Source organism: Cupressus sempervirens, chromosome 9, assembly GCF_028749045.1.
Source record: "Cupressus sempervirens isolate cs-2001-9-10 chromosome 9, ASM2874904v1, whole genome shotgun sequence".
Classification (NCBI taxonomy): domain Eukaryota; kingdom Viridiplantae; phylum Streptophyta; class Pinopsida; order Cupressales; family Cupressaceae; genus Cupressus; species Cupressus sempervirens.
The window spans coordinates 363,266,747-363,410,925 of record NC_143126.1 but is presented as its reverse complement, the minus strand read 5'-3'; the positions used below and the strand labels follow the sequence as shown (position 1 = coordinate 363,410,925).

Below are 144,179 nucleotides of genomic sequence, written 5' to 3'. Positions count from 1 at the left end.
ATATTTGTTGTTATGGTAAATGATCTTGATGAGGAAGATCCTGTGAGGAAGACTTTAGATCACCCGATTTTGCAGGAGTACGCAGATGTTTTTCCAAGTGAGATTCCAGGCATACCTCCAAAGAGGGACATTGATTTTAGTATTGATCTGATTCCTGGAGTGGAGCCTATCTCTAAAGCTCCTTATCGTATGACTACTCAGGAATTAGGTGAGCTACGTCTTCAGCTAGAGGGACTTCTGGCCAAAGGGAGCATTCGACCTAACGTATCACCATGGGGAGCTCCAGTGCTCTTTGTGAAGAAGAAAGATGGTTCTTTGTGCCTTTGTATTGACTATAGACAGTTGAATAAGGTGACTATTAAGAACAGGTATCCTTTGCCTAGGATTGATGACTTATTTGATCAAATCAAAGGAGCTACAATATTCTCCAAGATTGACCTTAAGTCAGGATACCACCAGCTTCACATCAAGGAAGCTGATATTCACAAGACCACTTTTCAAACTCGCTATGGGCATTATGAGTTTATAGTGGTACCTTTTGGGTTGACTAATGCTCCATTAGTGTTCATGAGTTTGATGAATGGTGTTTTTCGATCATATCTTGACAGGTTTGTTCTCGTGTTTCTTGATGACATATTGATATATTCTAAGACTCAGAAGGAGCATGAGGAACACCTGCGGTTGGTTTTGCAGTGTTTAAGAGACAATCAGCTTTATGCCAATGCAGCTAAGTGTGAATTCTTCAAATCAGAGATTTAGTATTTAGGGCATGTCATCTCAGGTGATGGTATTTCAGTGGATCCTGCCAAGATTCAGGCGATAATAGATTGGTCGATACCAACTAATGTGTCAAAGATTCATAGTTTCATGGGCCTAGCAGGTTATTATCGCATATTTGTCCAGAACTTCTCTAGGATAGCACATCCTATCACTTCTCTTCAAAGGAAAGGTAAGAAGTTTGTGTGGACAAAGAAATGTGAGGAAGCTTTTCAGAGGCTCAAGGAGCTTTTGACTAGTGCACCGATTTTAGCTATACCTGATCTAGAAGGTGATTTCATGGTGTGTACAGATGCTTCTCTTGAAGGAATTGGGGCAGTGTTGATGTAGAATGGATGGGTGATTGCATATGAATCACACAAGCTCAAGGATCATGAGCTAAATTACCCTACGCATGATTTTGAGTTAGCAGTAGTAGTTCATGCTTTGACCGCATCTTGAGCTTGGAAACTCTGATTTGAGTGTTATTATGGTTGTTGGAATTGTGATTCAATAGCCTTGTTGTTTGAGTACCTTTGGGAACATTTAGTAGCCATCTTGGATAATTTTGGAGGATACTGGTCAACACATTGCATTTTCAATTTGTTGTGGTAAACATGATTTCGGGTTTCACCTTTTTCAAATTAGCAATTTGAAATAGGGGGTATATAGCTATCAGTCAACTTCATAAGTTAGCTACCTTTTTCCTTAGTAAGTCCTATGTTATTTTGATTATCATTAGCATGTGGTTTTAAAGGATATAGTTACTAAAAATTTCTTGTATGAACTATGTGTGTAGACTTAGCCTTATCCTTTTTCATGTATACATGCTTTACCTACTTTATCTTTTATATGCACGTACCGTCATACACCGCTAAAGTGGAGAGCTAAATGTACTATCTTAAATTATAATCACTTCATTTATGACCTTTTAGCTCCTCTTTAGTGTGCTTGTATTGTACACTTATACTTGAAGCACACATTATTTCTTTATTTTTCTCTCTCCTAAGTGAAATTGAGGTAGGACCTAACACATCATCCTTAATTTTCCTTTTTCCTCTCATTCATAAATTGAGGTAGGATGTAATTTCTATGAATCCTCTTCTTTCTAGGTCATATTTTCTTATTTTGATCTTATTTTCTCAGTTCGTGATGTAATTACACCTGAACCTTCTATAGTTTTGGGATCTTGTGGAATCTTCCTTGAATCCAAGCATCTTAGGGTATAGGTTGTATAGGTCAACCCAATAAACCTATGCTAGTATAAGTTGGGTAGGTTGAGGACCTACGTTTGGGGTTTCAATTTTTGGGCCTTTTGTTATATTTCAAACTTTAAAGATTTCTAGCTCACTATAGTTGACTCTTATAAGAAAGCAAAGTACTTGTCTTTTGACATCATTGGACTCATTTGACATGAGTGGAAGCAAGGTACAAGCACACATAGATATCCTAATTTGACATAGAGAAATTACAAGGTGGAAGCTTGATTCATTACTAAAGTAGGTCTTCTTTCATATTCTTCAATTCAAGCATTCAACAAGCAATTCATGAACATCATGGAGTTGCAAAGGGATCATGAGGATGGGGGGATTGGTATGTTTTCTATGTTATATTCAAACTTGATCTTTATCTCTTGATATTTTACATTTACTTACATGTTAGGGTTTCACTCATAGATTAGATTCTTAGCATTTCTTAGCTCTTTACATTCTAGATCTACACTCTAAGATTCATGAGCACTACATACACACACAATAATCTTTCTAATGGCTATCTATGGAGGTGGAAATCACCAAATAGGGGGTTAACTAATGGAAACCCCTACATAGCCACCCATACACATAACTTTTGTTATAGATATGCAAGCTATTACAATTGTAAATTTGGATATGGAAACCTACTATTAGGATCTATCTATAGGAACATGGTCAAGTGTACTTTTATCTTTTAGAAACATGATCATCATCCCAAAAAAAATCTGTATAGGTCAACTAGATTGACATGTACTTGGAGATATGTTCTTTCTAGGATTTTTTTTTGTGTTTTTTGTTATGATCCAAAGTCAAATTTTTTGTAATAATTTTCAATCATCAATTTTTGGGGTAAGAAAGGTGTTTTATGCTATCTATTTTAAAGGCGAGTCAACTTATCTCTTTTCCTCTTATGCCCTATATTTTATTTCTTATTTCATTAGGATTGTATGTGTTTTTCAATCTTTTAACCTTAGGTAAATTGGTCAATCAAATCAATTTAATGGCATTCACAAGTCTTTAGGTTAAGGAACATTGCATGAAATAAGACTTGATTACATACTTCTTGGTATAATTTGGGTTTACTATTGGCATCCCTCTATCCTATTTGGGTTTCACTAATCTAACTTAATTTATATTGAGAATTATGTTTGGAATCCCCCTATCTTGAATTCAATGGCTTAGGGTGAAAGTGTTTAACTAGTGAACTCATCTCATATAGTTTACATTAACATATTCATTAATGGCATTTCCCCCCTAATCAACATGTGTCCCATACATCCTCTAACTAATTGTTGTACCTCACAAGTCACACTTATTGGTTGACCAACTGCATTGTTATCTTTACTTATCAAAGAATTGTAAATTCTAGGCATATTACCTAGAGGGAAAGATACATCCTAGGGGTAAGAAAGGTGTCTTATGCTCTCTCTTTTCAAGGGGAGTAAACTTCTCTATTTTCCTCTTATGCCCTAAATTTTATTTCTTATTTCATTAGGATTGTATATGTGTTTGAATCTTTTAACCTTCAATAAATTAGTCAATCAAATCAATTTAATGACATTCACAAATCTTTAGGTTAATGAATATTGCATGAAATAACACTTGATTACATACTTCATTGGTATTATTTGGGTTTAGTATTGGAATCCCTTTATCCTATTTGGGTTTTGCTAATCAAACTTAAGTTATATTGAGAATTATGTTTGGAAGACACCTATCTTGAATTGAATGGCTTAGGGTGAAAGTGTTTAACTAATGAACTCATCTCATATAGTTTACATTAACAAATTCATTAATGTCGTTTCCCCCCCTTAACAACATTTTTTGTGTTCATCCTCTAACTTTATTATTTCCTAATAATTTTTGCACCTCACAAGTCATACTTATTGGTTGACCAATTGTATCATTATATTTAACTATCATAGAATTATAAATTCTAGGCATATAACCTAGAGGGAAAGATATATCCTAGGGGTAAGAAAGGTGTCTTATGCTATCTCTTCTCAAGGTGATTCAACTTCTCTCTTTTCCTCTTATGCCCTAAATTTTATTTTTTATTTCATTAGGATTGTATATGTGTTTGAATCTTTTAACCTTAGATAAATTGGTCAATCAATTCAATTTAACGGCATTCACAAAACTTCATGTTAATGAACATTGCATGAAATAACAATTGATTACATACTTCCTTAGTATAATTTGGGTTTAGTATTGGCATCCCTCTATCATATTTAGGTTTCACTAATCTAACTTAAGTTATATTGAGAATAATGTTTGGAAGCCCCCTATCTTGAATTGAATGGCTTAGGGTGAAAGTGTTTAACTAATGAACTCATCTCATATAGTTTACATTAACAAATTCATTAATGTCATTTACCCCCTAAACACAATTTGTCTCATACATCCTCTAACTTTATTCTTTCCTAATAATTGTTGTACCCTACAAGTCACACTTATTGGTTGACCAGTTGTATCACTATCTTTAACTATCAAAGAATTGTAAATTCTAGGCATATTACTTGGAGGGAGAGATAGAGAGGACACAATGCAAAACACTTAAAATACTAGGGTTAATATTCCTTATCTTGAAGAAAGTGTGGAAAATAGAAGCTCATTTAAATAAGTACCCAAATGAAGTGTTCTAAGCTAGAAAGAAGAGGACATAAAGAAAACAAATTTGAAATCATTTGTTAGTTTTGACTTTAAAACCCTCCATAACTTACATGCATAGTTAGGATCCATGAGTCTTTGACATGTATTTTTTAATTAGCTTTCTCACCTATGAAATCACCAACCAAGAGGGCACTCGTTAACATTAGAAAGAATGATAATCAAATATGAGAACTCCAAATAGCAACCCAATTAACAACAAGATAATACCTCATCTTGTAATCTTGCACAAGTCATTGAATTTGGTTAGGCATTAGTTCTTCTTATTTAATTTGGATTTCTAAAAGATCCTTCTCTTGTCACCTGTAATTCTTGATTTTGTGTTTGAAAGCTTTCCTGATCAAAATCTAGGCACATGTCTAACTAATTTCCTTGTCATTTGTCACTAGCCCTATTTTTTCTTCATATAAAGAATGAGTAGAAAAAGACAAAAGAACCAAGAAAAACATGCAAGTTAAAAAATATGACAAACTTTATTTTGATGAGTAGTTGTGACAATGCACATATGCAAATGCAAAAACCATGTAGTATTGTGATAAAATTCCTATGAATACAAGATTTTTGCATATAAATGTGGTAATATATTTGTCAAATGCAGCAAAGCACTAGTGAATGTTCTTAAATACTGCTCATATGTGACATTAACAGGAAAAAAAATGGTGATAAAATTGCAATTGCAAAAAAAAGTGATGAAAAATAAAAAAAAATCCCAGTTGTATGGCTGAGACCTAAAACTAAAAAATTGATGTCTGGAAGTGGTTTATGGGGTGTCGATTCATGTTGGGTTCACCAAAATATCATAGGGAAATCTACACAACTAGGAATAAGAAGATTAGTAATAAAGAAATTAGTCTAAACTACCAAACATAACTGAAATCACTACAAAACAACATAAATTAAGGTGGATGATCAAATTGTAGCTAAACTAGTCAAATGTAAAACATTTGATACTTAATAGTTTCTATTGTGTTTTTGCACTTTTTTGAGATGTAACACTAAGAGGGGATTCTAGCAACCCCTTAACTCAAGTATTTGAAAATGTTACAATAACCTCAAATTAACAGGTAGCATAACCTTGATGCAAAATTAAGTGATGAATTATGAGATAAAATGTAAGTTTATATAGAGATTTCAGGTAGGATGAGTGGTCAAGATTGACTTGGGAAAAAAATAGACGGACAAATGAGATAATTTGTAAGAAGAAGCATTTGAATAAGCTTCTAAAATCAAGGATTTATTTCCTTTTCAAACTCAAAAAGCAAAGGTTAAATAAGATTAGGAAAGATATTTTGGATTTCAAAGAGGATGTTTTTAAAATACAAATTGGAAATTGCATTTGATTTTATATTTTGATGAGATATTTGATTTTTAGAACTTTATTTTTTTGGTTTAGGAGGATTTTTTTATTTTTTAAATTTATTTTTCCTCACTTTTTATTATTATTTATTTTAAAAAAATTTAAATTCAAATTAGGGAAATGTGGAATAATACAAAATTAATTGAAATTAAAAGAAATAAAACTAGTTAGAAATTGATATGAAATTAAATTAATTTAATTTGGAGGAATAATTATATCATTTAAATTATTAAATTCAAACTAGTTGACTTAGGAAATTAAACTTAATTAAAAAATAATAATCAATTAAGGTTAATGAGTTAAATGATAATTAATTAAATTAATTCTAGGGGAATGATTAAATGATTAAAATATTAGACTATAGAGGAATAAATGATGATTAATTCATGATTATAGAGGAATAATTAGAAATTGAATACGGGTCGACAAACATGTCCATTTTTGGGTGTCTACACCAAGAGGAATGAAATATAATCTTCTTTTCTTCTTCTAAATATGGCTATAAGTCAAGAAATTAAGATTCATGAAAGGGAATAGCAAATTAATGTTCAAAAAATAAATTAGAATACACTTTTAGATTGTATCTCACTAAATAGATAATGATCCAGAAGACTAAAATACAATCTTCAAACAATGAGTTTTCCAAGTATAATTACAAATGAATAAAAAATGAAGGTTTTCAAAAGGTGATAGTAAATTAATATTCAAAAAACATAACTATAATACAATCCAAAACTATAGCTCACCAAATTGACTGATAAAATAGGAAGAATGAAACACAATCTTAAAAGAACAAGTTTTCCAAATATGGCTATAAATTAATAAAAAAATGAAGAATCATAAAGGATAATACTAATTAAGGCTTAAGCAAAAGCCTTTAACGCAATGGTAACTTGCGAGCCTCTCATGTGGGAGGTCTTGGGTTTGAATCTACCTTCACTTAATGTATAATAATAATTAATTCCAACAAATAATAATAATTAATCTAGGCTTTAACCGTTTACCGATTTTTTAAAAAAAAACTAATTAAGGCCTAAAAAATACAACTATAATACTATATAAAATTGTAGCTCACCAAATCAATTTATGATCTAGGAAGAATGAAACATAATCTTAAAAGAAATAATTTTCTTTATATGACTATAAGTCATGAAACATGAATATTCATGAAAAGCAATAGTAAATTAAGGTACAAAAAGCACAACTATCATATGATATGAAATAAGAAGTTTTTTAAATATGACCATAAATCAAGAAAACAAAATATTCATGAAAGACAATAGTAATTAAGGTTAAAAAACACAACTTTAATACAATCCAAAATTGTAGCTCACCAAATCTACCAATGCTCTGAGAATAATGAAGCACAATCTTAAAATATAGATTTTTCTATATACGACTATAAATAAATAAAGGATGAAGGCCCATAAAATACAATAGTAAACTAGTTTTAAAAGCACAACTATAAAAAATCTAAAGTTGTAGCTCAGAAAACATGACTGAGGAAATTATGAGAATGGAAGGTGTATTGATGTGGTGTTGCTTTCCTTGGGAGTTTAGTCTAGCCACCTTGCAGAGGTCATGGGAACCTTCCAAACTTTTGTTGGAAATGAGAATAGAGTAACTGAGAGGGGGAGGGGGGTGAATCAGTTACTCAAAAACTTTCACAATCCCTAAGATGTCTGAATATCCCCTTGATCTGATTAATATAAAATGCTAAAAATTGATAATGCAGCAAATGTCAAATATTAAGAACTGATTTGTTATCATGCACAAAGCAATTTAGCAATTAAGAACACAAGAGACACTAGATTTAACATGGAAACCCAATATGGGAAAAACCACCAATGTAACTAGATACTATTTTTCACTCTTCTAAAGTGAGCCCTGTTAGGAGCCAACCCTATTAGAGGTTACAAAAACACACTGTTAGGTGTGACCCTGTTAAAGGATTTAATCACCCTGTTAGGAGTGGCCTTGCTAGAGGTCTTTAGAACAATTCAACTGAACTGTCACCTTGTTAGAGGATTTATTGAATGGCTATTAAACCAACTCTGTTAAGAGATTTTGAATTCACTGTTACAATGGTTAGAAAGCAACAATGAAATGACCTAACATAAGGTACAACTCATCTTTGCTAATTACAGATTTTTGTTATGCTTGGCTGGATCCTCACTGATCAAATGCAACTTTACAGCTCCTTCAACACATATGATCCTTCATCAGACTTTGCTTAACATTCACCTTATCATTTCATACTATAATTCGCATTCATAACTTCTTCACAATCACACACACTCTTAATTCATAACTGAAATGACCATATATACCTTTCAGATTATCTAAGTTAGCTCGAATCACTGACTATTCAAACAATTACAATAGTCGGCTAGAAGTAATTAATTTGCACATCCCAATACTAGTCGACCCTACACGGTAAACTTTGTTCAAAAAATAATTCCCATGTTAACCGACTGAGCTTGGTGTATACAGCGAACTTTGTGAAAATCCTTTAGTCACCGGGAGAACTCGGTAAGTACTGATTTTCCTGAGATAACCGAGTGAGCCCGGTGGAAACTATCCTTTGGAGACCGAGTGAAGCTTGGTTAATACTGACTTCTTTATGATTTCTTTGATGACTGAGTGAGCTCAGTGGAAACTACGCTTTGGAGACCAAGTGAAGCTCGATTAATACTGACTTCTTCATGATTTCTTTGATGACCGAGTGAGCTCGGTCGAAACTACGCTTTGGAGACCGAGTGAAGCTCAGTTAATACCGACTTCTTCATGATTTGATGACCAAGTGAGCTCGGTGGAAACTACGCTTTGGAGACCAAGTGAAGCTCGGTTAATACTGACTTCTTCATGATTTCTTTAATAATCGAGTGAGCTCGGTTGGCACTGTAGATTGCATTGCAGACTGTCTAAGCTTGGTGATCTTGAGACTAATGATAGATATGACATTTGTGTGACATCAAGGACAACATTATCCAACAACTTTAAACATTATTAAACACCTAAATTGTAAAAAAGTATGGATCATGGAAGATTCTAACAATATTATAAAATATTTAAAGGGGAAACACAAGGCTTCATGGACTATTGATCATATAAAAAATGAATCAATAGCTATAACAAAGATCTTCAAAAATTGTCATATTGCCCATTCTTATCATGAGAGTAATAGGGTAGTTGATGGCCTAGCCAATCTTGTTGTCCAAATTAAGGAAATAAAGACTTGGGGAGGAGAGTAACCTGAATAACAACATCATATTTTCCCTTAGACATGATAAAATTAATGACAAATTTGGAAAAAATCTTGATTAATGATGTGAATGACACTTGGTAATTTGGGTATCAATGCTAGAGGTGGTATTCACCTAATCATGTAGAGGCTTATTATTGCAACTTTTTTCTCGATAATAAATGTGATTTTATTGAAAGATAACAAAACATTTCATAAAGTAGAGAAGTGTTTCAAAACTAGCTTCAAAAGTTTATAGTGATGAAATTGTAACTATGAGAAATCCATCCAAAAACTTAGCAACTATACTACCTTACATACTCATTCCATGAGTTCTGCCACTATCATTACACTAAGATTTCCAATTCAACATCAATTTCCCTAAAAAAGGGTGCTAAAAAAATCTTTAACGCCCCAAAAAACTAGAGCATCTGAATAAGACAAATTACATCATTGAAAGCTACAACTTTGTCGATGATAATAAATCTTCAAATTTATTATTTACATTAGTTTCATTCCTTACTAGATGTCTTGTAATTAACCAAAAAAAGGGCTCAAATCCTACTCTAATTAGTCCTTTTTAAAAAGCCATAGCTCATTAAAACTTCAAAAAAATTTGGCTATAAAACTTCTACCATGAAGAGTAGTCTTCAAAAAAATCCACACAATTCTTACACTTCAAATGTAGGAAAACTACTCAGCAATTTGATATTTTTTATAAAAACTTCAAAGAAAAACTAAACAAGAGACATCAACCCAACTAGACCAAATGATATAACATTAGAGGGAGAAGGAAGATCACCTATACTTCACTTAAGGGCATAGGGGATGAGCCCTAGATAATGTATCTAAGCATGACATTAATTTGAGCCTTGAACTAGGTTTCCTCACCTTTGTTTATTTCCTCCCTTATGTGCCTAAAATCTTGCAACATATGTTTATCTTCTCCAATCCATCCCACACAAGCCTTCATTTGTACAATATTATCATCAATAATTTGTTGCATAATAAATAATTTTATGGCATACCATACCTTCCTTGCTTCCTTGAAGCTTTTATGCCTCAACCTTTCATCAAACCTCCAAAAAAATGGAGTGTACTTTTTGGTTGGGATTTTTTCAATTCTATCGTGCTTCTCTCCTAAGTCAATTCCAATTCTAGGATTTGAGGCCTCAAGAATATCATCTAAACCCAAAAATGTCTTAGAAGGAACCAATATTTATCATCATAAACCTAACTATTTATTTACCTTCACCCAATTGCACTGCCCATGCCATAATCATTGAATAAATGTTCATGTTGGTGAGATGACATTTTTTAACCTGGTAGAATCTATGTCCTAATAACTAGTTGACCATATCTACAAGCCTATGGTCGACTATTTTGAACATTTTGTCTAGACAAATTTTAATTTTGTGTCCATGTAAGTTGGTTTTTTCATTTTTGGCATTCAAGAGTGAATGAAGTTTCTATTGTTTGTAATCTCAAGCTCTTTTTTCTCTGCTAATTATGTGCAAATTTACAATGCTTTTTAGTTTGATGGCACACACCTTGATTACTTTAAGTGGTTATAAATGGAGAAGCAACTAAGACTTGTCACATCCATCTTAGTACTTTAAGTTGTATTAATGGGAAAGGGAATGATGACCTACTCAATGAGTCGGGGAATAAATGTTAGGTTGATTTCATTGTGCCCATCTAACTTTAGTGGAATTATCAATAGCAATTTTAAGAAATTAAAGGTTAAAATCACAATTGGATATTATTTTAGTCTCCTTGTTCCCTTGTCTTTTATATGCGATAGCTATAAATCCTCAAAGAATGTTAGTTCATCTTTGATTTTGGAGATGTATTTCTAGAGGTGTCATGCCTCCATGTTACCTTTTATAATAAAAGTTATAATTATTTGTGAATCACCTTCAACATGTAGGTTTGTGGCTTCTAATTTTTTTGAGGCTCTAATTGCCAAGAGTGTCACCTCAACTTTTATTTTCCATAAGGCACTTACCTCCACAAGAAATGATATCCTTTTTTGATTCTTTGGTTATGAATCCTACCCTAGAAGGTCCATGGTTCCCTTTGTAAGCTCTATCAAAGTTACACTTCTAATATCCTTATTGAGGTCTTTCCCAATAGATAGCCTCAAATGGGGAGTGGGGGGTGGGATTAACCCAAAACACTCATTCATAGGTAAAGGGTTTGTGGTGACCAAGTGAGAATCAAACTGGAGTTAATACATAGCACCAATATCAATAGCCTAACACTATGCCTCATGAGTAATCTTCACACCAACTTGGCTATTCAAATACCTTTTTATTATTGTGACTTTTATTTCACACACTTTTTGGGTGATCTATTTCTTTATTGGTTTTCACTACATTTTATATAGCATAACCCATAACTTTCACTTGTCCACGTTTGACTATGCCAATTTAGAAACATGGGGCAATCTGAGAAAAGTTGAGCCAACTACCTATGAATAATAGAAAAATAATTCTTCAATTTTGTATTGGCTATGGAAAGGAATAGTGACTCCCTACTTGGAAAATCTCCATGGGTACAATTAGAAGGTCGCATGGATCTTTAAAGATCCAAGAGTGGACTAATTATAAATTTAATCTATTTGGAAATGAGGTCATGGTTGATAAGAACCTTGTAGTTACAGTTACTAGTTTGTCAACAAAGAGCATTAAATTTTTCAAATACAAGAAGGTGTCTAATAGTGTGGCTAAGAAGTCACCAAAACATAAGAGGAAAATAAAATGTTGGTGAAAAGTAATGATTCTTACTTTGATCTTGAGTAGATTTAGCTAATTTGGCAAGTTCTTAAGCCTATAATGGAGTATTTCATTCTTGATGAGAGATTTATAAGAGTTTATGGGTATCATTTTGTGATTTATTTTAAGAATAGGGTTCTAGTTTCTTTTCCTATTATCTTCTCTTTGCACTTAACTCCAACAAAGAGCCCTAAAAGTTTGGTTATTCATCTGGCTTAATTCTGTCAAAATTTGATAATATTTGTGCAAGGGTTTATAATACCTAGACTAGATTTCTAGTTGCTCCTAAATAAGACACGAAGGATAGAATTGATGTGGTGGAGGAAGGTTGGGAGATGGAAGAATATAAGGAGGATCTCCCCCCATATTCTGATTAAAACACACTATATTTCACCCAAGAAGAAGTTGGTACTTCAAAAATGAAAGAATTTATCAAAGGATGAGGGTATGGATATTTAGAAGGATGAGGATGAGGATTAAACCCCCTCTCCTCTAGAAAAGAAGTAAAAACCCCTAGTTTGGACATTGTGGCTTCCAACAAGTGCAAGAGTTTAAAGTAAGATGATTTGGCTACACCCTCTTCTACCAAAAACAAAATGGTCAAGAATTATAAGAAATGTAAGTGGTCTCATGCTTTTGAAGGTATTAAGAGGGGTAAAAATTATGCTAGGAAAGGTAGAGTTTCAATTTTAGTGGATTATGAAAATTTTGTTGATTGTGATGTTACTATTTCCTCCTCTTGATCTAAGGATTCCTCTCACCAAAAGGACGATGAAGCTTGGTATTGACAAAATGAATGTCAACCAAAAAAAAATAATGGATCATAGCCATCAAATTATTACATCTTCTACCAAGAATATAAAATCTCTGGTGGCTAGTATGGAACTCTAATCTTGAAAGACCCATTGTTGAGCTTGATCAAGAAAAAGAGGTGATTGCTAGAGCTATTGCTTGCCCAGGTAAAAGAGCAAGAGTTTGCATGAAGAATAAGCTTGTTTCCCTACCTCAGAACATCATGGAGCTAAAAAGCATTAATTAATGGATGACCCAACTTGAGTTGGAGGGTAATGGGAGCTAGAGAGGGTGGTTCAGGTGTGATGAGCAGGAAAGAAGGATTTCAAATTTCAAATAGGAATGGAAATGGTTTAGGTTTGTCTAGCGAAGGATGTCAAGGAGAGAAGACATTGGATGATGAGAATGGGAATGATCCCAATGGAGGTGGGATAGTTGGGGACCCGGGGGGTCCCAGGCCTACGAATACAACAAATATTCGTGCTTGAAAGTGGTCAAGCTTGTTTGGTATCAAGATGGTAGGTAAGTCTTCTTTTCCTCTAGTTAAGAATATTTCTTCTTTTGATCAAGGTAAAATTACTCTGGAGATCCCGAATCAAATTATAGATATGAATATTTCTAGAATGGATTTGACTCTTATGGGGAGGTTTTTAGGAGCCATACTGAACATAGATATTGTTTGTGCCTTTGTTATAAGGAAATGGGATTTGAAAGGACAGATTGACATTGTTGCCATGTCTAAAGGATGCTTATCCTTTAGCTTCTCATGTGAGGAGGATAAAAGGGAAATCCTATGTAACGATCTATGGATTGTGGGTAAACATACTTTGCTTCTGCAAAAATAGTCCCCAAACCTAAACTCTCAAGATGAATCAATGCTACAACCTCTTATTTGGATAAAACTTTTGTTTATGCCTCTGGAGTTTTGGTTTGAATATGCTTTTCAAGGAATTGCTAATGCTTTTTTTGAACTTCTATCCATGGACCTAGTTACAATTTCTAGAAGAATATTAACTTATGCTAGAATCTATGTGGTGGGTTTTCAAGGTGTTGATATGCCAGAGGTTATTTCACTCAAATCTAAACTAGGAGTCTAGGAGCATAATATTGAGTATGAATTCATCCCCTTTGTCTTCTTTCATCGTAAAAAATTGGGTCATTGGGCGAAGAAATGCCCCACTTTGATTAGTACCCAAATTTTTCTAAAGAAAATATGGGTTCATAAAGGAACTAAGGATACTATGAGAGTTGGTCAAATTTATTCTGTGGAAGCGACTCTTCAATAAAGTAATAGTAATGAGAAGGAAACTTTGGAGTCCATGATCAGTGATTAAGTAGAGACCACCTAACTGATTGTTATTAATGAGACGAAGAACTAGGGATAGGTACCTTTGGATATTAATTGGGTAGAAGAGGTTGTTGATTTGGTGCCAGAGCACAAACTTATGGTTGAGAGCATGTTTACAAATAGGGGTGAAGTAGAGGATGGTGAGATTCATGTTGAAGATATTTTGGAAGATTGTAGTATGTCTACTAATAATAGTAAGGAATCTGGCTTTCATGAGGCATAGGATTGTATTATTCTTGGGAAGGGAACTCAAGTTAAGAATAGGCCTCTTATAGAAGTAATGCCTATGGATGGAAACCCAAAGAGGAGGGATGTTGGAGATATTTCTAAAGTCTTAATGGTAGAGGAAGAAGATATTAGAGTAGATTGCTTTGGTGATTAAGAAAACAAGGAGCAATAAGACAGGGGATATTGCGCATCTCAATACCCCAACTAGAAAGAGAATTTTAAAAGGAGATATTAAGAGAAACAAAACTAGAGATAGTTGTTAACCTTTTAGTCTAGCTAGGAAGGGTATCAAATCTAGGGATGTTGGCCTAACCCCTATCTCTGCAAGAAGACCTTCTAATGTGCAAAAAAGAATTGTGGAGACAAAAAAAAGTATAGTAGATGGTAGTCAAAGGACTATATTAGACTCAAAATCTTTCCATAAGAAATGAAGTTTATCTCATGGAATATCAGAGGATTAAATAATCCTCACAAGCAAGATATGGTGAAGAATATGATTAGGGATAAAAAGCCAGATATTGTTCTTCTATAAGAAACTAAAATGTTAAAAGATAAAGTTGAAGGTCTTTTGGTGTTTAAAAGTGGTAAGGTTCTTGGGGTGATGTTGATGGGGCCTTAGGTGGTATGGCAGCTTTTTGGAATGATAGATATATTTGTGGGGAACTTATCTCTCAGAAAAGAAATATGATGAATATTAGATTTTCTAATTCTAAGGATGGTACCTCTTGGGTTTTAACTAATATTTATGCTCTCAATTCTAAATATGGTAGGAAAGCTCTTTGGGATGATCTCTCTAATCAAAGAAAGAATTTTGGGGATGAGAATTGGATCATTATGGGTGACTTCAATGCACCTATAAAAGAGAATGAGAAGATGGGAGGAAGTTAGACCAATTTAGACAACAGATTGGAGTTGATGGAGTTTATTGATAGTCATCTTTTGCATGACATGGATTTGCATAGGGTTGATGGTACTTGGACTAATAAAAGGATAGGGAAGGACCTTATTCAAGTGAGATTGGATAGAGCCCTTATTAGTAATGATTGATTTTTTAAGTATAAATGCTCCCTTTCTGCTTATGTGAGAGTGGGTTCAAACCACTACCCCATTTTTCTTTTGGCTGACCCTACACCTATCAAGAAGAATGATCCCTTTAGATTTGAGAAGATGTGGACTCTCCATCATGGGTTGGAAAACCTTATTAAGGATTAGTGGGGTATTCATGTGGAGGGAACAACTATGTTTAAAGTTGCTAAAAAGCTAAGAAATGTTAAAAAGAATATCAAAATATGGAACAAGGAAACCTCTGGAACATCTTTGACAACACAAGAAGGATTCTTGAGGAACTAAAAGAGCTTCAAGACAACATCCAGGCTAAGGGCTATGAGAATGTGTCTAGGAAGGAGAAAGATTTGAAACTGATTTAGATGCATGATATAATTATTAAGGAGGAGATGTATTGGAGACAACGGTCTAGAAAAGTTTTATTGAGTGAGGGAGATCAGAATATTAAATATTTTCATATGACTACTTTGAAGCATAGAATGGTTATATAAGATTTCTAGGCTTAATTCATGGGGTTTCTACTAATGATGATGAAGTTCTTACAAGGGAAGCCATGAACTTTTTTAGTAATTTGTTGGAAGGTGATCCCAACCTGGATAAGGATAAGAAAAAGGTATTTCTAGACTATATACCAACATGCATTTCTAATGAATAAAATAAAAGACTTATTTCCATTCCCACCAATGAAGAAATTAATAAGGTAGTATTTTCCTTTGAGGGAGGCAAAGCTCCTAGATTGGATGGGTTCCCCGTCCTCTTTTTTCACAAGTACTGGCATATCATTCAAGAGGATGCTTTTAATGGTGTTAAAGAGTTCTTTAGGTCTCCAAAATTTTTGAAGGAGTTGAATGGTACTTTTCTGGCTTTGATTTCCAAAAAGCCCAATGCTGACTGTATGGATCATTTTAGACCAATCAATCTTTGTAGCTCTTTGTACAAGGTCATCTCCAAAGTTCTTACTCTTAGAGTCTTATCTTTCCTACCTAATCTGATTTTGAGACAATAGAATGGGTTAGTTCCTAGTAGGAAAATTTTGGATTATATCATTACAGTGCTTAAAAATATTCATTCCCTTACTAAATATAAGAAAGAGGGGTTCATTCTAAAGCTTAACTTATCTAAAGCTTATGATAGGGTGGATTGGAAGTTTTTAAAATGTGGGTTGGAAGGCTTTACGTTTAATAAAAGATTTCTAGAGTTGGTCCTTGTGCTGGTTTCCTCTACCACCTTCTCTGTTCTTGTTAATGGTTCTCTGACCCCTTTCCTCTAGGCTTCTCATTGGTTAAGGAAAGGGGACCCATTTTCTCCTATCCTATTTATTCTCATGGCTGAATGCTTAGGTAGATATGTGGATAAAATGGTTACTTTGAGGGAATTTGTTGGACTTAGACCTTCTTCTAGGAATCTTACTTGCTCTCATCATAAATTTGTGGATGACTCTATAGTTATGGGAGAAGCTTCTGTTAGGAATGTAAGAAATATTAAGATAGCTCTTGAGGATTATGGATAGGCTATTAGTTAGATTATCAATTGGAATAAAATTTTGATTTATTTTATCAATGTTAATGAGAATAGACAAAATAAAATCAAAAGACTCATTGGTTGTGAGGTTGGTACCCTTCCAAGTTCTTATCTTGGATTACCCCTTTGTCTTCACCATCCTGAGACCTTCTGGAGTTCTTCGATTAACAAAATTTGCTCAAAGTTAGCAGGCTGGAAAGGATCCTCCTTAGCTAGGTTGGTAAGGTTATTGTTCTTAAATATATAAAATATGTTGTTGTATGCTTTCAGTGTATTTAAGATTCCTAGGAAATTTGCTTTGGCCATTGAGAAAATTCAAAAATAATTTTTATGTACAGGTATGAAAAAGAAGAAAAGAATGGCTTTGATTGCTTGGGATAAATTTTGTGTGCCAATCAATAAAGGAGGACTATGCCTAAGAAGGGTTATAACTATGAATGATTCATTAGTTGCAAATCTTATATGGCGATGGCATCAAGAGGATGGAGAATGGAGATACATATGGAATGATAAATATAACAAGGAGAATCAAGGGTTTAATCTCTTCCTTAGTAATGAGGCTTCTCAAGAGGGTTGAGTGATTTGGAAGCAAGCTCAGAAAAATAAGTAGATTATTAATAAAGGGGTTAGATGGAAGGCTAGAAATGGTAGGACTATTCTTTTTTGGGATGATATTTGGATACTTGATCATTCCCTTAGTTCTGATCAGAGATGAAATGACTTTATGGATCAATGCAAGAACCTTTTTGGAAATTATGTTGTTGATTATTGGGAAGAGGATAATTGGGTAAATCTCAATAGAGTGGATAATAATCTTAATGATCTCAAAAAAATTCTGAATGTTGTCTTTTTAGTTCAAGAGGAGGATGCTTTAATATGGAAGTATAACCCCAATGGGTTGTTCTTTGTTTCTTCTCTGTATGGCAGTGCTTTTGAAGACTATCAGGCACCTTGCTGGGCTAAAGCCTGGTTTAAAGGAATGACTGCCAAGGTTAACATATTTTTTTGGATTATTTTGCAAAATAAAATTCTTGCCACTGACAATTTGATGAAGAGAGGTATGAGTCTTGTCAGCAGGTGTTATCTTTGCAAGGATGCAGAAGAGTTTATTAATCATTCGAATATTCACTGTTCTTATACTAGAAGGTTATGGGAAAGGATCTGAGGTATGCTAGATATGGGATGGGTTTTCCCCCTCATTATTCAAGAGTTATTTATAGAATGGAAGCCTCCCTCTTGTAATACCTTGATTATGAAGTAATGGGATTTCATCCTCCTATTTCTTTGCTATGGTGTGTGGAAGGAACAAAATGATTAGGTGTTTAGGAGTAATGAGATTAATGTTGTCCAATTATTCCATAAGATTAAGCATTTGGTGATAGAGAATATCAAGAGTATTGGGAAATATCACTAACCTCAGAAATAATGGGAAGGAAAATTGATTTAGAATTGGAACTTGGAAGGGTTAATTTTTATTCGGAAGGGTAATAACCTTAGGAATTTGGCTAGGTGGGATTGTTCTCCACAAGGATGGTATGAGATTAATTTTGATGAGGCCTCAAAGGGCAATCAAGGGATAATAGATTGCGGTGTCATCATCAGAAATATGAATGGCGATAGTTTGGGGGTGACGACCATCTCTATTGGGGTACAAATGAATCATGTGGCGAAAGCTAGTATGACTCTCTATGGTTCTAGTTATGCCAAAAGTATAAATTTGGAAAAGATTTGGCTTGAGGGGGACTTCCTTAATATTATCAATTGTCTAAATAAAATTAATAATCCCTCTTGGACAATTCATAATATTATATGCAATGCTATTTGTTTAATTAACTCATTAGAGAATCATGTTATCACTCAAAACTTTAGAGAAACAAACTGGGCTACAAATGTGACATGCAAAGGTCATGACAAGTTGATTTGGAATCATGGTGATAATATCCCTACCGATGGGTTATCCTTGATTGAGTACGATAAGATTAGAAGTCTGCAAAAAAGTTTTATTAATGATGAACATGAAAATAAGGATTAATTATGATTTGGACAGGATTAGGGAGTGGTGGGTTATGAATAGTTTTGAAGAGATAATTCATTCATTGCCACACAAATTGTGGGTTTATTTATTTAATAAAAACCTTCATTGTGAAATTGACACTAGGTTTTTCATTCTACTTGTTTATACTAAGATGTTGAGATTCTGCTACAACTTGAAGAGGATGGGAGGCAGGAGAAAGAGGGTCGAGCCAACTAGCTGCAAGGAATGGAAGAAGAAGATGGATATTTGGGAGATTCTAGAGCAAGGGAATTTCATGAGCTTCATGGAGAAGTTAAAGGGTAGCAACCCTTCCATTACCCACCAATTTATTAAGACTTGGAAAGATGGTAGTATTTTGGTGGGTAATAAGAGAATGGAGGAACTACGGGTCTTGATATAGAGGGAATCAATTACTATAGGGATAGGAAGCTTTCTGATCAGGTTGTAGAAGAATTCATAGATACGACCAAAGAGCGTAAAGGCTAGTTACAATTGGTAATTCTTATTTTAGCCCTTGTTCCATTTCTCATCCTTGTAACTCTGGATGGCCACTTTACTAAGATATCAGGGTATCATTTTATGCTAGTTAACCACTTTAGGCATAGGGTTAGGCTTATTCTCCCCTTCTACCTCAGGTAATCGTTGGGTAACACAATTTTAGCTATTTAGAATGATCCTAAGGGTGACCATGCCTGCAATGAGGGCTTAATGGTTATGGTTATGAACCTTCTAAAATCCAAAAAAGTTGGCAAACCCTGTTATAGTAAAAAAAACTTTAGAGTGTGAGACTGAGGGGAGTGAACATAATGAGGGCTTTGATGAGGACATAGAGGATGAGGTTGCTGAGATAGAGGATTAGAAGAGGAAAATGATTCCTCCTAGGAGCTCGTGTGGGAAGAAAAGGAAGATTAAGGAAGTCGATTTTGAGATGGATATAGAGTCTGAAGAGGAGCTAGAAGAGGGCAATGGGAGAAAAGGCATTTCTAGTATTGTTACAAGAAACAAGAGGAAGAATATAGATACGGTTTCAAGCATACCTTTTGATGATGAACCATTGATTAAGAGGATGGGGTGAAAAGGTAAGAATGTGCTTTCTCAAGTAAAGGTGGCTGACAAAGGGCCTAAGGAGGTGGATAATGAAAGAGATAGTTTGGACAAGGATGAGGATTACCTGATTTATAACAAGGACAATGATGAGAAGGGTTATTTGATGGAGATATTTAGTAATATGAGGCTAATGAAGAAGGACATTAGTAGTTTGAAACGATAGATACAAGACATTTCAAGAGAGTTTGATTAACTCAACAAAACTACTAGAGGGGAGAGAACTTTGGGTTAACATATTGATAGACTTTCTAAGGTGATCAATAATGCTGAAGAAGTTAAGAATCTTATGAAACAAGTTCCACCCCTAGAAGCCAAGAGTAAAGCTTTGGATCAGTTGATCAAATATTTTTAGAAAAAGTTGGATGGTATGGATAATAGAGTGATCAATATGGAGAAGACATTTAAGAAACTTGTTGACTAGAACTGTTCTATTCCAAAGAATGTGTTGGGCAACATTAATACTTTGATGAAAAAATTTTAATAGGGGAAAGGTCAAGGCTTTAAGGACACAAAAGATGACCACGAACCTAGCAAGCATACCAAGGCTAACTCAAAAAAGATTGAAGTCATGGAAGCACAAGAAATGGAAGATTTGAAGGCCTTTGCGAATACTATGAACATCCTTGTAGACGAGACAATGATCTATTGAAGATCTTATAGTTGTCTTTTCCTGTTAGTTGTTTTAAGGCTTCTTGTCTTAGATAGTTTTATTCTCAGGTATTGATGCACAGTTCTTCTGAGCTTCTCTGCTCTTGTTTTGTTCCTATGTAAAAGGTTTCGAGTCCTTTACAACTTGTTTTTACTTAATCAAAAATTGAGGAGGCCATCAAGACCTTAAAGAACTTGGCTAATTCTTTTTTTCTCTCTTATTGTTTGAGTTTGTATTCTATTGATTTTTGGTAGACTCTCTTCTAGGAATGAGTCGATTCTACTTTTTTTTGCTATTTGTTTGTTTCTATTTGGAGGGCTTCAATGCTATTCCTTATGTAATATCTTCGTAAAGGGTTTTGGGTCACTTCATGATTGAGGAAATATAAAACATAATCTTAAAATATGCAATTTTCTAAATAGGGCTATAAATCAATAAAAATAAAGATTTGCGAAAGGAAATAGTAAGTTAAGGTTCAAGAAAAAAAACTATAGTATAATCTAAAATTGTAGATCACTAAATTGATTCTAGGCAGAATGAAGCATAATTTTAAATAAACAATTTTCTAAATATGACTACAAATTAATAAAAAGTGAAGATTGGTGAAAGATAATAGTAAATTAAGGTTAAAAAAACAACCCTATAGTATAATGTAAAATTGAAACTCACCAAATCAATCAACACTCTAAAAGAAGATTTTAACACAATCTTAATAATTAAAAAATTAACAATTTTTATGCCAAAGGCATCTCTTTTCTAAAGTCTCAAAACTCCATTTAAAAATCAATGATCAATATTTATTAATATAGTGTGCAAGACGATTGAATTAATCTACAATGTTTATTTCATACCTACCATAATAGGCATGTACACTTTGCAAATACTTCTGACACCGCATGACAACTATACTATTTTTTGAAATTCCCCATTCATCATGTTTTCCATTTTGTAAAGGTTTAATAACTAATTTCTCCTACTTTTCAACTACTTTACTTGCTATTACCAGTCCATGATAATAATTTCTAATAAGGTTGTGTCATCCTCACTTTGTGATGTGAGCTATTATTGTCCTTCATTTTGATGCAAATGGGACAGGTTTCTTAACTCACCCAAATTTTTGGCTACACCCTTCAAATCCTTCTATCAGTTAGCTTCATTTCTTCATATTACATTTTCTACTTCTAGATTTTCATTACCTTCTCTTCGTTTCAATAGATTTCATTAGGTAATGAATTCAATAATTTTTTCTTCTTCGAAGGGTTCCTCTAATGAAGAATTAAATTAGTTTATTAATTTGAAAAATTTATCTCTTTTCCCTTTTATATTTCTAGTTTTTTTCTCTTTTGTTGAAGTTTCTGACTTATTTTTTGGGTTGCAACAGTTTCGAAAAAAAAAAAAAAAAAAACTTTGTTGTATTTTTTCAATTAATGTCAATATGTTCTTTTTGTTAGGTTTTCCAAATATGAAGGGGAGGATGGTGTCTTTTCGTTCAATTGCCAAGTTCACCTAGGTTGAGGGTACAATAGGAGAAATATATGAAGTGTGGTGACTTTGGGGATTTTTATTGTTTGTGCATATGAAGCATGGTGGCTTTAGGGGTTTTTGTTGTTTGTACGTGGAATTGAAATTATCCATCTTGCTAGCATAGTTTTGGTAAGAGGCTCTTTCCCTAATTTGAGCTTTCGTAGAGGAATTTAAGTGCTATGTTCTGGCACAATGGCTTAGATCGTGGTTTTTCATATGAGGGGGACATTTTCTGTTAGAAATTCTATCAATGTTCCTCAATTTTTCTCCTAACTAATGATGTCTCCAGTTTCTTATTTGATGGTTTTAGCCCTCTCCATTTCTTTGCCAATGTTGAGGCTTGTGTTGGTTGAGTGGTCAACGATTCTAAATCCCTTTGTGAATTACTCTTGGGAGTACTCTAGTGTGCTTTACGACTTATTTTTGCAGAGCTTGCTTTCTTTTTTTGAGTCTTTCAAGATCGCTCTCATTGGCTTCTAGTTGTTGTTTATCAATCCTTTCCATCTCCTTCTGTTATGAGATCTTGTGTGTGTTATATTTTACTCATACTTTGACAGAGGGAAAAAAAAATTCAAACAAAACACTCACGTTCAACATGTAAAGACTGTTGTTCCCTCCTCGTCCACTTCAATGTGCCACTACCTTGCATTTGATACCATTGAATTAGATCATTCTCTTGTAGAAGTGTCTTCTTTCCAGCATTCCCCTTTTTCCTATGGCTTCCCCACTGTATGTATATAACCATGTGATTAGAACAGAAATAAAAAAACTTTCCCTACTTAAATGGTAAGCACACTAATCATAATTGTTATGCATGCCAAGCATATGCGCCTAATAACAAGGTTGGCCCTTTCTTTTGCCTCCCACTTTCCTTAAAAATGAGTTGTGGTTTTCATTGTGATGGCTTACACCTCAACAATCACTAGGTTGTGACAACATTGCTTAAGCCGCTAGGCCACATTTATTATGTCAAAGTTATTGTTATTGTAGTTTTACTCATTTTCTATTTAGAAATTTAGTGTTTGCTAGGTTCAATATATGTAATTTTTTGTGGTTGGCTAATATCTTTTTTCATCTGTCTAGGTTACCCCTCTTGCAATACATATTGGTATTGAAATTTAATTATTCATCTACAAATTTGCATGCATCAATTTCCAACTTCCTTCTTGTCTTAGATATCAACAATATGATAGGTTTTACACACTCTGAGCATTCCACCTCCATTTCAAGATTTCTTGGATAATTTTTTAGTTTCTCAATAAATTTAAGGATTTCATGGTGCCATTGCTTGCCTTCTTTGTGTTTCTGCAGAACAATTTTTTTTAGTTTGAAGAAGATGATCATGGAACTCCTATTGCATGGTTCTAGAAATTTGGGATTTGAATTTTTTAGTGCGTAATGTAAGCCATCTAAGCCAACATAGAAATTTTAACAACAATTAGGCCAAAACTGCTCCAAAAAATTAAGGCATCTATAAATCTTATATTTTCCATTTCTTTGTTTTATTGCAAATCTATACCAACTAGTATCGTACAATGTCATTATATTAAAAAATCATTCCAATTTTTAAATAACAACAAGATCTTTTGGTTTTAAATTTTTATATGAAATGATTCATCTTTGGCCTATTAGAAAACATGGTAATCATTGTTACATTTCCCTTGTGGATTTTAATTCAAATATGTGAACTAGACATTTACCTTTATACATTTATGCTTTCATTAACCTCAACTACAGTCTTAGTAATATCATTATTGCACCATATGATTGTTAATTTTATTGGTTTTAACTTTAATTTATTTAACACTCAAGTTATCTTAAATATTGTGGAAGAGCACCCACAAAAAAATGATAGAAGGCCCAACATACATAGATACATAAAAATCAAATTAAACCGACACAAATAAAGCTTTTAAACTTTAGGGTTTACAATTTATGTCACCATTTTTCATGGCCTTTTGTCTTTTTGTATGATTCTGTTGAGCCGCATATGCTCATACTAGAATTTGCTTGGAATTGATCAAAGATCCACTCCATGTAATGGAGTGGTTTACATCAGAAACACCTTGCTCAGAAAACAATAAAATTCTTTAGATCACTAAAAGTTTCTTTTCTAAAAATATTGTATTTTGTGTGACTTTTAAGTCAATAAATGAGATCCACTTAGACATTAGTTTTTTTATTCACCATACAAAGATAAACTCTAGGCTTATAATTTGTCATTGGTTTGCTAGGTAGTGTTTTTTAGCTTTTACATTATTTGCTGAATTGTAGAATGTCACAGAAACAACCCAAAAAACTCACATGGGACTGCAATGCTAATTAATCTTGAAATCCTCTTCAATGCTTCACATAGAAAGGGCTTATGCACCAACATTTTACTTATTAATTTTTTATATCACTCTATAGTAAAAAAACATTTTTTAGTTCTATTTATCTCTTTTAATATAATTAATTAAAAAAAAGTTTCAAATTGCAAAATAATTAAATGTTAAAAGCTTGAAAATTTTCAAATCACCCTCTCTACAAACACTATAATCACATTGATGAAAAAAATAGTATATTACTAAATACTAATAATTTAAATTAAATATAATATTCTTCGATGTTTTTATGCAGTCTTAGGTGCGATCACTAGTTTTTACTAGCACTCATCTTGAGACTCTTAGAACTTCATGAGAAATAATAGAGAAAGTAGACAAATATCACCTTTTTTCAATTCTCAATTATTAGAAAAAAAAAAAAAAAATTTTATAGAACTATTAATCAACTTTAAAATATTAAGAAAATATAAATATTATAGTAATTTTTATTAATAGATAATGAATCAAGCCTAATCATTTATTATTATTTATTGTGATTAATTATTATTATGTGTTAAGTAGGCTCAACTCAATACTTCACACATAAAAGACTTTCAATTCAACTTTAAGCTCTTGCCTAATTCAATCAATATTAATTATTTTTTTAATTATAAATTTAAGAAAAAACATTACTAACATTTATTTATATTTGAATAATTGAATAAGTGGAAAGCTAAGCAAAGGGTTGGGAGGGTAGATAAAGAGTGGGCGTGAGTGGTTCGTTGAGTCCAATTCGAAACCATTTGAGCGATAAAGCTGCAGGAGGAGGCGAAGAAAAAATAGATAGAATTGCAGCAGAGAGATGGTGTCGGGAAGAAAAGGAAGAGGGAGAGGGAGAGGGAGAGGAAAAAAGGATTATCTTCCTCCTCCTCCTCCTGTTTGGAAGCCCTTTCCAACGGTGTCGCAGCTGCCACTCCTCACCCTCTCTGCCGGGCAAACAAGCAATTTGAATTATGGGCTCAGCGTCATGAAGGTATGTATCACCAGTGAGTCTTTTCTTTTCCGTTCCGTTCCGTTCAATGAGTGATAGTGTATACATGTCAGCATCCGGATCCGATAGGACATGGATTGGCGGCAGGAGCTTTTTTGGAATCGGCCGGGCGAGAATGCGTGGTTCCCGGCCACGTCAGGCCTCTCACCTTCCTCGGATCACAGGTAGTTCTGCACTCTTCAATTGAATGCCTATTCACCAATCATCTAGATTTTTACAATTGAATATTTTCGATTTTTATAGCGGACATCATATCATTCATCTAGATACCACTGTATAATATTTTTGTAACTTTTCTAGAGACTGTTTCCCCTTCAGTGAAACTATTCCAAATATTGGTAGGATGTGTGGAAATTATTACATTGCCAATTCATGTGAGTCGTAATTATTTATTCTTTTGGGGAGTGTTTGATCTTTTTGTGTTCCCATGGATTTTTACTATTGTTTTTTCTTTTTCTTTTCTTAATATCCTTCAATCTTTTTTTAAACGGTCTTGTGGGTTCTCATTAGGTTCAGCCATGGCTCTACATCTAAGGAGTGTAACTTGTTATTAAGTGAATAGCAAGGAAATTTTATTTCATCATGATAATGGTAAAGTAGGTGTCAGGGACAACAATAGACAAGAAATATTAATAGAAAAATTGAAAATTCAATCACGACAATAGTATGTTAGTGTATTTTAGTTGGACAATGTTGGTAAACAGATTTGTTCTTTCAGATTATTACTCTTTAATGCCCAATTCAGAACAATATTTGATCACAAACAGTTGGAAAGCTTACTTATGGATGTCTTAGCTTTCCTTTGAATTGGTAGGTACAGCTCCCTAAGATAGATTTGCAATGAATTCTGTTTTCTTCCTAAACTACTTGGGGTATGTTCTTAACCTGAGAACAATAGAGGTATAACCAAGCTAGACCTAAATAGAATCTAACTTAGGCAAATAGAAGTTTCTCTACACCAAAATGGTTTTATGCACTCACACCTCTTATGAATTCATAAAACTTGTCTGAACAATAATGAATACTAAACTAGCGAACTCGAATCTGAACTGTGATTAATAAATTGAAAACATTGAAAAGATTTCTTTCTAAATGAACAATAACAACACCTATTATGCTCATTTGTTGCCTCAAAACAGGGGAGGTAAAACTCTGTTTCTCCCTAGTTTCAATTCAAGCGAAAGAGAAAACGTAAACTAACTATATCATTCATTGGAACAAAAAATGATTGATATAAAATACCATTCAATTGTCTCTGCAACAAAAAGTACTTCACACCAAAAATTTTGCCGACCTTTCATTAATCTTTTCAATTCATATATATATAGAGTTTTTGAGATGACCGTTACAATGGAAGTTTAATCGGTTCATCTTCTGAGGATGACAAATGACAAGGTGCCAGTTTGTCGTATTACAAAAGAAAACAAAAAAGGGGGCATAATATGAATCATTTGGACTTCTTCCCCTTTTCAGTTTTAGCTCTATACGTTCTAGCAGCAACCATTATTGGGATTAGTTCTTCGTGGTTAGACACGTGTATATTAGTGAATCTCAAGAGCCATTTTGAATGTTCCCTTGCCAGTTCTTTTATAGCACTCAACTGCTTTGACAACTCCTCCGCGGCCACATGTACACAACCACTGAGCTTCTGGAGTTCTGCGACTCTGCTTTGACTACTGGAAGCCACTGGGGACAGATTATCCAAAAAAGTAGAGAAGTTACTTTTCATTACTTCCACTCCAATGAGATCCTTTCCTTGACCACTGGTTTGAGAATCAGTGTGTAGCCCCCTTATAAGCTCAAATTCCCTATCTTGAGTCTTCTTTACTTTACTCTTTGTTTCCTTGAGTCGCTTCTTAGCCACCTAGATCATTTCTAGCTTGAATTGCATACTTTGGAGCCATTCGAACAAAGTTTCATTCCCTTTCTTCAGAATCTTTGCTTCAACTGCTTCCTTTGCTTTCATTTGGATGATCATCTCTAAAAGGGAGATGCAGTCATCACATCTGACTCTTTCTCTGGCCAGAGTATTACTATTGGACAATATATTATCCTTTTCTGTCTCTAATTTGAGGATAGCATTTCCAATTTGGTCTATGAGCAAAACTCCTTCTGATTTAAGTCTCTCAATCCATTCCCTACCAATTTGGCCATAATGCCTATCTTCCTGGAGCTGGGAAATGAGGGCTTGCACTTCAGCTGCACTAGGAGTCTGAGTTACAGACATACCAGAAATAGTTGCTAGTGGAGTGACTAGCTGCTTGATAAATTTGTTCAATTCTTGTATTTCGGCTTTCATCTTGATCTTTGACAATTTGAGACTTTCCAATTGTCCTTCTATCACTTCATTACTTGATCTCCACAAGCCAACTTTTGTATCATGTCTGGCTTCTCCAAGATCGATTGAATGTAGAGTAAAATCATCAGGTGTCATATCCTCAATTCTCCCTCCCTTGTTTGGCTTGGCTATTTCCATTGTCAAGTGCCCCGTTTCTAGATCTTGCCCAAGTATTGACAAAGTCTTTTGCTTTTTGAGCTTTGTCAATGCAGTCCCAGAATGAACTGTGAGAGATACAGTGTCTTTTGCAAAAACACTTTCATCTTTTCTCTTTCTTTTCCTTTCCAAAGTATCTTCTAACCAAGAATCAGTTCCTATCACTTTGGAAGTTGTTCTGAGTGATTTGATGCTAAACATTTTCTTCTTCACTGGAGTCATGGTTACAGTAGTTGAAGAGAAAGGATTCTTTGAATCCTTTGAGATGAGTTTGGAAGAAGTCTGGCCCTTCTCCGTTTCTGAAATCTTCTTCGTCTCTTCATTTGACTCGGTGGACTTGTTGTTGCTACTTTTTCCATCCCCTAGGTCTACTATCTGTATAGGGGAACCACTTGGCTTTAAAAGTGAAGCACTTGCTGATGGTACGAGGCTATGATGAGGAGATGGAATTGGGGTGGTATGCGGAGAAGGAATAGGGGTAGTGTGAGGAGAAGTAACTGGAGTAGTATGTGGGGAAGGTACCAGAGTAGAAGCATTGTTCTTTGGTTCCTCCACTTTCTTCTCTTTAGTACTAGTCTGGGTCCCTATGACTGATAAGGAACCATCATGATAAGTCTGGGATATAGGGACATTCTTGTCTAGAGGTTGATCACCTCCGCTTGTAGGTTGAGCTGGTCCTTGGGTGGAAGCTATGGTCACACCTATTGTAGCACTCTAAGATGAAGTAGGCGTTGCAGTTGCCGGAGAAGCTTGAGTGGCTGCACCCTTGCTTTGACTCTTCCTTGTTGTCCACTCAACCCATTTCCTGGTTCTTTTGATGATCCTAGCCACCATGATATCAAGATTCTCCTCCACATCCACGTATGGCTCGGAACTGATAGGGATCCCTCTTAATTTGGTCAAATATGTATTGCTATACATATTCTAACCATCATCCTCCAATCCTTTGACATTGAGATCAACACCATATGTCCTTATTTGTTCCACCATGAGCCTAGTGAAAGCACGATCTCAGCTCTCCAACTCATCCTTGCAATCTGCCCAATAATCCTCTAGAGTGGTGACATGCTTGATCACACTCCCAATTTGAAGCACCTCTCTCGCATATCCATTTGGGTCGAACATGGGCCTCACAACCTCATATTCTTCTAATTTGTACTTGTTCTTGAATGCCTTGAGCATGTTTTTGGCATCAGACCGAGAATCACAATTGTAAGCCCCAACCTTCATGGGGAATTCATTGCCCTTCTTCCTTAAACTGGCACTCAACACATTCACCTCGATAGCTTGTCTCACAATTTCAATTAGCACAATCATGTCACTTGGGTATCTGGGTAGCTTCAGAGGAAATTCGTCGAAAGCTGGAAGACGCAAATATGAAAAGGATGAGAATTGAATAAAGTAGCTACCAAATTGACTAATAGCCACCATCGCTTTTGGGCTGAACCTCCTCTCCGGGCATCCTTGGAGTTCCTTGCAAATCCTCATTGTAAACGAATCGTTAACTTTGACGTATTCTGCATAACTATTCTATAGTTGCAAGCATGGATAAAATTCATAACTTTTCACATCATTAGGGAAATTCTCTATTTTGGGAAGACCCAGCCACAATTGAAGAGAAGCCAACATATAAATCAGGAAAGAAGACATGTAGAAGGTATTGTAAAACTTTGCAACACTAAGAGGTCTGGATAGATACTCACTTACCTCATACGCCCAATCAACATAATGTGTGTCTAAACAGATGATTTGCACTAAAAAGAAATACTGTTCTACAAAATTGAGTGCTTTTACCTCACCTTTCAATTGATGCAAAAGAACCAAAATGTCCACGATCTTGGGCTTGAGATCGGTGCCGAAAAGGGTCTTAGGAACCTTACTCTTAGCTCCCCGTGGTTTTTGGAACCAGTACCTCATAATTTCCTTTTGCCATACCATCTTCTTCGAGGAGAACTCAGACATGGCTCCTCTTATGGTCAATTCAGAGAATTCTTCTCGCTCTGGAATCTAGAGGCAATTGACTACAAATTGCCGGTCAATTGAGATCAAAACTGTATGATCCGGCAACAAAATTTGTTTAGTTTCTGGATTGTAATGGTTAATACATTCAACGATCAACTCGGGAGCTTGAACTGCCACTGGGAACCTGGCTGCTTCTACTAGTCCGCTACCTCGGAGTTTCTCTGTTATTGGGTGGATTGGCTCCATCCTCAACCTCCTTTGGAAATCTTGCATGTCAAAGAAACGGAGTGAGGTGTCCGTAACATTCTGCAATGTTGACTTAATCCCATTCAATCCATCGAATCCGGCGAATCTTGTTGCCATCTTATTGGAGATAGAGATGAATTGAAAATCTTAAAACTGAAAATAGCATAGAGAGTAGAGCTTTGCAACTGTGAGAATTCTGAAATCACTATTTAATTCAACAACATAACAGTTCAAATAAGAAAGCGGTAGTTTGAAAATCCGTTATGTTCATCTCTATATAGAAATCCCAATCCACCTGTTAATCTTCAAGATCCGCGTCACATGAGTGAATTAAAGGATAAATCCGTTGGATTAGTAAATGCGGGGGTTTCTAACAAAATTTTCCATGTCTTTTCATTGTTCCCGTTGGCCCAATGGTAACTTTCCTTTATTACAGACTTACTTTCCTATTTTTCATCAAGTTTCGGAAAACTGAGAATGGAGTATTCCGTAGGGAAAAATCTGCTCAGCCAGATTTCGCTTAAGATACCTTCCCAAATGTGACTAACTTGCTTCCATTACCTTTTAAGTATTCTGCAATCGATCTATGGGCCCAACAGGCTTGCAGAAGTGATTTTTCAATAGATGCAGAGAATTGCTTTCCAGGGTCAAAAACCCGCTGAGGAGAAGGCAACTTTTGTTTTCCCACCTTTGTTTTTATTTTCACTTTATTTTTTAAGTAAGCGTGCTTCTACGCTTCGGAAAATCTAAAGAGGATTGCGAAAGTGAAAAAGGAACCCACTTCCTTTTCTCTCTCACAAATGTCTTTGTTGGAAAATTGACTTCTTGGGTCGAAAACCTGCCGTGGAGAAGTTACTTCAGGGTTTTCCGCTAGATGCCATTTTGATCATTATGATGAATTCTGAGTGACTCCCAAGGTAGAATACTGCAATGTAAGGACGATCTATCCATAAAACAACTCATTTCTTCCTTGCTTTCGCTTGTAAACCTCCTTCATTGACCTCTGTGGAAAATCACCTTCGTAGGTCGAAAACCCACTGTGGAGAAGGCAATGCTGGGTTTTCCACAAACTTCATTTTCCTTATGTGCAAACTATAATGAGCCATGGGCAAGTTCATCCTCGGAGATGACTTTGTGAAAAACATTATATGACCCAAGAATCTCCATCGAATAAGATCTTAGACTACCAATAAAACACACGACAACAAGGAGAACCCACCCGGTTATGTAATGCAGGGGAAGAGGAAAGATGAAAATCCGATGGAGAAACTTTTCAGTTGAGGGGAAAGAATCGGACTTTGACCTAACCAGAGTAAACTAAGACACAAGCTCATTTTCCACTTTGCAAAATGGGTACAGGATGAAAAGTGGGGCAACAGACAACAACAATTTAATAACAATATATCTTAATAGTATTTGATTTTTCAAATTTTCAAAATTTAAAGTTTAGAAAATAAAACTAAAGCTGAACTTAGTCTCAAACTTCATACTACAACTATGTCTCATTTGGGCTATCAATATCAAACGAGCTATCTATGTCACTGTTTGGATGAAGTTGTGATTTGTCCAATGAAATTTTGATCAATCTCAATTGCAAATTCTCTTTGTCAATTCACCTAGAATTTTTGGCATCATTTTCCCAATGTGTTATTCAAGTTTTGATACTCAATAGTCTACTACTCTTGAATTCTTAAGACACTATGAAATGCAAGTACCTTTTTTGCTTTCTTAGAGATAAGCTTGTTTGTCTTGATTCAGTGTATTAATCCATAGGTATCAATTCAAATTTTGTTGTAGAGGAACTAACAAATTGTGTGAGTAGACAAATAGCAAGTTGTTTTAACTCTAGTGCGTCCTTGCCATGAAATTTCCACCATCGAGTGGAGTCATTTTGTACAATGGTGGTTGCAACTTTCATGCATCCTAGCCTCTAGTTTGTTGATGTAGGACCTATAGATCAGAAAATTGAAGGTATTCATCTCAACTTTCCATTGTTATACATCTTATGGAGGTCCCTCATAAAGCCCTCATGACATCGTTCTCTTTAGAAGGAAGAATTCAGCCATCTCTAGGTTGTATCACTTGGTATTACGATGAAAGCAAATTGTATGAAGAGGAGTGTTAATAGTATTCCATCTCTTTTTGACAATAAGCCTAATAATGGTCCTTGTCGAATTTAATCTAGAATCCTTGTACAAATTGCTTATTAAGCATGCTATCAAAAGTGTCATAAATCTCTACAAGGCTAGGTGGGCTGGTATCTACATACCTATTTACCCACAATACAAGTGATATGATAGAACAAATTTGTTTGCAAGCAACATTTAAAAATTATCATGCATTATGATTAACATAGTAAACAAAGTAGAAACATATTATTTTTAAATTATTTTCCTTGATATTAAACTACCAAGTATTATTAAGCAACCTTTTGTCATTTTCTTCCCTTTTTTTGTCCTTGATTGAGACCACTTTTCTTCTTTCCACATAACACCATGAATTGTAGAGTGTCATGTCCCCTTATTAGCTTTGTCTAGTAGTGACATGGGAGTTAGCCTATTATGGAGTCTCGTAGGTTGGTAGTGGTGATCAGGGACTTGTTCAGGGTTTTCAGCGTCCGGAGTTGGTATTACATGAAGTAGTATATCAATTGAGAGCAATTCCTTGATTTTAGGAGACAGTTCATTGATTGTAGGAGTAGATTCCTACCTTTTAGGAGGTGGTGATGTTTCCAGAGTTGAGGTTCTATAAGATCACCCCTTGGTCTCAATTTCAGGAGATTTGGGTGTGCTCCCTATTTTTTAGGAGTATCCATAGAGTTGAGGGTGTGACTGCCAGTTGGCGCAGGTTGTCCAGCATAAGTCACAAGTAGGTGACAAACTCAATTTCAAGTTTTATAGGTGTTTGGGTTGTTCCTTGGCTACTTTCGAAATATTTTAATATATTTAAATATTCTCCTAAGTTAGCATTTTAATAATTTAAATAAAGCTAAGTGTTTAGCCATTTTGGAGTAATAAGGAGTTTTCTGGCTTCATTTGGATCGATTTGCCTATGTGTGATAGTTCGTTGGAAAGAGCTCAGTCTCTAGTATTTGATTATCACTTGCTGAGATTTATTTGATGCTTGGAGCTATTTGTCATTAATAAAGTAATGATTTCTTTCTATTTGGACGCCTTTATTGGGAAAATAATGTTATACTATAAAGTTTGAATGAAATTTACTTTAGGGTTCAAATTGCATTGGAGAAGGGATATAAGGAGAAGGCAACCTAAAGATGAGTATCTTTATCATTTTGTCAACCTATTTTGGACGCCATTGCTCTAGAAGAGCATTCCTCACTTAGGACGCAAACCCTAGTGTTGAGATCAAATTTGTTGGGACATAGCCCTCAACAAGATCAGATTTGAAGGTTCTTATGCATACAGTTTGATCACAATAGAGGAACAATTTCTAGTGTTGCAGTCACATTGTGCAAGTAGTGGATTAATTGGGAAGGTGACCACTTTGGTTCAGCTTGGCTTTTCCTTATAGTAGCTCGCAGGAGGAATTCTGGAGTGTTTATTTGCAGCAGAATGGAATTGTTTTATTACAGCAGCTTGGGCTCTATCATTTGAACTGGTTTGGCTGTAGTTGTTTCCCATCTTCAGCTAACGTCGACCTTGTTTGAAGTACATCTGTATTGGTACTATTTTGAAATAAATCAGACTTTGCTGGTACGGTTTTAGAATCATTTCCAGAATAGTATGTATTGCTGCATATGATTTCTATCACTTCTATTTTATTAGTTACTGTTATTTATTCATTTTAATACCTATATTCTGAAAAATACAAATAGAAACAACTTTCTTCTGCAACTTCTATCTAGCTCTATAAGATCAAAGAAAAATCTGTAAGAAAATATAATTTATATAATTAAACAAATAGTAGTATCAGAGCAAATATCCATTTGGGATATTTTAGTGGTGTCAGAGCCAAGTTCCTGCCAGCTTGTTGGGTTAGTTGCTAGTCAATACCATGATTAGAATGAGAAATGGGTGCTCTAAGGTTTCATCTCCATCAACAGGTACAAGTAAGAGGCCTCCTGCTAAGGCTTTCAATGATGCAATAATGAGAAGCTACCATTAGTATCGTTCTCTTCCTAAGGAGATACAAAACATGCTTGCATTCACACAATTTATGGGTATACTAGATGCCAAGGATGATTTGGTATCCAAAATTTCATATCAGCAGCAAGGAAGGAAAGAAGAATCACAGGATAGAAAAGAAAGTATTGGGAGAGAAGATAAGTTAACAAAGGAAACACAAACCAACAATAACTGGCAAGAGGAATTACTAGATGAAGATCTTGTTGGGGTATCAAAAGAGGATATTGAAGAGAGCCCTGCTCTTCAATGGCAGTCCCCTTTGCTTATGGATTTACACATCTCCATAAGCTTATTTTGGAGAGCCAACTGAAGGTTGGTGAAGAAAAGGTCATTGCAGCCTTGTCACATTTTGACAGTTCCCACAAGTTAGTAGAGAGCTACATTTGGAAGATCCAACTTGAGGGAAGAGATAAATGTAAAGAAGAGGCTTTATTAATCTCTGATTTGCATGTGCTTAAGACAACCATGGAGGCAATGAAGAATAATTACTCAAACCTCCTTTTAGATAGAGATCATCTTCTTGACCTTGGTGTTATTTACTCTATTGCTTTGAGGGGGAAAGAAGAGGAGATTGATCAGCTTATTTCAGAATTTTTAAAGGTTAGAGAAACTTTGGGAAATTCTCAAGTAGCTCTCCTCATGGCGCAAAATCAGATTGAGGAACTGAGTAGGGAGTTGAATTTAATCCATGCTTTACCTACAAAATCAGAAAATCAGTGGGAGGAACATTGTGTGGAGCTGAGTCTACCACATTCTACTTCAGCTCAATCAGAAAACCTGCCTCTTGCAACAACCCGTTTAGATAGCCAGCATATTCATGAGGTGAATGAGGAAGAGGAACCACTTGATGATACATTATCCAATGACACCAGTAGTTCCATTAAAATTGAGGACATACAAGATGATTCCAAAGAAGGTATAGAGGAGGATTCCAAAATTCTAAGTTTGGATAGCAACAATTTTACTTCCCATTCTCATGAGTTTGCTGCCTATAGTCTTGAAGAAGTGGATGACATACATTCAACCATTGTCGATAACCCCTTTTTCGAGATGAGTGCTGATTTGATTTTAGATAACCCACTCTTTGAATTGGATGATGAGGAGGCTCTTGATCTTGATGACACAAATGATATGATGAGCTCAATCTTGGAGTATGATTGTGAAGTTGAGCATACACTTGGTGGGCCAGCCACTCAAGAGTTGTCCCTTATGGGCATGGATGACACATACTTTTGTTAAGAGGTGGCCTCATGGTTTCCTTGACGGGGTAGAAATAACCTTGCTGATTGGTGACTTTGTACTCTTCAATCCATTGAGGATTAGTGACTATCCAAGTGGGGATCTTATGACTTATCCAAGTTTTTCACTGTCTACATTAGGTTTTCAATAGTATGGGAGTGTTGGGAGGTGCCCTTATAGGTTAGCGATGGAGTGGGGAGTGTTTGTTGTTGATTGGAATTGGTTTGATAGTTTGTTTGATATCACTTGTCTTGCTGGTCAGAGTTATGACAGTGAGATAGGGTGGCCATTGTTGATAGTTTTTGAGCATGCAAGATATTACTCACCCATAGTTATGGTGTCCTGCATACACAGAGGGTTACTTGATAGTGATGGTGATAATATGAAGTTCTACATCACACACAGTACAACATGTGCTTTGTTATGTGGGACTCGTGTATTGATTCGCGAGATACATCACTTTACACAGACTTCCATATATTGCTTCATGGTTTGGATTGTTTGGGCATTTTTGTCAGAATGGAACAACTAGTTGTATGTTTGAGATATATAGAGGGTCGCATGCTGTGGTTGAGCAGGTTATTTTGTCAATTTCCCCAGATGGCATCAGGTTCAAGGATTGTTAGTAGAGACCTCACAAAGAGGCATTGGCAATATGGATTCACACATCTATTCAGACAAGTGCAATATAAATATGTTGCATTTTTTTGAAATTGGTTTAGAATATAGGAATCAACATGTATAATACATTCCTCCAGTGGATTCATGATGAGATGCTACACTTAGAAGATCTTGATGTTTATATTAGAGTAGCACAATAGAGGACATGGGTGCATTGGTTGCACTTGGGCAAGTATTGTTATAATGCTACATATCATATGTCGATTGCTATGACTCCATTTAGAGCCCTCTATAGTTATGATGCTCTATCTTTTGTTGATTTGGTGATTAGTGACAACAGGGTTCCATTGGCACAAGATTGGGTACAGGAGAACTAGGACATCATGAGATTTCTTAGAGAAAATCTTCAACAGGCATAGAATCAACAAAAGGTCTATGTTGATTAACACAAGATTGAGAGGATATTTGAAGTGGGGGATATGGTGTACCTACGATTGCAGCCTTACCGACAGAGCACCCTTAGAAGGGGTGGAGCTGAGAAGCTCAAACCTTGTTTTTATGGACCATATAGGATTATCAGGCGTGTTGGAGAGGTTGCGTAGGAGATTGAGTTACCATCTAGCAGTAGGATTCATAATAACTTCCACGTGTCGTGTTTGAAAAAGGCACTGGGGCAACATATTATACCATTTCTAGATCTTGGAGTAGAGGGAACGCCAACTGAGAAGTAGGGTGATTCAAGAGTATTTGATTCGCTGGAGAGGTCTCCCTATAGAGGACACCACTTAGGAGGGCGAGACTATTTTACAACATCCAACTTTGCAGTTGCTTGTGGGCAAGCATCTCTGAGAGAGGAGGATTTGTCATGTCCCCTCTTTAGCTCTATCTAGCAGTGACATGAGAGTTAGCCGTCTCGTAGGCTAGTAGTGGTGATTAGGGACTTATTTAGGGTTTTCAGCCTCTGGATTTGGTATTACATGAAGTAGTAGATTAGTTGAGAGCAATTCTTTGATTTTAGGAGGCAATTCCTTGATTGTAGGAGGAGATTCCTACCTTTTAGGAGGTGGTGACGTTTCTAGAGTTGAGGTTCTATGAGATCACCCCCTGGTCTCAATTTCAGGAGATTTGAGTGTGTTCCCTATTTTTTAGCAGTATCCCTAGATTTGAGGTGTGACTACTAGTTGGCCTAGGTTGTCCGACATAAGTCATAGGCAGGTGACAAACTCAGTTTCATGTTTTAGAGGTGTTTAGGCTGTTCCTTGGCTACTTGGAAAATATTTTAAAATATTTAAATATTCTCCTAAGTTAGCATTTTAATAATTTAAATAAGGCTAAGTGTTTAGCCATTTTGGAGTAATAAGGAGTTTTCTGGCTCCATTTGGATCAACTTGCCTATGTGTGATAGCTCATTGGAAAGAGCTCAGTCTCTAGTAGTTGATTATCACTTGTTGGGATTTATTTGATGCTCGAAGCTATTTGTCATTGATGAAGTAATGATTTCCTTCTATTTGGACGCCTTTATTGGGAAAATAATGTTATATTATAAAGTTCAAATGAAATCCACTTTAGGGTTCTTTTAGGGTTCGAATTGCCTTGGAAAGGGGATATAAGGAGAAGGCAACCTAAAGATGAGTATCTTTATCATTTTGTCAATCTATTTTTGATGCCATTGCTCTGGAAGAGCATTCCTCACTTAGGACGCAAACCCTAGTGTTGAAAGCAGATTTGTTGGGACGTAGCCCTCAACAAGATCAGATTTGAAGGTTCCTTATAGCAACTCGCAGGAGGAATTCTGGAGTGTTTATTTCCAGCAGAATGAAGTTGTTTTATTGCAGCAGCTTGGGCTCTATCATTTGAACTTGTTTGGCTGTAGTTGGTTCCCATCTTCAGCTGACGTCAACCTTGTTTGAAGTACATCTGTATTGGTGCTATTCTGAAATAAATCAGACTTTGCTGGTACAGTTTTAGAATAATTTCTAGAATAGTATGTATTGTTGTATATGATTTCTATCACTTCTATTTTATCAGTTACTGTTATTTATTCATTGTAATACCTATATTTTGAAAAATACAAAAAGAAACAACCTTCTTCTGCAACTTCTGTCTAGCTCTATAAGATCAAAGAAAAATCTACAAGAAAATATAATTTATATAATTAAACCAATAGTAGCAGCAGAGCAAATATTCATTTGGGATATTTCATAGAGCATTTTCCACCTCAAACATCTTACCTAGCAAAATAAAATATCTAGCATATTTAGTCTCGGTTGGTACGAGGAATTCTTTCTATGTTAAAAAATAATGCAAGTGAAGTGTGATTAGATACAAACCTTTGTATGCCTCTAGCTTTGCACACTACTCTCTTCATCGAATTTATTTTGCAAGTGTCCTTCAATGCATTTACACAAAATGGAGTTCAAATACATATTTGTAAGTTTGTTCAACCATAAAACTAGCTAACTTAAAATATGAGTTGAATCTATCACAATTGCACAACATTGGAAGACCCAACCTCCTTCGTGGCTTCTTTCAAACAGGTGAACTGATAATCAATGCTCTTATATGGAATAGAGGAGAAGTGATCCTAGAGTAACATTTGTATTAACTTAGGATCTTTTTAATCTTTTTCCCATTGAACATAAGAGGTGGGAGTGGACTTGGCTTGTTGTCCATAAGGAAGAGTGGCTATGTTGCCCTCGACTCCCACTTTTATTATTTGCGTGTGATTAGAAGTGATTGGTTGTGTGTATGATGAACCAGACTCAAGAAGGCTAAATTAAGAAAGATTGATAAAATATAAAACAAAACAAAAATGTAGAATAAAGGTACAAATTTGGAAATGAGGTACATAGAGGAACCCTGATCTGAAATCTTGTTCGAAATATGCTGGACATCCGAGTTTGAAGGTATTTGAAACTAAAGATCGTCAGTAGGAATGCAGTTAGGAGGTTTATACAATGCTGTCTTGTAGAAATTCGACTCCAAATAACAAGACAAGGGTGCCTAGTAAAATATTCTAGGGTATTTTGCTTTTTCAATTTTTTTGTAACATGTAACAATCTGCACTATGCTCATGTACCACTTTTGTCGTTAGATTTGAACCTACACACAAAAAGCAAGTTAAAAGGATCATGCTGCATATAGGCTTGCCTAAGTCAAATCCCCTGTTAGTGTTTCCACCTTCTAAGTTAAATCTCCTACTTATCAATGTTTCCACCTCCCCAATAAATACTAGGTGATATAAAAGGGTACACGAGTGTCAAGGTTTGTGATATAAGAATTGGTCCTAATTTGGCATTTGATTGTGATTAATTTGCAACATTAATGATGAAAATGTAGGATAGTATAGAGAATAAATTCATTTAAAAATTAGTCTTAGAACAGAGTGTGAAAATGTAAAGGTATACGATTTACGACACCACATTCAAGAGCAAGGCACACTAGGGATAAATGACATTAAGTTGACGGATGGACAAGCCTTAAGCTTAGGATGCTATCATCTCACACAAGAACAAAGTAAGATTTACATAGTTTGAGAAGTATGTAACTACTAAGGGAAGCAAAAGTTTTCGAGTCAACTTGGTGAAGAGACCTCAATGTAAAGGTCGTGTCAGGCACAAAATTTCATCCTCAAAATTCTTTTGCTAACACACAAGTGAACTTCTAGAAAGAGACAGGAACATAGACTATTTATATGAGGTTCTATGGTCCACAAACTAGCAAGTTGTGCTATGTTATGGGTCCATGAAGATTCTAAGCCACATGAATGTCACTAGCCAACAAGTTGTCTTATGTTGAGTGGTTCATGTATACAACATTGATTCCACTAGCCAACACTTTCTGCTATGTTCGGTGATGCATATATGTCACTAGAACAATCACAAAGAACAAACCATGCTATACTAGGTGATACAACTAGCATACCATACTATATGAAGTGATCCATAGATCAAAAGAGTGCGTGGTCCCACAAGAATTGAAGCTTAGTATGCCATATGCCCCCCTTAAAATATTGCCATGTGTTCTAATATTTTAAGGATAAGAGGAAGGAGAGGGGATCCTCAAATGAGAAAGCACATACTAAAAGATATTCTTTATGCCTCCCAGTGGATAGGTGATGACAACTGCACTGGACACTATTATGTTATTATCATAGAAAGTGAATTGCTGCATGTGAGATTGTTCCACCATGAATGACAATGAGACCCCATATAGAACTACAAATATCACATTAGTAACAACATCAAAACAAAGGGTCTTATTTAGAAGGGACATGACCTAGGTGAAATCCATTGTCACTTGTCATATGAATGACACCATATTTACTATTTAGTAAGTTGTTATACTTTACCTTCAAGGCTTGACATTCATTAGTGGGATGGCCAAGCACTTGATGATGCACTCAAAAAGAATGATTTATTTGATTGTGTTTATGAATTTACTTACGTTTTGGAGGAGGAAGAGTAAGCATGTGGGCTTTGAGAAACCTTAACAAGATAGATATACTCATGTATATATAGAGATGTTGAGCAAGAAGTCTTTCCCTTGTGGAGAAAAGTTTGACCATTCATATGAAGAAAGTCTTAGATGCATTAGACAATGGAAGAGAGTATGTACACAAATAAAAAGGTTGGAACCCAAAAGCCTCCTTAGAAAAATGTAGTGTAGCTTCCATAGGAGCCTTAATGCCTTGTTCCATACACCCTAAATTATTGTATCCAAGTTTAGAAAGCATTTTAAAACTTACCCCATAATGTGTCTCCAAATTGGATGTTGAATCAAGAGTAGAAAAGGATTAATTCCTTTGCAAAAATGCGGATCTTTATTGGGTGTCGAGATGTTAGGATGAGTAAGATCAATCTTAGATTTAGTCGGTCCATGCAAGTCGAAATCTAGATAGCCCCATTCTTTGTCGAGACTTGTGTTAGAAGAAGAAGTTGTAATAGATCGAGCAATAGATTGAACAAATAAAACAATAAACTCATTCAAGGCCTTATGTGTAGATTGTGGGACTTTTGCATTTTCCATTGAAGGAAGGTGTGAATTTAATGAACCCTAATTATCATGTAAGAAGGCATCCTTAGGAAATAGAGAACTATTAATAGGAGGTGTTGCGTCTACTTTGGTTAAGGATGAGACCATGGAGTTAAGAGATGATACATCTATTAATGTCCAACAAGAGACCACAAATGATGTAGTTCAAAGTAGGTGTATCCTTAAGGGAGATGACTGAAACCCCAACAAATAACAACACAATAGAAATACAGCAAGATACAATTGAAAACAAACACTTTTATTAACAACAGATTTTGCATTACATCAAGTGAACCACATACATGCCGGGCTGTAAGGCCTTCTTGGTTACGGCCAATACAATCCAAATTATAGACCAATTCCTATATTTCATGCCTCAACTTGCTATCCTAGCCTCTAATGCTAACAAGACCCAATTACATCACATATACAGGCATCAGGATACAGGTCGGCTTTGAGTTACATTCCCCAAGGAAAGGAAATGTGTTATACAATATAGGACTGACCCTCAATGAATCAATGACCAAATACATAATATGTTACAATATCTTTGATGACCTTAGATATAGGTCCACACATTATCCAAAAGTGTCAAAGTTAACTCTTAATATAGCACCTCACTGAAAAAATACCAAGTATTGTATGAAGCAAAAAAAAATACCAAGCATCGTATGAAGCACAACATAGGAAATCAGCACCCAAGAAGATGAAGCATAACTCCCACCAATTGTAACATTAAATTCTGCGATCATAGGATAATGATCCAATATAGGTCCACAATAAGAAGCCAAGCTGATAGAATCTTAAAAGGGAAATCAAGTGATTGCCAAAGCATACTTGTCTGACAGATAATTGTAAAACATAAAACAAAGCAATATATTTTTGGACGATGCAAGATTGCCAACTATTACGAAGTAATTGGAAAATATTTGCTTGTTATTAACAGTGATCAAGAAATCAATTTATGCAAGAGACTGAACAATGTTTTCTTAAGAAACAATTGTAAAGAATAGAAACATTCTATTCTAGAAATAGAAAACTAAATATTAGAAACATTTCAATATTTACAGAAGATCACAATAGATAACCATTAGATACTAATTAGAGATAATAGAAACTCTCTATTATCATAATGCCTTCCCTTAATGGTTAATCTATCCAGAGCATGAAGTTGTCAAAAAAGTGTAAAAGACAGATTTTGTTTGTCGAGGTGCTCCACATTGTTCGCTGTTGGTTGTGAACCAAATTGTTTAGATGATCTGGGGGGTAAAAATTAGTTAAAATTGAAATGTCCCCAATGCTCCAAGAATCAACATTATTACAAAGTGTTCGCAATTCTAACTCCAACGCAACTTGAATGGAAAAATTGGAGTTCAGATGATGAAGTTATGACCGGTCAAAGTTTGGTCAAACCGAGAATAGAGGCCGTAAAAAGGTGAAAAAATAATCATCTCAAAAGTGGTCAACAATGAATTTCAATTGATAAGTAGGAGATAATTTCCACAACAAGTCAAATCGTGATATTGCTATTAGGATTTAACTTGTGTGATTTTGAGTCAAACTCATTGACCCATGTTTCATGAGTAGTGATTCAACATGAATCCATCTCTCATGAGAATAAATGGAACACTTAGCACTCGTTGGATCTAGGTGATGCTCACAAGGGTGAAGCACCGAGACTTCCCGAGAGGTCACCCATCCCATTACTACTACAGCCTGAGCACGCTTAACTACAGAGTTTCCTCCATGGTTAAACCCAAAGCTTGGAACTCCATTTGCAAAACTTTCACCAAGTGTCGTGCCTTATGAACCATTCATTAGAAAGCCCCTTAAGCTCATCAATTGATAAGTAGGAGATAATTTCCACAGCAAGTCAAATTGTGATATTGCTATCAGGATTTAACTGTGTGATTTTGAGTCAAACTCATTGACCCATGTTTCATGAGTAGTGATTCAACATGAATCCATCTCTCATGAGAATAAATGGAACACTTAGCACTCATTGGATCTAGGTGATGCTCACAGGGGTGAAGCACCGGGACTTCCCGGGAGGTCACCCATCCCAGTGCGCATTGTTAGGCTATAGTAGTACTGGGATGGGTGACCTCCCGGGAAGTCCCGGTGCTTCACCCCTGTGAGCATCACCTAGATCCAATGAGTGCTAAGTGTTCCATTTATTCTCATGAGAGATGGATTCATGTTGAATCACTACTCATGAAACATGGGTCAATGAGTTTGACTCAAAATCACACAGTTACATCCTGATAGCAATATCACAATTTGACTTGCTGTGGAAATTATCTCCTACTTATCAATTGATGAGCTTAAGGGGCTTTCTAATGAATGGTCCACAAGGCACAACAATTGGTGAAGGTTTTGCAAATGGGGTTCCAAGCTTTGGGTTTAACCATGGAGGAAACTCCATAGTTAAGTGCGCTCAGGCTGGAGTAGTACTAGGATGGGTGACCTCCCGGGAAGTCCCAGTGCTTCACCCTTGTGAGCATCACCTAGATCCAATGATTGCTAAGTGTTCCATTTATTCTCATGAGAGATGAATTCATGTTGAATCACTACTCATGAAACATGGGTCAATGAGTTTGACTCAAAATCACACAGTTAAATCTTGATAGCAATATCACAATTTGACTTGCTATAGAAATTATCTCCTACTTATCAATTGATGAGGTTAAGGGGCTTTTAATGAATGGTTCATAAGGCACAACACTTGGTGAAGGTTTTGCAAATGGGGTTCTAGGCTTTGGGTTTAACCATGGAGGTAACTCCATAGTTAAGCGTGCTTAGGCTGGAGTAGTACTAGGATGGGTGACCTCCCAGGAAGTCTCGGTGCTTCACCCTTGTGAGCATCACCTAGATCCAATGAGTGCTAAGTGTTCCATTTATTCTCATGAGAGATGGATTCATGTTGAATCACTACTCATGAAACATGGGTCAATGAGTTTGACTCAAAATCACACATTTAAATCTTGATAGCAATATCACAATGAATTTCAAATTAAAGAACACGTCAAAAGCTTCCCAATGACATTCGTTTTGTCGAAAACGAAGTCCGTGTGTGGAAGTTATGACAATTTGAAATTTTAGGTGAAAATGGTAATCTTGATGACATCATGTTGACGTGGCACATTGGGCATCGGGTGGCAAAAGTCTGTTAAGGAGATTCGAACACACAACCTTGATATCTTAACCTTCCTTCTTAACCGCTACACCACACAAGTGGCATTGCTAATTTGAGGAGGGTAATCAATTTAAATTAACAAACAAACTGCCAAGAGCAAATGGGGGTCGGTGGGAGTTGAACTCCTAACCGACCATCTCCTAGAATTAAGGCCGACCACGACACCGTTGGCAGCTTCAAAGAGATATTTAGGATTAATTTTATATGAATAGTGTCTCACCCACCAACCTTATGTAAATAAGGATTATTGTTAAAACCAATCCCCCATAATGGAGTGAATCCGAAACTATAAAATATTAGAATATTATCACTATGGTAAAAGGGGATTAATTGGTTTTAATTGTTAAAGCCTAATTATGGCTAATTTCATGTATAAAAGAGGGTAGTAGGCTTTGGAAAATCCATTTAGTTGATGAGAAGGAGATTATGAACTTGACTGCTTGCTGATTATTCCTGCACATTGGAGAATAATATTGCCATTGTGCTTGAAGGGAAAATCTTGTAAACACTTGTAATTGATTTTGGAGCTAATTAGATCGGTCCCTCTATTGGAGTAGGACCCGAAGATGTAGTCCGACCCTTGGATGAACTCCGCTATCAATTGTGTTTTGTCTTCTATCTCTCTACTCTCTTTCTTTTAGTCATTACCTTATTCTGCATTCTTCATTTAAGCATTTCAATTACGTCAATTTGCTTATTTAAAGCTTTGAATTAACTTTATGTAATTATTTTAAGCATTCCTTTGCAATATTCCTAGATCCTAATTAGATCATTAGATAAGGGCAGCTAAGCGCTTTCGACATTCAACTTTCATGTGACCAAGCTTGTGGCAATAGTTGCATTGAATGATCATCCAAGGACCTTCTGAATATAGAGTAGAGGATGTCTGTTGAGAAGACAACTGATGGTACTTTGGATAACGCTCCAAAATTTTGTAGATGAGCATAATGCTCCAAAACAAACCGCAAAAAGCCATGATTTTTAGGAGAACAAAAAAAACCAAACACGATTATTGGGGTGAAAAATCAATCAAAACCCAACATGATTTTTGAGGTGAAAAATCAATCAAAACCCAACATGATTTTTAAGGTGGAAAATCGATCAAAAGCCAACATGATTTTTGAGGTGAAAAAACAATCAAAACTTGACAATACAAAGCTTCATTTTTTTTTGGAAAAGCGGTAAAACCCAACAAATAATTTTTGAGGAAAAAATTACAAACCCAACATAGGAATCCCACACAACTATGCAAATTACAAAATTAGAAAATTTTAAGGGAAAATTTATAGACACCCATAATAAATTCATTTTTTAGAGTAAAAAAAATGAAAACCCAACAATTTTTTTATTTGAGAAGAAAACAATTATGAAAACCCACCAAATTTTTTAAGGCAAAACATGAGACTTTGCATGGTAAAACAACACATGCAAACAACATGCAAGTACATGCAACCCTAAAAAAGTAGAGACCCAAAAAATTTGAAGGGTGCCCCAAAAGAGAGTTTGGAAAATTCAAAAAAAATATGTTGTTAATTTTTGGATTGGCTGGCTAAAAAATTTAGGCACGAAAATTGAGGCACCCGAAAAAATAGACGACAACCCAGTTGAGATCTCAAAAAACCCACCAAGAATCCGTAATTTTTTTTTGATCTAGTACAAAAATTTAAGGTTTTGAACAAAAACGACCCTACTGCAAAAGAAATCACGAAAAATGATGGAAATGCGTAGAAAAAATAGACGGATCTAGACAGAATGGGTTGCAAAACCGAACGAGAAGTTGGTGGATTCAGATCTCTCAGAAAACAGAAACCCCAATTGGATTATAGAGAGAGTTGGAAGCAAACATTCATGTAAATAATTTCAAAAATAAAAGCTAGATAATTTCAACCAAGAAATTGTAATTATTTTCGGGAAAATTTAGACTATTGGCTTTGATACCATATTACGAAGTAATTGGAAAATATTTGCTTGTTATTAACAGTGATCAAGAGATCAATTTATACAAGAGACTGAATGATGTTTTCTTAAGAAACAATCGTAAAGAATAGAAACATTCTATTCTAGAAATAGAAAACAAAATATTAGAAACATTCTAATATTTACAGAAGATTACAATAGATAACCATTAGATACTAAACGGAGATAATAGAAACTCTCTATTATTATAATACCAACAGCCCAAGACTGCTCTTCCATTAGACACCCAAGGTGACAAAAGACGTTCCATAAGGACTTATGAGCATTTAAAAGAATTCAGCGCGTAATTCCCATGCTCATTCTTAACCCATGAATCCTCTTCATCAATCAATACAAAAGTCTGTCCAAACTTATTGCTGCAACCAACTTTTCTATCAGATATCTCAAATCTACTACTGCTGCTACCAGGATCAAATAAATCATACCTGCTGCATACCTTCATCTGATTACAAGTCTTCTTTCCCCTACCTCTGTTCTTAATCATAGGATCGAATAACTTCCTCAAATCAGACTGCCCTTTATCAAGAACAATCTCAACCACAGGGTCTGCTGTTTCGAAACTGAAAGTCTTGAAGAAACTCAGGTTCTTTGCTCTTCCTCCTTCTTCATCCTTCAAAGGAATCAAAACAAACTTTCTGCCATCCGTCTCAATTGTAAAATTGTTCTTTATGCAATCATGAATAGCTCCCCTATCAAATTGCCAAGGTCTTCCAAATAAAACATGACAAGCACTCATGTTAACTACATCACATAATACTTCATCCTAAAAAGTCCAATACTGAAATTAACCAAGCATTGTTCTCTAACCTGCACCCAATGATCATCTTGAAACCAACTGATACCATAAGGACTAGGATGTTTTAATCTTTGCAATCCAAGTTTTCTAACCATTTCTTTAGATACACGATTATTGTTACAAGATTCAAGAAGAGTTGGCAGATTAACGGATTTTCGGATGATTCATTGATTAACAGAGGAACAAATGTGTTCCTTATAAAGAATTACAAGGACGTTGTTTCTAAAAGAAACAATGTAGATTGAAGACGGAATTAAAAACAAAACTAGAGACAGGATAGGAAACATTCCTATCTAGATTGAAGAAAAAAGAGACGGGATAGGAAACATTCCTATCAAGATTGAAAGACGGACTACAGACAAGTAGTTGACTATTATAGAAAGTATAAGATATTATCTTAATACTCTCCCTTAATGGTCAACGTACGAATGTCGGAACATTCTGGGATAATTGAGACCCTCCTTGGATCTACAGAATGTTGAAACCAAGAAGCTTTGCCAGAAGAGTGCTATGGCTCAAAATAGGTTGCAATTACAAAACTTCGTTTTTGTGGAAAAAACGGTAAAACCCAAAATCTCACTCAACCTTGCGTATTACAGACAACTTGAAATGATTTTTGAGGAGAAAATCAACAAACCCATAAAAAAATAGAAACAAATTCAGAAGGCGAAAAATGCAGCTTCGCCTTGATCAAGACCCGGAGAAGTCAGACGCTGCGTAACACCCAGAACAAGTTGATCGGTGTTTCGATATTCGAAGATTGCGATGATGCGCTGCTTCCAGGTTCCATAATTGCGACCATTGAATTTGGAATTATGTTCGAGCAGAATACTTGTCAGAGATGCCATGGCACGTTTTTCAATGAAAAACTGTGAAAATCTGTGAAGGTACGTTCTTCGAGGCAAAAATACGAAAGACCCAGAAGAATCAGAGAATGATCGAGAAGAGAGCTCAAAAAACCCAAAAGGAATCTGTTGTCGTTTTTTGGATCCGTTGGCTCAAAAATCGAGGCACCCAGAAAAAACGGACGACAACCCAGTTGAGTTCTCGAAAAACCCATCAAGAATTTGCAAACAAAATATTTTTTCGACCCCAAAAATTAGGGTTTCGAAAAAAAATGGCCCTAGCTGAAAAAAGCTTGAAAAAACTTCAGATTTCTTGATAAAAAATGGCAGATTTTTCTTCAAGGATCGATGTGCATGGACGAATGGGGCTAGAGTGTGCTGAACAAACATAGGCAGACCCGAGTTCGGGAATTTCTCTAGGCCGAAAACCCTAAGCGGGTTTTAGAAAAATTCAACAAAAATAATTTTGAAAAAATTTGAACAAATAATTTCACGAAGAAATTATAAATTTTTTCGAAAAAATTTAAGTAATAGCTTTGATACCATGTTACAAGATTCAAGAAGAGTTGGCAGATTAACGGATTTTCAGATGATTCATTGATTAACAGAGGAACAAATGTGTTCCTTATAAAGAATTACAAGGACGTTGTTTCTAAAAGAAACAACGTAGACTGAAGACGGAATTAGAAACAAAACTAGAGACAGGATAGGAAACATTCCTATCTGGACTGAAGAAAAAAGAGACGGGATAGGAAACATTCCTATCAAGACTGAAAGACGGACTACAGACAAGTAGTTCACTATTATAGAAAGTATAAGATATTATCTTAATAATTATCAGTACTACATCCATAATAACCTTACAACATTTATCTCTAGACTTACAAACAATTTTGAATAAGTTCCTTCTTTGCAGCAGTTCCTCATCATGCTTAGCCAACATGACCCTTCTCATCCATCAAAAGAGATTCTCCAACTTCAAATTAAACCAAATCAACATCATAAGTTTCCTCTTTTTGATCTTCATGTACTATCAAGTTTTGTTTGTTAATCTTTCTACTAGGATATTCAAAAGCTCGGTGCCCTTTTTTACCACATTTAAAACAAGTACCTTTGAACACAAATTTCTTATCAAAAACTACTTGCTTACCCTTATCCACTTTTGTCAATTGTTTACCTTGTTTTCATCTTTTGCCTTCAATGCATATTGATAAGCATCTTCAACTGAACTAAGTTTCAACGTGCTCAATTCATCTTGAATGCTAAATTTCAAACCATTAACATACCTTGCAACCTTTTCCTCAGAAGATTTGTGATGTTCAGATCTGATTTGCATCTTGTAAAATTCTTCAGTACATTCCTTCACAAACATATCCTTCTGTCTCAAGTTCAGCAACTTCTTAAACAATTCAAGCTAATAATCTTCAAGAATGAATTTAGCCTTCAATCTAGAAACCATGGCTTTCCATCTCCACTAATCTTAGGTTCATTATTATCTTCTCTATCTTTTGGTAATTCTTCCCACCACAAGGCAACACAACCTTTCAACTTCGTCTGTGCTAACCTAACCCTCTGTGGATCTATAATATTCTCAAGCTCAAAATAATCCCCAAGTTCATTAATCCAATCTATCAATTCCTCAACATCTAAAGAACTAGAATAATTTGATACCTCCTTTCTATGACTCTTACCAACTTGTGCTATAGCTTTCAACAATCTTTCTTCTTCTGCAAGGATCTCTACTTCAGGTACTTCAAGATCTTCAACAACTTCCACATATTCATCTTGTGTTTTAGGATTCCTTCTCAAGTCATTTCAAGACATTTTGGATTTCATTCCTCATTTCTGCCTTTAATTCTTCAAACATATGTTCTATCCTCCTAGGATTCATCCTTTTATGCGGCATACTGAATCAAATCAAGGTGCAATTTTCTCAACTTTAGCGATTTGTTCACTGAGCTAATCAACAAGTCAACAATCAATAGGTCTGCAACTAGTTAACAACAACTTGAACAAGTCCTTTGCAATTTCGAGCTAGAACCACGATTTGTAACCTCACAACCAAGAAGTCTAGGTCTTGACAAGTCACCAACAAGATCATCCACGCTCCGATAAGTCACAATCATATCATACCTCCGCTCTAATACCATCTGATGCAGTACAAGGTAGGTATATTCTCAAAGGAGATGACCAAACCCCCAACAAATAACAACACAACAGAAGTACAACAAGATATAATTGAAAACAAACACTTGTATTAACAATAGATCTTGAATTACATCAAATGAACCACATATATCCGGGCTGTAAGGCCTTCCCGGTTACAGCCAATACATTTCAGATTATAGACCAATTCCAATATTTCGAGCCTTAGCTTGCTCTCAAGACTCAATTACATTACATATATAGCCATTAGGACACACAGGTCGACTTTGTGTTAAATTCCTAAGGAAAGGAAACATGTTATACAATATAGGATTGACCCTCAATGAATTAATGACCAAGTACATCATACATTACAATATCTTCGGCGACCTTAGATATAAGTCCACATGTCATCTAGATGTCTAGATCCAAGAGCGTGTAAGCTAATTCCTAAATATAGAACCTCGCCAAAACAAATACCAAGCATTGTATGAAGCACAACATAGGAAATCAGCACCTGAGAAGATCTTTGAAGCGTAACTACCACCAATTGTAATATTAAATTTTGCAATCATAGGATAATGATCCAATATAGGTCCACAATAAAAATCCAAGCCTGTGAAATTTGGAAAGAGAAATCAAGTGATCACCAAAGCAAACTGTTAGACAGATAACTAGAAAATAGAAAACTAAGCAATATCTTTTTGGGTTATGCAAGATTGCCAACAGCCCAAGGACGCTCTTGCATCATCAAAGAGGGCCTAAAGGACTGGAAAACATACAAGGCAACAACCAATATCGGGAATACCAAACGATGCACGTGGAAAGGGCAAGCAAGAAAGAACCAACCAAGAACCTAAGAGAAGATTCAGATCCTATTTCCATTTTTAAACAACTTTTCAGATTTTTATTGGTTTCTTTTATGTAGATTATATAGTTGGATATGAACTTTACCCTACATGGATGAGTGTAGGTAAAGTGATTGGTACTACTTGAATGGATAGTGTGATTGTACTTAATGATTGTCTATTTTAGTCAAAGCCATAAATAGAGAGAATCTTGTTGAATAAGAGAGGTATCTACATTGATTTGATGTATTAGGTCCATGCTACAAACATTAGGACTTGGTCCATTCTCAATTAAGTTACACTTTATTCCATTTCTTTAAAGATAACCAAAATCATGAGAAAATCATATTGGTTTCGAACTTCCAAAGAGGCCAGTTCATGTTGCAACAACACAATGTCCAACTTTGTTGCATGCATACACTATAACAAGTTTGCCTACATTATTTGGCCTAATAGAAGGTTAGACAACTATCTTCTACAAGGCTTCTTGGACTATGATGTGGCTTGTAGGTGAAGTTTGAATCAATCCCCAAAGGGAGATCTTAATTGGATAGCTTGAAGTTGTTCAACAAGATCATACTTTATAGAAGCATGTTTTGAAACACAGTGTATGGAGGAAGAAAAGGTTGCGGAGGAAGAAAAGTTGAAGGTTGTTTATCTTCATTGTATTGCCCTAAATTGTAAGCACCTATAATTAGATGCTCAATTAGGTCATATTTTGGTCTTCTCGAGACTTCATGTTTGATATGCTTAATTCAACCTCTCACCACCTACATTTCCAACTTTCTTTCCATCTTCTCGACTCCCAAATTTAATCTTATCCTATTTTGATGGTAAGGGGACACCCTAAGGATCCTCTTCTTGGGAAGAGGACGCCCAGGCCAACCTCTTCCCCTGTTTTTTCCCCAAAATTTGAATTAGGGGCTCATCTCATTGGTTTAGTAGTATTTCTGAATTCCCATCGGCTTCCTTTGAGTTTTGAGTTCCAAAATGTTGTTGAAGGTATAAACGTAACCTATCTCTCTTCATTTGGATGTAAGATAAGTTGGATTTCAAGAGATCTCCTACAATTTTGCATCCAAATATTCAAGATCAAGATTTCAAGCATTTGTCAAGCATCCAAGCTCCATTGAAAGCAATCTTTTTCATTGTAGCAAGCTTCTCTTCCATTATGACCAAGTATAAAAGACCTCAATCAAGCAAGAAGATCCTTTGTCCATCCACATTCATTCATCCATCCATTCTTTAAGGCAAGAGTCAATGAAGTATAACATGCAAGATCTTTGAGGAGTATTTACAGATCTATACATTTGTGAAAGGCATCCTTGATTTTTCTTTACATTCTAAGATTTAGAGTCAATATACAACTACATTCAAGCAACATCAAATATCTTCATTGACATCACGATCTCAATATCAATTTATGGAGGTCTATGCATTTACAATGTAGATCTAATAGTTATTTCTACATTTACATACTTTCCTCATGTGATTTCATTTGTATGTCAAGGTTAATTCCTCAACTAGGGTTTGACTAAGGCAAAACCCTTTATATCGAACATTTCCCCCATTTTTCTATGTGCGGGAACATGTGGCATTCACATTGTTTTTGGATTAGAAAGTATAGGATGCAACGAATAGTTTGCAACTAAGTTTTGTCAAAAGCACTTGGAATGCCCCTAGGCACCCTATTTTTGAGAACAAGATGCCCCAGGCAACCTCTTCCTTGCAAAACAACAAATTTAAATCACAAGTCAGTGGTGTTCTCTACTTTTGTCTTTGGTACTTGTATAAAGCAGTATGTTTACTTTTAGTCTATATATTGTGCAACTTGTCATTTTTACCTATTTTGTCTTCAATCTTGCATTATTTAATCATTTTCCCTAATCAATTTCAACACTTTTTATAGAAAAATGAAGGATCATTACACTTGCTCAATGCTTAAGCCTTGGGCCTAGTGTGTAATCTTCCTTCCGATTGTGCTATAAAATAATTGGTTAGGTATTGAATAAGGGAACCACTTTAGAACCCCTTACTATTTGCCTAACCATATTTTCTTTTATTGTACATTTTGGTGAATCTAACTCATAACGTTTCCACTTTTGATTTGATGGTTAGATGTGCATTCATTAGGTTACAATAAGTGCTTGTATATTTATCTCAAATTTTCTACTTGCATATGCTCAACATATCTCTCTTTCTTTTCCTTGTGCACGAGTGTCATAACCTTGAGCCCTACATATAGCATTCCAATTAGAAGAAGCCGTAGACTTATGGGTTCCTATGATCTTGAGTACTCCATGTTTCCAAGGAATCTTGATGAAACAAACATGCCTACCAATGACATTCCCATTATTGCTGAGAAACCTTCTTCCTACTTTTCTCATGATGAAGATGACCTTAAGAAGGTCTCGTATCCAAGTATAGAAAATTTCCCATGTTTTTTGAAAAATTTGAGCAATGGTTGTCAAAAATATTCTAATACAGAAACCATCTCTTTAGTAGAACAACGAGAAAGACAATTCACAATGATGAGAATGGCGTTGATTTTTTATGTACTATTTCCCATATTATTCATAACAATATTAAACATGTTAAACAATGTGCTCAATATCTTGGTTTAACTAAACCACACACTAATGTTGAGACTTCTATTCCTATTCCTTTGTCATTGCCTAGTGTTTTGACATATGCTCCAGCTCCCATGACTACATGTGATTCAAACATTAATCCTGCACATTTTAGTCTTGGAAGTAGTCCTAATCCTATCATTCCTCCTATAAGTGTTCAATGTGTTTCGCAATCATCATCCATGCCTACTTACAACAATGTGTCATTTTTATACTCAAACACTCCTATTTCCTATAATGTTCCAAACCTTTCACACATGTCTAATACCAATCTTATAAGCGAATCCACTTCAGTAGCCTTTGCTCAAATCGTGTCATCTTTAGAACAACAAATTGCCTTCATGACTCAATGTAAATTCAATTTTCTCACTTATGACATTGCTAGCCATTTGTCCTTGGACATCATTCGTTCCGTTATCTCTCAATAAATGGAGATACCTCATTGGGAGACTTATTAGGGAAAAGGCAATCCCGGAACTCATGTGAAAACATTTCAAACATCTTGTAGGGACTTCTATCATGGTCATAAACTCATGGCTAAATTGTTTACTAGAATATTTAGAGATAAGGTGATGCAACGGTATTGATCTTTGCTTCCTTATTCTATTGATTCTTTTAAAGATTTGCTAATACTTTCATTCAATAATTTCAAAATAATATTGGTCCTAAGATTTCTTTAATGGACTATAAACAAGGTGTTGAAAAAAGTGATTGATGTCATTGGTAGATTTAAATATTTGCACGCCCAAAATTCTTATTTTGTGCCTAATATTGATTTTCAACATATTTTCATTGTTGATTTGCAGAAAGACATTAGAGATAAGATTTTTCTTTTGGAATTTTCTTTGTTCACTCAATTGTGGGCAGCCCTTCTAATTATCAGCTTCAAGCAAGCTATTTTGAATTTGAGGGCACCGCTTCGATAGCTCTAGTTGATAAGAATAATGTTGCATCTACCAATTCAAAAGTTCTAAAAACCTAAAGGCTTCATCAAGATCAATAATTTATCAAATAACACTGGTGCACAAGTGGCAACAACATCCAAAAGTGTAACTTCTTTCTCATTTATTTTTTAAAGCTTCTCGTAATTTTACACCTCTTTCCAAATCTTTGTGTAATGTGATGTTGAAGTTGATTAATGCTTATGTTTTAACACTTCCTCCCATCAAATCAATTGATTCTTCCAAACAAACTTCCACAAAGTTCAAAGGATTTTTGCCAACACCATTGTCAACTTGGTTGTGATATTGAGAACCGCATCCCATTTGAAGTCTATTGTTCAAGACCTTATAGATTGTAATGCTAAATTTGTTGATATTGTTAATGATTAAGGAAGCAAATTGGTTGCCCCTCCCACCGAAAATTTGCAAATCTATAGCAATCCCTTACCTTCTCATTCGACCAATACCATTGAGTCTACAATGTCCTTGCCTTTTTCTTCCACCAATGTTGTTGATGCTCCTACTATTGTGAAGTACGATGATGAGTCTATCTAGACCAACAATGTTGTTAACCTTATTATTCGGCCTAAATCCAACCCTAAGCTTAAGCTTTGCATTACATTTGATCCGAAGGAGACTATTATTAGGGCATATGATGGCCTTCTTTACATTGTTGTGAAGATCAATAGTCTTCTCTCTTGTGGATTCCTTATAGATCCTATTTCCATGGAGAACATTATAAGTGAAAAACATCTTTACACAAGACACCTGCAAGGTGACTCCTATGACAAATCAAATGTGATAATTAAAACTTCAATGGTTCCACTTGTCCTACCCTTGGTTTCATTACCTTTCTTGTTGAAGTTGGTAAGAAATCCTTAGATCTTGCCTTTGTTGCCATCCCAACTTCATTTTTATGTTAAACTCGATCTTCTTTGGCTCACTTCCATTAAAGCTATTGTCTCTCCTATTAATAAATGTTTGAAATTTCCCCACCATGGAGAAATCATCACAATTAAACATAGTCTTTATCAATCTTAACCTAGCTAAGGGAACTTTGACCTTGACTTTTTTTGGCCTAACATGCCTCAACCAATTTAACTTCGCCAAGATCATTTCTTCTTATCCTATCAAAATTCAGAGCCCAAAAGATTTGTGAACTTAGCAATTCTAAAGTTCCATCTCCTTACCTTGAACTTGGTTTCCTTCTTACACCTCCCATACATCTTCTCTATGCTTTAGTTTCACCTATATTCTACAAACATCCTTTAGCTGCTATCTCTTAACCTAGTGTGGTTCCTTTATTCTCCCTCTTAATTAATGAAATGAATTGATGTTGATTGATCCCAACCCTAATTTCAAACAAACCAAATGCAATCATTGTGCCAATGATTGCCATCATAGATGACTTGCTAGGGTTTGTTAGCTTGCTTCCCAAAACATATCCTCCCCTAAGACACCTTCAAATGTTTTAATTCCCTTTTACCAACCTATGCATAGCCCAAGGGAGAAAGTCAATGTAAAGAAAATGAAATTAAATAAACTTGAAGATATATTTGTATTTATAATTGTATTGTGATTAATTTGGATGAAGAAGATACACTTAATGATGATGATTTCAATGTCTCTAATGCAAATGATTTTGATGATATGTATGACCTTATTGATGGTAATCATGATTTACCTGCTACATTTTCAAAATAATTATCTCTCGCTCCTAGTGACAAACAAAGTGACTCATCATTAGAGTCGGGTCTTCGTTTGGAACCTATGATAGCTCCATCTACCATGCTTGACATAATGTCTCTTGTGTGTTGCGCCCCCCCCCCCCCCCCCCCCCCCACCCGCCAAATGATAACAATTGAGATGGGGGTAGGCTATATGCTTGACTAGCTTGTCTTGTATGGTGGATTCTTTTGTGTGTTTGTCTATGATGTGCTTCTTAATAATCGTAGATTGGAAATTCAAGAGCCTGCCACTTATCCGATAGGACTTCTCAATCAATTCTGGCCAACGAACGAGAATACTTCTCAATTCCTCTGCACTTCATGCTCCGCTACACCCAGGCAGGTAAACCTTCACCTCAAACGCTGATTGTCTGGTTCATGGTTTTTCTATAGCGAATTCAAACTTCTGGAGTTCTCCGGTTGGCAAGGTCCTCAAACTCAATTAAAATGAAAACTGGATGCTGGATAATGGTTGGATGTTTTGTATAACATTTGTAAATAATGGATTTGATGCTTGTAGAAGGAATATATAGATTTTTTGACTTCAACAATAAAAAACCAGTGCCTCTGCTCATCCGAGCAATAGAGTCAACTTCAGTGAATTTTCATGTACAACTTTATAATGTTTTACACATTTTACTGCCAACAATTAAATACTCAAGATGCGACAGATCAAATATATACACAATCTTAAATTAGTCCTTTAACTCCTGTAGTAGGGAGACAAATTGGACACAGATGCGGAAATGATTTAATATTTCACAGTATTTGCGATGATCAAATTTGAAATGCTAAATGACCATGTCCACTTATCCAACATTTAAATTGTATACAGAATTCCATAAATAATTACAAAGGACAATTCGTCTGCAGTTAAAATCTCCATGCCTTTTAATAATAAACAAAGAACATTTATTTTATTATAAAAATAAAATAATAGAATTTATATTACAAAATCATAATGAACTTCTTATCCCTCTGTACAAGTAATATAAAATAATTTCTCCTGAATATGAATACTTTTCCGAATATGTATTTTGTTCTTGTGAGTATCACCCTATTTATATCTTAATGATACAGGGATGTGACTTTTCAAACTAAAAAGTCATCTTTTTTAAAAATAACTAATACTTTCTTCCTAATTATAATGATGCCTCCTTTAATTTATAATTGAGGCCATGATACTTTAATATTATTACATATGTTGGAGCCTTCAGTTTATTCCTGAAATAATACAAAGGATGGATGATATAGCTTGCGTAATGCCGCATTTAAATGAAAACTGGAGAAAATTATGTCTTCTAATCTTCCAAAGCTCCTAGCGGTTGACGTGTCTGGTTATTGCCATAAGATCAGATTAGAGAAATATTAATTGCCAAGTCCTGTGCCAAAAATCTCTGCCATGAGAATAAGTCTGGTGATATACACTTCCTGTGAATAATAGTTTTGTCTCTGTATGCCAACGTAGGGATTCACGACACCATCTATATCGGATTCATCTTATATTGCTCAGTATACTTTCAAACTTTAATTCCTCCTAAAATGATATGAATAACGAAGAGAACAGTTTTTGAAATCGCACAGAAGATATATGCATTTCTCGAAAAAGATGTATTGCCCAAAGGAGACATTGCCTCATATCTATCACCCCTGCGGAAGTCACATAGTGAATAAAACATGCCCGTATCCCTTGTTGCTGTACGCACACAAACTAACTCCTTCAATTTGGCATAAGACTCCAGAATTCATGCTTGCCCATAATTGTTTGTCTGGACCCGACTCCCTGTTGCCATTGATTTCCTCCAGTCATATCGAGCATCATCATGCTGCCATCTTCTCTTTCGTCAATCTTGTCTGTACTGCTCGGTTTTCATTTAGTAAATTATTGAATGGATGATCCAGTTTGTGGAATGTATCCAGTTGCTACAGTACCAAGAACATCTGCTACAACCCTAGCAGTATTTGATAGGCCCAGCAATTTGCCAGCATAGTGTGGGCCAATATCTTCATGACTGGATTAACAGAAGGAATCAGAACCTGATTATAATATACTGGCATCCACATTTTTCCATCATGGTTAGGGATCTTTCTGAAGAGCATAGCATCTTGAAACTTATGAACAGGTTCAATTAACAATCTTTCACACAACAAAAATATCAGAACTAGAGAAGTCGTCTGTCTTGTATGCTAATTCTTTATTTCAAATTTTCCTGAGACATGTGGTTCTCTGCATGCTGTATGTGCTGATTGAGATTAAGTAGAAAATTCGTCATTTGTTGGATAGGTTTCTACAAAATCATTTTTTCTGAATATTAGAACTTTATCTTGTGTATCTTGATCTCTCTTTGTAGCTATATGAAGAACCCATTTCCTCTTTACATGATTTCTGATTTTGTCTTCTTGCATTAATGACAACCTTCTTGTTCTCCTTTTTCATAATCATGAAAATGTGCACGAATGTAGACTTTACAAATTTGGACTCCATCACTGCACCACACAAAAGAAAGCGCTGCAACAAATGGCATTGAATGGTCTAGCAAGCTGTGTTATGCTTGTCAAACCATCAAAGAGGATCAATTCTTGAAGTAAAGAATTGTACCTCTTGAAGGGATTGGACAAAGTAATGATTAGGCCTAAGGAAAGCATCGTCTCCTTAGAGATCAAAGAGGAAAGGGATCAGGCCTAAGGAAAGCATCATCTCCTTAGTGATCAAAGAGGAAAGGGATCAGGCCTAAGGAAAGCATTGTCTTCTTAGGGATCAAAGGAGGATTAGTCCTTTCTTTGTTAAGGGATCCAAATGAAAAAGGATCAACATAGGGAAAGCATTATCTCCTCGGTCATCCACAAGAGAGATATTAAATCATTGTGTGTGGAATGTGAAACATAGTAGAGCGGAAAGCTATTGCAAAATGCCTTAATGAGAGGAATGGCTTTAACAGAGCTTACAAGCACCCACAAGCAATGTTTTCATTATAAAATGCCCCCAAGAAAGGACAAATCAAGGGAAATAAGCACATGACAAAAGAGAGCACATAAGGGATCTACGAACTCTGTGGTCAGTATGATCATATGGTAATATATGAGATATCGATCATTTGGATATATGAGATACATCAAAATGAAACTTCTGCATTCTCCAAAGGTGGTAGAACTACAAGCACAATGAAAGAATAACATGCAAGAGTTACGAAGAAGATTCTTTTTGGACTGACATCATGGATTCCAAAAAGAATAGGTAACTACCATTTTGCATCGTCCCCAATCAAACAATGCAAAAGGTACATTTATGAACAAGGGCATATGCACAACATAAATAACTTGTAATGGCTCGAATGGAGCATACAAACACCCACAAGAAATGTTTCCACTATAAATTCCCCCAGGAAAGGACAAATCAAGGGAAATAAACTTATGACAAAAGAGAGTATGAAAGCGATCTGTTAACTCTCTAGTTAGTATGATCATATGATAATACATGAGATATTATATCAAAATGAAATATCATCCATTGTCCAAAATTAGTAAAACTACAAGCACAATGAAAGAATAACATGTAAGAGTTGCAAAGAAGATTCTTTTTGGGCCAACATCATAAATGCCAAAAAGAATATGTAACACTGTTTTACATCATCCCTAATCCGACAATAAAAAAGGCACATTTATAGACAATGACATATGCACAACATAACATGTAATGGCATATAGAAGAAGTGAGATACAAATAGAGGAACATTTATGACATTGTGATTCCTTTTGACCTTGCGCCAATGGAGCAACAAGTGTTGTTAAAAAAAATCTAAACAATATCGATAACATGTACCACATCATAGGGGAAGGGCATTACAATAGGCAAACACAAAAAATCCACCATATTGCCGGTCCTCCCATTTCAGTTTGTAATGTTTAGGGGAGGTGGACAACTCGCAAGTGGAGAAAACATCAAGCAAGATAGATGGAACAATAGCTAGTTCCAAACAAGGATCATGCTGTGAAGATAGCTCTGTGTTTATCACTAGGATTGATAGATAATTGCAGTGAAAACATAGTTGGCAAATCATGATTAACATCAATAAGCTCATACGTGTCATCAGGATCACTAGCATGAATATCATTGCTAGAATCAAAAGCATATGAAGAGTATCTTCTTCATCTAAATAAACTATAATAGAATCCAAGATACAAATAGAATTGCCATGTTTAATCAACTTTATTTTGCTAAAGTTCACTTCCTTGGTTGGCTCAAGCATAGGTTGGTCAAAGGGAAGTAAAGCATTAGTAAAGTATGATGTGAATTATTGTTTTGGGATACACATTGGCGAGCTCTAGCATGACGTTTACCATGGTGATCACAGGCATGACAATTACGTTTGGCTATAAATTTGGTTGGTGCTAGGATCAATCAACATCGAGCCCTTTTCTTCTTGAGGAGGAGGAACACAAGGAACCACACTAGGTTGAGAGATGACCTTAGGAGGATATTGATAAGCTATAGGAGGTGGAACAAAAAGTGTATACAAGAGGTGTAGGTGGTGTAGGAAGAAATCCTTGTCTAGGGAAAAGAGATGGAACATCCTTGGGTTTACTGTGTTCACAAATCTTTTGGGCTTTGTAGGCTTGATAGGATTGGAAGAGATGATCAAGATGGACTTGAGTTGGTTGAGGCATAGAAGGCCAAAAGAAATCAAGATCAATTGAGTCTCGAGGCACTGAAGGCTATAAAGAATATGGTTAACAGTCATGATTTCAACATTATTTGGAAATTTAAGGCACCTATGAATAGAAGCGACACTTTTCATGGAGGTGTTGGTTCCCAAAACTGCAGATTGGAAATCCAAGAACTTGCCACTTCTCCGACAGGATTCCGCAATCAGTTCTGGCCAACGAAAGGGAATAGTTCTCGATTCCCCTGCACTTCAGGCTCCGCTACACCCAGGCGGGTAAACCTTCACCTCAAATGTTGACTGTCTGGTTCAAGGCTTTTCTATAGCGAATTTAAACTTCCGGAGTTCTTCGGCTGGCAAGGTCCTCAAACTTAATTAAAATGAAAACTGGATGCTAGATAATGGTTGAATGTTTTGTATAATTGAATAATAATTAATTTGATGCTTGTAGGAAGGAAGTTATACATTTTTTGACTTCAATAATAAAAAGACTAGTGCCTTTGCTCATCTGGGAAATAGAGTCAACTTCAGTGGATTTTCACGTACTTCTTCATAAAGTTCTTAAGCACTTGAATTGTCAACAATTAAATAATCAAGATGCGATAGATAAGATATTATGCAATCTTAAATTAGTCCAGATTGAATTTTAACTCCTCTGGTAAGGAGACAAACTGGACATAGATACAGAAACAATTATTTATTTCACAATATCTGTGATAATCGATTTTAAAATGCTAAATGACCATGTCCACTTATTTGACATTCAAATTGAATACAAAATTTCAAAAAAACAATTACAAAGGATGATTCATCTGCAGTTTAAATCTTCACGCCTTTAATAATAAACAAAGAACATTTTATTTTATTATAAAAATAAAATAATAGAATTTATATTACAAAATCATGATGTTGCTCCTTATCCCTCCATACAATAAATGTTTTTGTTCTTATAAAAGATGTCAAATATGTCTTGTATTTATTTCTGAATCACTTTTAATATCTTGTAACTTAAAAGGATATGACTTTTCAAAAGGTCTATATCTTATTAAAAATAAAAAAGCACCTCCTTTTAATCTATAATCACACCTATTCATAAAACTAGAACCTTTAATAATTTTAATTATTGGCGTGCCATAATTTGTTTTTGAGATTTCCGGCTTATAATATTAATGCTCTCATTAACTTTTTAGGGCTCTATGTCTTATTTAATTTTGCTCAAGTATTTATCTTTCTAAAGTATATGCTTCATTCTAGACTCTGTCTTTGAACCAGGGGCACGGGAAAGTTTTCGACAGTCTTCTCCATTATTAGTTTCAATAAGTTTGTCTTCAGTGTGCCGTCGGGATGTTCATCGCTATGTGCTTCTGGCCGCCAAGAAGTGAATGGGGAGGTTGGGTGAGAACGATGAATAGAGTCTTCAGATAGATGTCTGTGATGCACTCCATACTTTCTGGCGTAAAGTATTTTCATCTATTTCCCCTTAGACAATGCCGCAATTCATTTTATACTGGTTACTTTGTCCATCCGTATTTGGAGATGAAGATGCTCACTCATTTTAAATTGCCGCTAAATCATGGAGATGTCTTTTATGCTCAATTGCTCTTGTAGACATGTTGGTGATCACATTCTATGCTGTTGATACTGGAAATGACTTTCACTGTTTTTCAATGATTCTCATTTTATATCCTTTCGATACTAGAGGCTATTTGTATTCCTTGGTCGCGGTCCTGTCTTCTATTGAACATTATTTATATGGCTTCTAACTGGGATCGTCTCTTAGTCCAATTTTCCTCATATACCTTTTCATTGGCTAATGACTTCCTGTGTAGCTTTATAGTCTAAAGCAAATCGTTGTAGGTATTGTTTGGCTTTGTGCTATGTATTCATTCCGTCATCTTCTGTGACATTCAACGCTGCTCAATAAGGATATTTCATTTGTTGATGCTTGTCAACATACTCCATATTGTGTGGCGTGGATTTGACATATCACAGACTGACTCATTTTGTATGCTAATGTTCCCTTTCTACACCGAATTAGTACCAGCGTACACCAGCACTGGGAAGGCTAACTGTAGAATGGTTTCATTCATTGTGAAACTTGCGATTACTATAGACTTATCCAGCTATGAAGCACTGTTGACCCGGCATCCACCAAAGATAAAATTGTAGTCAGCAAACAACATATCTATGGCAGTAGCCTCTTCATGTTAATATCAGTGATACTGATTATGACTGTTGTATTTGAACACACGATTCTGACATTAATGACAATTCTTCATCATGAATTTCCACGTTCGCTTTGATTTCCTGAATAGTTTTTGAATTACAGCAGCACTGTTTTACTCTGAATTCCACAATCTATGAATAATGTTGGTATACTCTTGATATCTATGATTATATTTTCATCTCCAACAATATAAATGGAGGCCCTGATTTTTGCCAAAAAATAGGGCTCCATCAGGAGGTAAGCCAAGGAAGACCAAATTTGACTTGAAATTGATTAGAAGTTGGGATCATCGTGAAGGTAACATCTAAAGCTTCAGCACCAATTTCAACAGGAAATGAAATAGAACCATGATAAGGATAAAGAAAACCATTTCAAGTTTGAATCATAACATCAGATTTGTCATAGAAATCACATTTCAATTGTCTACTAAAAGGATGCGCTTCAGTTATCACATTTCACCGTGCAAGTAGAGTTAACAAGCACGTCACAAGAATGAAGGCCATTAACCTTGCGACAGTATAGAGGGGACAATCAGGTGCTTTAATTGTCTTAGTTGAGTCAAAGGTTATGGAAGGCTTAGATGGAGGTTTAGGTTTGACTTGATTGACGCAGTTAATGTTATGATTAACTTGAGGATCTTTGTCATTATAGTTAACCCTTTGAGAGGAAGATGAAGGTTTGTCAGACTAGATGGTATTGGTTGAATGAAATAGTAAAGGATTGATATAGATTTGCAAGTTTTGGTTAGGAGGTGCAACCGATTTATGTTTGTGGTTATTATTACCTTTGACAAATATAGCATTAGAGTCATAAGGTCTTGAATAACAGTTTTTAAACGGAAACACTTTTTAGTATTATGACTGAATTGATGATGGTATTGACAGAAAACTTTATGATCAAACAATTTGGGCAAAGGTTTGGATGTATACCCTTTGATAGGAGGAAGTGTTAACACATTAGTATCAATCATCTTCAACATCACATTATGCAAAAGTTTTAGAAAGCTGAGTAGAATTACGAGTAGGTTTAAAAATAGATCACAAAGGAGCCACACCTTTGGATGCTGCTGCCACATGTTCATCAACATTGTTGGATGAATTGTTGATTTTGCTGAGGGCTTTTGGTTTCTGAAATTCGTTGAAATTGTTGGATGCGGCATTACTCTTATCAATTGGAGCCATTGGAGTGGTGCTCTCAAGCTGACTCAATTGAATTTGATAATTATGAAGCATTGCACACAATTGAGTGAAAAATGAGAATCCAAATAGGAGAATCTTATCTCTAATGTCTGTTTGTAAATTAGGAATGAAAATGCGCTGCACATCAATATCAGGCACAAGATAAGAAATCTGAGCATGCAATTGCTTAAATCTACCAATGAAATCAATCACTTTTTCTTTAACACCTTGTTTACAATGCATTAAACGAGTTAAAGAGATTTTAGGACGAATGTGTTGGGGATTGTAGTTGCAATAGAGATCTTTATCTTTAAGCATTAATACCGTTATGGCCTCCTTAAGCTGAAAATGACATTTATGATAAATTGTAATATTAAATATAAACACATGTCACACAACATGCATTGAGGCATGGAAATACGAAGAGTTGTAATTGAAATTAAAGAGTCATGTTATGGGAAATTGAAGAGACCTTTGGTTCTAATGTAAAGAGTCTCTCCATGTGTTATATATTGCATCAAGCAAAAGACATTGTACACTTGAATATTTCATTATCAATAAAGTGATCTTTTGTTGTGTGGCTGGGTTTTTTCCTTCATTCTAGAAGGGTTTTCACAGGGTACTTTTGTGTGTCCCTTGAATCTTTTGGCTATTCATTATTGCTGTTTATCCTTGATTTCTGGGCAAAATGAGGGAGTTTTGTTTGTTCTTTAGTTTATCTGCTGCAGATCTCATTGAGGATCTTTGTAGATTCCTTCTTGTGTTAATTCTATTGCAGCAATAAAGATTTTGGCCATTGTAGAACTTGCATCTTCTGCTATCTATTGTTCGTGATTCCTCTCTATGGAGTAGGGTAGTGGCATGAAGTAGAGTGAGCAAGAAGATGCCGATGCCTCAGTCGCTGTTAATTATGAAGTAGCAGGTTCAAGAGACCACAAAACGGACTCAGGATTGCTGTCAAAGAACATTTAAAAAAAAATGCCTTCACCCCGTCATGTGGTTCTTAGGCTTAATGCATTTATGTCTTCTACACCATCGCGAAACAGATATTTTTTTCTGTTACCATTGTTTTTAGTCTTGTGGTCTCTAAAAGATTGTAGAAGGTGTTTTATTTTTAAAGATAGTATATTTTCTGATTCTATAATTTCATATGATACAATTATCATTTGAATTATAATTGTTATGAGTACATTGCTATCTTATCTTTGTTGCCTACTTCATTCAACTAGGCGGCATGAATGTTATTATTAAAAAAAACTAAGGTGGCCATTGTTTTTGTTGTGCTGGCATAGCAATCCTCCTCAAGACCTCCCATTACTGTCTGCTCATGTTCGAATGAAAGGATGTGTTCAATAATATAACCAACCAAAACTGATGCAATTCGTGTGAAAAGGAAATGTTCTATGACGTGGCATTCAGGATAAATGTAATAATAGTGTTTAAGTGATGTTTATATTTCATGTATCGTGCATTCAAGTTTCCTTCATGATTGCTCTTGATCCCTATTCTTCCTATCGTGGATTATGTCTTGGCATTTGTCGCATCTTGCATAATGTTTCTTGGTATTGTGTGCTCATTGTAATGTCAGTTTATTTTGTCTCTTGATAACCGTCGTCTATTGGCATTTCCCATCATTTTTGTGATTAGTCGATGGTCGAGTCTTCTTTGGTTTTTCAAGCAAAGTATTCTTCATCGTCACTGTGAGGATTTTATAGGCAGAGTATTATTCAAGTTCGAGGAGATTGATTAGTGCTAGGCTTGGGAAGATTTACAGTGGATAGAAGAGGAAGTAGGACTTTCAAGATTCTCATCGCGAGACGAGTTCATTGGAACGAACAGGGATCAATCCAAATCCAAGGGATTGGTAACAATCAACAAAAAATATAGTGGCTAGGATTGTCAGGATTGTGTTGAGGAAGTTGAGAATTTTTGTTTTAGTGAGCTAACTTCCTTCCTCTGTTGTTGGATGTGGATTTAATTCCGTTGTAAAGTCATTGACTATTTTACTTGAAAATTTGAGCATTTGAAGTCATCAGACTTTGGGCGGTAGTAACACTGGCGGTAGTGTGAGAAGCTTTTGAATTTATACACTTCGGTCCTCATTGTAATTGGACAATTCTAAATTGCTATCACCATATCTTGGCATCCATATTGAAGACATAGGGTGTGGTTTGGAATACTTGTTGAGCGTTTGAATTCTCTACATCTCGGTGGCTTATCTTGTCTGATATTGTCGCCATTGTTGGCGTTTTTCCTACTGCATGTAACATGAGGTATTTGTTCCTGGCACTACTCTTTCATTAGCAACGTGGTGGGAGTTAGGGGTGGTTGACTGGAAGCTACCTATCTAGACCATTCATACAACTTTGCTGAAAGTCAACTACTAGACTGAATAAAGTATTCTAAGTTAATTGATATAGGAGAAAACTAGAGATGAGTATCATAGGTTTATATCTTGCATTATTGCATTAGGAATAGTGTTTTCTTGGAGCATTAATCTCTATATATCTCTTATGCTGGGTTGATTTTTCTCTTTGTTGGTTGCAAGATGCAACAAGATAAGGATTACATATTCAGAGGGAGATGTTGAGCTTCAGAGGGAGTTTATCATTTGCTATCTTCTTTTGGCAATCAAGGTAGTTCGTGATTGGGAGTTCTTATGGAATCCATGCCATTCTTGCATATGTTGGTACCTGTTAATTTTGAGATTCTTCTTGGAAAAGAGTTTTTCAGCTGTGATACCTGTTCTTTTTCTCTTTCATCTTAATGATGGATCACTTAGTGTGATTCAAAACGTTGGTGTTAAAAATCTTAACACAATGTAAACCAGAAACCAATCACTGTAATACCCTTTCTTGTTAAAATTTTAAGGACAATTTGATAACTCTTTCACTTATGAGAGATTGATAGTGAGCATCATGTCGAGAGAGTCCATGATGTCATCACTTTGAGAGATTCCGTGATGGGAGTTGGATGTCATGTCAAGAGAGTCCATGATTGTATCATGTGGAGAGAGTCCGTCATAAAATGCTGGTTGTAAACATTACTAACTTGTAATGTTGAGAGATTCCATGACAATATCACCTTGAGTGACTCTGTGGTGAAAGTTAAATGTGATTTCTGCAGGTTTTTTATTCCATGATTATTAGTGATGAATAAATATTTACATCTATCATGTTGAGTGATTCCGTGGTTATTAAGAATGAGTAAGTTTCATGACAACATCATGTTGAGAGATCCTGTGATGAAAACTAGCTGCGCTTTTTGCAGGGCTTTCATGTTGAGTGATTCTATGAATTTTATAGGATCTATATGATGAGATTTTATCATTGACATTTTGGTTGCAACCGTGTGTGATTGTTCAGCTAAAGATCTTTCTTGCTAAGAGGGAGTGTTGGAGATTGTAGCTGGGATAGAGATCTTTTTCTTTGGGCGTTAATATCGTTATGGTCACCTTTAGCTGAAAAGGACATTATGATAAATTGTAATGTTAAATATAAAGACATGACGGGATTCTAAATTTTGGCAAATTTTAGAGCTCCAAGCACCATGGAAAAAGGAAAATCTTTAGATCTTACCCACTACCAATATGCTTCAAACCAATAAAAGTCATGATGAGAATGGTGGGAGATACTATAATTATTGAAATTGATGACTGAATTGTCAGACTGTGGTTTGTTTTTGATGGAATATGTGATGGTGAACTAGTATGCCATACTAGCCCAATCACTTGTGTTGAATATTTGAGTGCTGACAAAGCACGAGAAATGCTGGATGAGTTATCTGCTGAAGTTTTGGAACAAAAGGTTAAAGAATATGGTATAATTGCTTCAAATACAAAGAATTTCCTTTCAAATTCATATCCATTCAGTCTTATATTTGCAATGCTCAGGAGTGAGAAAGGCTGAGCAATTATTAACGTGTTATACCGTCACAATGGTGCTACAATCAAAATAAAAACATATGAACGACAGTACTTGTGATACCATGTATATGTGTAAGTCTGCTGCCTTGTGAATTTTTGGAAACAATATCTTTAATGATATACAAACATCAACACATCTTAAATCCTGTTTGGACTTGGAAAGTAAACAAAGACATTGAAAAGAAAAAACAAAATACTGTTTGTGAAGGATCTGTTGGTTCCCAAACCGCAGATTGGAATATTACAAGCCTTGTTTGCTCGATGCTGGGATCTCCAACCGGTTAAGGCTAGAGTGACGAAATTGATTGATGCAATCCAAATCCCTTGTGCTTCCAGCTTTGTAAAACTGAGGCGGGTGTACCTAATCCTGGACAACAACTTTAAATACAAGATCCTTATAGCAGATCAAATAGGATGCTTGTAATAAAAGCTTCCAAAATGGCAAGAATTATTGAAAGCTTTAAACTTGCAATTTATGAGAATAAAAGTAAATAATTGTATGAATGCTTTTTAAAATAAGGATAAATATGGATTAATGCAACAAATGAATATATTAATTCTTCGAAGGAAAGAAATGAAATAATTGCCAGCTTATGGATTATGAATCAAGAATGAAAGACCAATGCTTAATTAAATGGGCAATCAGAGTCAATATTATAAGTTGAAACATACAACTTTATAAAGTCTAATATATTTAAACTATAAACAATTTTAACAATTCAAACGTGACAGATGAATTATATAAACACAATTTTAAACTAGTCTAGGATGCACTTTAACTCCTGCGGAGACAAACTACACATAAATACGAAAACAATAAAATATTTCACAATATCTATGTCTATCAAGTTTAAAATGCAATAATGACCCAGTCCACTTATCCAAATATTAAAATATTAAATAAAATAAAAATTATTTATAAAGGACACAACTTAATCAACTTAATAATAATTTAAAACTCCAAAATTTGAAATAAATAACTATGTTGGAAATAAAATCACAATAAAGACACTCCTTACAGATGATCTATTTACTACATTTCAATTCCGGAATTGCATATAAATTTGCTCCGTAATTCAATCCACGGGCTTTGTTCAAAACTTCATTTCTCCGGTAATAAAACAATATAATCTATCATAGTGCAATCATAATATATAAATTTTTTAGAATATCAATATGAATTCAAACTCTTATATTTATAGACAATGGAGAGGTGTCGATTGTTTTCTCTAACATTGCACCTCTTAATAACAAATAACCAAACTTTTAACACTAATATAATTTAACTATAAAATAGTGTTAATCATATCCAAACATAAATGGTGGTTTAAACATTATCGTGCTTTGTATTATACATTGCCTTTAATCCACCGGTTCCCGTATTCTGTTAGCTCTTGATATATGCACTCGAATGGAGAATCGACAAATTTGAAAGTGTTTGGTGTGATCTTCAACGTACAAGTCTTCTTTCCATTGTTTCAAACACCATTGTCAAACTTCTCCTTTGCTGCTGCCAATGTTGACCAGTGATTTTCCCTTTTTTATAAAAACCCTGGAAACCAGTGCATTTGCGGGTGCTATATAATAAGAACCCCCGACGATATCTCTGTTCATCAGTTCGAGCATATTCTTTATTTGTAAGAGACCATTGTATCTATATCCAATTTAATTCATCGCGTTTTTTCCTTGGCTCCATATAAATTTAAACTGATGGCATTTCAAACTCACAATGAATTACATTTGATAACTATTCCTCATGCGTATTTTTAAGCAGTCCATTCGTATTTGATATTGGTATTGCTTCAACCTTTGAATGCTTTTCCTACTAAGTCATGGAAATTATCTTCATATTTGACGGTTCCTTCAAAGATTCGAACAATTGTTCTGGACCTTTGTTACTGTGTGCAGTATTCCTTCTTGTTGTATGCAGTTCCTTGCAACAGGCACAACAAAATAAAAAATATTAGTAATCAAACCTAAACAAATAAATTGATCCATGTTTGTATCCTTTTGAATTCTTCTTTTACAGCAACTGTTCTTATATCGGGCTTGGTGGTCTGAAATGGATCCATGTCTACAAAGACTCATGATAACTTTGTGTGTCAAAATTGAATTGGGACTCCAGCTAGCATCTACAATCCTTTTGTAAAAATAAAATAAAATAAAATCATCTACTTATATGACATAGATTATTTATACAATATTTTAATACTGGCTGTAAAGATGCTCATATGCATGCAATTCTGGGGATGGAGAAAGTGTTGCTTTATCTGGAAGAAGATAATATTGCACCATGACTATGGTGTCTGTGTAGGGAATCCGCATGTATCTTAGATACTCATTTTCTGTTAGCCATTTCTATGAATGCTAATAATGATTTCCTTAGCGTAGGATTGCTTGATCGTTGCCGGATACATAAGTAGAATTGACTGCTATGCATATCTGCTATACAATTATTTCATGTATTGTTTTAAAATATGTCATAGAATTGTTCCTTGAGCATGTAGTACAATGATTATTGCAAAATCTTTCCATTGTTAGTCTTAAATGAATTTGAAGCTACATTGAAAGATTTTTTGGTTACTATAACCAACACCTTCATATTTAAAATCCTGATAAAGGATACGCAAGAATGAACAGTGAAATATAGATATATCAGGCTCAGAATATACTAATTAGACCATATATCCAAGTGAATTTGAGACCTTGTCATTCAAACCTATCTCTGTTCAACGAGCCCTGCATATGAATATAAATCTCCCAATACCTTCTTTCTTCGGATTCATATTTACTCATTCTTCAAGATCAAAAATGGAGACTACAATTTTGGGCTCCATCAGGATCCATTATAACAGAGATTGGAGGAGCCATATGGATTACGAAGAAAATTGATAATGTTACACCATAATACCAAAGACAGATATTCACACAAGAAAAGAATAGAGCACAATTGGAACTATCTGGCTTGGAGATATTGGAATAACGTTGCCGGCAAACACAAAAACCTGATAATACCCAAGGTTTTGGGCGGAAACCTGTTGCTGTGAGTATATGCAAATATCGTGGCTGAGTGGTGGCCTTGAATAGCATGGTATTGTGCAAGAAGCAACTTAGAAAAGACTCCGCTCATGTATGGGATGTTCAATGTCTAGCCAAGAGATACTGACTTAAAAAGATGTGGTTTAGGAAAATACATAATCGGGAGGTGCTTGCGTGGAGAAGTCATCGAGAGTTTTGATATCGTCCTATGGTTAATACTAAGAATCAAAACCTTTTAAAATTGAAGATTTCAAATATTATTAATTTATTTTTAGTATATGATTCGGTTAACAATGTTGAGGAAAATGATTTGTTAATGGCGACACAACTTGGTATGATCATGGTTAGAAAGGATGTAATTTACATTTGAAGAGATATGACCTTTTATTTGAAAAGGCATGCTTTTTTATGAATAAGATATAAAAGATATATGAATCATTTGTTGAGGAAGAAGACATATTCAGACATTCACATTCATATTCAGGAGAAATTATTTTATATTACTTGTACGGAGGGATAAGGAGTTTAATATGACTTGTAATATAAATTGATTTATTTTATTTTAATAATAAAATAAAGTCTTTTGTTTATTTTTTAAATGGCATAGAGATTTAAACTGCAGATGAATCCTCCTTTGTAATTATTTTTTGAAATTTTGTGTACAACATAAATATCAGATAAGTGGATACGGTCATTTATCATTTTAAATTCGATCATTACAGATATTGTGAAATATTAAATTGTTTCCATATCTGTATTTAGTTTGTCTCCTTACTAGAGGAGTTAAAATTCAATCTGGACTAATTTAAGATTGCATAAATATTTGATCTGTCGCATCTTGATTATTTAATTGTTGGCAGTATAAGTGCTTAAGAACTTTATGAAATTGCATGTAAAAATTCATTGAAGTTGACTCTATTGCCCGGATGAGCAAAGGCACTGGTCTTTTTATTATCGAAGTCAGAAAATCTGTAACTTCCTTCCTACAAGCATCAAATTAATTATTATTCAATTATACAAAACATTCAACCATTATCCAACATCCAGTTTTTATTTTAATCGAGTTCAAGGACCTTGCCAACTAGAGAACTCTTGAAGTTTAAATTCGCTATAGAAAAGCCTTGAATGAGATAGTTAGCATTTGAGGTGAAGGTTAACCCGCCTAGGTGTAGCGGAGCTTGAAGTGCAGGGGAATCAAGAAGTATTCCCATTCGTTGGCTAGAATTGATTGAGAAGTCCTATCGGAGAAGTGGAAAGCTCTTGGATTTCCAATCTGCGGTTTTGGGAACCAACATGTTGAGGCATGGAAATACAAAGAGTTGTAATTGAAATTAAAGAGTCATGTTTTGCGAAATTGAAGAGACCTTCGGTTGTAATGTGAAGAGTCTCTCTATGTGTTACATATTGCATCAAGTGCAAGGCACTGTACACTTGAATATTTCATTATCAATGAAGTGATCTTTTATTTTGTGGCTGGGTTTTTCCCTTCATTCTAGAAGGATTCTCCCAAGGTATATCTGTGTGTCCCTTGTATTTTTTGGCTATTCATTATTGCTGTTTATCATTGATTTCTGGGCCAAAATCCAACAAAATGTTGTTTTGAAACTGTTGAGATAAAGCATTAGCAAGCTTCTAAAAAGAATCAATAGAATAAGGCAGCAAAGAACAATACCATTGCAAGGCTTTGTCTTGAAAGGTTATACTGAACAACTTTTCCATGAACGTATGGTCACGAGAAAATCAGTATGCAAGGTATGAAATGTTTTAACGAGTCAAAGGATCATCCTTATCATGAGGGATCTCCATATGTTGCAGGATAACAGCATGGATAATATCCAAAGACAAAGAACGTACAATGTGTAATGTCCCCTTTTCATGATTATTAGGACAGTATGAGAATTGCCAAATTGCTTATACAGATACCTACCAAGGCAATGTTATAGGGATGTGGTAACAGTGAAAAGATTTATGACTAGTAATTCAAAATGCTGAAATGGATAAAAAGAACTAATAATATACAATTAATGTATTATAATGCAACAATGCATAATGAGTAATGCATTGACAATGGATGGAGATGGATAATATGTATATTTACAATTGTAATTTCAATACCATAATGAAATACAAAAACTTACAAGACTATGACTGCAATAGCAGTTTGAATCTCAATTTGACTATAGGTTGTCTTTGATATGGCAATGTAATATATATGCAAATATGTAATGATCCGGTCTTACTATGATAAAAAATGAATTAAATCTGGACTTGAGATATTTTGTCAAACAATTGGAATGTAATCTTGGTATTAAACTCTGATACCACTGTAATAATCTCTGCTGGTTTTGATTAAAAATATTGAACCTTGACTAAAGGGAATTTCGTCAAACGGTTGTTATACAATCCAATGCCTTAAACATAATGGCCTCTATACTATCACTTTGCTGTATTGTATCATTATAAATGCCATGAACAGTCATGTAAAAAAAAGAACTTCAGCAAATACATGGAGAGTGGTACAGACACATTAGACTATAATATCCATTTAAATTTGCAATGATAAACCCAGGTCTGTTATGCTTTGTGTTAATGACAGAATTCCTACATACGAGAAAAGATGACCATAGTATATAGTTACAGTTGTGAGATAGTACAGATCCGATTTTCTGATAATATAGACTGCTGCTGGTTGGAAATGATGGATCCCGTGAACTGTCCGTGAACTACTAATCAGGACACTTAGGTGACTTTGTAACCTCCTCCGGCTTCTGTGTACTGTTCTCGTTATCAGATCCCTTGCTTGTCACTACTGGAGAAGGGTATTCAAGTGCTGCTTTCACTGTGATATGATTCTGAACTGCCGACCAGCTATTCCTTATCACGAGCTCAGCTTACTATATGTTTGATGCCAGAAAGGAATTCTGGAAACGTACAGCAGATGTAATGGAATGACATTCATGTAAAGTACTGTATTTTAACCATTTTTTTCAATACGTCCAGACTATGGTCTTTTTAACCCACACTATCTCTCCTTCCTTGGCTATGGAAAGACTGCCCGTCTTGCCTGCCGTCCACACATAAAATATGCTATCTGCCGTAGGACTTCAACAATGCAAAATACTGTCATTGTACTGACTTCTTCTGCTGTAAGATAAACTTACTTCTACCTCTGTTGTCCCAAATACAAGATTGTCCAGTACTGACCTTTATATGCTAGAATGGCTTCAAACACCAGTTCTGCTGCCAAGCTTCCACTTCTTACAATCTTAAATGCAACAACTTGGAATCGCAGTTCTGAAATACAAATGTGAGATGCTAGGTTTGCATCTAGTCTCACTCTTTTCCCTTAAGGGGTTTTGTCCTTAGGAAATATTCAGTCACATTTAAGCAACCTTTAGGATTTTATAAAGCAACATATATTCCGGTAACAATCCCAATGGAAATGCTTTTCTTTATACCTTCAAAGTGAGGAGAGGTTCGAACAACTTAGCAATGTGGTATAAAAGACTATTTCGTCTTTTAGTCACTTAAGTAACTTTATAACTTTATAACATTAAAATATTTAAATAAATCACTTAAGTCACTTGAACTTTAATATTTCTTGAAATACTTGTCTGATTGCCGTGCTGTCTAAAATAGGAATCTCTCCACATAATTCCCCATGTGACCAAATACACTTTCCAAAAGTAGACGGGGTCTATCGCTATTACCCTTGACTTACTATACATAGTAAGTATGGCAAATGGAGTCCAAATGACATCAAACGAGGGTCAAAACCATAAATCGTTGAATGTTGGAGATGAATCAATCCTTAGAAGACCCTCTAACCATCCTCATTAGCCTACGATGATCTAGTATTAGGCTAATCCCTGAAATTTTGATGCTGGCAACCAATGGGGACATTACAACATACCATGAGAGTCGTCTTTGATAGACAATTAATTATATACTGCTATGATAGGCTGATCAATGACAAGATACCATCTCTGATTTTCTTTATATGCTTATGCAAATCTGCTGCTACTAGCGTCTTTAATATGGAAATATAAAAAAGCTCTATCATTGTGCCATCTCTGATCCGCTGTATAATACTTGCAATATCAAACCTATATGCTCGACAAGTAAAGTCCTTAAGGGAATAAAAAAATATTCAATTCTCATACACACCTTCTCATAGCCGATTGACTTTGGTTGTTTGTATCTTTTGTTAAGGGCATGATGAATAGTTTCCACCTTGTAAACTCCTTACCATCGTGATTAATGATAAACAATATATAATCAGATCGGTTGTATGAGCCACCATACTTATGCAAATATAATACAATTAGTGATTAATCGTATGTAATGAATATTAACTAATTATTGATGGTAGATAAGTAGCCATCATTTAGACATTGTTATCATACTCAAAATAATCATTGACTAATCATGGCCATATATACTCGACCCTTATACTTTATAGTCTCTCTTTTTTTGCCATAATAGTTATTGCATACTTCTAATATAAGAATGACGGCTATTGTCAATGACTTGTGCTACTTGGCAATCTATTTAATGATTCTAGTCATTAACTGTTGTCGACAATAATTTCCTGATATATGGAAACCAATTGGTATTACTGCCATGATTAATGATGCCCTGGTAAATCGGTGATTCAATATCTTTGAGTCATTGTGTCATATTTGTTGACGGTCAGGGTATATTCTTGATACCTTAGGTGCAGCTCGTGTATTTATTTTATCATTCATGAATACGTATTTGAATGTAACACAAATAAATACCGAATTCATGGCTACCATCGGTCATTGTCATTTGACTTACATGCTTGAGTGTTTCGTCAATCTATTGTGCTTATGGTGATAGAGCCTCAAACTAGTCTTCATAATCATTCTTCCTTGTCTGATAGGGATATACTGTTTCCATCCTTCATTATTAATATCTTCCAATTATGAACTTCAGTATCTCATTGCAAACTTCGAAAAATTGGAAATAATAAATTTTAATTTTTAATTAAAATTTATGAAGTTTATATCTTTTGATTTTCTAAATTGGGGATATGGTATAGTGTCATAAGTAGGAATGTTGTTCTTGGATTGAGTCATAGAGGCAATTTGTTGTTGCAAAGTAGACACAAATTGAGCCTACTAATTAATGGTGGAATTGGTAGAAAGAATTGTAGGAGGGGAAACATAAGAAGTGTTAGGAACATTGTTTGAAATTGAAGGAATGGTTGAATATGAAAAAGGGACATTATTGTAAGTGGACATAGGGGAAGGCAATGAAACACATGGCACACTCAGAGGGATGGAAGAAAGAATAGGATTAGGAAGACACAGTTATGGAGGATTGAGATTTTGGATTGATGTCTTTATGATAGGTGGAGAATAAGTGGAGACACTAGGAATAGAAGTAGAGATAGGCATAGAGGTCTGAACACTAGTGGTAGATGGAATAAAGCCTAAATTGGGGTCACAATCTCTAACAGGCTTAATAATAGTATTAATGAGATGAGAAATAATATGCAAGATGTTAATGCCATGTTCATCATTATGAATGACTTTCATTAAACCTACTACAATAGAAATGACCTCAGGGTTAGAGTTTTTTTTGTCCTAGCCATTGTTCAAATTTCTCAAAGTCGTTGGATAGTTATTGGACTTGCACATGAGAAACCCTTAAGGCCTCATCTTCATCATGAGAAGAATGAGAAGAGTTATTCTTCATAATAGGGTTGATGTTAGTAGTATGCATGTTGGTCTCGTCAAGATTTCTAGGAAAGGAAGGCTCAGGATCAAAGGAATCCATAAGTCTACGACTTCTTTTAACAAGAATGCTCTAGGTTGGACTCAAAGTGATAACACTCATGCACAGGGGAATGAAAGAAAAGAGAAATGCAATGAAATTATGAGATTTGAAAGAAATATGCAATCCAAACAAAGAGTGTTTTATGAGAAGCACATTCAACTATCAAATCTAAGTGTGTAAAGAAAACCATACATGAGTGACGTACCTATAATATCTAGATGCATAAAATGTATCAAATATGTAATGCAAATAATGACTAACACAATGCATACAAAGGAGATCTATACCTCTAACACCAATTTCAGAATGAAAATTTAATAAATGGGGCTCATCAAAATTAATGGTATTAAATGGTGTACAATGTGAGGATATAGACCACTCCAAATTATAAGTTATGGGGGAATACAAACCCACCCTTAAACAAAATTTGATCAGCACGACCAAAAGGATGAAGGGTGCTAATGTAAGATCTATGTAAATGGGGGATTTGTGTATTCCTTGAGGGAGATTGTGATTGATTGAATGTAAAAATGATAAATGATTAAAACAAAGTATATCTGAACTATGAAAGTAAGTCCAGAGAGAAAATGGATAGAATAAACTCACCTTGAAACAAGAAGAGGAAGATTGACTTCAGATCTGAATTTGACTGTCACCAGAATGTTGGAATCAACTGTAATTCTGGATCTGGTAATCTAATGCCTTTAACTTTCCACTGTGTAATTTTCAGCCAAAAAGTGCAGGAACAAGTCGGCAATTTGACATAGTCCCAATATCTCCAAACCTAATGAAAATTTCCAAGAACCCGTGATTGTACATCTTCCCAAGCTTGCTTGGTCTGACATTCCATTTTGTGTATTTCCATGCAAGATATTCATGCTGTCTATTTGGGGTTAAGAGAAAGAGTTAAAGCTTAATGAAACATGCCTCTATTTTGGGCACTCGGTATTTGCAGTGGCAATTGCAGAATTACTCTTTGTTTCCATTTAATTTGAAGGATGTGAATAAAAAAACTTGGGACTATCAGGGGCAAATTAGATTCTCACAAGACTGAAACTGAAATAGAAGAGGAAAATGTCTGTGTTTGGGTTTTAGTGTGTTAATATGTGGTTTTTTTCTACAATCAAATAAATCTGTTATTAGCAGGAACAATATGTCATTTGGTAAGTCAATTCCATATTGAATTCTATCCTTTTATACTACATTCTACTGTCCATGAATGTTGTCACAACATTTAGTTCTTTGGGATTAAGAAGACAGATAAGGAGGAGACAGGCAAGAGGAAACTCTGCAATAAAAGTGACCACTGTTGAGTAACATGGATCGGTTTCTGCGAATGTAATTATATTGCCATTTTTATTCATATGTTTCAAATGCAGATTTGGATCTCATATAAGTATGAGAGAAGGAGACATTTCTTTTGAAGAGACATGTCTCCAAGGTTTAAACATCATTAGTATAAAATAATATAACCATATGTATAATATATACATTATTATATACATATATACATATATATATAATTAATATTTTATATATATATATATATATATAAAATTAAATATAATATTATATATATATATATATATATCATCATCAATAATGAAACTCATGATCATATCAATCTGACTGTAACTACAAACTTAACACTCCCTCTTAGTTAGCAAGGATCGATACATAACATATTGCGTTCTTGAGTACTCGAAGAGATATCATCTTAGTATGATATTCCTAGAATGACATATTTAATGATATCAACATAAATCCATCAACACACACATATATTATATATGGAATTTGCTACAATTCATAATGAGACTAAATTTCTCAACACTTCTCCTTTTAGCAAGGAGGGAAATTAAGTAAATACAATAACTTTAATATAAGTTTGAATACCACTTTAAGTGTGGTCTATAGTAGGTTTATGTTATGGTGTCCGACAATATCCGACTCGAATAACCATAACAATTTTCATAGTGTTTGGCAAAATCCGGCCTGATAACAATGACACCAATAATTTTCATGGTGTCCGACAAGATCCGACCTAATAACCATGATGGATATCAATGTGTCCGGCAAAATCCGGCCTAATAACAATGACACCCATAATTTTTATGGTGTCTGGCAAGATCCGACCTAATAACCATGATGGATATCAATGTGTCTGGCAAAATCCAGCCAAATAACAATGACACCCATAATTTTCGTGTTGTCTGGCAAGATCTGGCCTAATAACCATGATGGATATCAATGTTTCTGACAAAATTTGGCCTAATAACAATGACACCAATAACCTTCAACACTTTTGGTGTTAGAAGGTTGGTCATCTATTGATAGGATCGTCACCTTACAATAGTTACCTTTTGTTCATTATCATAACTTCCGGCACACCGGGACAACAACTTAATGTAGTCTATTATGATAACAGGTCTAGTTATTGATAAGGTTGTCACCTTTCAATAACTCCCCTCTAAATATATACATCAATGAAAGATTGTCATCTTTCATGACATAACTACAACAACATCATGTAGTAACTCACATGATATCCACCATGAACCAAGTTAGAGGGTGGACCCACCATACCCGCTACTAGAGGGTGGAACAAAGGGTTTTCACCTCATACTTCTTTCTCATAGAGAAGAGCGCATTATGAAGGCTTTCTCTTAGAACTTTACCTCATAAAAAAAATCATCTACGAAGGATTGCATCTCAAACTTTCTCCCTCTAAACATGGATCCTGGGAAATTAGGTCCTCTAGTTACTTCCTCAAAAAAAAAAAGAAAAACTCTCTTCACCCAAGGATACCTGTCAAACTCACTCTAAATCTGATATCAATCTTTAGATTTTTTAGTGATCAATACTTCCTCATAATATGCATAATATACATAGGAGTAGGCCCATAACATGCAATGACCCACATGTATTTCTAGAGTCCCTCTGAGTATCAATCTTCTAAGCTCTTGCATTGCCTTTGAAGAAGTGTCATACTCCCTCTTAATGTAGAAGACTCTCATAATCTTAATCATCAAAGATGAGAGCCTCATTTTATCCATCTTGATCATCAAGGTCTTTGGAGCTACTATCATTAGGTTGATTCTGCACAATATTTGGCGGCATGTTTAAAGTACCAACTTTCTTTTCTTGTAAGAACATCCTCAACCATAAAGGAAAAGATCAAGGCAAATAACCTTTATAGTATGTGTAGAAATTACAAATAAGAGAGATAAATATCAAAAATAAGAATACTTATCTGCACATGAAGCTTCATAATTTTCTTCTAAAAGTATTTAAGAATGGAACATCTCTCCTCTAAAAGTGGGAATGAGACATTGACTATTATTCCCCCAAAATGTAAAATTTCCACTTATTCTTATATTGTTGAATAATTTTGTATCAAATATGATAACTCCTTTCTAACTTTCTCATTAGCTTAATAGTAGAAGCGAGCACAAATTTGTCCACAATACACCAATATCTTGATTGAGTATGATTGTGCCACTTGAATGACTCTACAACTCATACTTAAAATTTCATTTATCATTTATCATAGATGATTCAATTGAAGTCACTACTTTCTTATGATGCACACAGGGGATAGGCCTATTCAAATCACATAGTTGCATGAAATACAGTCCTCTTGACTGTTACAATTTATTGATCATTGAAGATTCTACCACAACATGGTTTACTCCCTTTGAATCAATATGATCGAGATTACTGAACACTGAATTTTATCCTCTATATGCTCCCTCTCTTTTAAGGTTGCCTCAAATGTCAGTCTTCCTCCGAATTTCAATATTTTTCTTCCTGAAATAACATTTTTGAAGAAAAAAGATCAAGGTACATTGCTCTTATAATATTTATTGAAAATAAAATAAAATAAGATAAGAGAGAGACTACAAAAATATTCAAAGGTAACAGATAGTTATAAATAATAAGACTATTCCAATAAAATATAAACTTTATTTTGAACTTACATTCATATGTTCAAACTTCTCTCTCTCTATATATTAATCAATTTGTGATAGATATTTTTCTTTTTCATTTTATATTTCTTTATTAAATTTCATTAATGAAATATAATAACATCCTTATAGATTACTATAGACATATAGTTTTACATCTATTAGAATACCTATTATGTGTTAATAACTTATATAACTCATTTTAATAATATCAAAAACTAAACTTAAATAATAAACAATAATGATTTACCACGTATACTTACCTCAAGAGATTGGTACCCAAGTTCTTACCTTGATGTACTACTACTTTTCTTAAGAGGTTATCTTCATCATTTGGTATGCCCTCTTTTGTATGGTGTTTGTTCAAGGTCTTTGCCACAGTTCACATTTCTCATAACTTTGAGTATATATGTTTTATTTATTATGCCCCTCTTAATCTGGTGTTGACTATAGGAATAATAGATGTCATAGGGTATTTTAACCCCATTACTACTCGCATGCTCCTTTTCATACCGTTCTGTTGTGTTGTCAATAATATGTCTTTACATATGGTGGGCCATTGTGGAATGCTTTCAACCCAACTTACGTCCACTTCAGAATTCTCGCTTTAATGTCTCAAAGGAATTAAATGAAATTCATAGAATCAATCGACCAAAATTTGATTTCTTGTCATAGAAGGAATTCATTAACCCGGGTCAATATGCTGAACAAAACTGGTAAACTATATTTATATTCATTTGACTTCTCCCTCCAATCGCTTATTTGTACTATTCTCTCCTCTTAGTATAGTAAGTCAATTTTTAATAATATATTGTCAATAATATGTCAATTTATAATGTTTATAATGATAATTTGTGTGTTGCATGTCCAACATTGCCTTTGGGTGATACAAATTTCTTTTGGAAGATGTTGCATATTGTATATCACTGCCAAATATATATATATATGGTTTTTGCATAATATATGACTTAGCAAAGCCAACAGAGTCGCTGACTTGGAACTTTGGATGCATATGCATGTTGTCGTTCCTTTGACTGTAACCCCTGTGCGAGTCTTGGTCATACTCCTATTTAATACGTACAATTCCATGTATTAGCTTTCCACATACTTAGTGGCACACTTATTGCTCGAATATTTATCTGCAACCTGGTTGCTTCTTCATGTCATCTTTTGACTTGCACATCCTTATATTATATGCTACGATAGACTTTTTATTCATGTATGTGTTGTGCTGGGTATTGATGTGTATGTTGGATAAATAAATCATCATAGTAGAATCCTCTAACCATCTTCTATTTTTTGACTCCTCTGACTACGGGCTTTCTTTGTTATTTGGCATAGTATAACGTCTTCAACAAGTATCATGCAATGCCTACAAAGGTTGACCGAGGTTTATGTTCATGATGAATTGATTAATTTCATCGGGATTTATTATCACTGTTCCAAAATACTTGTTATTTGCCAATACATATAGTTCAACACTTTCTTGTTCATGAGTGGTTACTACCATGTGCCTTTGTATTCACCTGATATGTGTGACATGAAATAACACATCATAGGTCGACTCCTTCATAGTTTTCTGCTATGCCATCTGTTATTAGTCTTATCAGCATATGAAAGATGTACTCCATATTTGCCCTAGAATCTCTATGGGTTTGTTCATCATTCACTCGTCTACTAGAAGATATGCACACGCGGATTTATACTGGCTTCAACCCTTAAATTATTTTTCTTGTCGATAAGCCACATTTTAGAATCTATTCGAATCACGTATCTTTGAATTCAGTCTTCCTCTGTTTCTATAGATAAGTATTTCCTTTGTATCTTAATACTTATATCACACCCTTACTTTGAGTCCAAGCCATTTGTGATTTAAGGAACCATATGGCATGCTGTATATATGTATTTCAATGTCATTACTATGTTTGGATCATCTCTGTTGTCATCAAAGTAACAAAAATCGGAATCGGATCGGAATTGGCAAGGCCGAATCGAATCGTGAATCGGTAATGAATCGGCGATAAATCAGCAAATTTGAAAAAACCCTTTAAATTTAAAGATTTTAAGAATTTAAAACTTACTTCATGCACCCTTTATTGAATATAACTTAAACACACTATAACATCATCAAATAGAAGTTAAAACTTAACATACATAAACATGGAACATAAAATCCATCACATACGTAACTATGTTATCTAAAATGTAAATTGTAGGCTAGCTGAAGTAAATAGAAATCAAATGATCATAATGATTTAAATCATAGAATGTATGTAAGATGATCCATAAGACATCAAATCATAAATGTATGTAAGAATCTAAGATGAAGATCCATAAAAGTTTGAAACATATGTCTATCAATGATTCAGTATCAATATCTGTAAACAAAATATAAAAACAAGGCTCTAGCTCAAGCTTCAAACTCATAGTCATCATCATCATCCTCAAGATCATCCTGAAGCTCGGCTGCAGCCTCAGCCTCAGCCTCTGAGTATCCAGTCTGCCTAGTAGCAAGGCGTCTAATGTAGGTCCTAGAGGACTGTCGAGCCATATCTCTCGCATGTAAGATGGACTCACGAACGTCGCTAGGGCCTGTGCCTGTGCGTGCACATGTGCGTCTACCAATGCTTGAAGAACGTGCTCTAGCTGCCTCAGCCTCTATATCCACCTGGTCAACCCATGCACGGTCTTCCTCAGTGAAGATTGGATCCACAACCTCTGTGAGCCACTCTGATTCTGGATCAATCTCCTCCAGAATGATCAGAGAGGAGTCAGTGCCTAAAATCTGTCTGATCGTAAGACAGAGGTTATAATGAACAAAGACAATATCATTCAACTTCTGCACTGTCAACCTGTTTCTCCTCTTCGAATGGATGTGCTCGAACATGGACCAACTGCGCTCACATCCAGAAGCGCTGCTTGGCTGACTCAGAATACGGATGGCAATTTTTTGAAGTTTTGGGGTTGTGGCCCCAAACATTTGCCACTATCTATCTGCAATAAGGGAAAATAGAAACAATTAGTCTCATTTACAAATTACAAGTTAACTCTAAAATTACATAATCAACTTTAAGTTTAGAATCTAGATTCATGAACATTGAATATATTATTTAATTTTTACCTGGCTGTAGTGTTGTCTGAGCATTTATGGCCATCCTGCCAGAGAAAAGTGGTCCCTCTTTATTGTTGAACTGGTCTAGCTCAACAATCGCAGTAGCGCCATCTTCATCGCTACTCAACCTCTGAATCACTGTGTATAAGCCAGTGAGAACCTCCGCATCCGCCTTGAACTCAGGACGGAAACAAAATGCCGGATTCAGAAAGTAAGCTGCTGCATGGATGGGTCGATGGAGCTAATTCTGCCATCTCCTATCGATGATGTCCCAAATAGGGCCATACCTCTCTTGCACTCCTGCATATTGGGCTCTGATGGCCTCCTTGGCCCTATCCATGCCCTCATAAATGTAGCCCATAGAGGGCTTCTCCCCATCAGCAGTTCGTAGCAAAGCTACAAGGGGCTCAGTGACCTACATATAAAGTAAAACAAAAAAATTGAGTCAAAACTTAAATATAAAATAATATAACTTAAAGTAAAAGTAAAATACTAAATGTTAAATTGCAATAAATTTACCTTTAGGATTTCTCTAGTGGGTTTCCAAAAACCATCCTCATCAAATATGCAATCCGCCACATTTATCTCTGTAGTGGTCGTAGCATAGGAAGAGGAAATCCAGTCCCGCCCGACAAACATGCTCCTCAATTCATCCCTTGATGTCAACAAGGACTGCAGGGTGATGAAATTCGAGGCAAACCTCGTGATACTTGGGCGAGCTAACTCCTTGCCTTTTGTGTACTTCCTCATTGTGCTAAGGACAAATGAATGATTATAAATGAATTTGCATATGTTTTTTGCCCTTTCCACACATGACTTGACAAACTCAAGTTTGCCATTTTCCTCCAACATGAGGTCAATGCAGTGTGCCGCACAAGGGGACCAAAATATGGTGGGGTGCCTCTCCATCAAAAGTTTACCTACAACAATTTTAAGTCAATTAAAAATTCAAATTTCAAAATTCAAATAAATTTATTTTCAAAACTTGAAAAGTTAAAAGTTTACCTGCAGCAACATAACTTGCTGCATTATCTGTCACCACCTAGATCACATTTTGTTCTTCCACCTCTGCTATGACTTCCTCAATAGCCTCACATAAGTATGTGGCATTTTTTACATGTGCGAAAGCATCGATGGATTTGATGAACATGGTATATCCTACAAGTAACAAAACAACGAATTAGAGTATTAAATGGATCATCAAGAAATTAGCATTCAACAAATCAAAATTTACAATTATGTATGTAGGAAAGTAGAATGATCAATCACCTCCACAGGATACAAGAAAATTGAGGAGTGTTCTATTCCTCCTATCTGTCCAACTATCAGTCATGATGGTGCAACCCTTTGCAATCCACTCCTTTCGGTTCTCCTCGAGCTTAGCCCTCATGTCCTCTATCATCTCATCCAAGAGGTATCCGCTCAACTTAGCCTCAGTTGGGGCTTTAAACTCCGGACCACAAGTAGCAACCGCATCTATCATGTTCTGCCAATAAGGAGCCCTGTGAAAAAAACAAATTTAGATGTCAAAGACTCAAATTATAAAACAAGTAGATATAATTAAAGTTTTACTTTTACTTTTAATTTTAACTTTAAAGAAAACAAAGAAAAAAGAATCAATTACCTGGCTGCAATAAATGCAATGTTGCCAAAGTACCAAAATTTGCATATCTCCTTTCTGGCAGTATCATGAATCTCCTTGTTCAAACCCATGCCCTCAAGCGTGGGTTGGGAACTAGGAGTAGTGTGGGGCACAAAGTAACCATCCATTCTGTTTTTCCACACTCTAGGCTGCAATAGGTTGGTGTGGGACTCTGTCTTAGTATGTGACTGACTAGCACTAGCACTAGCACTAGCACGAGTAGAAGAACTAGGATAAAAAGGAGGCCTAGAAGAACCTTTTCCAACACAACCTACGGATGCGGAAGCTGATGCAGATGCAGATGTGGATGCGGCTGCGGATGTGGGAACATGGGAGCCAATACCCCTTAACCCTTCAAGTTGCATTTTCCTATTGGCTTTGTCTTTTTCAATTTTTTCTAATGCCATTAAGCAAGTGCGTTTTGCCTCAGGAGTTTGGTGAGTGCAAATTGTAACATCGTGTCCAGGTATAGCAGCAATGTGGTATTTTAATCTATAAATACCCCTAGAAGTTATTTTTTCTTTACAAAAAATACATTTTGTTTGATATTTGGTTCTTCCAGGAAACTCTTCGTTATATTTCCAACATTCATCTTTTCTACCCATTGCGAATTTGCGAAAAATGAAAGCAAAGGCTGCTGCAATAAATTTTTTAATGTAAAATATCAAAGTTTGAAGCTAATAAAAGCTACAAAACAACAAACCCTAGTTTGCAACTTAGTAAAAATAAAGAACATTCAAGATCTAAACTAAAAATCTTGAAAACTATAAAAATTTAACAAAAAATACATAATACACTAAAAATTTAACAAAAAATGCATAATACACTAACTTGCAAAAAAAAATGAGCACTTACCTCTTGCAAATGAGTTGAGGAGTGTTGAAATTGGCTCTTTAATGCTCCCAATGCAATTGATGGCCTCCCCAAATGGATTGCTGATCTCTTTTGTGCTCTTTCTTCTTGCCGGTTAGAAACCTATGGCTTTTCTTTTCTCTTTTTCTCTCTCACTTTTCCTCTCTTCTACTCATGTTAAACAAATAGAAGGCCCTTTAGGGTTATAACAAAGAGAATAGGTCAAAAAGAAAGTAAAAAAAACAAGTGATTTTTTTTAATTTTACAAGTCCATACTTTACTGGCCGTGGGCGATTTCTTGGCGATTTTATCAGGCGATTTGGGTGATTCAGGCGATTCACCCAATGAAATCGGCGATGGCGATTTCTGACTCCAAAAAAATCACCATCCATGAATCTGATCGCTGAATCGCCGATTCACGCGATTTTTGGGCGATTCTCGTTACTCTAGTTGTCATACACTAGTCATAAATGTATATCCAGTTGGTGTCCAACGACCCCTCTGGCATATTTAGCCTCCAAATATTCTCTACATTGAGCGGAAATTCAATATTGATTTGAAAAGATATGACATTTGCAACCTTGCTCTGATACCATGTTGAGTAACATGGATCGGTTTCTGCAAATGTAATTATATTACCATTGTTATAGATATGTTTCAAATGCAGATTTGGATCTCATAGAAGTATGAGAGGAGACATGTCTTTTGAAGAGACATGTCTCCAAGGTTTAAACATCATTAGTTATGTTACAAGCTAGAGTTGCCGTTGCACCAAAAGATCGCCCTATTAATGCCCGATACAACCACTAAACTTATAGAACACAGGAGGCAGTTAAGCCATGTCACGAATCGCGAAGGGGAAAGCTGACGGTTAGTCCAAGAATTCCCCCCTCAGCGTTACCCGAGGGGATTCGAACTTGTGACCAAGTTCTGATACCACTTGTTACAAGCTAGAGTTGCCGTTGCATGAAAAGATCGACCTGTTAATGCCTGATACAACCACTGGACTTATAGAACACAGGAGGCAGTTAAACCATGTCACGAATCCCAAAGGGGAAGGTTGATGATTAGTCCAACAAGTTAGTATAGAATAATATAACTAACCATATATATATATATATTTATATTTATATAAAATTAATATAATATAATAATGTAATCTATCTATCTATCTATCTATATATATAAAAGAATATTTATATTATCATCAATAATGAAACTCATGATCATATCAATCTGACTGTAACTACAAACTTAACAACCACTACAATCAAGAGGATGAAAAGGAATCACGTTTAACAATGATAAGGACTTTTGCTTAGACCCTATCATTAGAGTTTTTGTGATTATAACAGTTTGAGCTTTATACTCCACTTTCCAGCAGGGTTGTTCTACTTTATCACTTGTATTGCTCTATTTTCAGTGTATCTACTTTTTTTCTTTGGCATTATTAATTAATTGCAAAAATTTAAAGAGGCATATATGTTCCACAGCTGTGGCCAGTCAATATCAATTGGAATTTCATGAAACCGATAACACGAGAAATCGAAAGTGTGGGGAAGGTATGCAGTCTTTCTCTTTCTTTTTTTGTATGCTTTATTTCTTAGTTGCACCTTTCATGTGGTATTTAGTTTAATCTTTTCAGATAGTGTACAGGCTTATTGTATCAATGTATTACTTATAAATGAACAATTACCTAATTGTCATAGGGTTTTGTATTCTGTCACATAATCAACATGTTCCCTGAAGTTTATGTTTTGTTCTATTAGCTAAAATTGACTTTTGATTTAGTGCTGTATGAGAGTATGCATGGTTGATGTGGTTGCATTTAATCAATTTGATCTTTTGAACAGATATTTGCACATTGATAGACAAAATTTATGCCCTTACTAGATTGTTGTTTTATAGGAAGGGGAAGTCAAATTTGCTAATTTGAATGATATTGTTTATTCTATTTTATAGGCAAAGTACTCAACAACAGAAATAAAAATGCATAATATTGATTGCAATCTTGTTAAAAGTTTCGTTAATGACTTAGAAAAGAATAGCTATGTGAGCATATTTTGGTCTTGGATTGTGTCTGGGCCAAACTAGGACTAGAACTAGGACCATAACCTGGGCAGAAATAGGAGCAGAACTCAGGCCTGCAGGGAAGAACCTGGTAACTTAGCTGTATATAGGTATCATAACATGTATAGCTGGAAACTTTTGATTGAACCTTCACTTCTGATGAATTAAATATGACACTACCTTTTCATTTTGGGAAGATGCAGTTTTTTTTTTGTCTAGGTAATGATGACAATTATCCCATTTTTCCTTTAAAAGCATAAATAATTTCCTCCAATTTGTTTTCCATTTCAACTTGAATTTTTAACATGTTTCATGGTTTACTCATCTTTATCCTGAAGATAAGGAAGGATCTTCATTAATACAAAGTGTGCTATTGTTGAGGACGCTTATTAAATTTTTCTGGTGTAGGGAAAATATTTTCACTAAAAAATAAAAATGGCTGGTTGGATAAATATCTAACTGTTCTATTATGTTTTCCATGTGTTAACTGATAAATGAATTCCCCATGTCTTGGTAAGTCTTGAAGAAAGCTCCTAATAATCTATTAGTTGGCTACTTAGAAAGGTTGAAACAGGTCATAAAAATATTCTGCTTGAATTTTACCTTCCCAAATTTGATAGCAGTAGAAGTTTAAAGCTTTCCTATTCTCCACATTCTTAGAGGGTCCTATGTTTACTCGATGGCTCAGCACACATTTGTAATTCGATGGAAATGCTAGATTGAGCATTCTTTCATATTGGAAGCTGTAATAATTAGTTATTTTGTTTCCCTGAATCAAATCATAGATTGTATCTTCCAGTTTGCAGTTGGTACTTCAACTTGAACTCTCCTTTTTTCTGTAAGTCTGGTATGATTTAATCTTGTTTTATGTGTCCTTGAAATACATAGCATTGATCCATCAGTGCAAAGTCAACTAGAGAGAGTAAGCCATGGACAAACTTCAACTTCATGACCAAGCTTGAGAAATAACCTAAAGTATGATGGGTGATCAACTTCTGGATTGTTTAGGTCACTATTCTTATTTTTGAGGAAAGATAGGTGACACAAAAACACACGAAAAATTGTAGAATGCACTTATATTTAATAATCAATAAACAATTCAATTGGTGTGCAATGCCTCAAAATATTACATTTGGAGAATTTTTCCTCGAGCAGGATGGTGGTAAAGAATACTTGGTGAACAGACAAAGTTTGAAATTTTTTGAGTGACCCTTACTAGATTGTTGTTTCTAAGTAGGGATATCATTCATGTTAGCTAGTCTGGGTAAATTGGTGTTCCCAGCTGTGGTGAATGGGGTGGACTGCAATCACTAAATGTGAAAGGTTGGAACTTTTTGTAAATAATTATGTACAGCTATTCTTTTAATTGTAAATAACTTGTGCACAACCATTTCTTTCAATCTTTATCCTTTTTAGTGTGGTGAAGTTTTCATCTGCTTAATTTCTTGGATAGATTTTCTGATACCCCACTGGAAAGTCAGGTAGAGGGGTTTCTTGAGACAAAGTGTGTATTTAGGAATGTGGATCATCTTTTTTGAAACCAGGTTTTGGCTTGTACAATATCCTTTTCATTCTGGTCTTTTTGAAAGTAGATGGAGTTGTCGCTCTTTTATTAATGTGGTTCCAATAACATAAGAGCAGCGATGTTGTGGAGCTAATGATCTCTGTCACAGATGTAACTCAAGAAAGTATCCAAGAGGAAAACATTAGTAGAAATATAATATAAGTACTAATTTAGCAAAATTTAGGACCCACAAGCTTTAAAAATGGTCTCAAAGTATCAATACATTATCGTTTATCTACTTACAAGTCCCAAAAACATTGTGCATCTAAAAGATAATTTTTGATTTGGTACCTAAAGGTACAAGCTTTGTCAATCATGTACAAGTTGCATTATAGAATTCAAGTAAGGTGGTAATAATCAGCATGGCTAGTACTACTATTTCAAGAGCCAAAAGAATAAGGTGGCTTGAAGATGGAAATGGAATTTTTTTTGGATTGAATCGCAATTAGAGCTCCAAAAGCCAAGCTGGCAGAAGAGCTCCATGAATATGAGGTGCAATTGGTTTAGCCGAATTTGTAAAAACCTACTCACAAGACCAATGAACCATTAAGGAAAGGAAGATGCACAGACAGGTGAGGACTTGAAGGATACACAACAATCCACCTACTTGGTTCCATAAATATGTAGGCTCAACTCCCTTGCACATTTTGACATTAATTCCTATTAGCATTGTAACTGACCTATCTTCTTTAGGTATACAAATTTTTGCTAGTATACACTAGCTTTCTTCATTAACTTGATTAACAAAGGGCTTCCCACATTGTACACTCAAAAGAATGATCATCTAACATTTTAAAGTCTTCATGTCACCCTAGTGGCTGAAGATGTATTTGAGATTGTTGACTTGCAGGGGGCCTCAAATCCATAATGTCAGAATTGTAGATTTTGGTGTATGAGACCTCCATGTCTTTGTCATTAGTCCCGACTGCTTTGAAATGGCATGGCTTATCATTTGTTAATGAGTGTAACGTCCTATTTAATTGCTTTTGCAATGCTCTTAACACTCCTTTATTCTTTGTTCAACTATTGTAAGCCCTTCATCTATTAATTGTTTCCTTTCATTTTCTTCCTAAGATGTTGGTATTCATTATGATTCCATTGCCAAATGGAATAAGGCCAAGTTCTTATTACTTTCTGAGTAAGAGCCCTCAAAAATAATTAGAAATGCGATGCAATTTTTAGTCCACCACATTGAAATAGGATTATTGAATGCTTCTTGTGGAGGCCTTATACTTTTTTAATAAAAGTGGGTCTAGTCAAGTGAATTAGCCTCCATGTTGGTTTTTATAGGCAAATTGGATAATTTAGTGAGCTTGAGATGTTGCTATTAGGATTAATCTGTGTAGTTTTTGCCTTTGGAGAATATCTTCTACTTATCAATTTAGTGAGCTGCTAGAGCTTATGTCAAGAGCTAAGTTACTGGTTCAGGTTTGGGTTCGGGTAGGGGTTCACCCAGGAGAACCTGATACATACATGATTGTTTTTTCATTATTGTATGTATGGGTACGTGTGTATGTGTGCATCTTATATACAAAAAATAAGAGAATTATATAGATTATAAAACTAAATCATTTCATAGTATCAACCTATGATGCTTGATCATTGATTAATGCCAAATGTCAAAAACATTAAAAATTTAAATACTTGATCATTGTTCTATGTTCACAATTTAAAGAAAATCATCACATCGAATTGCTGAATTACCAGATGATATTCAAAATATAGCTCATTAAAGTATGAAATATGATTCAATGTTCATCAATCATGAAAGTGTTCAGCAATCATCAAATGGATTATCCAAAAAATCAGCATTAATGGGGTCTTCGACAGCTGCAAGTGGTAGACTAACATCATCATTAGAAACCAAATTGGTTCCACTAATGCTAGAGGGTGCTTTGTCATCACCATCATCTACATTAAGCAAAGTGGCTCTAGCAAGATCCTGAATTGTCACATCCAAGACAACAGACTTGGGTGCTACATCCCAAAGCTACTCTGCCCCCTTCTTGTATTTTGGATCCTTATGTGCCACGAGGCCCGAATTGGCGTGAATAAACACTTAGTCTTTTGCTTTTCTTGCAGCCAACCGGTTATGCTTCACTGAGTGGATAAAGGAGTATGTGCTCTAATTTCACTCATTGGCAAAAGAGCTTGCAACCTAGAGGGAAAACCAACAAAATTAAAAATAAAAAGTACTCATTGTGTCTACCTCTGGTCTCAGGAAAGTAGGTCACTGCGGCTTATCATATGCACCAATATAACTTGTCTTGTTAATCTTGACTTGGTCCTCAGCTCTAATCCTATCTCCAGCTCTTGACCTGTCATCAACCTGAAACCTGTGTAAATTGACAGGATCATCTCGAGAACCTCTCTCCCTATCCCAACTTGTAGGGAGCGGCAATACGTTGCAGTGTGTCAGTTTCTGCAGCACATCAACAACATGATGCTGACCAACTGCAAGATCTATGAAAGTCTCTCTAGCCTCTCTATCAATGTTAGAACCAGTGTCGGCTTCTCTATAGCCTCTCTATCAATGTTAGAACCAGTGTCGGCTTCTCTATACCCTGTATCTCTTGAACAACCAACACCCCTCTCATTGATACTACCAAACTGAATCTCTGGCTCTCCACCAGGTGGAGAAGTGCGACCTCTGTGGATGTAACGTCTACCCGAAATAAACCTTTGATCCATGTTGAAATCCAATTTTCTGCAGGCTGGCAGGAAATCGCTCTGATACCACTGTAAGAAGCCAAAATGGCTCTCTCTAGCAAATTGGTAGATATGTTTTGGTTTTTGGATGTTTTTGTAATTTTTTTTGTTTTTGTGATATATGATTTTCTTTTGTTTTCAATAATATTGCAAGTACATAAAGTATATTGAAATGACAAGCAAGTCACTTTTAACAAAAAGCAACTTCCAACTAAACTTTGCAATATTGAAATTGCTATTTATTACTTCACTAATAGGAAATTACAATCATGTGGAAATGCATGTGTGATGACTGTTGTAGATTTCTAATTTGTAGCAAAGGAACCATGAAAGATCAAGCACACTAGTCGCCACAGCCAACTCCCAGCAAGAAACAAATCACAGCTAGTAATGGATGATCTCTGCTTTGACAAGAAAGCTGAAATGCCCTACCTCAGGCTCACACGTGGCTGTTTGAACAAGTGCTGTGGCAATGCAAGGATTTAATGCCTAACAGTGGCATTAACAGCTGCAGACTCATGCCAATAATGGCATTCAAAATCAGAAATAAATCAGTGCAAAAAAGCAGAGATAAAACACCAAACACCAAATGATAGTTGCAGCCTCCTTAAATGCAATCACAGGTTTCCAGTGAGTAATTGCAGCACCAAAACCAATTCTTCTCAGCAGATATAATGATCTCCAGATATCAGGAATGGACACTTAAATAGATAATATAATTCTCCACACTTAAACCTCAATTTCCAGTGATAGTTCACAAAATTTGAAATCCTCCGATATGGTAACAATATCAGATTGAAATCAATATTCAATTCACTACACAACAACAGTGAATTGGAACCTTTTGTCACTGCTAGTGCTGGCTCTGTGGAGTTCTTTGGTTTCTTTGACTTGGCATGCTTCGGCAATCAAGGTTGAAGAAGGATGGATTACAGTCAAAGGAATACATTCAAAGAACCCCTCTGCTTCTTTCGACATGACCCTTAGATCCCACAAACTTGTGGGATTTAAGGGGAAATCTTAATTTTGTTGTTCTTCTTTCTTTCTGGAGGTCTGTTGACTCATTGTATATCTTTTCTTGACTGCCAGTTTCTGTCTGTGGATTGTGAGTTGTTTGGCACCCTTCTTCGTCTTTGTCCCATTCTATCCTTGTTCTATATCTCTGTATGGAGCTTATTGCATATCTTTCGGTGTGGGTTTCAGGTCCCTTTGTTTGAAACCTGAATTGTATTTGGTTTCAAGGTCCCTTCAAAACCTGTTGTCACTTAGTTAAAAACAGTGAATTGGAGCACAATTCAGATACAAAACACTGATTCAATTTTCTATACAACAACAACAATTTGATGCATAGATCAAGAGGAATTAGTCCTCAAGAATTATCGAACTTTAAACCCTCAAGAAACTTGACAAGTAATTAAAAAGAAATAGACATGAATGAGTCTTTTTGCTTCATGAAGCCCCCTTTTATAGTGCAACTTGGCTTCTCCAATTCACCTTACATTAAAGTTGCTTCATCAATACACCTTTTAATTAGAACCTTCCATCAGTTTTTTAAAATAAATAGCTCTCCAACACATAGCTTCATGAAAACACTTTTCATCTAAGAGGCTTCTTTTAAACACCATTGAATTATAACACTTAAATGGTAAAGTTGTTTATAAAGATAATCTAATAAACAACTTATAATATAAAGCTCCATGAACCAATTAATCAATTAAGAAGCCAGTCCACCTGGTGCCTTGGCTGCATTGCTAAAAATAGGAATTGCCCACAATTGACTTATTATAAATAGCAAGTCAATCAACAGAGACCCTCAAGTCACGTTGTTAGCTCACAAGGGTCTCAATGATGAACTGACTAAACCCAGCTGTAGGAGACTGCTAAAATGGGGACATTAGAAGAAATGTGAGCTAAACATAACTCAAGGATAACTTCATCAACTTCTTTCTTCATTTTGCTAATTTTGCTGGTTTGGGTACAACTATAGATACAGGTACAGGGAATCCGATACATGGGTACGTTCAATTTTTTTTTCGAGTTTTGAGTACATTTGAGTACATGTGTGTGTGTGTGTATAATGCATGGAAAAAAATTAAAGACATACAAAATTGTCTAACTGAAACATTTGATAGTATGATACTTCATCATTGATCAATGCCAAATGCCAAAGATAAATATTAAGTGCTAGTTGATAGTTAAAGAATATTCAAATAAGCCATATCATATATGTCAATTCAAATGAAAATCATTACAATTACAGAATTAATAATAAAAAATTATAATTTTTTTCTATCTTCAATGTAGTTCATCAATCATCAAAAGGATTATCAGAAAAATCATCTACTGCAAGTTCTAGATAATTTGAATTCAAAGTGGTGTCACTCACACCAAATGCACCATGTGTAGGTATGTCATCGTCATCCATAGTGACTCTTAAGAAATCCTCAATGGTTGCATCCAAGTTGGTACCCTCAATGGACACATCCCAAAGCTTTGTTGTTCGATCCTTGTATTAGGGATCCTTATGTGACAAAAGGCACAAACTGGAATGAATATAACTCAAGCCTTCAACTTCTTTTGTAGCCAACTGGTTACACTTAACTAAGTGGATAAGGGAGTATGTACTCCAATTTCGTTCAGTGGCAGAAGAATTGCAACTTTGAGACAAAACCAACAAAGTAAAAACATAAAATATGCAAAATAATAAAAGAATGTTAAGTACTAAATTCTACAATGCAAGTGGTAAGAAAACAAAAAATAGTGAGATGATCTTGATTCCAAGAGGTTGGAGGTAATATAATCTCGACCATGGAGATAACACCATGTAGTTATTACTAGAAGTTATTGGTAAAAAACTTGATTGATATTAGTAGAGATCAAATATTCAATATATACAAAGGAAAGTACGATATTTCTTTAGGAAATAGTCATCAAGAATATCAACATTCTATTCTAGTTAACAGATAACTAACAACTAACTAAATATTGGAAAGATTTTTATATTTACAATAGATTACAGTAGATAACCATTAAATAGATATAGAAACTATCTATTATTGTAAGACCCTCCCTTAGTGGTTAATCTATCCACTACACCAAGCTGTCCTCTAAATTTGATTAACTTATTTGGACCAAGTGGCTTGGTGAGAATGTTTGCAACTTGATTCGCTGTGCAAGTCTATTGTCACATTTTCAACCAACTACCAATGTAGTAACAGTGAACATCCACATGCTTGGTTTTGTCATGGAAGATTGGATTTCGTGCAAACTTTATATTGCCTTCCTTATCAACAAACAAAGTTGTCGAGCCTGCTGGTTACATCTACATATCCCCAAGCATTTGATGAAGCCGAACAACTTCACAACTTGCCTTAACTGACCCTTCTGTATTCAACCTTTGTAGAGGAGAGAGAAACTACTGTTGCTTCTTATTGGTCAATGGGATGACACTACAATCCAAATTCAATACATATCCAGAAGTTGACTTTTTATTGTCAACAAAACCTACCCAATCTGAATCTGTAAACCCACTGAGTCTAGGATTAGGTCTTCGAGTGTAAAGAAGTCCATAATCAATAGTGCCCTTCACATAACGAAGAGCACACTTTGTTGCCATCCAATGATCAACCTTAGGAGCTATCATAAAGCGTTAGATGTAGTTGACAACGAAGTTGATATTGGGTATAGTAGCAGAGAGGTAGATGAGGCTGCCTACTAGTTGTCTCTATGTAGTATCAACTGGAGGAGAATCTGACTTGGTTGATAACTTCAAACCTTTCTCCATGCGTGTAGATGTAGTCTTGCAATCCTGCATACGAAACTTATCTCATAGAACCCTAACACATTTGGACTGAGAAATGAAGATAGTAGAAGACTATTGCCAAATCTCAACACCTAGGCAATAATTCATGAACCCAAGGTCAGTCATATCAAAAGAGTGGTGTAAGCTCTATTTGATTCCTTGAATCAAAGATGCCGAACTGCTAGTGATGATCATAGCATCTATTATAAATGACTAGAAGAATGATGTCATCGTCAGTAATCTTGGTGTACAAATTTGAGTCTTTAGAACTCCTCTAGAAGCCTTGATCACTAAGGTACTTATCCATTTTCATGTACCATGCCCTAGGGGCCTGCGTCAAACCATAGAGAGCTTTTTCCAATCTAAGGACTTGGTGTTACTCACCAGCAACCTTGAAACCAAGAGGCTGTGTCATGTAGACCTTTTCTTGTAGGTCACCATTCAGGAAATGACTCTTGATGTCCATCTAATGGACCTTTCGGCCAAACTGTGCTGCCATGGCTAGGACTAATTTGATTATGCTAATCTTTGCGGTAGGACCAAAGGTCTCCTCATAATCAATACTCTAATGCTAAATGAGCTTTTTACTTACCCAAAGTACCATCAGATTTGTATCTTATTTTGTAGATCCATTTGCAGCTAATGGGTTTCTTCCCTAGTGGAAGACCAGAAAGGACCCAGGTGTGATTCTTTAACAGACTTTGGTGTTCGGATTTCATGGCTTGTTCCCACTTTGGGATTCCTTTACCCTCGGAGTATGCCTGAGGTTCAAACACATTGTGAATGTTGACCATGAGGGCAAAATTCATTGTCTCTGTAGGTTTGCTCTTTCTCCGAGCAGTTCTCCCATTGATCAGCTCATTATGTTGAAGATTAGCAAGTGTCTTAGCCCACCACTTAGGTTGGAGAGGAGGACCAATATTAGTATCAAGAGTGTTCTACGATCATGTTCCTCATCAAAAGGATTTGGATCAAAATCAGGTGAAGCATTTGCATATCTGGGTGATCCTACATGAGAATCCGGAGGTGAGTGTACATGAATCACTGGTATTACTTGAGCTACTAGAGTTGTTGGAGCCCTCCCATTAGAGGGGCCTAATGGAAGTCAATCTCCCAAATCATGTGCCTTCATAGGTTGATCAACTCGATTAGGAACATGAGAAATAGGCATGAATGGTCCTCGCTGCTCAGCAAAGACTACATTATGACTATATAGGAGACGAGATGTCTCAGTGTTGATCAAGCAATAGGCTTTGTGAAGATTATCGTATCCAGCAAGCATGAGTTTCTGACTCTTGGCATTCGACTTGGTGCGTGGCACATCAAGGATCCAAACATAGGCAAGAGAACCAAAAATCTTCAGGTGATTGATTTTGGGCTTGCGACTTGACCGGGCCTCTTTCGGTGTCTTGCCTGTGACCGCTATAGTGGGTGACCGATTCAAAAGATAGACTGTAGCATGAATTGCTTCTGCCCAAATCCTCTTCGGAACATGTCTGTGGTTGAGCATGGATCTAGCCATCTTGGTGGTTGTTCAGTTTTGATGTTCAACTACACTGTTCTATTGTGGTGTGAGGGGTGTGGTTTAGTGGCGCTTGATGCCATGAATATCACAAAAGCTTGAAAATTCTTTGGAACAAAATCCCCCCCACCCCCCCATTATCTGTCCTAAGAGCAATAATAGATTTTCTAGACTCTTTTTCAACTAGAGGTTTAAACTACTGAAATATAGTAAACACTTATAATTTATTTTTAAGAAAATAGATCCACATCTTTCTACTGAATTCATCAACAAACAACATAAAATACCTAGACCCAAGAACAAGAGTGCCCATAGGGCTGCAAATATCGACATGAACAAGTTGAAGTACTTGAGAAGCCTGTCTTGAATCACCACTTTTGAAAGGTGTGTGATGTTGCTTCCCAACTTGGCATGCATCACAAACTCCAAGCTGCCGAGTCTAAATCTCTGGCAATTTGAGGACAAGCTCTTCCTGAGCAAGCTGAGATATAATGCACATTTAAGTGCCCATATGCTGATGCCAAAGTGATTTGACAAAAGATCAACGAGCAACCATAGTTCAAGTCTTGAGAATCACCAGTATCAACAAGTCTAAAAAGACAATGATTCTCAAGGCCATGCACAATAACAAACTGAGTCTCCCTATTAGTGATGGTGCATTGATGTAAACTGAAGGTGACATCCAACCATGGAGAGTGTCACAGTAATTGACTGACTGAAAGTAGATTTAGTTCCATCGTTGGAATGCAGGACACATAGAGGGAAATGAGATTCCTCCCCATGGATTGAATTTGAATGTTGCCTTTATTGGCAACAACATACTTTTCCCCTCCAAAAATAACTGAATTTGAATAAGGCTGGAAGTTAGTGAATTGAAGGTGACATCCAACTATGGAGGTAAGTCCATGGAGGGACATGATTCCTTTGTGGACTAGTCCACGAGGAGTCATGGCCCTTCGTGCACTTAACTAATCACATGTAGACTTTGATGATCATCTCAACCATCGAGCTTGTTAAGGAGATATGATCTTGTTAAGAATGATTTCTAATCTACTGTTAAGAATATATCATTATCAATTTCTTTCATTTAGAACTATCGAATATATACATGAATTTGTTTGTGATTATCTATATATATATATATTTGGATAATGATAATTACATACTTCAATCTGAATGAAGCTACATTCTCAACATATCCTTCTAAAAGGATTTAGCAACAAAGGCTTGCTTTGTGGAGGTGGAGGTGGAACTGCGACAGAATTACTGTTTCCACCGATCTTGCTGAAGGAGAAGTGTTCATAGATCTGTGAACTTGAGGTCAACGCCAATAGAAGTGATGGTGAGAGTCTTGATAAGATGCTTGTAGGACTTGGGTAAACTTTTGAGAGTGATTGCCCCAATGTCCTCTTCCTCCATCTCGCATCCAATTGCAAGCAATTGATCACAAATTTTCTAAATCCTATATAGGTGTCCTTGGAGCAATTTCCACTCATCCATGACAATAGGAAACATAGTTTTCTTGAGAAACAAATTTTTTCTTTTATTGGAATTCTCATGTAGTTTCTTTAGGTGCTCCCATATCTTAGCAGTTGTTTTGCTGGATGGAATTTGAGGGAGTTGTTCATCAACTACTAATAATTTGAGAATATTCACTTCCTCCCGATTATGTTGATCATAGGCAATTTGATTAGGACAAGCTTGAGCAAGACGAGTTGTAGTACCATAATCACTTGATTACTATCGCGATATTCAAAGATGGTTAGCATCCGTTGCTTCCAAGTGCCATAATTTTGACCTTTGAATTTTTGATTTCCCTCAAGCAAAATATTTGTCAATAATGTCATGATGTGTTTCCCACTGAAAAATGTGAAAATTTGTGAAGGGACGTACTTTGAGGCAAAATGTTGGAAGACCTAGAAAAAATGAAGAGGCACATAGGAGAGAGCTAAAAAACCCAACAGGAATCTGTTGTCAGATTCTGGACTTGCCAGCTTGAAAATCGAGGCACCCTGAAAAAATGGATAACTCAATTGAGCTCTCAAAAAAGCCATAAAAAATCTGCAAAACATTTTTCTAAACAATATAGAAAATTAGGGTTTTCAAAAAATACCCTAAGTGGTTCAAAAACCTCAAAAATCTACAAGAAAAATGGCGGATTACAGAGAAACCTTCCAAATTGATTTGCAAAATAATTTCGAGAAGTTCGCTTGAATAATTTTTGTGGGAGATTATAATTTTTTTAAATTTATTTTTAAAGTTTATGTTTTGATACCAAATTACGAGAAGTAATTGATTAAAAACTTGATTAAATCAAATGATCAATATATACCAATGAAAAGACAATGTTTCCTCACGAAATAGTCGTCAAAAATAGAAACATTCTATTGTAGCTAACAGATAACTAATAGTTAACTAAATATTAGAAAGATTCTAATATTTACAATAGACAACCATTAAATAGATATGAAAGCTATCTATTATTGTAATAGTAGTAGTATCCATTTCGGATTGGTCATTAACATGGCAGGGAGTATGATTTGTTCCTAAGACAAGCTAGCCAAATTCTTTCCTAGTATTTTCTCCAGTTTTGGATCTTGGAAGATTTTACTAAATGTCTGCTTGTACCCATTACTAACTTTAGAATCTCTATATGGTTGTACTTGTAATCTCCCTAGCATAATAAGTACAATGTTGCTATAATACCTTGGAGATAGGGCATATACAAGGAGGTGCATTCTTGTTCCAATGATGAAGAATGATTGTTTCCACCCTTTTGGAAATGGTTCCCTTGGGTCTGTTCTCTCTTTTTATTACCATGTTTATTTTCTTTATCATCGTTTCCAGGCCATCATAGACACCCCCAAATGTGGTGTATTTGTATCAACAAATTGAATCATTGTCATGATAGTCTTGGTGAAATCCAATATGTATTCCACATGAACCCATTGTCTTTCAAGATCATTAACTTGAACTTTTGGACCCTCTTTGAATTTGACCACTTTCATACACCTTGTGGTTTCTAATAACTGTTTGACTCATAGTTTAGAAACTTGCGGTATTTCGGCAAAATGGTGAGATATCGCAAAATGCTCAGGGTGTCGAAATAAATGCACAAAATATCACTGGCGAAATAAGGTCAAATAATGCAATGATTTTTCTTATTTATATGACGTGAAAACTGTAAAACATGGTGAAAAAACATTGAAAAGTTGTCTCCACTTTAGGTTTAACAAGCCAAATTTATTGGACTTAAAAATTAAAGTTTTTTGTTTCTAGCTGCGGCTTTTTTGTTCTGTGACGACGATTTTAGGTATCCATTTGGCGATTGCAGAGGTGATTCTCAACAGCTATGCAAACGAACAGTTCATACTTCATAGAACTCCCCCCCTTGAGCCACTGAATCACAACTTTCATGCCAAGCCCGTTGGTCAAGATTTGAGTGCGATCAAGATTCAAGATTAGAATATTGTGGGGATTCAAGAACCTTTAGATTCGACCACCACAAGGCACTTCCAGTGGGTCTTTCTCAGTTCTCACAACGACATCACTCTCCTGAGCTCAACATCCATATTAACCTTTGACAAACTGCAACACTTCATTCACCACATTCATCAGAAGTTGCAAGTCGACATTTCCCAGGTATGTTTAAAATGTAAAATTTTATTTTCTAAATTTTTGCATAATTTTTAATTTAGTTTAAAAATGTTTAAAACTTAATTATTTTTTAAAACTAAATACTAAAAATTAAAATATATTAAATGATTTATAATTTTATTATTTTGTTTTTGATAAAAAATTAAGGTTTAAAATACACTAAAATATCATAGGAAACTATATAATTATTTAGTATTTATTATTTAAAATTGATTGTATTATTATTTTCTTATTTATATAATTGTTATCCAACAATATTTAACAAATTAATAGCATTTATAAATTATAAATAAATTATAATATATTTAATTTTTAAAATACCAAATTATAAATCTTTTAAAAAATAGATTTGTTACTGTTATATATGAATTATAATAGTTAAATAAAATAGTATTATTATAATTAAATTTACTGTTTTATTGAAATTTATGTAATAATATTTAGTAAATTTACAATAATGCTTTATTATTGAACTATTTTAATTTATATATAACAGTAATAACTTTAGTGTATTTTTTAAAAGATTTATAATTTAGTATTTGAATTTTTAATAGATAATGTATGCTTTCTAACCATACATTGTCTATTTTTTGTTAGAGTCTCTAAGTCTACAAGATGACTAGTGGTGGTAGAGGTAAGGACCCTTTATGGAAACATGGGATCCTAGGGGTAATCAATGGACACGTCGAATGTATCCATTGCAATAAGCATATGACTTCAGGGATAAGCCGATTGAAATACCATCTTGCGAAGATTCCATGCAATGATATTACACTATGTGATGTATGTTCGGAAGAGGTTACAAGAGAGGCTTTGACAAGCCTACAAAAATATGCACAAAGCAAGGTAGAAAGAAAGAGGACATTCGAGGCCATGACAGCTCCAATGGGGACTTTTAGTTCTATAGGATCACAAACAGGTGGAGAGGGTTCTTCTATTGGGCCTTGGATACGAGGATCGAGAAGTACGGGTGGGCCTCTAGCAGACTTTTGGGTTCCACATAACACTCCCGGTGCTCAACTCGACTTGCTAGGCACTGCATGGAACAAATAGATGCATGAGAAGACAGAGTTGGCAATTACAAGATTTTGGATCCATAATGATATTCCCTTCAATGCTTTATGTAGTCTATATTGGGATCAAGTGGTAACTTCCATTTCTTTGTCTAGTAAGGGGTTCAAGCCCTCAACTCCCTATGAGGTGAGTGGGCCGTTGTTAAATGTCGAGGTAAGAAATATTCATCAGCTTGTGAAAGAGCAAAGAAAAGTTTTGGAATAGAAAGGTTGCACTATTATATCTGATGGGTGGACAAATGGCAGGAATAAGATGCTCATCAACTTTATAGTTGCTTCAAGGGGGACAGTTGGTATTTCTAAAATCAGTTGATGCCTTTGATCAAGTAAAAAATGCTGAAAATTTGTGTAACATGTTGGATGAGGTGGTAATAGAAGTGGGAGTGGTTAATGCCATCCAGATTGTGACTGATAATGCAGTTGCGTATGTGGTAGCCAGTAGACTTCTAATGGAGAGACATCCCACATCGTTTTGGAGCCTTTGTGCTGCCCATTGTCTTGACTTGCTTCTTGAGGATCTAGGGAAACTGAGTTGGGGGAAGAAGGTGGTTGAAGATGGAAGGAATATTGCAAAGTACATCTACAATCTTACATGGGTCTTGAGTCTTCTGAGAGAGCACACTAGTGGTAAGGATCTTGTACGAGCAGGGGTCACACACTTTGCTACTAATTTTCTAAACTTGCAAAGCATATTTGAGACATTGCTAGACCTTAGGCGCATGTTTCTTGACAAGAAATGGTTAGAGAGTCCTTATGCCAGGAAGCTTGAAGCAGAGAAGATTGTGAGGATTGTGTTTGATGCTAGCTTTGAAAAGCTAGTAGAGGAGACCCTCAAAGTAAGTTTTCAAGTCTTCATTGATGATTTAGTATTTAATTTTGAAATATTTTCATTGGCTGATTTTTGTATGTTTTATTATGTCTAGGTGTCAGAATTGTTGGCAAAGGTTCTATGAATTGTGGATGGGGATAAAAACCAAACCCCATAGGGTTTTTACATGAGGCCATGGATAGGGAAAAAGAGGCCATTCAACACTTGTATAGGTCAAATGAGGCCAAATATATACCCATATGGAACATCATTGATTGTAGGTGGAACTGACAACTTCACCAACACATTCATGCAGCTGCCTATTTCTTGAACCCAAAGTACTATTTCTCCAACACTTTTAAAGCAGATGTAGAGGTTCAATTTGGCTTGGACACATGTATTCGAAGATTGATTGCTGATATAGACCTCTGAGAGCTCATACTTGATGAGTTGCAGAGCTACAAGAGGGGCCATTGTTTCCTTCTTATTGGAAATGTAGGAGATACATCTTGCAACCAGGTAAAAAAGAACATGTTTTTAGTTATATCACACCATTTATTTCGCTCGTGAAGTTTATTGGAAGTTTTACCACATAATAAATGGTTTTCTCCATCCTTGCAGATCTGTGGTGTGGAGATTATGGTGCCACAAAGCCTAATCTTCAACAGCTTGCCATCTGAATTCTATCGCAACTTTGGTGTGCTTCTGGTTGCGAGAGAAATTGGAGTACTTTTCAAAACATACACATAAAGAAACGTAATAGGTTGACTCAAAAGCGCTTGAAGGACTTGGTTTATGTGAAGTACAACCTTCTCCTGCATGAGAAGAAGATGAAAGGGCAAGCTTTATATGAAGCGCTAGAATTGGACGACATTGATCCATATTCAGCTGATTGGATTGCTTCTCCTGATGGTGAGGATGCAGATGCGGATGTGGGTGAACCTTTATTGACAGATGAGAAGCTAGTTGAGTGGGATGTAGATGTGGCAACACGTGAGGAGGAACATGAGCTTGGTCATCAATCAGAGGCTTCTGTCGAGTGTGAGGCACCTGTTAGGGTACTTGTTGAGGACATTGCCACAACAACTACTTCAACACCACCCACCCAACAACAACGATCTCTTTTGAGTTTTACTCGTAGCCACAATTTATGATTGCTACTTTTAATTTTCATTGATATTGAAACTTGAACTTAATATGTATTCAGAAGTAGTTGTTTCATGGAGTTTAATTTTTATGTATTGAACTTATTTATATTCAAATGTTGTACTTGTTTTTTGGAATATGATTCTAGCACTATGTTAGTCTACTAAGTTCTACTTGCTATGAATTACTGTTTAACTAAAAACTTTGATTGATATATGGTGGATATCTCAAATTATTATATATTCTACAAATTTGGTGCGTATGTATGCGTTTTAAAGAATATTTTAAGAAATTGTGTATTTTCAAATGTTCGATAAAAGTGTCAATTAATTGCCGAGTTTTTGCCAATTTATTGCCAGCCGAGATATTGCCTATATCAAATTTTTTAACTATGGTTTGACTAATGCCTCTCACACTTTCAAAGGTCATCTAAGAACATTTGTATGAGATGCAAGCGGCGTCTTAGCAACCTAGGATCATGTAAATAGTAAGTATAAACACATAAAAACATATGAAATAACACATTAAAGAAATATTACAAATTTATATACATATTGATGTTGAACATGATATAAATAAAGTTAAATACCTTCAATAATTCCAATCTCGAGAATGTTTTGAAAATTGCTTGTGACATATGGTGGTCTGTCGCAAACATTTGGATCTCCTTACCCTCTTGGCATATTTCACTCATCCACTCTAGTTGGGCGCTAATTGCTTGTATCACCTAGTTGAGGGAGTGTACGGTGTCCAAAAATGTGCTCATATCTTGCCTCAACCAAAGCACCTGTAGCACAACAATATTTTGCATTGTTCGCAATCACTCTCATGACTCACCATTTGTATGGACTCAATGAGGATCCTGGAAATGAACTTTGCATCATTGACTACACTTCCACAATCAACCGCTCTCAAAAACATTGACATTTTCGGGGACACAACAATAACATTTATTAATGGACAGTTTTTGCGATCTTTCCATCCACATAAAAAAATAGAAACACCTAATTCTATCCAAGAATTGCAAATTTGTTTCTGTGAGGCCTCGACAAAATTCTTCTCTTTGAAATGGTTGTATGCACCTTTTCATACCTAGGACTTGAGAAACCAAGAGGTGCACTATTGATTATTGATATCATTTCCCGGCAATACGATGATCTCACCAAGTTGAATGGAGGATTATTGGCATAGATGCAAAGTGCAATTTCTCGTTGAGTAATATATTTTGTCTGTATTTTAAATGCCTTGTCTAGTGGACCTCTTTTGAGGGTGGGAGTTTCAACTTCATCTTCAACTTTTGTACAGGGTATATGCAGAAGTGATGTTTGGAGGCTACTACTGTATCAGTGGCTAAATTCATAATTTTTTTTCCTCAAAAAATAAGCACTTTGTTTTCCTCTCACAATCATTTTATCAACATCTTCTTATTCTTTTACAAGTGTTGCTATTTCTACAACAAATAAGCCCTTTTTATTTGGGCCCTCACACATTCCAATACCTGTGAATTTCCACTCGAGAATGAGCCTTTGTTTTTTGTAAATTACATAAATCACACTTCCAAATATATCCCAGACCTCGTGAAATTCATGAAACCCTTGTGGTATGTATGCATTAAGGAGATCCTTCACCAAATTTGAATCACTGGTTACTTAATTTTAAATTAGTAAAAAACTAAAAAATGCTAGCATACAAGTGCACATAAAAGATACAAAAACATTATAATAGATTTAAACTTGGACCTTTTTTCCTAATTTTTAAGAAAAAGCTTGAAAATTTTCATCACAAACTTGAAAAAAATCTTCAAAATCTAAAACAATTCAAAAAGACTAAAGAATAGGATCAAATGCTGATCTTAGATGCTTAAATCTCTTTTGTGGAAGCTATTTGGAACTACACAAATGATCCCCTTTGAAAAAACTACGTAACTTTTGAAATGCCAAAATGGATACAAAATGAGATGAGAGTAAAACAAAAAACAAAATAAAACGCTTTTAAGTTGGATAGCCTCATAAAGGGCTGTTATAATGTTTTGAGCAAAAAAAGGAAAAAACATTTTTTTTTGTGCTTTTTAAGTCGCAAAAAGTAACTGGCCCATGCATGCACACCTAGACACACACCAGATGCATGCACACAGGGTGTGCAGGCTGTGGATGTGCTCAGATGCATGGGTTGCATGGTGTGCATCTGTAGTCTGGGATGCACATCTGGACCCATCTGAAGCACACATCTAGACTGGAGCATATCTAGACCAGCAGGGTGTGCATCCGACAACTTATCTTTTCTGTGAATGCTCCGTAAGTCTTTAATGCAAACTTGATGATAAGGTCTCTATCTGAAATAACTGTATGTAGTCTGATTTGGTTACTTCTAAAGCATGTTTGATAGTTTGCAGATTTGATATATTATGCATCACCTCCTTTTCCAGTAAGTTTGCCTTCTTTCTGGGCCCCGTTGTGGTCTTTTCACACCATCACCCCATTGCAAACACCACCCCCCCACCCATCCGATTTGCAAACACCCCCCCCGGGATTTGTTGTTAGGATTAGGTTTAGGCAGTAGGAGTGTTTGTTCTGAGCTTAAAGGACTAGGAAGTGGTTGATTCTCCAAGCCACCAAGGTTGCAAGCATGGACAACCCTTAAGGGTTTTAAAGCCAACAGGGATAAAGTGAAAAAAATTGTGAAATCTTACAGAAAAAATCTTGTGTTGAGGCACAATGCTTGCTGAATGTTTTGCAAATGGGGTTGTAAGTAAAGTGTGCTTGACCTTGGAAGAAACTCTGTGGTTAAGCATGCTTGAGCTGGAGTAGTACTGGGGTAGGTGACCTTGCAAGAATTCCCGATGCTTTGCCTCTGTGAGCATCACCTAGATGCAATGAGTGCTAATTGTTCTATTCATACTCATGAGAGATATTTTTTTAAACCACTACTTAAAATGGAGCATGAGATAGGATACTTCAAGTTACTTCAACACACAAATTAAAAATGAACTTCGTTTGAATCTGAACAGGGAAAGACTAGTAAACACTACTATTCAGATCAGTGCCCTATTCATTGGGTTTATTATAATTCTGACATACATCTACATTTTATAACAAGAAATTGCCAAACAACTTTTGGACCAAAAATACCACTGCCTTATAATACATTGCAACTTTATTTAAGACCTAGACTGCTTATCAAACTCCTTGAGCGAACCCTATGAATATGTGATTCTAATATCCAAGCATTTTAATTAATTCCTTGAATTAAAGCATGAATACAATCCACATACATCTTAACAATGCACTGAATTAACAAGATCCTTGATCAAATTAAGACAAAACATGTAGAATTCACACACAGGAGAGAGATAGGCCAGAAACATGTATTCTCATTAACTTGAAGTTACTCTTGTTATACAATGAGAGACATACTTAAACTGATTCAAAACCTGCAAAACTAACAGTGACTCATTGTATTTTCTCTACAAAGATGTTTACAAAATGCTCAGAACTCCATAAAATTTTACCTGGACCAACAGACTTGAAAACAAACTCCTATTAAAAAAGAATTCAGACCCAGTCTCTTGGCCTTGATTACCCTTTTATAGAAACAAGGCCAGCAAAACACTTTACATATTCATTTGACATACATAATTTTTGTTACAAAACAGCTGCAGAAAAGACAAAATAGCAACCGCTTGCCTGGAACATTCTTCAAGTAACTTCTTGCATCATGTCCTTTGATGAAGATCCGATTTTAGGTACTCGTGAATGCAAGGCAAAATGGTAGATGTGTGACATTTGGTGCTAAAAAATGATGCTATGCTGACACTTTACATTTTTAGTCCTCAACATAGATCATAACCCAGACCTTATACTTTTCATTGGTGGGCCAGTCAAAAGCCATAAACTCATCAGACTTCTTTCTATAAGGAGTATATTTTACTGCACATTGGTTAACCTCTGTTTCAAAAGTATCAAAGAATATTCTACTACTGATGATTTTATCCATGCTTCCATCTATATTTCCAGCATCCAGATCATCATGAATCTCATCTTGGCCTCATCTTTCCAAGTCTGCAAAGATTTTACCTTTCCATTCTGATCCATGATACTTGGTAGGAGTCTTCTTCATCCCATTGAAACTGTTAATCAACTCTCTCATTCTACCCTCCATATGTTCAGGGATCATTCCAAATTCCTGCAATGTTTTGACAAATAAAAAGGTGGGGGGAATCCTTAGGGGCCTCTTTTGGTGGTGCTTTGAACCCAAATTTACGAGTCTCAGCTCGTGAGCTCTTTGTATCCATTTATCATATAATGGTATAGCAACTTCCTTGTCCCTATCAAAGTTATGGACTGCTTCACACAGTAAAGAATAGCAAGAATGAATGCTAACTGGTTTTTCATCAACTTTTTGATTCAAATGATATAAAACTGTTTGAATAATTTCTTTCCACTGAGCAAATGATTAATGCTCACCCTTAACAATTTGATCTTATAATTCTTTAATCTTTTGTTTTAATTGCTGCTTTGAGGAGTCCACTGAGCACTCTATTTCGTCAATGACAGGAGGAATAAGGGAAGAAGGGGAGGTGGCCTTATCAACTGCCTGTGGTGTTGCAACATTGGAACTAGAGGGAACTGCTGCTGAAGAGGAAGAAGGGAGGGCTGCACCTGCAGGGACCAAAGCCTGCAACTCTGCAATTCTCTGATTTAACAAGCAGACTTGGGCCTCCAATTCAGTGCACCTTTTTTGATGCTCTATGATACTCTCTAAATAAATGGCGACACCTCAGTCTGTATTCTTCTGTTTCATTCCTCTCCCTTTTTGTGGCATCATGTCGCATCTTGGCCATTTCCATTACAATTTTGGTGGCATTTCAGTGTCAACAGCCTGTTGTATTATGACACTCCCCCTCACATTTGGATTTATATCTGCTTTATTGGGCTTCTGCATTGTAGGGGACAAGGACCAAATAGCTGGTGTAGCATAATCGCTGTTGTAGTATGATCCCTTCATAGCAAGATCAGTTTGCTCTGCTTCAGTTCCATGTATGGTCATACTTCTCCTCACGACTTCAAAAGCTACAACATCAAGAATATTCCATTCCGACAAAATCATTAACCCTGATTGATGCACAGTCCTCTTCCCTTCTTTTGGAGTGATTGCCTCATTCTTTTTGCATTTCCAGTTGCACTTCACTCTAACTTCTTCTACTGACCTATCTGGCTTCTGAACCTCTTTCTTCACATCTTCCATGGTATTCATCTAAGTTCATTCTCCAAAGCAATATTTGCAATGGAGTTGTCTTTACAAAACTAGCATCATCAAAGAAAGCAGTACATGCTTCCTTCTTCATGTCCCTATCTATAGGTCATACTCAGAAACCAGAATACAATCTTCAGCTTGAGAACCACTCTCATCACCACTCTGCCCCTCAGCAAATAATTGCACTGGCTCCTGATCCTTCCCTTTGGATTTTGGGGATGATGGAGATGGTGGAGAAGTTGGAGTGGCCTCTTCTTGATCTATCCCCAGGGTCAGAAATGTGAATACCTTTGAGTGGCCTGAGAGAAGGGATATCTGTTTTATCACTCTTCACAATCTTCTTTCCCTTTCTCCTCCTCAGCTCCTCTTCATCATCGCTATCACTGACCTCGTCCCCTGTACTCCTTTTACAAACTTTGATATTTATAGGGGCTACATTTGGAGGTCTTTCCTCCTCTTTGGGGTGGAGGTGCAGATGTTGCCTTAGATTGCAACACATTTGAAGTCAACGGTGCATGCAAAAACTTCTGTAACACATCGGAATTGTCACCTTCATTTAATATATTGAGCTTTTTCCACAAGGTTATGATAACATGATTGAAATACCCAAATAAAGTATTCATTTTCACAGTGAAAGGAGTAACGGTATATAGGGGATCATATGTGGGCTCAACCTTCTTTACATCGTTCCACAATTGCTTGTATGCCAACCACTTGTTCTTGCTCTCCTGCTGCTACGTCTTATCATATATCTTTTTTATCATATCCTCCAGGTAGTTCAATTCATGTGACATTGGTGTCATCTTGATTCTCTACCTTAACAAATTATAAAAATCCTCTGGGTCACTATGCCTTGGAACACTGGCCCCTAGATCATAAGGTTGCAGAACCTGTTGGAAATAAACCCATCCCCCTTTGTTGACAACAAAGAATGGCACTACTGTGAAATCAGGGAAGATAGTCCCCTTGTTTCTTTTCCTGTTAGCTCTTTCTCTTGAACGCAGGCAATTTGCCTCATGACTTTTGCAAACCCCAACCTCAAACTCACATTACAAGGCAACACTAAAGGCGTACCACCAAATCTCTATAAAAATGTCTCCCGAATTGTGATCAACACCAACAAGCTTTGACACTCTCTCTTTAGGTCTCAAGAAGTCCAGCAATTGTTTTGGTAACCTTGTGGATTTAGAATTAGCCTTGCCACAAGCTTAGATGCAAAGCAATTATCAAACAGGTAACTGACAACATCTATGCCCTTTGACAACATTGTGCTCCATGTCTGTATTGGCATAGGCTCATCATCCTTTTCTCTTATCAGGTTCATATATTGTGCAAAGTAATCAACATTCTTAGCAAGAAACATGTGCAACAAAAGAGAATACTAGTTGAAATGGTTCTTTCCTCCTTTCTTCAAATCACCCAATTCTTAATGAATGTTGTTTACTACATGACAGTCATAAATTGTTGTGAAATTTGGATGTTGTTTTTGAATAGCCATATACAATTAAAGGGTATCACAAAACCCACATTCCTTCCAAAAAATTGACACAGAGAATAGAAAGTGGCCCTCAAATGTAGAGCAAAAGCCTCAGAAAGGTTCCCTAATGCTAGGTCCTATGAAGTAACTGGTGGTTCTGACCTTTGCCAGATGGGTTGGTAGTAGGCGCCCTCTGACAAAATCCTTTGCTTTTGCATACTGGAATGCACTTGCCTCTAAATCCATAGCCTCTAAGAATCCAGATGACCCATAGATGTCAAACACCTTTCAAAACCTTCTCTGCATATTCGCAATATGGGCTCTCCATTATTATCCCTTACTACCTTCGCCTCTAGATCACATCTTTCTGCTACTGACAACATCAATTCTGCATCCATGAACACATTTGGAACTACCAACTTCTCCAAGTCATATTGCCAAGCATTAGATTTTGGGTTTACCAAACTAATTTTCCCGTACCACATATTGGATTAGTCTAGACTAGTCATGGGCACAACTTCAGAAATATATGCGACCTGGTCAAATAAGCCCTCTCCAATTTTCCATCCTTTTACCAGTTTTAACCCATCATATCTATTGTTGTGGTTGAGGGCTTCAATTGGTCCAAGAAATCATCAAAAATATTTTTCTTCAAGCATTCCCTTTGGGCTGAGTGATGTCTTGATGGAGGCAATTTAAATATTAGTGCTCTATACAACAATAATTCAAACACAAAAACTAGGGCTTCCTAATCAAAATCAAGAATTCACCATGAAACCTTACCCGGTTTCAACTATTCACTACCCAAAATACTTAGGCACTCAAATACAACCGTTTCCCACAGTTCACACCAATTCAACTAGATAATCTTCAAGAATATTGTAGGAGGATGAAAACACTACTTACAGCTTTAGCATTTGAAATAGTACTGAGTTTTGTGCAAGAAGATCTCCTCCAATTGCCTTAACAGCTCTAGAGCACTTTACAATCTTGATGAATGCAAAATGAATCAAAAACCAGATCAAAAGGGACTTTTATTTCACCTTCTGTAACTACCACTCTCGTGTCCTATCCACCATTAATTCATACAAGTGAACAAATGGCTTGAAACCCTTTGAATTTTGAAATTTAAATCTCAGTTGTCGATCACATTCAAACTGGCAACATCCGATGTTTCAAATCGGTCAATTTGAGCTTGATTGCCATATTAACAAGTGGGCCCAAGAACCGGCCAATAGGAAGACACCACATCATAGAAAGAAGCACATCAACACCTCAACCCCACATCTTTTCAAACCCCTTCGGTCGAGTACACATTGTGAGATCTTTTGATCCTGAACAAAATAAACATCATGCGACTTTTATCATGGGATCATGAGGACTGTCAATATCTGCAACAACTTAACCACCAAACAACCAGAAGAGATCAATAAATTTTGGTTACCTTTTCATCTGTATTAATGCTAGTGAGATGGCAGATATTAATCTTCAAAGTGCAGATTATTTGGTTTTACTTCAAATCTGGTATAAGTCTGAAGTACGATTTGCAGAGGTTTAGAACTATTTGTGTTTTCAGTGCTTCTTATCTCTCGAGGGTTGTCCATATATATAGCCCTACCAATGGCCATACCAAGGGCGATCATGTCTGTTTGGTCTGAAGAGACAAAATGATTAAATTATGATTGTTTGCAAAAGCCCCGATCCTAATCGGGTGATTATAATTTACCAATTAAACATTAAAACATAAAACTTAATTAGGTTTTGTTTGGGTAAACAAATCATCACCAATCTGCATTAAACAATGATCATAGACTCAATCAATGCTTGATCTATTTGGCAAGGTAATAATACTCAATTTCAAGAGATAATATACAGATATCATACTTACATGGTATGCACGTTTAAGTTGAATTTGCCGATGGTAAGGATAATAATTATGTTCATATTAATGTGTGTATGCATGTATATCAGTTCAGATGGTGAACCGGTATACATGTGTGCACACACAATTAATAGGTTAATCCTTCCATACTGACTGACACTACCATATCTTTAACAATCTGCAGCAAAAGAAAAGATCATCATCGAATTTCCCATGTGCTGAAAGACAAGCACTTTAGTTGCAAGCAACTTAAATCCAATGCAACTGGCAACTGTAGTAAAGAATTCCCTGTCAGCAAATCTGACCAACCAACTGTTGCCATTTAGTTGCAAGCAACTTAAATCCAATGCAACTGGCAACTGTAGTAAAGAATTCCCTATCAGCAAATCTGACCAACCAACTGTTGCCAACTGTCATCCACTTGGTCCCACCTCTCAGTCACTTGCTGTCCTAGGACGTGTGGCAGCATCTTGTAATCCCACACTGAATAAAGATTGAGCACTTTTGATCATGTGTAATGACCCGTACCAATAGGCCACTAAACAAAACCCTAAATTTAATGCACGGCTAAAGTATATTGCTGAAATAAAAGAAATAATAGTGCCAATGTATTCATCCAATGAAAACCAAATGTTTTTACAAATGATATGGAAAATTTCAGCACCAAAACATTATGACATAGCACCTTACAGAGAAACCCTAATTGGTTGTATACAATTGAGAACTTGTTGCAACTACAGATTGAAATGAAGAACTTGGATTGATCAAATAGTGGAGACTGAATGCTGAAGATGATATGGTGAAAGTACAACTCCAACTGAAACTCCAAATCAGCAATTAAGCACAAATGAAAGGACTGAAATATCCTTCCCACAGCTGCAATAATTCAGGTGATCTCTCACACCCTCAAAATTGTGTACCAATTGAGAGTTTTCGTTCTCAATGGCCAATTGTGACTATTTGCAGAAACCTTAGGCTCCACAACGCACATAAGCAAAAATCAATAATAAATCTCGATGGTAGACAATGAGCCTTCAATGCCTATTTATTCTTTTTTTCTTGATAGGTCGGCCTCCCTTTTTAATTTTTCTTTGCTTCTTCCAGCAACCTCTAGAAGCTTTTTTATTTAATTTATGAAGTTACCTTATAATATATATATTTTTAATTGATAACTTTATAATTAATTCCTTCCAAAAACAATAAATAAAAAAAATGGGACATTACATCATGGGATCACGAGAACCATTGTTCCTTGCAACATTTATCCTCTGAGAAAACAATAACTTGAAATATAATCTGAACACCTTTTCTGACAAATCAAAAGATCTCCATTGAAATTCAACAGGTGCTGAAAGATGAATATATTAGTAATCCTATATTTAATGGTTAACCAAATGGGAGGACAGACATAACATAACGCATAAACAAATAGCGCCAACTGACCAGCAAGGGACAAATGTCACTCTCGCGCAATCTTGCAATCAGATTGAGTAAGACAGACGATATCACGGGATTGCGGGACAAATAAGAAAATGACATGTTGCCATCTGATGAAGGGTCCTGCCTAACATGAATGTTTAACACATAATTTGGTGGAAAATTTGTAGGGACCACGAATTCTGGACTTAAGGAAATACGACTGAGGTCATGGAAATATTAAAGGGGTCAATTCTTTAAGTGTTAGGATTTCAAACATCTTGGCCCCCTTACCAACAATGATGGCACCCATCCTTAAGTTAGAAAAGTTAATGACAGATTAGAAAATAATAGGGTTTACTCGACATGCCGACAAATTTTTAACATAAAACCCTAAACCCTTCACTCAAGAGACCTAAAGAACACTTGCAAACCCTAAAACAACATGAAATTCATTGAAGCACCAGGAATTTCACAAGCTGATTTTTTTAACCACCACTAGGCTTGTGGAAACAGTGAGACAAAGGCCACAAAGGAAACGGTGTTTTGGAAGGCGGCTGAGCACTGTTCATTGCATGTGAGTAAGTTGTTTGCTAAGAATTAAGTGTAGACCACCATTTAAGAATGAGGTAAACCACAAGAGTGCAAGTGTGGTAAGTGTTGCTAAGTTAGGGAAAATTCAATCAGAGTAATTATCATGTGCTAGGCAGTAGTTTATATGTTTGAAGCAAAAGAAAATTGACTTCTTGTTATTAATGTTAATGTTGATGACTTTTATTTTCCAACTCTTGCCTAAGTTGTTAAAGATTGTAAACATCTAATTAGTATTGGTCCAAGATTTGTAATTTGAATACATGATAATGAAATAGTATTTTACTAGAATATGAGTTCATTATAGAATAATAATATTTCAGTAATTATAAAAGTGAGTAAAAGTGAGTAATACAATTGAGAGAATCAGATAAAATAATATTTTAAACAAAATTTATAAAAACTATATGATTTAATTTCTAAATTTGTTTCTAGAAATAATTATTAGAATTATTGATATGAATATTAGATTTCTCTTCAACAAATATCAATTTCTTTTATTAATGAGATGTGAATGGAACATTTGTAATATTTTACCTCTTCTATTCAAATGCTACAAAAACTAATAAATTTTAGGAAATTATAGGACATATGCAGATTGGATTAGGAAAGATCCATGGTATGGAAATATCATTGAACTAGTTAAAAATTAGTTGTCTTCTATGTTTTTTCCTAATTTTTTTTTATGTTTTTTTAAAAGTCAATATTCTATGATTTTTTCAAAAAAATTAAATCTTTTGGTTTGCCAATTTTTTCCCCAAAAGTTACTCGATTCGTTAAGAGCTCTGCAAGTCACAATTTGACTGAGAGTTAGGACATTGGAAAAACTCAGCCAAACTAGGCAAATAAAAAAAACTGATAATCTTTTGTGCAAATATTAGTGAAGAATATTGGTAATATACATTTCATAACTTCAATTATATACTAAACTATTTAATTGCAATTACAATAATGATAATGCACACGTACATGCAAAGAAGGAAGTACTTAAAATGGTTTTCAAATATTGAACTTGAAAGATGTTATGGAAGGACGAGTTGCTTTTACATTCATAAACTTGCTTTCATATACATAAAAAGTTGATTTAGTAATCCATGGTAATAGCACTTTGAAGTTTCACTCATGTTATCTTGCTCTTAATATACATAGTAGGCCTTTGCTATTATAAAATCTGTGACATTTCAGATGGCAATACATGATTTGCTAAAGTTTGATAAAATCATTATGTTGTTATGCAGTTTATGGACGTGGCCTTTGATCTGATGCAAGCACCTTTTGGTGATCGGTGATCGTGAGTTTTCTATTGTTGCAGCTCTTCTATTAAATAGAACATCTCTGTCCATTTTGCATGTTACTTTTGTTCTGGGCTTGACAAGCTATGTAATTATCTTTCTTTTCTGGGGAACATAATGCAAAGAGAGTCTCCACTATCGATTTGCATCTCTGCAAACTTTTCAGATGAGTAATAAATACAGTTATGTGAGTCTTCTGGAATCACTGCGTATTTTCCTATCTGCAGAACGCGTCATTAAAATAAATGAAGTGCAATTAAAGAAGGCAGCCAAAATATTGGCACGGGTTATGATGCAAGATATTTGCACCCAGCCTCTGCCCATCTACTTGCCCTCAGTGTTGTCCTTCGCTGACAACACAGTCTCTCGAATTAGAACTTTATTTCTAAAGCCGATACTTCAATTTTTTGAAAATAAACCATTTTCATATATTTTACGGTTTAGTTTAATGTCTAAAATTATATAGATAATATATTTTTATTTGTATATTTATAATGAAAGGTGAAAATATATATATTTTGTTAACTTCTACATAAACTTAAAACAAAAAAATATTAAAATAACTTAAAAATAATTAGTCTTTATTTAAAATAATTAATAATAATAATTTTTCTATTGAAAATTAATTTATAACTAACTAATTATTATTTCATAATTTTTTAGTTAATTGAAATAGATACCCTATAATTAAAGATTTAAATAATGTATTATAATGTTGTAATTAAAGTATTCTTGAATACAAATTAAATAGAGTAATTATAAAATATTGACAACACTTAATAAATTAGAAAAAGAAATTTAAAGGTTATATCTATATTAGTATTTTTAATTATAATTTGACCAAAATCTTCTATACTAACATGTGTTATTCATATTTTAATATATTGAGATAATTAAATTATTGATATTACAATGCATTACATTATTTTTTAGTGATTTTCTTTAAAAATGTCTAATTGATTAAAAGTTCAATTCCTCTGTGAAACAAAACTTTCCCACCATGCCAATTCTTGTTCTACTTCACCAAGAAAACTTCACAAAAAAGAACATTTCCAAAACTATGTTGCAAGAATTCTTTGTTTATCACTTGCCCTTTACATTTTTCCTTCTTGTCGCTTATGGGGTTGTGAAAAAAAAAATGAAACAGAAACAAAATTTCATCACCTCTTACTACCACCACTTCTATCCTCCACCCTTACTGGGAATCTAATGTACACCACTCGTCCTCTCTTCCTCTTCCTTGCACTTCTCTGCTGCTTTAGATGCATTAAGGAAACCCAACACCTTCTTTCCTTTCCTTTCTCTGAATTTGTTGATTTCCTCCACTAGTGTTTCCCATGCCACTTTAATCTTGGCTTTATAGGTGTCTCTGTGAACCCCCGCTGGCCACTAGACAAACCCAAAATTTCCACGTTTTCTGCCTTCCTTTATATTCTTTCACTATAGTCAAAACCCTGTTCCGGCCATGCCCATTCCAGTAGGGAATCAATCCCTACAATCAGGTCTACTAGGAACATCTTCATTGCCCATTCAACCTCCTCCATAGGAAATGCCAACTAAAGGCCCCAAGCCATCACCATTGCCGCTATGTCGACATTAATTTTCTAATGGTGAGAAAAGTTTTGAAACAAATCTCCCATCGTTTCCTTCATTGCATCTACGATTCCTTTCGTGGAGCAATTTAGCAACAATTTTAACCTCATATTTTGAATCAGGCCAAACAAAGCTTTTTGTTGTCTTGGCGATTCAAAAGTAAAGGTAGCTTCCATCCTTTCCTGTTTTTTTTTGTCACTTTCACCACTGTTTTGATTTACTATTCATAATGTTGAGGAGGACCTTTCTAACTCCTCTAATTCAAATATGTCAGTGGTTTCCTTTCTTGTAAATCTTCTCGACGCCGCTTAAATTAATCATGCTTTTTTTTTGTTTATGCATCCTTTCATTATGAGTTCATTTAATATAGATTTCCCAAATCTGTTCTCTTCACTTTTGCTGACAGTCCTTCATGATGTTAGTTTCCTTGTGTTCACACACCCTCTAAAAACACATTAACTTATAAATGCCTTAGTCGTCATCACCGGCTACATCGTTCGAAACTAGACATTCCTTTTGCCAAAAAGCTTGTTGCCCATTTTGAAAGGGTGTCCGCTTCTCTATTAGGTTCTCTGTAGACATGACAAATTTTAAAATCTGCCAGTGCATTTAACGCTTCATTTACACAAACCATCAAATTTCTTAAGTGCTATGCTAAAATCGAGTTATTTCTTACGACTTGCACTACAACCATCGAGTCACCCTCCAAAATCACTTTACCTCCTACCTTTTTTGCACATTTCATCCCACACCCGATTTTCTAGGGTTTCCTTTCGATGCCCTCTCAAAATTAACTTTGATCCAACCTTCTTCTAGAGCTTCTTAATTTGCACATTCCCTCTGATTTAGCTTAGAAGAATTATTCCCCTTCGCTCTTGCCACTCCAATTTTTATCCCAGGCCACCCTTTCTGAATAGCTCTGTCACAACTCAAAAACACACATTTTGACATATTTTTCCCAAACACTGCAACACTAACAACTTCTATTGAATGATCGATCTTTTTTATTAGTTGGTCAATAGTCTTTGTCACTTCTTAAAAGATCCTCCTATTCCTCTCCTTTCACACTTCCCAAATGACAATTGAGGGACTCACTTGCCAAACACATTCAAACAAATTTATCCTCCTCATCCTTGGCCATGAGATAAATAAAGCCTTAAGAGAAGGGCTCCATGTTCCAAACCAACCAAATTACCCCTGAATATGACTCCAACATTTAGCTGCGATTTCACAATTCAACAATGAATGAACAACACTTTCCTTCTCTTTTCCACACATGACACATTTTGTAAGTCCTTGGAAACCAAATTTCTTTCTTCTATCCCAAGTTAGGATTCTGCTTTTATTGCTAGCCATGAGAAAGTCCTAGCTTTTGGAAGTGTCTATTTATTCCAGCACAAATCCCTAGCTTCAAAACACACTTCCTTTTTATTTTCAATTATTTCATAACCAAGTTTAACTGAGAACTTACCAGATGCTATTGCACACCAACTTATCCTATCTTCTTGATTAATGATGCACACTTTTCTTCTGGTGAAAATCTCCCTCAGAGATTGTTGTTGTCCTTTAGAAAAACTTTCGACTCTCCAATCTTTCCACTCCCATCCTTTACCAAGGATTCCATCTTTTTTCCATAACATAGTCCTTTGCATTCTTTCCCCATAAATCACAAAGTTTCTGTTTCAACTCTCTATCCACACCCTCTTCATCTAAAGATTTATAACCATTCCAAGAGTCTTCCCAAAACTTTGCATGATTACCATCACCTATGACCCATGAAATATGGTCTATTATGACATGCTTGCATGATAAAGTAAAGTTTCAGATTGATGAACTTCTTATCAGGTTTTGAATTGTTAAAATCCTTATGTTCTCATTTGAATCTAAATAGTTGGCCGTTAGGATTCCTATCCACATTTGGTCTCCATCATTTGACATCTGCCAAACCAACTTAGCACCAAGGGCAATGTTCATAGAGGTAAAATTTCTAATTCCTACACCTCCAAACTTTTTGGGTCTACGGATTTTCTCCCACTTAAGTAATGACCATTTTTTATCCTCTCTCGCACCACTCCAAAAGAATTTCGTCATATGCTTTTCCACTGTATTAATCACCTTCTTTGGGATTTAAGCACATCATTGAGAAAATAGGCACAACTGAGACTATAGATTTTAGCATCAATATTCTTCATGTAGAAGATAACCATTTACCCTTCCATCCTTCCATTTTTCTAAAGCACTTTTCAGCTAGACCCTTTCACACTTCGCTTCTATTTCTCCTTTGAAATATAGGGATCACCAAATATCTTCTTGGCAAATATCCCTATTTAATATTCAACATTCTACCAATTGCTAATCTTTTATTAATAGGGGTGTTAAAGAATTTTTTTTTCAGATTTTGCCCAATTGATTTTTTGTCTTGAAACTTTTCCATAGATTTCTAAAGTTTTTCTCATCAGTCTTGGTTCCTTCTTTGAAGGTTCCCCAATTAAAAATGTGTCATCCACAAACTGCAGATGTGAAATTGGGTCCACACCCCTAGCAACTTTAACCCCTTTCCATAATCCTCTCTTTTTTCTCTGATCAATCTCCCTAATACATTTGCGAGAATTATGAATAGGAAAGGGAATAAAGGGTCCTCTTGCCTAATACCTTTTTCTAACTCAAAGAAACCTTAGGGGCTTCCATTTACCAAAACAGAGAATCTGACATAGCTTAGGCATCCCTTAACCCACTTTATCCATACCTCATTGAAACCAATTTTTTTTAGAACTTTGAACAAAAATTCTCTATTTACCTCATCATAAGTTCTCCTTATATCCAGTTTCACCATCATTTTGTTGAGTTTTTTTATTCTTATAGAATGGATCATTTCATGAGCAATTATCACTCCAAAAATAGATCTTCCTAGAGAAAATCCATTTGTTCCTTTGAAATGAGATAATTTAGAACCAACTTTAGCCTACTGGCAATCACCTTCGAAATGATTTTATACAGGATATTGCACGAAGATATAAGTATGAAATCTTCAAAAGTTTTGCACTCTTCTTTTTTTGGAACTAAAGCAATAAAAGTATTATTTATATCTTTTAGAACAAAATCGCCTCTTTTGGACTCTTCAACCATCTCCCAAATTTTGTCCTCTACGCAATCCCATATTAATTTGAAAAAACTCCTTGTAAAGCCATATGGACTTGGGCTCTTCTCTTTTTCTAAACCCAATAGAACCTTTTTAACCTCCTCTCTTGTGACCTCAACACTTAACATTGAATTCTGCCTATCTATTACACAAACTAGAATGCACTCCAAAACCTCATCTACTAAGGCCTCCCCCTCAACCTCCACTCTCCCTCTTCCTTTGAAAAACTCTACTGCTTCTTTCTTTATCAAGTTTGGATCACTTAGCACTACTACTTTTGCGCTCTTGATGGAGATCTTATTATGAGCTCTTCTGATTTTAATTGAGTTATGATAAAACTTTGTGTTCCTATCACCCTCCTTCAAACAAGTTTCTCTAGATTTTTGCCTCCAGGAACACTTCTTCTCTTAGAAGGATTTCTTCATATTCTTTTTTTAGCTTCTTTTCTTCTTGGAAAACCTCCTCATTCATCCCTTGTTGAATTATTCCTTCATTTATAAGGTTTTAAAAGATTTTTCGAATTCACCTTTTCTCTTAAAAATATTTTAGAAAGACTCTCTATTCCAAACCTTCAGCTTACGTGTTAGAAATAATAAAATCGAAATGAACTAACATAACCATACATTAATCCAAAAGAGTTTGTAATGAAAATAATTATCATACATATATGAGCTCTCCAAGATCAACACAAAAGAGGAGACACAGATTTTGAAAGGGGAAAGCAAAGAAAACTCCTTGTGAATTATATGAATGAGGCAAATGCCTAAAGAATGAAGAGAAAGAGAGGCAATGAGATAAAGTGGAGCCAAATGCTTATTACATAAACTACATAGTAGTTATGTGTTGTTAGAATGAGAAAGAAGCATCTCTTATAAAGAGATGAGAAGAGGAGTTATTTGTAACTCCCATGTGAATGATTGCCACATTCATAAGTGTGTGCATAACAAGTGTCATAATCCTCTTGAGGAGGAATAACTATTTTCTTTATAAAGGAATTGTCCTCCACATGTGTACAATAAGAAAAACTACATTTAGGGATCCTTGGAATATCCCTATTAAATATATCCAAGGGAAGATTAATATTTTTAACACCCCCACTTAATCTTTACTTGGGGAGCTTACGTCAAAGGGTATTTAACCCAAATTTTTACAATAAAATTCTAAATAGTAGCAACTTGATCATTGAGAATGTCTTCAATTATTCAAAAGGTCTCTTGTGAGTGTAGATAGATCTTCGTAGAACCAAGAGAAGTGGATAGGTCATTTGAATGTGTTTCATCTGTAAGTCGAATCATGGTGCATAGGATATGAACACCAAATAATAATGTCTTGTATGTGCCTGGATGGATTACTTGAAAAAAAAGTAGATACAAGAAACAAGAGAACTATCCACAAGGATTATTTCATCTTATATTCAAATTAGAAATCCTTTTGAATAAGGATAAGAAGATTCTCATAGAGAAACAGAGGGGAAAATAAAACATGTTACCACAAAGCAATGTAGATAACTTGATAGCAAGATAAATTATATGCTCAAAAAATTATCAACAAGGATAAATTGAGTAAAAAGCTTGATTAGTGTTCTCATTAAAAGTATATTATACTAATGCACTAATGACCACAGACAAGGTCAACTAATGATACTTGCATCAACATTGCATCAATCATGTGGATATAGACAGTCCACTTAATGAATCATCCCATTGGAAGTTAATGAAGGTGTCCCTCCATAACGTGCATGACTCATGATCTAAGCAATAATGTATGCAGAGCATTATCACATTAATATGAGTTAAATTAAAAAAAGAGAGACATGTTGATCAAAGTAGTATTATCACATCAGATTTTTGATAGGATACTAAAAAAAGGAAAGGATTATGAGAATTAACAACATATTGCCTTCAAATTGGATCAAACCATCTAAATTTGGAGGGAAACTCCAAGAATAACATCCTCTTCATTGAGGAACAAAATAGAACAACATGGAGGGAAACTCCACAAATAGCAACCTTCAAGGTAGAGCATATAGAATCAAATGGAGGGAAACTCCATATAAATATCATCCTTTTAAAGTCGAACCAATAGAACCAAATGGAGGGAACTCCATAAGAAGAGTCCACACCAATATAGGATGGAGGGATACTCCATGGGCTAGATAAGGAAACTATGTATTAGTTATATTGAGGGGACCTACATGGTTAACCTTGAAAAATTGGCTCCTTATGCAACTCAAAAGAAAAGTAACTTCACATAAACAATGGTTTAAAATCGTAAAGTGCCAACATGGGCATAGAATGATGCTACAAAAGCATAAAATTGCAACTATGTGAAAATCAATAAATCACAATGAAGGCAAATGTGTAAGATAACTCATAATCCAAACAGAAATGAAGTAAATGCAGAAATTCAAGGAAGATCAATGAGAAATAAACAATATATGGATATCAGGTAGAAACCTCCATTGTGGGTAAACATGAGTACTTAATTCATTTTCTAAAGGGATACACTAATTTCCGAATCATCATAGTCATAAGAAATTATATATTTATCTAGGTATATATGTGTGGACCCATATATACTTAAATAAATATATGCAAATGATAAGTGACAATACTTGAAAAATTTATGATTTACCTTTAACAAAAAATGTTGAGAGGATCCTTATAAAATTATGTTTGAAGTAGAATGATTACTTTGAAAACATTAATCTCAAGATTTAAAAAAAAACTTGACGAGGAATATCTTAAAATAGATTTGGTAATAGACCAATAATGCAACCTTGTAGAAAAGACCTTAGAGAAATAATATGCCTGCAACTTAAGGAATCAAAATGATACAAAACCATTATTAAATTATTAAAGAATCTGCAAAAATGTTAAAATAAAATCTTAAAAGATAATTGAAAAACTTGATGTCAGACATATTTAACTAAGTATGAATACAAATTTCGATTAAACAAAACTAAGTAACTATTAATAAGAATGCCAAATGTATAAGTTATAACCGTAATAATTTATAACTTATATGAAGCCAAACTTATAAGTTATAAATTAATTTATAACTTATAATAGACTTATATGACTTATGGTTTTGTATGAAATATGAAACAATACAGAATCATAATTAATTTTTTTGAACCAATACAAAATAATATGAGAATGTCAAACATAAAGTTATAAATCAATTTTATAACTTACATTATGATCACTCTAAAAAATGTATAAATAATTTAATAATAAAACCAAAACTCTATTAAAGAAATAAGGAAACTAAAAACAACGAGAAACTTATGAGTTATGAAGCAGATTAGAATAAAATTATAACTTATAATATTTAATGTATAACATTTAAAAATAAAGGAATGAGGTGACCTTCAAAGTAGCTGCATGTAAGGAAGAGGTAGGAAGCAGTAAAAAATGTGAGGGCAACTAAGGGAAGGAGGAGGGAGGCTAGGGAAGAAGGCATACAAAGGGGAGAGAAGAGGCATGGCTAAGTGAGAGTAGCAGTAGGGTCGACAACTAGCAAGGAGAGGGGAAGAGGGAAGCATGTGGGAGGAGCAACAAGAAAAAGCCACAGCTTCACCAACGTGAGGAGAAGAGGCAACTTGTGAGGAGAGAAGGCGTGAGGAGAGGAGGGGCAACCATAAATGCAAAAGCAAGGAAGAGGGAATAGCCACAGGAAGCATTTGCAACAAAGGTTGAAGCAAAAGAAGAGAAGGAGACCTCTGGAATAGTTGAAATAAGCAGTAGAACAAATATTGTATTGAAAAACTTAGTTCCCTATAACATCATTTAACACATCTCAAAAATTTGTGTACAATGACCCCAAATATATACCAAGCTTCACAACAAGTACATACAAATCCAAATGAAGCACAACAGAAAAATATGAGAGCCAAATGATTCTCAAAGACAATGGGAATGATCCAAAAGAATGAATGATCACTCATTTTATTTCAAACATCAATAATATAGCTTGTGGATTACACATTATCCAGAAAATCTGAAATGATCTATTTACATTTTTGCAATAATATACAAATTTAACTGAACAAATCAAATTAGGAAAATGATTTCAGATACCACAAGAAATTATCATATTCTCAAGACTTTAGGTAAAAAAGATAGTAAATGTAGAGAAATCTCCAAAAAACATTGAAATTGAAGACTTGTAAAGACGTGATGAAACAAAGGGACTAGTAGATTAAAATCTTGTGAACATCATAGGAGAAACAATTATAATATTATCTAGTTTTACAACCTCGTGAATTACATCATCTGAAATGAAAACATAACAATTTTGCAAAATCATTAACCAAGGATAGAATGAACAAAAAAAAATCGACAGGCTCCCAAAGTTTCCTGATATTTTTAATCATATTCTGCAGTTCAAAGCTTGTAGAACTTCCATTTTCAGCCAACTTTAACAAAAAATTTTGAATCAACCATTAAAACGCCCTATGGTCATTCAAAAACTATTAAAACTGCACAAATCTCGCTTTGTAGAAAAGAGTTAGAAACTGTAAAAATGCTGGGATATGATCATCAAAAAAAGAAAAGATCATTAAAACTTGTAGACTATGACAATCTTAAAATGAAATGAAAAACAAGCAAAGAAGGCAATCAACAGATTAAATAGTTGAAGAGAAAGAGATAAAACATGAGAATACTAGAGGAAAGTTTCTATAAAACTGGAGATCAGATCAAGGAAATTTCTAAAAGGTAATTAGAAAGTGAAGAGATAAGGTAAGATTCAATTAGAAATTGATCATTATTTCTAAAAATAATAATATAAGGATTAAATATTTAAAAATAGAAATTAGAGAAAATATTATATTTTCAAAATAAAATGAATAGGGTTTGACCTATTAATTAAAGGTGAATAAGAATTTAATCATAAATCATATTTAAAAATAATAAAAATTCAAATTTCTAAAAAAAATATAGATATATTCTGAAAGATTAAATATATATAAAAAAAAACTATAGATGAGAGAAAAATTTAAATTTAAGGAAATTATGGAATGGCGATGGGTATCTGTGCGAGGTCGACGAGCTAGGGCTACCGTGCCCTAGCTCCGTTCTGAGCTTTCCGTGCGTGCGTCTGCGGAGGAAGGTGTTTCAGTCGGCGTGAGGGTTGGCGTTTAGTCTGTAATGCCATTTTTGCAGGCTGTTCTCTGCTCTTGGGTTGGTCTGCAGGCAGTGGGGACGGTGGGTCGTGCGGTGCTTGGTTCGTGGTCCCCTACGGTGATTACTCCAGGCCGGTGGTAGAATGACGAGGGGTGAGCCGTCAGGGGTTTCACCTGACATTATTTTGCATGATGCGGAGGACATGCATCTGCCAAATCAAGGGGCGAGGGTGTTTGATAATGCCCTTTTTTCTCAGAGTTCAGGAGTTACAGCATCAAATCCGTCTAGCAGTTCTCGGATCACAAAGATAAACAGGTGCCTCGAGCGATGCAAAGAAAGACCTAAATTGGTAATCCCTTACGAGATGATTGCTGAGGATGTGGAATACTATTCAAAGCATTCGCTGTACTGTAAATTTTTGGTTTTAAGAGTATCCTTTCAATTTCTAGAAAACTGGGCTCAGAGAATCTGGGAGCCAGAGGGTGAAATGGATGTCACGTTGCTTGCAAACAAATTTTTCATGGTTACATTCACCTGCATGGCAGATCGTAATAGGGTATTTGAGGGCGGGCCCTATTTTTACAACTAGGTTGGGCTATTTGTTAAGCCATGGCATGCAGGCTTTAACCCCTCTAAGGAGCTTCCGAATCGGGTCCTAGTGTGGGTTAGGCTACCCAGATTTCCAATAGAGTGTTGTCGGGAGGATGTTTTCCATATGCTCGCTTCGATGTTGGGGAAACCGGTAGGGTCCTCAACCCAAACCCTTGGGAAGATGGTTATGACTTTTTCTCGAATCTGTGTGGAGCTTGATTTGAGTAGACCACTGCCAGATGAAGTTGAAATGTGCGCATGATCACATTCTTGGGTGCAACAACTCGATTATGAGACCCTTCCCTTCCAGTGCCGACTTTGTCATGAATATGGCCACCTGCTGCGTAGGTGCCCAAAGGCCAAGCCGGTTGATCAGCAGCCTCCGCCCCCTCCTCGTCACAATCTTAGGGCTGATAAAGGGAAGAAGCCAAATTCAGGAGAGGAAAAGGATGCTAAGGGCTTTGTACAGGTCAAGGCTCGCAATCATAATAGAGGTCAAAAGAGGACTTTGATGGAGAGACAGAAGGAGGATACCTTTAATAGATTTGAAGTCCTAGATGAACAGGGGCAGCAAGAAGTTATTCCGAGATCTAGTAGCTTGGCTCAATTGGTTGTGGAGCCTGATTAGGAGATTGTCTCTTCCGACCCTCCTCCTGCTCCACAGGTTGAACCTGCTATGCCTATGGTCACTGATGGGCAGGCAGGGGCTCAGGTGTCTCTGGGGTTAAATGCTGATTGGGGTCAGGAAGCAGGGGGCGCGACCCTTCCTGCAAGGAGTGTAGTTTCGGATATGGATAAGCATGGCAAGTCTTCTCCTCACTTGGGTATTCTTCAGAAGGATGGCAAGAAGGGGGTTTCTGAGAAAAGTGGTAAAAGTGGGAGTAAGAAGGACATGGAGAAGATTAAGATGATTGGTGAGAATCTGGTGGAGTCAGGAGCTATCAAGACCTTGGATTCTCATTTCCCAGCTTCCCATAAATGATCATTATTTCATGGAATGCAAGGGGCTTGAACAACGGCCCTAGACAAAAAGCTGTTCGAGAATTGGTTAGAATTCATTCTCCTGATGTTCTTTTTCTTCAGGAGACCAAAGTTTCTGTTGAGAGTATGATGAGTATAGCTCCTAAATTGTGGAAGAATGGTCAATGTCAGTGCATTGGAGCTCAGGGATCTTCAGGGGGGTAGCTTGCCTCTGGAACCCACGAAAGATCCAGCCTATGTGGTGGATATCCTTTAGATCATCTGTTTCCCTGGTCTCTCTATGCTACGAATCAGGAGAGTCTGTTCTTCTCTCCAATGTCTATGCCCCTGTTGAGCTCCAAGGTAAGATCCTTACATGGAATAATATTCATTTTGTTCGTGGGTTATTTCCTTATTTGCCATGGATTATTGCTGGAGACTTTAATGCTATTCTAGATCTCTCTGAAAAATGGGGGGGTATTGCAAGACTTGAGCCCTCCTCTGTGCTTCTTCGGGATAACATTTCGACACTCAATCTCGTAGATATCAAGCCTAGTAATGGCCAGTTCACTTGGAATAATAGAAGAATAGGAGATAATTGCATTGTGAAAAGACTAGATCGTTTCATGGTATCCTGTTTTTGGGTGGGTGGATTATGGTCATCCAGGTCTGAGATATTAGATTGGAGAGGGTCGGATCACTGGCCCATTAAGTTAGTTATTTCCTCCAACCGGTTGCCTCGGAAGCCACCTTTTAAATTCCAGCTTATGTGGTTAAGGGACCCAAACCTATATGGCTATGTAGCTGAGTGGTGGAAGGATGGTAGACCTGCCTTTGGTACAACAATGTATATCTTTGCTAAACTCCTACAATATGTTAAATATCAGCTTAAAAGATGGAACACATATTGCTTTGGTAATATTTTCCAAGAGAAATATGCGGCCCAGGCTGAGTTGAATGATATTACCAGGTTGTTAAGGGAAGAGGGGGTGTTAGATTATTTGTTGCGGGAGGAAGTTAGGGCTCTGAAAACTTTGGAGGAGTGGGAACTGAGAGAGGAAATCTACTGGAAACAAAAAGCTCGTATTGAATGGCTTCAAGAAGGTGATAAGAATACTTCTTTCTTCTTCAATTCAGTTAAGGCCAAACAACATGGTTACTCCATATCAACCTTGGTGAATGCTAGGGGCGAGACGCTATCTTCTTCTCAGGATATTTTCAGCGAAGCTGTACAGTATTTTGAGTCTTTATTTAGGGAGGTTTCACAGGGGGACTCGGTTGAAGAGGCCCAAGTCCTTTCTTGTATTCATTCTTTAGTCTCTTTGGAAATGAAAGAGCATCTTATGAGCGCCATCTCTTTGGAGGAATTAGAGGGGACTGTTTTCCAAATGAAAAAAAGGAAAAGCTCCAGGTCTAGATGGCTTTCCAATTGAGTTCTTCTAGGAATTTTGGGATATTATCAAGATAGATTTACTGGCAGTTGTTCAGGAATCCCAGAGGAACAAGCAAATGCTCCGGGCTCTAAATTCTACTTTCCTTGCTCTCATCCCCAAGGGGGAAGGGGCTGATCAGATTAGTCAATTTTTCCCTATCTCTCTTTGCAATGTTATTTATAAAATTATATCTAAGCTGATAGCTAACAGGTTAAAAAAGTGGCTTCCAATGTTAATTTCTGAAGAACAGAGTGGCTTTGTGACAGGGCGCCAGATCTTGGATGGGGTGGTTGTGGTGACTGAGACTATTCGTTCTATGGCCAATTCTAAAGAAAAGCTATGTTCATTAAGTTGGACATGGCTAAGGCATATGACAGAGTCCGTTGGTCATTTCTCCAAAGGGTTTTGGGTGCCTTTGGTTTTGAGGAGGAATGGATTCGGTGGGTTTTGAGTTGTGTGAATTCGACTTCTTTCTCAGTCTTGATTAATGGGGAAAACTCTAATCTCTTTGGTGCTTCTCGAGGATTACGGCAGGGTGATCCCCTATCTCCTTATTTGTTTCTTCTTTTGGTAGAAGGTCTGGGCCGGTTCATAAAAAATAATGTTGAAGGGGGCTTTATTCAGGGCTGGCAATGGGGAGGATGTCTCCTTGTGCAATCTCACCTACAGTTTGTGGATGATACAACCTTGATGGGTATGGCTACCATTCAGGAGGCTTCTAATATATGCAAAGTGTTGGATGTTTATCTTGCTGCTTCAGGTCAGATGATTAATGAGGACAAATCTTCCATTTATTTCTTTAATACTCCACTTTCTATTCAGAGGAGAATCACTCATATTCGCAGATTCCAAATTGGAAGTCTTCCGATGTTCTACCTCGGCATTCCTATCTCTAGTGGTAGGCATTCTAAGGAATCATGGCAGGTTATTCTTGACAAGTTTCGGGCCAAAGTTACTCATTGGACCCACCGCTGGCTATCCTTTGCTGGTTGGGTCCAACTAATTCAATCTGTGGTTCAAGCTCTTCCTCTCTATAGGAGTATGGTTCAGGTGGCGCCGTTGAGCTTTGTTAGGGAACTGGACTCCTTAGCAAGACAATTTTTATGGGCTAGTAATCTATCTTCAACCAAGTGGAGTCTTGTCAAATGGGAGGTTGTCTGTAGTCCAAAACGGTTTGGTGGTCTTGGTTTACGACAATCAGTGTTGACTGGTACTGCTCTGGCTGCTAAATTGTATTGGCGTTGGTGTGTGGAAAAGGAACAGGTCTGGGCTAGAATTTTGTCTTTGAAGTACCTTCCAGGGATCCCCCATAATGATATTCCTCCGTATGGCTTGTGTGGGAAAGGCTCTGTGATTTGGAGTACTATAAAGAAAGGAGCGACGCTCATTAAGGGTGGCTTACATTGGATCTGCAAAAGTGGCTTCGAGGCTCAGTTGTGGCATGATGCTTGGGATGGGTTTCCTCCCTTGGTTGTTCAATATCCTCATTTGCACAGGTTGGCTCAGAGTTTCTGTGATGTTGGATGGTCAAGAGTGTGTGACTTTAAATCCTTTTCCCCTCAGGGTCAGTTGGTGGAGGCAAGGTGGAAGAATTCAGAGAAGTGGCCTATTTTTGGTTTGGAAGCGGAGCGGGCTGAGCTCCAGTTCATTCTTTCGGGGCGGGACTGTAATGCCCTAAGGGGTGTGGATGTGCTGGCCTGGTCCCCTAATCCCAAGGGCGTTTATAGTGTTTCCTCTAGTTATCAGGAGTTGCTCTCCCAACAGCTGGTGGGAGGGGAGGTTCAATGGTGGAAGAAAGTTTGGAGTCAGTTTTCTTGGCCAAAATGTAACAGCTTTATTTGGACCTTGGTTTGGAACAGGTGCCTGACTTGGGACAATATTCGGAAGAGGGGTTTTTCGGCCCGTCGAGATGTATCCTTTGTAGTAGTGAGGAAGAAGACTCTGTGCATTTATTCTTCCATTTCTCTTTCACTCTACAGTTATGGCATTTCTGGTGGGAGGTTTGGAAATGCCCGTGCATTCACGCCTCCTCTCTAACGGATTTTTGGTTGAGACTGGGGAGGCCCCCATCCCTAGCTTCCTTTTTGCAGGATGTTTGGTATACTGGACCTACCTTTTTGCTATGGCAAGTCTGGCTAGAACAAAATCGAAGAATATTTCGGGGAGAACCTTTGGGGATTCAATAGGTTTGGATTAGAATTTTGGGAATGATTCAAGACAGTGTCTTATCTAAAAGTGAGGTGGTGATGTCTCTTGAGAGGGACGATGCGGTAATGGTTGATAGGTTTGGAATTCAAGGAATTTCTCCAGACTTTTCCTGTGTTAGGAGAGGCAGAAGGGCGAAACATAAAGTCCAAAGGATAGGGAAGTGGATGACCCCTCCGGATGGCATTTTAAAAGTTAATACTGATGGTTCGTCTAGGGGAAATCTAGGGCCTGCTGGTATAGGTGGGATTGGTAGGGACTCTTCTGGAAGGGTGGTTTTTATATTCTCAGTCAATAAAGGGATGCAAACTGTTAATAGAATGGAAGGTTTGGCTATTCTTTATGCTTTGCAGAGGGCATATGCTTTGGGGTGGCGCAAGGTGATTTGTGAATCTAACTCTCAAGTTCTTGTGAATCTTCTACTTGAGAGGAAGTGTTCGAATGTTAGCTGGGAGTTGTCTTTGATAGTGCAACAGATTTTACAGGTTAGTTCTATGATGGATTTAGTGTCTTATACCCATATTCCAAGGGAGTGGAATAGGGCAGCTGATAGTTTGGAAAAGTGGGCATCTGGAAATGTAGATGGTTGGCGGATTGATGAGTGGGAGCAGTTGCCAGGTGAGTTACGTCAAGACTTGGAGAGAATGTTGACAGAAGATGTAAGTGGAATCAGGGAGAGTTGATTTTGCTTCTACGGTTTTTCTGTGGTTTCTAGTGTTTCTTGGGGTTTAGGCCATGTTCTGTTTTGTACTGCTTTGCTCTCTTCTTCAATAAAGTTTTTACCCCTCTTTTTTCAAAAATTGAAGGAAATTATATGAATAGGATTTAAACCTAATTGACTATATTGTAAGTCATAAATAACATTAATTATTATTATTTAAGTGTACTCTCCAATGAAATGTTAGGGAAATAATAATTCAATTTTTTATTTTAAATATTTAATAATAAAAAATATAATAAAAATAGTATTAAACTAAAATTGATAAATGCTACTTGTTAAAACAAGAACAAAAAAAATATTTAATTTTTTTAAATAGAGATACTTAGGTAGAAATAAGGTGTGCTCCACCCTTCATCACTAAAATCAAAACAAGGATTAGTTTGCCCTGATACCATGTTAGAAGTAATAAAATCGAAATGGACTAATAGAACCATAAATTAATCCAAGAGAGTTTGTAATGAAAATAATTACCATACATATATGAGCTTTCCAAGATCAAGACAAAAGAGGAGACAAGGATTTTGAAAGGGGAAAGCAAAGAAAACTCATTGTGAATTATATGAATGAGGCAAATGCCTAAAGAATGATGAGAGAGAGAGAGAATGAGATAAAGTGGAGCCAAAGGCTCATTACACGAACTACATAGTGGTTATATGTTGTTAGAAGGAGAGAGAAACATCTCTTATAAAGAGATTAGAAGAGGAGTTATTTGTAACTCCCATGTGAATGATTGTGACATTCATAAGTGTGTGCATAGTAAGTGTCGTAATCTTCTTAAGGAGAAATAACTATTTTCCTTATAAAGGAATTTGAAAAATGAGTTGTCCTCCACATGTGTACAATAGGACAAACTACATTTAGGGATCCCTGGAATATCCCAATTAAATACATCCAAGGGAAGATTAATATTTTTAACATTATCCTTTATATGCTATAGCTTCTTGAAAATTTTGAAAGCCTTATTTCCTTCCCATCTAGGGGCCTCTTTCCACCATTATTCAACCATCTCTTTATACTCATCTGCCCTTAGCCACATTGTCTCAAATTTGAAACCTAGAATCATTCAGGAGCACACTCTTCCTAAATTCTCAGGCTTATAGGATAGTGGTCCAAACCATAGATAGGTAAAATTTTGGCTTCAACCATCCAATCCACCCTCATCTAGTCCCCCCCAAAAGGAACCTATCAAGTTTTTCATCTATGTTAACAAACCTCGACCTCCTGTTATTCTAGGTGAATTCCCCCTGTTTGAAGGGAATATTAATTAGACCATTATTAATTACAAAGGTTGAAAAATATTCTTGTTTGGTCATTTTCCAACCCTTGCCCCCTTCCCCCCCTCCCAAAATAGTAATTTCACCTTGTAGAATTTTTAAAACATCTATTAAGGTTTTCCATAACTCTCTTTTCTCTCGACTTTGAACTTGGCCATATACATTAAGAACATTAAATTTAGATCCTAATTGTTTTGAGGTTACCTTAATCCATTTCCAATTCTTTCCCATCTACACTACAGTTCTAACCACTGTATTCGGATTCCATAAGACACAAATCCCTCCCGAAGCTCCCTCTACTACAACCCACTCACTATGCCATCTTCCCAACTTCCTCTGAATACCTTCTACACCTTTAGCCTTTATATTTATTTCTTGCAATAGGACCACATCCGGTGTTACTTTATCAAAACCTCTCTTGATCCAACACATTTTGTTAGGGGCATTACATCCCCTGACATTCCACGAAAGGATCTTCATCCTTTCCAAGAGGGTTTTTTCCCCCTTCCCGTTTTCAATTTACTTTGGCCCCTTTCACTTCCTGCAATTTGGATCAATGCATTTAGTGTTCTTCTCCCCCTTTTTGGCTTTCCCCAATTTGGGCTTTATGCTTTTTACTTTTTGTCTTTTCAATTGTTCTTTTTTCTTTGAGGGCCATATTCTCCTCTAAAACAAAAAAATCTTCTCCCCCTTTAGCCCCCTATCTAAATCTTCCTCATTTGAGCTTTCCTCCGAGCTTGACTCCCCCAAGCCTCCTTTTAAGTTTCAAATTAGAGAGATTTCAATGTCCTTAAAAATCTCTCCCATCCCTCTTTCTTCTTCCCCCTCTGAAACTATCTTATACCCTTCATCTTCCTCCCAACCCTTATATGTTCCCTCCATCCTTTCAAACATCTTTGTCTCCCTTACCCCACCTCCTTGTGGCATTTGAGGTTCTTCTTGGTCCTTAAACCCTCTCTGTTCTTCCCCTACTGGAGACCTACTAACGGTACCAACACCCAACACTAGACCTTGCCTTTGCTCTTCCCCCATTCCATCAATTTCTTGTAGAACCTTACCTTGCTGAGCCTCACCCCCAACCTTTTCTTGTCGGAGTTCCTCTTGTGAGACACTACCAATAGCCTCCCCTGGACCCGTCTCCTATTCCACCTCCATAATTTCAAATATACCTTTCCCATTTTCTTGACATTTATTAGCTTTAATTTTCAACATCATTGAATTTTCCACCTCTGCATTAGCCCTTTTGAAGAAGTTTGTAGTCACCCCTTTCTCCTCTTCTCTTATTTGATCCATCTCTATCACCTTATAGAGTAACCTTTCTTCTTCTTTACCTTTATTCCAACCTTCTTGCTTATAGCTTTCTGAATCATGTTCCTCACACAAACAAAACTCACACACCATCAAACCTTCTTCCCAAGATACTAGCTATCTCCAAACTACCCCTTAGTTGAAGATCTCAACCATTTCAGGTAATGGCTGGCAATCATTCCACATTATGCATATTCTTGAAAACATTTGAAGGGTTTCTTTATCCACCATTTCTATAGCTTTAATAAATGTGCCTAGTTTATTTCTAATTTCTTTATAACAGTGTTCTAGCCAATATTCTTGAGGTAGGTTTCTCAACCCCACCCATAGAGGAAATTCTTTTATTATATTTCCTTTGTAGGATCAAAGTTTGGGACCTAGTTTTTCATATAAAACCCAACCCTTCTAGAAAATAAGGTCCACTATTCAAAATCCAATCTTTGTCTTGACCCATTTCTATCTTAATCATGCAAAAACCATTTTGTAAAATTTTGAAATCTTTTAGCTTTCCCCATTTCTCATTACATCAAGTTTTAATCTTACATATTGTTGGCTGTGGTCCTCCCCATTTTAGGAATAAAAACATTTCCCTCAAGCAAGTCTTTCTTCTCCTTCATGGGACCTCTATCAAGCACCACCCTTTCTACTGTGCATCTTGTCATTTGTTGTTCCTCTATCAACCGCTTCTCTTGGTTTTCCACAATCTGTAGTTTTCATAGTCTTTTGGCAATATTTTCAAAAACCACTTTCCCCCAAAGATTGACTGATTTGAATCTTTGCATTGGGTGACTTCTTAGGCCCCTTGAACTCTCTCTCTCTCTCTCTCTCTCCCCTTTTGCCACTTACCTCCATTTTGTCATCCCATTCTTTTCCACTGAAAACTTTCTTGAAACTTTCTGCTCCTATTCTACTACCTCCTATTTTTGTTTCTCCAATAGTTCCTACCTTCATGTCTTCTGAATAGCTCTGAGCATCCCCCATACTAACCAAACCTTTCATTATTTCTATAACCCTCAGTAAACTTCTTCAGGAAACCATTCCTCTAGCGCTCCACCATTTTTTCTATTTTGATGATTCAAATTTGTTTTACTTTCAAATATATGAACCAATATAATAATTTTTTTAAATAAAAAAAATAGAAAAATTTTAAAGTTTCATTGTGTTCATAATGTGTTGTTACCCTAGTTTATGAATAAGGAATTATACCAAAATTTTGTGATAACTAGCCCAAGGAACATCCAAATGTGTTAAGATTTAAGCTTTAAAAGAGTTTGCAGTCTATTGCCTTTTTAACAATTAAGTATTTTTAATTCCTTCGGCAAGTTCTTAGCTTCACACAACACTTTGATTTTTTAAAATCCAATCCCCAAGTCAAAAGCTATGTTAGATTAATAGAAGTTCTCAAAATGCGTGTTTTGAATCAAAACATTAACCTTTAAACTTCAAGAGGTTAAGGAATGAGGTTCAAAATATGTATTTCCATCCAAAATCTTAACCTCCCCATTCAAGAAAAAGAGTTTAGAATAGTCCTTCAAACACACATTTTGAACCCCAAACCTTAACCTCTAAAATCCAAAAGAAGGTTAAATGACAGGCTGTCTGAAACATGTGTTTTGGATACCATTCTTAACCTCTTTGTGAAATGTGAGAGGTTAAAAATCATGAGGCTAATGAACCTCAATAAACGTTAGTTATTTGTTCAAGCCCAAAGTGTAGAATTTTGAACCCCAAACCTTAACCTCCAAAATCCAAAAGAAGGTTAAACGACAAGTTGTCCAAAACACGTGTTTTAGAGATGATTCTTAACCTCTCAGTGAAATGTGAAAGGTTAAAAATCACGTTGCTAATGAACCTCAATAAATGTTAGTTACTTTTTCAAGCCCAAAGTGTAGAAAAATAAAAGCATCTTTCAATGCAAAAGAAAAAAATGAAGGACATTGTAAGTGTGTGTGCTGTGGAAAGATATGTGAGTAGAAAATTGTTCATTTTAAAGAATGCTATTAGAGTGTGGACATGGTAGGGAGACAAAGACAAAACACATATTCAAGTTGGGCACGGGGACAAAGATTCGTAACTTTTCTTTGAATTGCTTGATAATGTGCTACCCAGGGTTTTGAAATCCTAGTACTCCTCTCCCACTCAACCATGTGAGAAATTTTAAAACATGGGTAAGATTTTAAAAATTATTCTACATTGTATAATATTTAATTATTTAAAGAATTAAATTTTAATATATTCAAATGCAAAATAATTAAATGTCAATTTCATTTAAAAGAATATTAATCTCTCACATAATTAATTCTACAAGAATGAAAAGAAATAAATTAGGTGAATTGATGGGGGTGGATTAAATTTGAAAAAGAATGTAAAATAATTAATTCTTGAATAGAATTAATTATTATTGTAATGTGCCTGAAAAGTTACGAGAAGTTACCAACTTCTCAGGGGAAATTATTTAGTGAGGGATTATTGTAAAAGGGTTCTCCTTTTCTACATGCTAGTGCATTTTTCAAGAAAGGGAAGACATTTTTAGGGTTCAAGTTGTAACAGATAAGTAGAGGGAAATGATCTTATTTTATTTTTGCAAACTTGTTAATGGTATGGAGATGAAATAATCAATTATTCATTTTGAATTTATATTTGGAACAAAGGGAAATGCATTTTTAGATCAGTTGGTTTGAACATATAGTTTTTTGGTTAGGAGTGATCTGTTGGTTATTCCAATCTAATTTCAAATATTGTCTTGGTTTCATTTATCAAGGGCTATTGTGTGTTATAAAATCAATTGGTTTTATGCATTTATACAAGCAAAGAATGAATATTAAAATTTCCCCTTTGTTTCTTTTTAAATGAGAGATTGTTTAAATGGTCTGTGTGCCATATATTTAATTTCCTTCCTAAACCATTTCAAATAGTCACCACATTCATTCTATGTCTATGGGTGAATGGTAGTATGCCTTGCTTGCCTTCTGGTTAAAGACATAATCAACATTTTAATTCATTGAAAATAAAGAGAAGGAAGCTGTACCCTCCTTTCAAATTTCATAGAGCACTTAACATAATAAATGCAAGTGACTCAATTGTTGGTTTCAGGATTTGTCTTTTACATGGGGCATTCAAGAATTATTTGTGAAGGATTTTTAAAAATATACAAATTTGTTTACTAAAAGATTTTTGGAAACTCTACTGGGGAAAAACTAGAGTGTCTCTTGTGAAGTTGATTTGTAAAAAATTTTGAGGTACCTCCCCAAGGATAGAGGTTGGTAGTTCTATTGGAATTGAATACCAGAAAGCATTTCAAAGGTATCCAGATATATTGAAGGATTGGAATCTAGCAAGAAATGAAGATGGCGTGGATATCTTTATTTTTATAACTTCATTTAAAGAGAATCCAACCAGAGAGGTCACAAGGGATTTGGCCAAACAACTAGGATTTCTAAAATCTTTGTATGGTGTTATCCTCATCCAAAAAGATTCTCTTATGCAAGGGCTAGAACAAGTAGAAAAGGTTTGTGAAGAGAAGGATGTTGAAGGGGAACCAAATGATAGCCAAGAGGAAGAAAATGATCCATTTATTTTTTAGCACCCTGCAGTTCTCTCCTCAAAGTCACCTTTGGAGGAACCAATGCAACAGTGAAAGGATCAAGGTATGAAAGAGTTTGTTGGAATTTTAAATAAGTTATGAAAAATGCTATGCAAAATATTGGGTTCACATTTCAATGTGAAGAAATTCATGTTATTCATGAGAAAAATCTTGAATCTGTGCTAATTTTTCCACCCTTGCCTTTTTAATGAGGAAAACCCTACAATTTGGTTGTTTTCTATTTACTTTTTGCAAAATCTACTTCCATTCTATCAAAAGTTAGTTTGAAAGGGCTCATATTTTCTTCAACTTGTGAATGGTCACATTTAACATTTTCTTCCCTTTCACCCTTTCATTGTAAATAAGCACCCCATCTTGTAATTTTGGCTTGGTTTGTCTTTTTTTTGTTTAGTTGTTGTTTCCCTTCAATAAGGGTTATTTCAAACTTGAACCTTGTCCCTTCATTAATTCAACCCATACTCTAAAAATTTCAAGAAATTAAGGCCATCTTTGTTGATTCACAACATCAAAAGCTCATTTATTTTCACTATCTAAAGTTGCCAACAACCAATGGTTCTTTTCATTGAAGGAGATGACATGTGTTTCCAAAGAAAATTTTCAAAAGTTGATGACGACATGTTCTGAACTTTTTTGCATTTTTATTTTTCAAGTAGGGTTTTAAAAAAAATTGATTCATGGTGGATGGCCTATATGATGGAGTTACATTTATCTTTTTGAAGTTGATGAATATGTGGATCCTTTATTAATATTAATATTAATATTCAAGGGCACACATAATAATTGACTCCCCTATAAGACTAACTAATTCACGGTGACAAATATTTGGTGATAAACTATAGATTGAAATCAATATTTGAAAGACGAGAGTTTCTTCATTGTATGAACACTCATGGTCCTTCTATATTGGAGTATGGGTCAAATTTAATGTATAGTTGGTTATTATCCTACCATTCCATTCAAGTATATATGGTGGTGGATCAAAGGCAGACAATTGGATTTGAAACTAGTGCAATACATGTGAAATGGTTTTATGTTGAGGGAATCTTTAATGATAGAGGTTGGACAAGATACAATGTTGATGACATGTGAATGGGAATTGTACACATGACACCATCTTCTACAATTGTGGTGTTTTGCAGGTGGACAACTAGCAGATGTAAAACAATCAAAATTTAAATGACTTTTAGGGCATATTTAGAGCAAAGAGCCTTACATGCATTAAATGATTTAACTAGATTATCAACCATTGGCACTTAAGCATTTTGATAATCTTCAAATAACCAAATATGAGAGGTCTGAAAATTATCCCTGTATCTTGTTGACACCAACATGTGGGAGCACGTAAGCATTAAATATGAAAAATCAAAATTGATAAGAATATCTACGCATTCCAATGTTAAAAGTGCATTTTATGATTCGACTATTCAAAAAATGGTTTCTCTGGATGTAGAGGTGAGGTAGTGTTGTAGCTGGTCATTCCAAACACAGAAGCAATACTTTCTAAAGCACATCTTGTTGTTGAAGCTAACATGGTTGCATACATAGTTAAAATTGTATGATCAATAATATAATTAGATGTCCAATGCATATGGTAGTGCGCCACCAATTCAAGCAATCTATCATTTTGCCAGTAGATTGTGATAACAATGGACATTGCTTGAGATAGCCCTAATATTTTAATTCACAGTATCTACTATTTCACATTATATTTCTAGATAAGGTTCAAAAAGAGTACTCAAAGATAGAGGCTTACCAAGATTTGACGTCAATTGAACGAAGTGCCCATGCTTTTATAGATTCTAGATGTCAAACTCAATTTGGAAATTGCTATGCAAGAAATTTTGTAACAAGAGCATACATCATTGTATACATATTACTGCCTCCACATGCTAATAGATTTCCAGCATACACTAATTGTTAGGAGCCAAAGGTTGACTAAAGCCAATACTTTATTCACTCATACTCAAGCCCAATGTGAAAATCTAGAACCACCTCCAAGTTGCTGGTATCAGAGATGACAATGAATGGAGATGAAGCCTATTTTTATTATAAAATATACCAAAGCATTACTTTATTGGTGAAAAAATAGATGGTTGTTTAAGAACAAAACACAACATCATAAGTGATGAAATATCAATATGGAATGCACATATGTCAACATGTATAATGACTGTAGCCATTCGTGGATGCTTGAAATATGAGTCTACAATAATTTTTTGAAATATTTGATCAAATGTCGAGTTCAAAGTTTTCTTAAGTAGGGCACACCAATGATTCACTAATAGCATGGTAAGAGACGAGGTCATTGGGAGATACATATGGCTCTTGAATTATCAAATGCACCAATTATGATTCAACCAAATGTATTTGCATGATTGACTTTGACGGATACCATGGGAACAACCTTTCAATCAAACTACTAATGCTCCACAAAAAAGAAGAAGAATGGAGGACACAAAGGATCTACGAAATAAGAGTGCAATTTTGAGGAAGATAAATACATTTATTTATCTAAGAAAATAATTGGGTCAAAGGTTTCCCTGCATGAGATTAAATCCCTTTTCATCTAATACATCAAAGCATTACTATATTGGTTAAAAAATGGACGGTTTTTTAAGAACAAAACAAAACATTATGATCAGTGATGAAATATCAATATGGAATGCACATATACCAAACATATTTTGATGATAAATATATCAAGCATTATTGTAGTAGAGAAAAAATGGATGGGTGTTTAAGAACAAAAAAAAACATTATGATCAGTAATGAAATATCAATATGGAATGCACATATGTCAACATGTATAATTACTACAGTCATTTGTTGATTCTTGAAATACGAGCCTACAATATTAGGATGCAAAGATTTTCAAATTCTCTGATCAAATGTCGAGTTCAAAGTTTTCTTAAGTAGGACATACCAAGGATTCACCAATAGCATAGTAAGAGATGAGGTTATGAGATATCAAATGGACTAATTATGATTTAACAAAATGCATTTGTATGATTGACTTTGATGGATACCATGGGAACAACCTTTCGATCAAACTATTTTTGCTCCACAAAGAAATAAGAATGGAGGACACACAGGATCTACAAAATAAGAGTGCAATTTTGAGGAAGATAAATGCATGTATTTATCTAAGATAACAATTGGGTCAAAGGTTTCCTTGCATGAGATTAAAGCCCTTTTCATCTAAGATTAATGGGAATTTTTAATCTCTACAAGAACCAAAATTATTTGTGGGAAATGTAGAAATGATGACTTGTGTCTTTCATATTCAAAGAGAAGGGGTCTTTCTATTAATTTATAGTGTAAGAATTCAATTACTACAACATCCATCAAACAACAGAAGCCAGAGATATTGGTAAGAATTTTATCACAATATTCATTGAAATAGTATAGGTTTAGATTCACATTGATTAATGACTATACAACCCAATGGATGAAACAACAAAGTGTCCTAGAGATTTTGGAGTTCTCTAGAGGCATGTTGGCATAGAATGCAACCCCCAATTAGAGCCACTGTTACTAGGGTTTTGAAACCCTAAGTACTCTCCCACTCAACCACATGAGAATTTTTTAAAAAAGGTAAGCTTTTAAAAATTATTATTAAAAAGTTATATAACATTATATAATATTTAATTATTTAAAGAATTAAATATTAATATATTTAAATACAAAATAATTAAATGTTAATATATTTAAATACAAAATAATTAAATGTCAAATTCATTTAAAAGAACATTAATCTCTCACATAATTAATTCTACAAGAATGAAAAGAAATAAATTAGGTGAGTTGATAGGGGTGAATTAAATCTGAAAAATAATGTAAAATAATTAATTCTTGAATAGAATTAATTATTATTGTAATGTGCCTGAGAAGATTCAGATTTGTGACAAGAAGTTAGGGGAAGTTACCAACTTCTTGGGGGAAATTATTTAATGAGGGAAAATCTATTGTAAAAGGATTCTCATCCTTTGCGACATGACGATGCATTTTTCAAGAAAGGGAAGATATTTTTAGGGTTCAAGTTGTAACCAAGATGTAGAGGGAAATGATCTTATTTTATTTTTGCAAACTTGTTAATGATATGGAGACAAAATGATCAGTTGGCCATTTTGTATGTATATTTGGAACAAAGGGAAATAATTTTCAGATCAGTTGGTTTGAACGTATAGTTTTCTAGTTGGGAGTGATTTGTTGGTTATTCCAATCTAATTTCAAATATTGTCTTGGTTTCATTTATCAAGGGTTATTGTGTGTTCTAAAATTAGTTAGTTTTATGCATTCATACAAGGAAAGAATGAATATTAAAATTTCCCCTTTATTTCTCTATAACTGGGTGATTGTTTAAATGGTTTGTGTGCCATATATTTAATTTCCTTCCTAAACCATTTCAAATAGTTATCACATTCATTCTATGTCTATTGGTAAACAGTAGTGTACCTTTCTTTCCTTCAGATTAAAGGCATAATCAACAATTTAATTCATTGAAAATACAAAGAAGGGAGCTATACTTTCCTTTCAAAATTCAAAGAGCACTTGAAATAATAAATGCAAGTGACTCAACTATTGGTTTCAAAGTTTTTCTTTTAAATTGGGCATTCAAGAGTTATTTGTGAAGGATTTCAGAAGAAGACAAATCTGTTTACTAACATGGTGCCTCAAGAGACTACCCTCGTGGGGATTCATTCATAATGTAGAATCACACATTGTGCATACCTAATTTTGAAGCAGGTTTAAGACTAAGGTTCTAGTCACACCACTCAAAGCATAATGGAGGAAAACCTTTCTCAAATGTCATAGCTTCAATTTACCTCTTTAAAAGCACACTACAAAACTTGGAATCACGGATAGAGTAAGTGTGTTGTTCTAAATGCTACCTCAAGGGAATAATGTCTTTGTAATACAACAATTGCCACTAAATTTGTAGCGCCTCCCGTGTTTGCATTCTGTACCTTATTTTGTTTTGTTTTGAGAGATACTTTGATACTCATGTTTGAGGACATTGGAGAT

The 144,179-nt window shown here is 35.3% G+C and overlaps 2 protein-coding genes across 2 annotated transcripts; both read left to right on the top strand.

The window, feature by feature from the left end:
• Positions 1-25,413: 25,413 nt before the first annotated feature.
• Positions 25,414-117,640, top strand: LOC149538801 (uncharacterized). The gene is made up of 4 exons (XM_089800115.1): positions 25,414-25,662; positions 25,734-25,844; positions 88,429-88,497; positions 117,144-117,640. The coding sequence occupies exons 1-4, from the start codon at positions 25,492-25,494 to the stop codon at positions 117,192-117,194; spliced, it is 402 nt and encodes a 133-aa protein (XP_089656241.1). The 5' UTR covers positions 25,414-25,491; the 3' UTR covers positions 117,195-117,640.
• Positions 117,641-128,794: 11,154 nt separating this feature from the next.
• Positions 128,795-130,345, top strand: LOC149538800 (uncharacterized). Its single transcript, XM_089802494.1, has 2 exons — positions 128,795-129,843; positions 130,309-130,345. Exons 1-2 carry the CDS (start codon positions 128,795-128,797, stop codon positions 130,343-130,345), a joined length of 1,086 nt encoding a protein of 361 aa, XP_089658620.1.
• The last annotated feature ends 13,834 nt before the right edge of the window (positions 130,346-144,179 follow it).

Coding starts and splice junctions, on each gene's coding strand:
- LOC149538801 (XM_089800115.1), top strand. CDS start 25,492: ATGGTGTCGGGAAGAAAAGGAAGAGGGAGAGGGAGAGGGAGAGGAAAA. Junction 25,845..88,428: donor TCACCTTCCTCGGATCACAG/GTAGTTCTGCAC, acceptor TATGTTCCACAG/CTGTGGCCAGTCAATATCAA. Junction 88,498..117,143: donor AAATCGAAAGTGTGGGGAAG/GTATGCAGTCTT, acceptor GTTGTTATGCAG/TTTATGGACGTGGCCTTTGA.
- LOC149538800 (XM_089802494.1), top strand. CDS start 128,795: ATGTCAGTGCATTGGAGCTCAGGGATCTTCAGGGGGGTAGCTTGCCTC. Junction 129,844..130,308: donor ATTTTCAGCGAAGCTGTACA/GTATTTTGAGTC, acceptor GCTTTGTGACAG/GGCGCCAGATCTTGGATGGG.